We start from the raw sequence: 143,056 nt of genomic DNA, 5'->3' as shown, positions 1-143,056 counted from the left end.
GTGCATGCATAAAATATCGGCATGATTCTAATCTGCTGTTGAGTATATTTTAGACTGCTTGAACAGCAGCTCACAGCGCACAGGTCACACTAAAAATACATGTTCTGTCCATCAATCAAATCATTTTCACTTTGATCTGCAGGTAAACTAAGGCGGTTCCCTCATCTCATTTATTATGCTGTGAGACAATATCCTTAAATGTTTAGAGCTCTAATGTTCACCCTCCGCCGTAGAAATGATCAGAAAGCCTGTTTTAGCAGAGCAAGTTGTTCCATCGTTGTGTGACCCTTGGGACAGACCCAAGCCGCACGCCTGGATAACACACAGACAACCATTCACGCCTAGAGCCGATTCAGAATCACAAGTTAACCTAAACCCACGCGTGTTTTTGGACTGTAGGAGGAAGCAGAACCCACTGCCTGGACTTGAGCAGAGGTCAGTGCTAATCACCGCACTACGCGTCTCTGGAATTTCTTCATCTGCATGAGTGGGTTAGCTCTGACCTCTGGTGGTTGAGCATCAATGTATTCATGCAACTAATTGTTTTGTTGCAGCAAACATTAATTAAACACACATGCATATAATAATACTGAATCAGGAATTGTCAAAGGTGTACGTGGAAAAAGACATTTTTAGAACTGAAATAAATGCAACCAGAAAATTAAAATCCCAGACAAAAAAACTTCAGCACATGCTTTCTTGTTTAAAAAGGAGGGATTTAGTGCCACTAGATGGCAGCACGATACAAGCGATGCACTGAATCTGTCACCCGTTTACTACACGAAGAAAAAAAGCCACGCGCTGCCTTTCATGGCGTAGTAAAGTGGAGGAATTAAACCAAACTGGGAGAAGGCTTATATTAAATGACAACCAATTTAAGCGTTTTTGTACCTCAAAAAGAATGGCTGATTTTACTCTGTAAAGGATGTGTGACATTTTAAATGCACGTAAAATGTCAGCTGGCAGCTGTGTTTTGACCACAGAATGAAGAAATTTCACGGGAACAACGACAAATCTACCTTAAAATTACTTTCTAAAATATAGCAATATTTTCAATTATTCCGATAGCGGTTTTGTCCACAGTGGCCCGGGTTTTCTCTCCCCTGAGTCCCTTATAGATATTAAATCCCATATTTCCAATGAAAGTGAACGCAGCTCGGGTCAAACCCGGATATTTTTCTTCATGCGTACTGTCTATGGCTATTCAAGTTGTTTATTATATCTTAGAGACACTCGTTAGAGGATATGTGATATCAGAATAAAATAATATTAACTGAGTTATTTTAGCGTCGATATGCAATTTGTGGAGAGTGTTAGCTGAATTTCAAAATGAACGAGCGGGAACATTTTTAATCCAACTCATTGTTGTGGAGTTTGAGGGCTCTGCAGCCACTACACAAGCATGAACGGGGAAAAGTCTAAATGTTTAATACAAATCGTAATATAAACCAGTGATTGTGCTTGTATCCTGCAAGATGCTCCGAGAATCGTATCCCTTCGTGGAGGACAGTTTCAGCCGCTTCCCGTCGCAGAGCAACATTTATGGGCTGTGTCAGGCCGGGGAGCAGGAGCTGTTAGCGGCCACTCTCAAGGGGAAGGTGGTGTGTTTCAGATACCAAGAGCTGCAGCAGAAGATCCGACCGGTGGCCAAGGAGGTTCAGTTCACTTACATCCCAGGTACGCAGGGGAAAGACGGGTCAAGTGCTCAAGTTTCAGTACTGAAGAAATTATGTTTATTTCTACTATTTCTTACACATTAAACATTAGACCTAGACCTCCTTTCCTGTTTCCTGGATCTTCTATCAAATAAAAAAAAAAAATAAATAAATAAATCTTAAAAGCAATTATAGAAGACAGCATCCGTCAAAGTAGATTTTTGGATCAGGACAAGCTTCTCCTGTCGTCTATAAACTCCTTACATTTGTGTGATTCTTTGAAGAGACCTGACTGTATATTAACATCTCTGTGTTAACAGTCTTTTTCTTATGGACTGACCCCTGGGTTTGGAAAATAGACTGTACATAACAGATAGGACGTAACTGCTGTCACCCATTGGTTCTGAACTGTAAGACACAATCCAGGCAATATTGTGCAGTAAACAGCAGACCTGTTCAAAGTACAGAAGTCTGCTGCAGTTAAGTCAGGGCTCCAGCATGTGATGAGATGGTCCTTGTGGAGTAAGAGTGAATGGAAGTAAGTGGCTAAAAAGTAATTTGCATGACAAAAAAGCCACATAGAAACAGACAGGTTCAATGATTGGGGCCCCTGGTTTTTGAGGTCTGACAGACTTTATCCCCTCCCCCCCTTAACAACCAATAGACGACTTAAAATGAAGCTATAGGGGCCCCAGTGAGTGGGGACTGGAAAGAACTCTTGTTTTACTCCTTTGTTGTGCAAGTACTCAGATATGTGCACATAGATGTTGCTACAGAGCTTGTCCTTAAGGTAAGGAAGCTACACAACACAATAGAAAGACTGTGTTTCAACGTAAACTGCATTCACTGAATATTTTACTCACGTAAAATTACAGAAGTTTAACACTTCAAGCAACAACTAAACAATTGTACAGATTGTATATTTCAGAATGACCTATAGGAATGCACAAATATGGTCTGATATTAGTCTTTTTGACTCATGTCATGTTTATTACTCATGTCATGACTCATGTCATGTTTATTATTTCAGCTCACCCGTGGTTTTCTGTTGAGATTAGATGTCACAGATAGTAGGATGAAGACTTGAAACAGTTATTGTAATGAAGATTTTTTGTTTCCTTCGCCCAATCAGTGCATCCCTTCTATATTATTATAAAATGATAAGATTGTTGATTTATGCTGAAGACTGGAATTTATTGTGTCACAGAAGCCAAAACTTTAAAACCAGCCTTCAACAAAACAGATTAAATAAAGGAGAATATACATATTCTCCTGCTGTATGCGGTTTGAGACAACATACAGCAGCGGTCCCCAACCCCTGGGCCACGCACCAGTACAAGTCCGGTCCGGTCCGTGGTCGTTTGGTACCAGGCTGCGAGAGTTGAGGCCCGGGTGTAAAATTGATGGTTTTCAGGGTTTTTATCGGTTTTTATCATTATTTTTTTAACGTTATTATCGTAAACTTGGTTTCCCTGGGTCTTTTCCAGTGTGTTATTAATAAATCTTTTCTTTTGGTTTTATTTTGTTGTATTTTTCCGCGACACCTTAAATGCCATCCATCCATCCATCCATCCATCCATCCATCCATCTTCATCCGCTTTGTCCGGGGCCGGGTCGCGGGGGCAGCAGCCTAAGCAAAGAGGCCCAGACCTCCCTCTCCCCAGCCACCTCCTCCAGCTTATCCGGGGGAATACCAAGGCGTTCCCAGGCCAGCCGAGAGATATAATCTCTCCAGCGTGTCCTGGGTCTGCCCCGGGGCCTCCTCCCGGTGGGACATGCCTGGAACACCTCACCCAGGAGGCGCCCAGGGGGCATCCTTGTCAGATGCCCGAACCACCTCAGCTGGCTCCTTTCGATGTGGAGCAGCAGCTGCTCTACTCTGAGCCCCCCCTGTGGATGGCCGAACTTCTCACCCTATCTCTAAGGGAGAGGCCAGCCACCCTTCGGAGGAAGCTCATTTCTGCCGCTTGTATCCGCGATCTCGTTCTTTCGGTCACTACCCACAGCTCGTGGCCATAGGTGAGGGTAGGGACGTAGATCGACCGGTAAATTGAGAGCTTCGCTTTTACACTCAGCTCCCTCTTCACCACGACGGACCGGTGCAGCGTCCGCATTACTGCAGCTGCAGCCCCAATCCGTCTGTCGATCTCCGGCTCCCTTCTCCCATCACTCGCGAACAAGACCCCGAGATACTTGAACTCCTCCACTTGGGGCAGGAACTCATCCCCGACCCGGAGTGGGCACTCCACCCTTTTCCGGCTGAGAACCATGGCCTCAGATTTGGAGGTGCTGATCCTCATTCCCGCTGCTTCACACTCGGCTGCGAACCGCTCCAGTGCGAGCTGGAGGCCCTCACCCGATGAAGCCAACAGAACCACATCATCTGCAAAAATCAGAGATGAGATTCTGAGGCCACCAAAGCGAAAGCCCTCCGCCACTTGGCTGCGCCTAGAAATCCTGTCCATAAAAATTATGAACAGAACCGGAGACAAAGGACAGCCCTGGCGGAGCCCATCACCCACCGGGAACGAGTCCGACTTATTGCCGGCAATGCGAACCAAGCTCTTGCAACGGTTGTATAGGGATCGAATGGCCCGTAGCAATGGGCCAGACACCCCATATTCCCGCAACACCTCCCACAGGACACCCCGAGGGACACGGTCGAATGCCTTCTCCAAGTCCACAAAACACATGTAGACTGGTTGGGCAAACTCCCATGCACCCTCAAGTATCCTGGAAAGGATAAAGAGCTGGTCCAGTGTTCCGCGACCAGGACGAAAACCGCATTGTTCCTCCTGTATCCGAGGTTCGACTAACGGACGAACTCTCCTTTCCAGCACCCTGGCATAGACTTTCCCAGGGAGGCTGAGGAGTGTGATCCCCCTGTAGTTGGAACACACCCTCCGGTCCCCTTTCTTGAAGATGGGGACCACCACCCCGGTCTGCCAGTCCACAGGTACTGCCCCTGATCTCCACGCAACATTGCAGAGGCGTGTCAACCAGGACAGCCCTACAACGTCCAGAGCCTTCAGGAACTCGGGGCGGACCTCATCAACACCAGGGGCTCTGCCACCAAGGAGTTGTTTAACTGCCTCAGTGACCTCGCCCCCGGAAATTGGCGGGTCATTCCCCTCATCCCCAGACTCTGCTTCCTCCTCGGAAGACGTGTCAGTGGGATTAAGGAGGTCCTCGAAGTATTCCTTCCACCGCCTGACAATTTTCTCAGTCGACGTCAGCAGCGCTCCGCCAGCACTATACACAGTGCAGGTAGAGCACCGCTTTCCCCTCCTGAGACGACGGTTTGCCAGAATCTCTTCGAGGCAGTCCGAAAGTCTTTTTCCATGGCCTCTCCGAACTCCTCCCACACCCGAGTTTTTGCTTCAGCCACTGCCCGAGCCGCATTCTGCTTGGCCTGTCGATACCTGTCGGCTGCCTCCGGAGTCCCACAGGCTAACCAAGCCCGATAGGACTCCTTCTTCAGCCTGGTGGCTCCCTTCACCTCTGGTGTCCACCATTTGGTTCGGGGATTACCACCACGGCAGGCACCAACCACCTTGCGGCCGCAGCTCAATGCAGCAGCTTCGGCAATGGAGACGCTGAACATGGTCCATTCGGACTCAATGTCCCCAGTCTCCCTCGGAATGCTGTTGAAGCTCTGCCGGAGGTGTGCGTTGAAGATCTCGCGGACTGGGGCCTCTGCTAGACGTTCCCAGCACACCCTCACTACGCGTTTAGGTGCACCAGGTCTGTCCAGCGTCTTACCCCGCCACCTGATCCAACTCACCACCAGGTGGTGATCAGTTGACAGCTCAGCCCCTCTCTTTACCCGAGTGTCCAGAACATATGGTCGCAGGTCTGCTGATACGATTACAAAATCGATCATCGACCTACGGCCTAGAGCATCCTGGTGCCACGTGCACTTATGGACACTCTTATGTTCGAACAGGGTGTTCGTTATGGCCAAACTGTGATTAGCACAGAAGTCGAATAACAGAGCACCGCTCGGGTTCAGATCAGGGAGGCCGTTCCTACCAATCACGCCCCTCCAGGTCTCGCTGTCGTTACCCACGTGAGCATTGAAGTCTCCCAGCAGGACAACAGAGTCTCCAGGTGGAGCACCCTCCAGCACCCCCCCCAGGGACTCTAAGAAGGCTGGGTACTCTGAACTGCCACTCGGCGCATAAGCGCAGATGACTGTCAGGACCCGTTCCCCGACCCTAAGGCGCAGGGAACAAACCCTCTCGTCCACCGGGAAAAACCCCAACGTACCGGCAGCAAGCCGAGGGGATATTAGGATACCCACCCCAGCCCGCCGCCTCTCACCAGGGGCAACTCCAGACTGAGACAGAGTCCAGCCCCTCTCCAGGAGACTGGTTCCAGAGCCCAAGCCATGTGTAGAGGTGAGCCCGACTATATCTAGCCGGTACCTCTCAACCTCACGCACTAACTCAGGCTCCTTCCCCACCAGAGAGGTGACCCTTATGAAAAGGACATCGAGGGAACAGTTTACCCTGCCCGGGATAGGGTTACCGGGGCCCCGCCCTGGAGCCAGGCCCGGGGAGGGTGCCCGAGGGCGAGCGTCTGGTGGCCGGGCCTTAGTCCATGGGGCCCGGCCGGGCACAGCCCGAAGAGGAGACATGGGCCCATCCTCCCGCAGGCCCACCACCCGCAGGAGGCGCCATAGGGGTCGGGTGCATTGTGTGCCGGGTGGCGGCCAGGAGCGGAGGCCCTGGCGGACTGACCCCCGGCTGCCAAGACTGGCAATAGGGACCTTAAATGCCGGTCCGTGAAAATATTGTCGGACATAAACCGGTCTGTGATGCAAAAAAGGCTGGGGACCGCTGGGATACAGTATGAATAAATACAATGTAACAGCACTAAAAAGATACAAATGACAGAAAATCAAACAAAACAGAAAAAGCAAACTAAAAACAATAATCAGTGGCCATAGTGATCAAACTTAAATACAGTGGTACAGGGAGCTTAATAAGTGAATCGGGTAATAAATGAAGGCATTGTGATATGATCAATGAAATACTTTCACAACAGAAGAGAAAGTGTTGCTGCGTTTGATATAAATGGTGTGAAGGGTGGTGAAGAACTATTCAGAACTGATACATGAATGTGTTCTTTATTTTAATGGTGATGTTGAATATTTACTGCTTTAATATACGTTTTATATTTCTTCTTCTAGTCTGTAGAGTTTGCGTAGGGCATACATTTTTGTTTTCGTTTTAAATGACATCACAGTGTATCTGCTGAATATATTTTGTATTCTAAAAAAAGTTTTCAAATAAACATAAAGGGTCTGAGCAATATACTGTAGATGATATTGGTGGAGGTTAACAATATAGATCTTACTTCATGAAGGAGAGCATCTCTCTCTCATTAGCGCAGAGCAACAAAACAGATTTTCTGCCTTATAATGAAACATTTTCTCTGAATATTTATCCTGTTATTTCAGAAAAAACAAACAAGATAAATCATTCTGTAAGTCTGAAATGAATGATGAAGCTGTTGGTGTACGGTCGTATGTTAATTCTGTTATGATGCACGTTGTTGTTTGTAGTCGCTCAGTGCTGAAAAGGTTTGACTCTGTTTTCTTATCTAGTTGATGCAGAGATCGTATCAATCGATGCTTTCATCAAGTCTCCACCCAAGAGAGGTCTGGTGGTGGGCATCACCTTCATTAAGGTATTGTAACTTTAAAATCAGAGTATGAACTGTGCCATGGTAGAAGCATACTGATTCATGGCTGATCTCCTCGCAGGACTCTGGGGACAAAGCCACTCCATTCCTAAATATCTACTGTGACTATGAACCTGGCTCAGAGTTCAACCTGGACTCTATTGCACGTGAGCGATGCATTGTCTGCGTATGTGTTGTGCTCTCGCTGACATGTCCTGATCATGTCGTGTTTCTCTGAACAGAGAGCTGCCTGAATCTGGAGCTGCAGTTCACGCCCTTCCAGCTTTACCACACAGAGTAAGTTTGCTGCTGTACAAAGATAGTTCTTGCTGACTATAGTCACCATGGTAACTAACCTTGCAGATTTTGCCACATAGTTTTAACCAAGAATTAAAAGAGAAAACCGAGCTCTTCCTGATCTCCTGCTGCAGGTTATGACGATCTCCTTTGGGCTGTAGCGTCAATCAGAAATTACTAAGAAACAAACAGGCACAATACAGGTGGTGGCTGTAAGGGCTTCACACTGAAGCTGGATATGCAAAATGTGATTTTTGGCAGTTTAACGTGAAAGATGACTCATGTAAAAGATATTCGTGACGTCTTTGCTCATGCTGTTTTTGCTTACATAGTGAAAGAGTTCAGAGTTCTAATGGCCAAAACTCTGACAGTGTCTGAGTGTACGCGCTGCTGCAGCGTACTCCTACTAATCAAGCAGCATGAAATGACACGCTGATCAATATGATGCTGGCACCTGTGTTTGGGATTCCAGCAAGGAAGAAAATCCACTTCAGTTGAGGGAGCAGAAGCTTGTTTGTGTGCTTCCCCTGCTGTTATCATAGAAACAGACAGCAGAGGAATAACACACATACATCCTGGCTCACATTCAGGAGGTGAGCTGATGTCCTGCCCAAGTCTATTAGATTCATGTTGGACAGTTTAGCTTAAAAATAGCTCAGAAAATTGCTAAAAAATCACACATTTTGTAGACATTTTAAAACAAGAATACAAGGAAAACAATTAAAAGTAAATAAAAAATACATGCACAATAATCATTCTGCAGAACTGTGGACCGTTTATATGATTATCAATCATTACAAAATACAGAAACACAACTCCAGGCTGGTAGCATTACAACTTTAGCTACTTGACAACTGAGATTTCAGTGCTGTTAAATATTTAATGTTTTTCTCAAGTACTGATAAATCTATTGTTACCACATTTTATATCCTATTGCTGTGCTGAATCATCGTGTTTCTGCAGGCTGACTCAGTTTCTCAGCTGGAGTCCATCATTTTTCATGAGCTGGTACAGGAATATTCATGAATGGGCTTTAGTGTCTTTATGGCTGTGCTCAGTCACTGAGCAGTTTAAGTACAGACTGTGTGTGTGTGTGTCTGGATAGTAAATGTAATGTTTTTCTCAGGTAGAGCAGGTCGTCTACCAGTCAGGGTGTCGGTAGCTTGACTCCTGGCTCCTTCTGTCTGTGTTAAAGTACCAGTACAAATAAAATGCTTAGGTATAGATAGAAGCTGTATGAATGTGTGATTGGGTGAGTGAGACTCGAAGTAGAAAGCATTTAGTGCTCAAATTAAGTAGAAATATATCGAAGTAGCAGTATAATGTATATAAGTACCAGTCCATTTACCATTTATCATGTGAGTGAGCTTGTCTCCCTCTGTCTGTCAGAGTGCAGTGTGCTGAAGGAGGGAGTGAGACGGTGTTTCTGCTAAGCGGTCATGACCAGAGGATCCACCTTTACAAGGAGGTCAGAGACAATACCAGATCAGTGCATTCTAATGACAACTTAAAATATTTGTCTCCTTCTCATCTGTGTATCAATGTATTCTCTAGTAAGTCCCTTTATCCATTATGTGGAGTCACGGTAGCAGCAGACTAAGTAGGGGATTGCAGACATTAGAGTTGGGAATCACCTCTCATGTCTAACCATCAGAAAGTAAACGGTTGGATGGCTTCTCTTTGTGTTCCCAGTGGAAGCTGTGGGGAAAAAATCTTCAAACATCTTTCTTTAAAAATATTGTTGAACATAAAGTAAAATCTGGCTTCAGCCTTTCAGAAGAGCCAAAAATAAAAATGTCTTCCACAGTGAGAGCCTGTTTACTGTGAAACCCACTCGATGTGTTGTCTAAGCTCCACTGCAGCTCAGCAGGGACACCATCCCTGGAAATTCCAGAGGGAGTGTTGGACCAAACAGCCATTGGATTTGTCTCAGTCATACTTCTGAAGCCTCATACTAGCAGAAAACAAGAACTGTGCTTTGTTCTTCCTCGTCACCTCCACTGGAAGCACATAATAAAGGGATTTTGTTATGGCTAGCATGAACAGGAGGAAAGATCACAGCAAGTAAACCCTGCTTTAGTGTTCACTTAGGAACCTGAATATAATCAGACAGGAAAAATCATTAAAAAAATTCTTTTTAAAAGAATTTTATGAAAAAAAGTCAGAATTCTGATTTTTGTTCCAAAACTGTGAAAAAAAAAAATCCTAATCGTCTTCCAAAATTTAAAATGAAACCATATAGATGCATGCAACAGAACTAATACTACAGGAAGCATTGGAGATAAAATATGATTGTAATCTGTTGTAACTTTGTATATCTGAAGATGTTTACTTTGATCATGCAAACATCAGCGTTGCATTCAGCCTGACTCTCTTGTGTCTAACAGAACGCCTCCTTGCATCAGTTTGAAGAGCAGCCAGTGGAGAGACTCTTCCCCGAGCTGCAGCAGCTTCCCAGCAAGTGAGTCCCTTCAGCTCTCATCTCTCTGGATGTGGCCGCTGGGCTGATTGGGTTTGATGAGGGATGAGCATTATGTGTTTCTCTGTTAATCAGATTCATGATTTCCCACATTATCCAGCTTACTGTTCTGATCACTGTTTGTACTCAGTTAGCAGGTCTATTACTATACACAAGAACGATAATGTCATTATAGTGTCATTTACTGAAGTTTGAGTAACGAAGGAAGCATGGAAATGTGGAAAGAATGTTTTAAGATACGAAGTTACGAAGAGGATGGTGCATATAATAACAGTCAGCAACACTGAGAGTTGAACAATGAGACCGAGACAAGTCCCACATGTTTCAGATCTATCATCCATTCTTTTTCCACTTATCCGATTAAGGGTCACGACGAGGCTTGAGGCAGCTCCCATAGGGCAAGATGCGGCTACACGCTAGACTGGTTGCCAACCTGCAGCAGGGCTAACACAGAGAGACAGACAAGCATTCACACCCTCAGTGTGGGGAAAGTCTTCAGTTTTTGGTCTTGTTCTTTGCTCAGTGCCTTTAAAAAATGTTGGATTTGTTGTGTAATACCTGCCGACACCTCCCATACAATAATGATTTAACGAGAAACAAATAAATACAGATAATACTAAAACTCATAAAGTGATCATTGTTATACACCAGGCAACAAAATGAAATGAATAGATTTACTGTGAAAAAGAGCTCTAAAAGAAAAAGCAGCACATCATGTCAGGACCTAAAGAAACTCAGCAAGAGATGAAAAACAAAGTCACTGATATCTGTCAGTCTGGGAAGTGTAAAAAAGAAATTTCCAAAGATGTGGGACTTCAGCAAATCACAGTGAGAGCCATTATTAACAAATAGAAAAAACCTGCAATAGCAGGAACCTTCCTACCCAGCCAGCCTACCCAAATTACTCCGAGAGTGCCAGACGCTTTCCTTTCTTTCTCCGACAGGTCAGGTAGGCTTGAATAGTTTTTTTTCTTCATAAAATAAATTAAATTCATAATTTAAAAACTGAGTTTTGCATTTCCTCGGGTTATCTTTGAATATAAAAATTCCTTTGATGATTTGAAACATTTAAGTATGATAGATTTACGCAAAGCTAAGTAATCAGGAAGAGGCCAAATAATTATTCCCAGTACTGTTGCTCTTTGGGAATCACCTCGTTGGCACAAAAATATAATTTTATGCCCATCAAACTGTCAGGCACATCTCTGGAAATTTTCCAAAGATTAAACTAATGAACTGGGAGCAATTTGTATTTTTTGTGATGGGCCGCTAGTAACGAACTGTCTAATGATACAAGTTAAAATTAGTTTTTTACTAAGTTGTCTATTATGTGTAGAAAGCAAAGATTCGTCCCTTGAGTTAGGTGCCTTTTTTAATCAAGCTGTTGTTTATTTAGCATCATAATAATAACGGCTTAACAAACAAAAAGCATTTCTCTGAAAAAAGGGAAAAAGTAGCCAGTGTCCAAAGAAAAAGTTTGAATGACTTCCAGAAAGCCTGAACAAGTGTGTCTACTTTAACAATGACAAGAACGTTTGGCTTCTTGGAAGCAAACTATGATAGTTGGGTAAATACTTTCATTGTTATCGATACGAGAAAAAAACACACGTATCATCTGTAAACACGTTTTTGTTTCCTTCTCTCTGTGCAGTGTGTTATGGATGGATATACAGAGCATAGCTGGAGGCCGGCGGCTCTCGGTGTTTGGCTGTCAGAATGGCTGTGTTGGGCTAGCTGTGGTCAGCCAGACTGAGCTAGGTGAGGCGAGTGGAACGTACTTGAACGTTCCTCTTAGAGTCGCTCCATCACACGACTGTCTCATGATTCCTTAACCACCACTGACTTAGTCAAACTGAACTCCCGGCTTCTCTGCAGGAATGCTGAACATACAGTGCATCCGAAAAGTATTCACAACTTCACTTGTTACACATTTTGTTACATTACAGCCTTATTCCAAAAATAAATGAAATTCATTTTTCACCTCAAAATTGTGCACACAATGCTCCATAATCACAAGGTGAAAAACCAAAAATATGACATGGATGTACATGTAAGTATTCACAGCCTTTGTTCAGTACTTTGTTGAAGCACCTTTGGCAGCAATTGCAGTCTCAAGTCTTTTTCAGTATGAAGCTACAAGCTAGCACACCTATTTTTGAGAAGTTTCTCCCATTCTTCTTACAGAATCGCTCAAGCTCCAACAGGTTGGAGTGTCGGTTCACTTTCAAATCTCTCCATTCTCTTTCAATCGGATTAAAGTCTGGGCTCTGGCTGGGCCACTCACCCAAAGCTACTCCTTTGTTATGTAGGCTGTGTTTAGGGTTGTTGTCCTGCTGGAAGATGAATCTACTCCCACCCTGAGGTCCAGACCACTCTGGCTATCATCAGGAATGGCTCTGTATATTGATACATTCATCTTTCCCTCGACTGGTCTCCCAGTTCCTGCTGCATAGCGTGATGCAGCCACCACCATGCTTCACTGTAGCGATGGTATTGGCAAGGTGGTGAGAGGTGTCTGGTTTTCCCCAGACATGACACTTGGCATCAAGACCAGAGTGAGAGTTCTTGACTATAAATCTTTAAAATGTTAAATGAGATTCTTTCCCACACGTAGCATAACATAGGTTACATTCCACCATACAATGCTCTCTACAATAAAAAGTTGTCTAGTTCGATTAAAGATTTGTTGAAGTATGTTAAAAGAAGCCAAAGCCTAATTACGTCCATGCAATATTAAGTTTATAGGTGTGTCTATCCATCATTTTGGCTTTATCATTGATGTCCCCAAGTGTGTTTCTGTATTTGTGTTTTCAGTATTGTGTCTGTGTGTGTTTATGTCAGAGGTTTTGCAGAGCTGGCGGGTCCAGTTTGACAGTCCAATCTCTACCGTGCTGCTGTTCCCTCTGAGCTTCCACACAGAGGCCGGTACGATACTCCTCTGTTACATCTGATCTCTGCTTCACTTTGTGAATCTGCAGCGCACCTCAAGATTGTCCGTTTCTTCTTCTTTTCCAGGTGTGGAAATGGAAAGCTATAACCTACTAGTGGCCAGTACCATAGAGATGGCAGTTGTGTACAGGTCAGAGACAAATGAATGGTTTTGTGCAGTTTTGCTTTCTCTCTGAAGACGAAGAAATTGTAGGTTTTTTTGTTGCATGTCTTTTATTGCAGAGATGTCCAGAAGGACGGTTTGTCCCAGGCCACATGCCTCTTGGAAAGTGACCAGTGGGACGCAGTAGTTTGTGCTCTGGTCATCGATCTGGATTTTGATGGGCAGAAGGAGGTGCTGTTGGGCACATATGGACAGGTAAGACCTTTACTAATGGATAGGCTGTATTTTATTTATTTATTTTACTTTACTTTAATAAAAGTCAATGTATTTATCCATCTCTTAATACTTAAACCCTTGGCCTGAAGCCCTTAGCTCCATGATTGATGGTTGCCATTGAACACAAATCTTTTTCACTGCTTGCCACTTAAGATAAAGGCTCAGTCATTTCATGGAAATGCTACTTATTGTAGGTCTTAACTGGGAAAAAAGGAGTGCATTTATTACTACTTGTAGCTGTAGAAAAATAATTTCTACTCTGGTGATTAGTTTCACCAGCAGGATGCTGTGGATGTGTGGGATTGACTCAAAACAAACTGCACTGTTTGTTCACAGCAAAGAAGGAAGATATGAGCCGGTGCATTGTTGTGACTTCTTGATCTGTTTTTAATAGTTTTTGAATATAAATGGACCTCGCTGGCTCAGAGGAATAAATGAAACATAGGCACCGTATCGTTAGCAGGATACACTAACAGCTTTCTGTCTTCATGGGATTTTCTGATTGTAAGAATATAGAAGATCTGCTCATGAATAAAGTGGCAAAGTAGGTACGGAGGAAGTGAGTATGATTGAAAGGGAAAGATTATAGGTTTTGTTTTTTGATTTAAAATGATAGATTTATATATAAATCCTCTTTTTCTATAATGCAGGAATTGCTATGTTATAAATTCCAGCCCATGGGAAGTGGACAAAATGGACAGTTTCAGCTGCAGTGGAGACGGAGCTTCAAAAGTCCTTTGCTGTCCCTCATATACTTGGATTTAACTGCAGATGGTTTGAGAGAGCTGGCTGTTCTCACACTGAAGGGACTGCACATCTTACAGGTTTGTAGCTGAAACCTGTGTGACAGTCATGGTACTGTGTAGCGTCCTCATGGTCACTGCCTGCTGAACTCAAGCTAAGAAGAAGTATTTGAGCTGACATCGAGTTGCCAGCTGCAAAACTTTAAACGGAAAATGATTTCATGTGGTTTTTAGCCCACGTTTATGACTTCATTAATGATTTTAGTTGGATTTCGCCTTCAGAATGAGCTTTTGTGATTCAAGTGCTATTCTTCATCACTGAGCAGCTGGAATGAGAAAGCATCCATATTAAGCTCCAAAGAAAAAGAATCACCATGATCTGCTTGTGGAAAAATAAATATCTTAATCCACACGTTAGCGTTGTCACCCCTGCAGACACTCATTATTTCACTCCCCTTTGTCTTTGCAGCACAGTCTCTCCAGCACCGCTGATTTGGTCCTTGAGCGGCTCACACAGAGGGAGTCAGCGCTAATGGCCAGCTCGGAGGTGGAGTCAGCGAGAGCACAGCACACTGAAGACAATGAGGCCCCAGCTCAGAAACTGGAGTGTATAATGCAGACACCCTCAGATTAACAAATGTATTGCATTTTTCTCCCCACGTGTAAATCCTGGTGGTTCAGAATGAAATCTCTTAAAGGTGCAACGTGAAGATTTTTCTCAGGGGTTCATCTTCCTGGAGGCTGATGAGAGACACTGGTTTCAGAAGTCATATGTAACTGCTCAGGTCTGCTTCATGGTATAGTTGTAAAAAAGGCTGAATTGTGACATGATGACAGTGTACAGTTATTTGCGGGTAATAAAGGACATCATATTTATATCCTGTTTTTGTCTGATTTGATCTTTCCCTGTGTCAAGGAGGTTAGCTGATTGGTTTGTTTGTTTGTATGGCTTAGCAGATTCAGTAGAGTGATAAAGTTAAATATTTTCTGACATTTTATTTATAATAAAACACATTGTTACTTCTGTAACATGCCACAGGTTGCCATCTTAAGTATGCTGCTTACATTTAAAGCCTAGCTCAGTGCAGAACAGTCACCAAGCGTTCGCTCCTCCAGAAGGTGATTATTTTGATTAATAATGCTACAGCTTTACTGCTCATGACACTGGTTACTGTGGCTCCTCAAGATGTAAACAACAAATCACATCATTCAAAAATGCAGAAAATGTGCAAAGCTGGACAAAAAATGCTTTTCTACCAATATAGATGACCTGATCTGGCTTTCATTTGTTAAGCTTTGTATTCTTTTAGGCATAAGTAGTAATGGCTTCACTCTGACAAGATACCACTCATTCAAAATTATTCTTTAACAATATAAACATTGCAAACTTATACCCCAGCAAACATGCTCCTTTGCAGCCCAAATGAGGACAAGGTGGGCAGACCCAGCCCACACAAACCAGAGCAGAATGTGGGCGGCAATACCAGTGTCCAAGGTGGAGCTCGAGGCCCAGATTAAGTGGCCAACCAGACCCCGTGGTTTGGGGCCCAGATCTTCTTCCTCCTAGCGTTTTTCTGCAAAGTCGTCTCCACTTGGGTCGGTCAAGGGCGTCGGTCAGATCGGCTTCGATCTTCTTCACGTCGTCCTTGATTCGGTCCATCCATCTCCGCTTTGGTCTGCCTCTAGGTCGACGTCCTTGGGGGCTGAGCCGCAGTGCTGTTCTCACCACTGAGTTCTCATCGCTCCGTACCACATGTCCGTACCACCGCAGCCTCGCTTCTTGCATCTTATCTGTGATTGGCGCGATTCCCATCCTCTTTCTAACGTCGGTGTTCATGACGTGGTCCCATCGTGTCAGGCCTAGGCACCATCGCAGCATCCGCATTTCCATCGTGTGAAGGGCTTGTTCGTGCTTTGCGGTGGCTGGCCAGCACTCGGATCCATAGAGGGCGACGGGGCGCACTACACTCTTGTAGATCTTTGACTTGAGGCGATTGGGCATTCTTCGGTCACACAGGACGCCGGTGACTTGGCGCCATTTCATCCACGCTGCGTTGATCCTGGCTCGTACATCTAGTAGCATATCGCCGTCATTGCTGATCATCGATCCGAGGTATTTGAAATGAGGTACTTTCGCCAGATCTTCTCCATCGACGCTGATCGTGCCATCGGTCTGGGGGCCAGCCTCTAAGTATTCGGTCTTGTTGGTGTTGAGCCTCAGGCCGAAGTCAGCTAGGCGAGTCTTCCACTGCTGCGTTTGGTATTGCAGTTCTATTCGCGATTCATCGGCCAGGAAGACATCGTCGGCGTAGAGAAGTGTCCAGGGATGGGGTGACTGGAGATCCGCCGTCGCAGTGTCCATGCAAAGGATGAAGAGCAGCGGGGAGAGTGCCGAGCCTTGGTGGACGCCCACATTGATGTTAAAGGGCGGCGATGTTCCCACTGGGCTTCTGACCACGCTGGTGACTTGTCGGTTTGGGGCCCAGATATGCCCCAAATTTCACACTCATGGGACTGAGACCACCATGATGAATTACTGCCAGTGTGGAAACTGGACCAGAGTGTTATAAGATACTTGCAGCCACTTTTTTATTCACAAAGGATTTTTACAGTTTTTATTCATTTATTGTTTTTTTAAACACACTGGATGCATTTGCTGACACAACCGAGAAGGCATTTATGTCCCCTCCATAGTGCAAACCAGGGAGATTTTGCTTGAAAGTCACACGTAAAAAAAAAAAAAAATCAAACTACAAAACTCTAGCACCACTTGGCCTCAAAGAGAAAATAAGAACTCAAATCCTATCAACAGCTTAGTCTCTTAGAAAATGGAATATGGCTACTTAGTTCAATTTTATTTATATAGCGCAACAACATCACAACAGTCGCCTCAAGGTACTTTATAATGCAAGGTAGAGACTCTTCAATAATACAGAGAAAACCCCAGAAATCAGATGAGCCCCTATGAGCAAGCGCCTTGGGAGAGTGGGAAGGAAAAACCCATTTTCAACAGGAAGAACCGGACAAGATGCTGAGAGTAAATAATGATTAAATGCAGAGTGGTGAAAAAGCTGAGTAAAGAACAAACAGTGCATCATGGGAATCCCTAGACCTATTGCAGTGTAACTAAGGGAGGATTCTGGATAACCTGATCCAACCTTTATACTTTTTAAAAAAGGAAAGTTTGAAGCCTAATCTTAAAAGTAGAGATAGTGTCTGTCACCTGAATCCAAACTGGAGCTGGTTCTACAGAAGTGGGGCCTGGAAGCTGAAGGCTCTGCCTCCCATTCTGCTTTTAAATACTCCAGGAACCACATTATTTATTTAAAAGCACCTTTCAAGACACCCAAGGACACTTAATATAGAATAAGACACATAATAGAACAATGATAATGAAGAACAATAAAAAAACAAAAAGCACAAGATAAAATAATTAGTTTACAGTGAATATGCAGATTTGAACAGATGGGTTTTGAGTTGGGATTTAAACTGAGGGAGAGAACCAATGTTTCTTATATCTGGGGGTAGAGAGCTCCACAGGCTGGGAGCAGAGCAGCTGAAGGCTCTGCTTCCCATGGTGAGGCCGAAAGAAGGCAGAGCAAGTTGGATAGAAGAAGATCGAAGTGAGCGGGCAGAAGAAGTAATGCTTAACAGATCAGAAAGGTAAGGAGGTGCTCCTCCTATTATGAAGACTAGAGGGCCTAAGACCGAGCCTTGGGGAACACCAGAAGTGACTGGGAATAGACGAGAGCACACATGTAAGTCAGCAGTCCTGCATATTCATTTAATATGCACACTGAAGGACATATTCTGGTCAAAAACGACTCCTAGATTCTTCAGTGTTACTGGAGGCCAATGTAATGCCATCCAGGTTAAAGAATCTGGTCAGAATCAGACAGTGTAATAAAACAATGGTTTCATCTTCTCCACAGTAGTCACCTGTTGTTATTCTCCATGGGCAGGGGAGTATGTATGAGCGTGGTTGTGGTGCTGGTCTCTTGATACTCTACAATGAGGGGAAAGTAGAAAAATATCTAAAACTATGCCTCATTTGAGTCCAGTGTTTTACAATAGACTCCCACTATACTTGATAAGTCTACCAAAGTTGAACAAGAACTTCTTAAGTGAATTTTCTGAGTTTGCTAATTCAGTCTGTTCCATGTCCTGAAATGTTTTTCTGCTGGGTGATTTTAATGTACGTATGGACTATCACTAATAATCTTACAGGGGATTTCACATCATCTCGATAGTTTTGGCCTGGAGCAATTAGATTTTTCCCATCCACTCTTAAGTTCATATTTTTAGCCTTATCTGCTGTTCTGTTATTCCTCAGAACTGAGTAACATCTGACCTCTATATCAGTCCATAAGCTGTTTTTTAATGTTATTATCTAAACAAACTCTTTTCACTCTATTTCATATTGCAACATTAAAAACATTGATACCACTGCCTTTTCCAATGGAATTGACAGCATGCATAATAGACCCAGTTTATCTATTTCTGATGAACAGGTATCCTTTAACAATAGACTACACAGTCTTCTGCTCCTTTGAAATTTTGAACTGTTTTTTACATCCAGTCCACTCCCTGCTTCACCCCGAAATTGCCTCAGCTTAAAGTTAAAGGCTGCCACTTGGAACACCTCCACACAAAGACCTGTCTCGTTGTTCTTAAGAATATGCTCTTTAAGGATGCTCTGTCTACAGCTAAATCTGAATATTATGCAACACTAATCAGGTGTGCTGAATACTAGGGCTCTTTCTGCTGCTGTAAAAACACCACTCTTTAACCACTTGAGCCCCTCTTTTCTTTCTAGCACCGAACTCCTGACTTTAGAGGAAATATCTGGATTTGTTAAGAAAATTAAACCTACCTCTCATTTTTACCCACTTCAATTCATGTGGTTAAATTCCATTTGTCCTGTTCTTCTACTTTAATAATTGTCATTATATTGTCTTCCCTAATCTACATCTCAAAACAGCTGGGATAATTCCACTTCTTAAGAAACCCATTGCAAACCAAAATAGTTATTGTCCAGTTACAAATATACTTTTTTTTTTTACGCTCACCTCACTAACAATCGTCTGAACAATTTCAGTCTGATAAAAACAAAAGCTATAAATCCAAGCAGGAATCATATAAGCAACATGCAGGATGGGAAACAACAGTATGACACAACAAAGACCTGAGGAAAACTGTGCTTAAATATACATAAGAGGCGGTCAGGGAGAGACAACAGAGCTGGGGAAAACAAGGAGCAGGTGAACTGAATAAAACTAATGAGACATGGTAAGTAACACTAAATACAAGGTACAAGGCTGACACTGGGCTTTTAACCATATTCTTGCAATAATTCTGTCTCTATATGCTGACAATTCTCTAATCTCTTGAGTAGCCCTCATCTTTGAAACTCACTCCTGCACTGTTCATGGGATTTATTTCTCCCTTCCTTTCTTGTATATTTGTCACACTTATTTGTTTCAGATCATCAGATAAATTTTAATGTTAGACAAAAATTAACCTAAGTGAATATAAAATGCAGTTTTTTAAATTGTTACATTTATTACAGGAAAAAAGCTATCCAAACATGGATGTACGTGGAAATGATGTAATAATAAATTAACTGTGATTAACCACATTTAGTGGCCAAGCCAAGCTGACTAGCATCACCAAAGCCTGATTACTGTCAAACCTGTTGAAATGAGAAAACACATAAATAAAATCTTGTCTGACAAAGTGAAGTAGGCCAAAACATCCCAAAAAGCAACACATGATGTGTCATGTATGTCCTAAACCACAGGTGTCGAACTCCAGGCCTCGAGGGCCGGTGTCCTGCAGGTTTTAGATGTGTCCTTGATCCAACACAGCTGATTTAAATCGCTAAATGACCTCCTCAACATGTCTTGAAGTTCTCCAGAGGCCTGGTAATGAACTAATCATTTGTTTCAGGTGTGTTGACCCAGGGTTAGATTTAAAACCTGCAGGACACCGGCCCTCGAGGCCTGGAGTTTGACACCCCTGTTCTAAACAAACTCATGAACAGCTGAGAAACAACATCACTGAGGTCCTTTATTGTAAAAAGGGTTACAAAGCCATTTCTAAGACTGTGACACTCTTTAACCACAATGAAAAAAAAGACTATAATACTTATTCAGGAACATTGTACATATATTCAAGCTGATATGTTTTAAATGGATATCGCTGTAATGTTTCAGTATTGTACAAAACAAAGTAAAATAATGAAATAATAAATAGTAAAATAATGTGATATTTAGAACTGCCACATATTATTGACCATATGCCAATAGATTGTCAGTAGAAACAATGGTAGTAGTTTTAAATAGCTTGGATATGTTGAAAATACACACCACACACAAGAATCCTAGTTTCTATGTTATAAAGTCAATTTTCAACCAACAAATCATTAGGTTGACCTGGAAGACCTTGGTGTGTGTGTGTGTGTGTGTGTGTGTGTGTGTGTGTGTGTGTGTGTGTGTGTGTGTGTGTGTGTGTGTGTGTGTGTGTGTGTGTGTGTAAAGCTGTAGTATAGTAACAGGGGTATATGAGTTTCTTGATTTTTGTAGAACTTAAATGTTTTCTGTTCCACGGGAACACATCTTTCCCAATGATGTATCCATTATAAACTTTTTTTGAAATGTCCAATTTAAAGGACCTTCTTAGCAATTGTGCCGTGAAGAGAATACTAGAAGTGAGTGGAGCTCACAAACTGAGTGAGGAAAGATTTGCTGCAGCTTTCCTTGTGGTAGTGGAGATGAATCAGTCTCTTAGAGGAAGTTTTCTGCTGCTTGTCCAGTAAGAGACACAGAGGGTGGTTAGAAGTACCCAATATCCACAACAGTTTGTTCAGTCACTTCTGTCTAACATAGCTTTAAAAGTCTCCAGTTTGTCACAGAGCCTGTCGTCCTCATCAGTTTAGTTAGTCTGTTGGTGTCACCAGCTCTGATGCTGCACATGTTTGCCACAGCAGACTAGAATAGTGTTTTGAAGAATTAGAACCTGCTCACTCTCTTTTTGTATACAGCGTCTGTGTTGGTCTTCCACTTTAGTCTGCTGTCAGCGTAGACGCTGAAGTACTTCCTTCACCACATTAAACATCCTGTCCCAGAACACACAGGGAAGAGCCCTTTATCTATAATAAAGTGCTCAGAAATGAAACCCACTACCGTTCTCTGCACCAAGAGGTTGGGCAAAATTCTGTACTGATAAAGAGTAGTGATATATATCATATTTAAATAGGATAGAGATCAATTAAATCAATTAAATCTTGATCCAGCAGCAAGAATATTTGTAATGTAGCCACAAAGAACTAATTAAATAAAGATATTCAAATTTGTATTTCTAAAACTAACATTTTCAGTCTTGTTTCATCTGCTTTGATTATCTTTATCTGACACTAAAAGCCAAAATTGATGGATACAATATTCTGCCAACAATGATGTAAAACAGAGCAAAGCAGTATTTAAAAATGGGATTTTAAATTTATGACAAAAGCTGCCAATCAATTTGTCTGGGGGCTAAATATTAAGCCCAAAACGGTCCTTCCCTCTATAACCACTTAACAGTGGCTCCAACAGTCAGTCAAAATGACAGAGTCCTGTGTTAAAGAGCCAATTCTAGAGCGGAAAAGAAAAAGTGCCATATATTCAGCCTAGTACAATTTGGTCTTTATGAGTTTCTCTTTACATGATTTTGGGGATTATTTATTTCTAAATGAAGCTTATACATAAGTTCAATAAGGAATATCTGTAATCATTCATCTGCCGGCTTTTCTGGGTTTTTGCTTCCTGTTCTTTACATGACTACCACTTTCCCGCACTGTAAATATCAATAGTGTCATTACTGCTTTAGTCCAATCATCTTCTTACCCGTCTCCTGTGAGCCAATCAGCCTCCACGTTGTATGGTTTAAATCTGTGCTCTCCTGCCTTTCAGACTCTCATTTGTGGAACCCACCTCCTCCTCATCTCCACCTCAAAGACACCTCAGTCAGAGCTCCAGCCGTGCCTCAGTTTTCATCTTCACCACCCCCAGCATCTGGACTCCGGGGGTCCTGTCCTAAATCCTATCACCGATGGGATTCCATTTTGCCGTGATGGATCATCACAGTCTAATTGCCAAATACATTAAATCCTATATCTCAATAAACAATGATCACCTTTTCCAAGTGACCTCCCCTTATTGAACTGGACACTGGAGTCAGAGGTGTCACTGTTTTGAGTGACAGATGTCCTAAACATAGTTTGTTAGCCAGGCCTCAACTCAGCCAGCTGGAGTCAGTGTTGGTTCCTTTTGGAGCATTTCTGATGGAATTTCTTCCACATGTCGTTTATTTCGTCTTTCTCCCTTCACAGCAGATGGCCGTCCCTCCCTGAGCTGGTTTGAAACCTGAGAGGTTTCTTCCTGTTAAAAGGAAGTTTTTCCTTCCCACTGTCGCCAAAGTGCTTGCTCATATGGGGTCATATAATTGTTGGGGTTTTCTCTGTATGTGTTATTGTAGGGTCTACCTTTTATATGAAGAGCCTTGAGGCGACTGCTGTTGTAATTTGGCGCTGTATAAAAAACACTGAATTGAATTGGAATTACCTTTAGAGTGATACTATGTGATAGAGAGGTTTTTGATCAGATTAGTAGGAAAAAGATTTTATAAGTCAGCTTATTATGCAAATATTTGGGTTTTATGGTCGTAGCTTGTTAACTAAACTTTAGTTAAGCATTAGGCTTAACTTATCATATCCACCCTCTCACCCAAATATGGCCACTTTTGGCTACAGAACTGAGGAAGTCTGTCCTCAGTGAAAATCATTATAACTTGTTTAATTTAAAAAGAATGAACAAAATCAAACAAAAATGGTTTAGCGTATTTCATTCTGATATGTTTACCTTTTTTTCCCCCATGAACTCTTTCATTTAAAACATCCTGGAAACAATTCTTTCAAAAGTTACCTTCATTTCCATGTTTATTCCCCCCCCCCCCCCCCCCTTTTTTTTCTTTTTTTTTAAATGTTTCACTTTGTATGAATGTCTTATTGCAAAGATAGATTTCCAAATCGGCTTAAGCTTCACTCAAAAGAAAACCAACCAACCAAACAAACCAAAAACAAAACCGGCAAACTGACCATAAGAAACCTGGACTAAATAAATAACTTCAGTGTTCACACAGATGGTGAAAGAAAAAAAAAAGGAATGCAGCAAATTCACATCAGTCTTAGCTGATCTGGTCCCGTGTCTTTTGGCCGGTCTGTGGCACTGTAGTCCTCTCTGGAGCCCTCAAACTATATTTCTCCCCTCTTGCACTACAAAGGCAACAATAACAACAGCTGCACTCATCGCACTGGACTTAAAACAGAAGTATGGCGTTAAGAGAAGTTAAGAAAGACGTTTTCCACCTCTGCGAAGCTGTTGCACTTGTCTTCTCTCGGAGTGTGGGGTTGCTTTTTTTATTTTAAGGCGCGGGTTGTTTTGCGCGTCAACAATAAGGAGCATGCTGTTGGAGCGACGGAGAGCGCATTAAAAGAGCGCATTTCACTCAATGGAATTCTTATATTTAGCTCCGTGAGGGACCAGCCAGACGAGCAGAGGAAAGAGGAAACCCTGATCCTGGTGTTTATCGTTTTGAGACCGCTTCCAGCCCCCCAAACTTGTCGTTCATATCACGGTGCACGGCTATGTGGTGATGAGGGCGCTGTGAGTGTGTGAGAAAGACGGGGGAATAGCGCAATTTTATCTACAGCTCCGGAGAGGAAAGATGATGATGGCCGGTGGTGGTGGTGGCGGAGCAGCCGTTGACCACAACGGGATATTCACAAATCCAAATCTCCACAGCCTGCAGCAGACCCATATGGACGCCGATAACCCAGACTCCCGCAAACGGCCGCTGGAAACTCCGGCTGAGGAGGCCGGCTGTACCAAACGCACCAACACTGGAGGTAAGAGAAAAGCAATAACCAGCAGCCCATCCACCTCTTCTTCTCCACATTAACTCTGAGCCTTTGTTGTGCGCAACGGCAAAGCACAGCCTTCAGTGTGATACCGAAGCCCCATATGAGCAGTTCTGGGCGGCATGTTGGCTTTAACATGCAGCACCTGTGCACTTGGCACTTTGAGATACTGAGTGTGTTTATGGCTGTTACTTCATACGCTGCATGCTCGAGCAGCCCGACTGAGTGAGCGGCCTCCTCATCTTAGGTCAGCTCAGAATTTGAACTCGGCAACCTTTCTACTCCACATCTGGAGCTTTTGCTGGCAAGTTGTCATTCAGTAGACAGCTGATGATTTGTGTGCACCTTATTTAACATAAAAGTTCTCCGAAGTCTCTGTTCATCAGAGTTTGTGTCTGTTGGAACATTAGGCACGGGTTTCCTGCAGAGGCTATAGACAAATCTGAGGAGGAGTGACAGAAATGTCATCACAGTCTTCAAACGTTACCCTGAATGTGAATCAGTACTGATGCCTGGGCCCTGAGTCATAGGATCTGCAAAGCACTCACCTTTACCTTTGACCAGTACAAATATGACAAGTATGTGAGCCAAACTTTTAGCAGCGCACTGGAAAGGAAGCTGCTCTTTGATCTTGGACACTTTAGTGTTGATTTGTGAGCCTTTTAAAACAAGTGGAGAAACAACAGAGCCTATTATTGTGTTGGTGATTTGTGAGATTGGAGCATCATAATCCTGATTTATGCTGAGTTGGAGTTTTCTGATTTTTTTATTTTCTTTTTTGTGCTTTTAAGGTGAAATGAGCAAAAAAGCCAACAGATGAAACTCATACCACCCTGTAGGGTTTGTGCTCATCAGCACTTGCAGGCCCAATTCCTAGTAAACCCAGGTTATTTATAGGGTGTGCGCTGAGCCAGAACTCAGCATCTGTTTGGAATTGTTTTAGCCTCATGATGTCTGACCTACCACCTTCTAGCTTGCCTCTGTATAATGATAAAAGAACAACTGTAAAACACTAGAACACTAATTGAAAGCATGTAAGTGCTTGAGAAGCAGAGCTGGGTGCTGTAGTCCAGAATCGTGCATGAGAATCTATGCATTAAATTGAAGGCAAACGTCATTTTAAATGGGGGAATGGTGAGGTGCAGGAGAAGGGTACTACAGAAATACTGCAGTGCTATTTGAACAAATTGATCCTGATTTGTTTTTGTGGAGGAGTGTGGAGCGCTCATGCTTTATTATTTGTCAGTAAGATGCTGGAGTGCAGCAGTGAGGATGGTTGATTCCAGCTCCTGTACATCTTATTCCAGCTCGTGATTGTTCTGGTCTGCAACTCACAGGGACCACTTATTCGAGAACTTGTTGTTAATTAGACGTCTGCAGAGAACGAGCAGTTTCTTCGCCATATGTCACTGAAATTCTTTTTGTCTTTGTGTCCCTGACAGCCCAGCACTCAGTGATGGCAGCATTATATCCCATTTCCAACAGTACAAGTGCATCTTTGCTGCACTTCACTGAACCCCAGAAATGTAATTTCAGCAAGATACGCAAGGACCATCGAGCTACCAGACAGTATTTTAGAACACATCCAACCACCATATGTCATCCATTAGCACCCCTAAAACCACTGTAGAAAAGAGAAGTCACGCAGCGTTCCTGCTTCTAGGAGAGTTTTCACCATTTAGCTGCGGCACAGAGACATTGCCGCATTGTTCCCATCCTGGTGGTGTGAATTGAAATTTTGAACATTTGGGTAGATTCTAAAAAAAATATATATAAATCACTACACCGACAGCTCAGGTTTTTTAGTGCTGGGTTTTGTATGATGGCATCAGACAGCGTTTTACCAGCCCCACTCTGTGTTCATTTCTGCATCACGCCTCCATCGTATTTTCAGAAAACGCAGCCGCACAATTAATCGTGTGCTGATGAACGTCTAACTCTGAAGAGGCTGTCTTGTTGTCTCAGGGGTGATTCAGATGACTTCCTGAAAGAGATTGTATCAGTGTGGAGAATACCTGATTGCTTTATCAAGGAAAACAAAGTGAAAATCCCATTTGTAATCATTAGCGTCTCATCCCCAAACCTCCTCTTATTTTGAAAAAAACGGTGGACAGATAATTCACATAGCAAATTATAATGAGTGTGCATAAATAAATGTGAAGATTGAAGAACTTTATGAGCTTACTGTAGCATGTCCAGCTTTGAAGAAAAGATGTATGTTTGGTCTGTGGTCAGCGATGAAATGGTGTTTCCCTTTAAAATCTAAAGGATGCGCTGCTATGCATGCTAAAAAGCCCCTGGCAACTTAAGGCTAATTCAATTTACAACCAGTGTAGTAACATTTGCAGTTTAGTTAGCTAACCTGAGTATAGTCAAGCAGCACCTCTATATGGCCGCCTTGCAGCATATACTGCCTTTATACTGAAATCCCAGCAAACGTGTGAACTGTGTTTTATAATAATAAAAGCATCCAAAGCAATAAGGCAGAGTTTAACAGTTTCACTGAAACATAGTCGCGTATCCTTGCTTACCTGAAATGCACATTCAGATGTTTGTAACGGCCTATACAAAACAGCTGTTTCATAAATATCCCCCCTCTGCTTTATGTAACATTTTTTGATGTCACCTCCTGTTTCATCTCATATGATCTGCATGCATCGCATGTAACAATGCAAACCCCCAGCCTTTCTGTTAGCAGTAGGGCTAGACAGCCTGATAATCTTCAATCATGCTTGTAATCACCAAGCCCTTGACTACGTCTGATATTGATCATGCTATTCCTACCGAACCGATCATTAACATGACTGGCAGTTACAACAAAGAGAAGGAAGCCGTGCTCTTTCAAAGCCGATCCCCTGGTTGTGCATTAAGAGTTGTGGACACTGAATGAGGAAAAACACTGCTCCTCTTTTATCAGCGTTGCTCTTCTGTCCTTAAAGTGAACATCTTTTATTCGTTCCTCTTTCTAATTACCCACACTCTGAGCCCATGTTGCTGCCAAGCATGTGCCTTCCAAAAAGGTTGTGTGGCTCAGGGATTAGGTATGATCTCGTAATGTTGCTAATGGAAAGGTTGGCAGTGGAATGTGAGCTATTTTTCTTTTTTTAATTTTTTGGTGGGAAGGACACAGGTGCCCTTGCAGAGCGATGTGACGTGAGCGGACTGTGAATTTGCCAGGTGGCAGTTAAAGAGAGAATGAGAGAGCGATAGAAATGAAGACAGAGAAAAGCAGAGAGAGATAGACCATTAGGAGGGAGTGGAGTCTACAGGGGAACTGTGTCTATATACCAGAGCATCTCTCAGTGAATGAGACTGCTAGAATTTTCTGGAAGGCATTCCCTCCAAAGCCAAATGGGCCACGATGCTCAGGTTTGATTTGTGGATGAAAGTCATCAGAAAGCCAGGAAAAAGGCTGCTTTTTTAACAGTTTCCCTGGAAATCACCATAAAATGAACCTGCCACCCTCAGGTCCACACACAGACACTGACATGCTCACGCTGCAGTTTTTACACACATTTACGCTCGCTTGAGATACCTCTCGGTGTAAGATTTATAGTCGTAGTGATTGGCTTCATCACCCCCCTCCACCATTCTGCGGCACTGCCATTTGCAATGGTTGATGAGCCCCTCCGCCCTCTCAAACATGGCCGTCTAAGGGATTGGGGGTGGGGAAAAGGAGAGGAGGAGGGTGGGTGGCGTAAGGCACGCCGTCTCAGATCACTCCTCCTCCACCTCCTTCATCATCTGCTTATGTTCTCCATACACCTCTTCAGCCACTATTGAAGGTCACTCCGCATGCTTCTGTGCTCAGCGCTGAAACCCGCTCCCTCCGCCACTTCACCTTTGTCACTTTCCACTAAAAAAAGTGAGTGAATGGACTGCCATACTTTATAGTGCTGCGTCAAAAGAGGCGGAGTAGGGGAGAAAATTCAATTTTTTGGGACCGGCATCAGGGGGTGGGGATATGACGTGCTGGAGGAAGCAGGCTACCCATTGGCCGAGCGAGGCGTCAGTCCTGCGTGCTGCTGCAGACAGACAGGCCACTCGATGAATATGGATGAGAGCAGTGAAAAGGGTGATGCGGCAGGGAAGACCCCCCCCTTCAAACCGATGCAGGCTTGAACAATGCGTGCCGTCTTTCACTGAAAACACCGAGAGCCTGCATTAGCATTTTCTTGGACAATTGAGGCTCTGGCCAGCTGCAAGCATGGCTCGGATGCTGCGGTGAAATCTCTTTTTCTGCACCCACTGATGAATTAGACCTCGGTGAAAAAGGTCGACTGGCCGCATTCCTCAACACTACCATTGCACCTATGCCTAGGCTAATGTTAAGATCCCATTTAGAGATTGTGTCCCGGCATTGATGGCGATCTGACAGAGGACTTGAGAAGCAGCAGATCTCAGAATGGGTAAGCCTCAAACTCTTTTTGTCTGACTTGTTGAATTGATCCATCGTGCTAGACTACATGCAATTTTACACACCGAGAGCTCGTTTGTTCATTATTGCTCATTTGAGTTCCGTCGTCCTTGCTGGCTGTCAGGAGCAGGTTAGTCCATTGAAATGCAGAATGGGTACTTGGAGGGGTAGTGAGAAGGAGGGAGTACGGTCACAAGGCATTTCCTTCTGACCCACCCCCCTCCAGTGACTTAACTAAACACATTTGGCTCAAAGTCCACGTCTCCAAGCCATCCTTCCAGCACTGGAAGCAGGGGTCTGAACTAACACCCCACTGGCTCAGCTTCCCAATGTGCCCCACTGCTCCCGTTCCCTGGCGGATTGCAGCAACAGATTGCCATGTTTACTCTACCACATGACGCCATTAAAACCTGTTACTGTGATCTCAGACACTAGGACAGAATTAATTATTGACTAATGACAGCAAACGTGGCTGTAAGGGCGATGGAGGGAATCTTAGTGGCTTCCTCCCCTGCTGGGTTTACTCTGGCTGAAGATGAGCAGAAAGTTACGCAGTGGGTTTGGGCTTGTCTGTCAACAACAGGTCGTTGGATGTTTAGATCCTGCAATCAGCATCACTCAAATGAATTTCTTTGTGTGGCTACGGTAGCCAATATTCGTGATAGGGTGATGGAGGGCTGAAAAGCTTTACAGCGACCATGTCAGTCATGAATCACGCTTATTTGTTCTCCAAGGTCATTTTATTGTTGCTCATTGTGAGAGAAGCAGGGGTGATTAGAGTGAGTTTTGCAAATCATCCTTTTGTTCTGAGAAGACCAACGTATTGACCAGCACCACGAGCTGTTCATCACGTTCATATGTGTCATTTCATATTAATGTAGCAGTCCTGTGAATTTGGACAGCTCACACGAGTATGGACAATTAGGTGAAATTAACCATCATGGCATGGCAATCATGTGCATTTGTCAGAGCTGTTGGTTTTGGGTGATGTGCACCACAACAAGCCTGTGTCTGAATGAAACATGAGGGGCATATTAATGCAATAAGAAGAAGTAACGTGTAGGCTGTGAAATCCCTTCATGTCACAGTGCCATGTTCATTCACATCTGATTCTAATGAGGGCATGACTGAGGCAACAGGTTGGTCCACCTCAATCCATCCATCCACCGTGCCGGTCAAGCTCCAACATTCGATACCCTCGGCTTGACACGGGACGCAGCGATGTGGTGACAGACGCCGTGGCTTTGCCGTCAAAAAGCGATCTTGTCTCTGTGCTTGAAAATGCATCAGAAATTTCTTCAGACAAACGTGGACAGTGCCTTTTTACATCTCTGCCCGCTCCAGTGACGTCACCCTTGAGGCAGCTGAAAAAGGATCGAACATGACGTCATTGCATCCAGATCAGCGTGCAAGGCAGATTATGTATCAGTGCTTTGGTATACTAAGTACGCACCTGTATCAAGTGTTTACTATGACGTCATTGGTATAAAATCAGTAATTCAGTGGGTAAACCCAGCTGCCACGCATCTATAAATACAGCATATTTGATGCATTGTTGGCAGGTTCTTTTATTACATTTGGGCTCAATATGTGGCTGATTTGCTTTTTACTAGATTACACACTCAATATGATCGGGGCTTTCTTGGAAGGACACTTTGCCCACTTTGGGGTTGATTAATTCTTAATTGCCACTGTAGGAAAATGAAGTTCCCAAGCTAAAAGGCAAACGCGGGTTTGAAATTCTTCGAACTGACGTTCTGTCACTCACTGACTGCTACAAGCAAATGTAAGCCACAGAAGCCCCTTCCAAAATGGAGGAGATTTAGACCATCTTGGCAGTATACCCTTTGAGCAAATCTGTGGGATTGGTTCCCATATGTTCTCCACGCGTCTTCTAATTACAAAGGCTCACTCTGTACTGGCATCCATGAACTGTATGGATAATGAGTTTGTGTTTTTTACAAGATACATTTTCAGATTCAGACTGAACTGCTCCTTCTACTTTCCTGTTGTTCACGTGTGAGAAATGATTAGTAACACTGGGTTTGGCTTTGAATTCAGTCAGAGGTTGCAAAAACTCCTTGAAAATAGATAAATTTAGACCTCTGCAAACTGGAAAGGAGGTCATCATTTACTCTACAAGAAATCTGGGACAGGACACAGAACATGATCTCTGATAGAATGTGAATGTACTGAAAGCTACAAAGACTCAAAAGACAAAATCTACTTCTAGATCTTTCCAGAGTAATACAGGAACTTGGTTATAATTTTTATGTGAAAGCTATTTTTTCTTACTCTAGTCTTTTTTTTATGGTAACAGTTTGGTGTATACAAAAATTGCAGAGATGCTTTATAAGATGTGACCCTTTCCCGTTTTGTGTCTCTCTCCCCAGAGGAGGGTGAGTACTTCCTGAAGGTGCTGATCCCCAGCTATGCAGCCGGCTCTATAATTGGCAAGGGCGGCCAGACCATCGTACAACTGCAGAAAGAGACGGGTGCCACCATTAAGCTGTCCAAATCCAAAGACTTCTACCCAGGTAAGAATGAGCACTCTGTAATTAAGATTGATGATCACAAAGGCTCATATACACGAGTCGTCTGACTCATCACCCGGCCAAAGGAGCGACGTCGTAGTGGAAGACTGATTTTGATATTTCCTCTTCATTTGGCTTTGCAGGAATAATTGCACTACATTTTAATCACGCAGTAATCATGAACTCTTTGAACTTATTATCCTTTTGTCCTTGAGAGACTAAACATGCATGGAGATGTTACAGTGGCAGACAATTCCAGACTTTCTTTGAATTTATAAAATTACTTTTTCACATTTTCCTGCTGACAGCGATGTTGGAAATAAAAACAAGAAATGTGTGCTGGCAGTGACGGGGCTATGACACAGGGCTGAGCGATACGGGGAAAAAAATACATCTCGTTATCTTTAGGACTGAATGGCGATACATGATATGCGTTTGATATATGGTACAAGTGCAAATATGCGTGCTCTGTTAACAACAACAAAAAAGAAATTGTAAAAGTCATTTTTAATACTTTTGTTTTTCCACCAATGCTGCTGCAATTTTTAAGAAACCGTTTTGTAAAATCATTTTCCATATTTCTTCTTGATATTCAAAATCTACCAGGTCACCAGCAGCTCATATGATTAGGGTTTGTTGAATGCTGACTCCTTTCTATAGATAATCTGCTTATTTGAACACCCAAGAGGAAAAAGATTTTAACAAACAACCCGCAGTGCCAAAATGATTTTATAAGACTTTGTTAACGTCTGCAAATATTGGAATATTTGCTTATTTAGCATGTGGCAAAAACACAAATCAAACATAACCCTAGCTTGATTGCAGGTGACTTAATGGATGTTTAGAGGATATATTTTTAATTGTCTAAACTGTTTTCACTCAGTCAGGCACAGCTCTGTTTCTTTTAAGTGGGGCTGTATGAGATTCTGGTGCACAGTCAGTGTGTCGATGGCAGGGGCATGGACTCGAACAGGAGCTAAATCTTTGCTACAGATACTGCTTTAGTCTATTAATAGAATCAATAACAGTTTCAGTGTATGTCTAGAAAAGCTTCACAGTTTTACCTACTGTCAGCTGCTTTCCATGAAGAGGTTAAGGTTAGATGCATAAAACATGGGAGTTGATTGTTTGCTGTTGTCTCACCTTGTGTGACTTCGGTGTTTTAAATGGTTCGTTTGTATCCAAATGCATGAAAAACACAAGTCACACCAGCAGCCCCTGTTTTCTGTGAGGTAAGAATAGTTATTTATTCTTCAGCGATGTCCACTGGCTACTAGCTTCTTGTTTTTGTTCACATTAACCCACGGCATCAAACTTTGAGTTATTTCTTATTGTCGGAGCGGCGCTGTGTGTGTGTCCCTGATTGCTACAGGAGAACTTTGTCAGTGAAGTTAAAGCAAAGAGATACTGAAGAGGGCAGTGAGACGAGAGCTTTACTGTAGAAAACGTTTTATGTAATGTAACATAAAATCTCTAATATTGTCCCATACAGGCAGATTTTAAAAGTCTCGGGTGTCCCCAGAATAAAATTCAAATATCAGCCCAACATACTACACAGATGGTCGTTTTTTTTTAGTCTTTTTTTTTTAAAATAGCTGTTTCAGTTTCTGTAGACTCAAATTGTACTGGAACAGCTGCTGCACCTGTCCGTTTCAGGAAGATGTCTGTGAATGACAGAGAGGAGCAGACAATAGGAGCAGTGCAGTCGGTTAGTAGACGACATGGCTGCCGATACAATCCTGAATAAAAACTGTCCACGGCTTCTTTCTCTCTGAACGATAACTTAACATGTAAATAGAGCCACATTCTTAGCGCAGTCTTTTTCTTGTATGTGAATAAGTAGCTTGTCAGATAGTGTTACAGTTACAAAAATCCAGATTTTAGCAGTGCAGAGCAGCACGTCTGTGTCTTGAGTGTGTTAGGTTCCGGGCCACATTTGATTCAATATTTCATAGTAGTTAAGAAAAAAAATGTGGCCATGAAAGTAGACTTTGAAAGTAGACTGACGCACATAAAGTACCATCACAGATAGTAACACACACTCACTAGTTCACTATTTGTTGTAAATTGTTCCTTAAACTTTGTACAGGTCAGGGTCTTCCTTCATCATTTCATTTTCCCTAGAGCGCTAACCTGTGTGCATACAGTCAAAGCTAATAATTACATTAAACACGCAAGCCACATTAGACCCATGAATCAACAACGGGATTGTCGTGGTCCACTGGAGACAGGTGTTCAGGTGATGGGAAAACATGAAAGTGTCTACTTATTGGCTATTTTAATTTTCATTACTTTATTTGCTGTCACAGATCCTCAAATCTGGGGGTCAAGCCCCAGATGCCACACATGACTCTGTGGCTTATCTCATGCTATACTTAAAAATGTATCAGAAATCTTTTCATATAAACACGGACAGTATTGCATGTAGGGCCTTTGGGTTTGTGCTACGTAAGTAAAATTTTGCTTTCAGCAGCATCTGGTTGCTTTAACCAGCTAGAATGGCTTCAGGTCCTGGTATAACAAAAACACAAGCCCCCAAAACACTGTAAGTACACCCTACAGTTAAACTGATAGTGATCTTTGTTGATAAAAATTTGCTTTGTTGCATATCTAGCCAATCCCTGTTAGCAGCAGGCTATGATCCTCCACTTTCACTGACCTCAGAAAAAGTAAAGAGTGAGTGGGCAGGACTATGAACGAATTTTAGCTCAGCTGCTATTGGTTACTTAATCTCTTTATAGAAAAAAAGAGAAGATTCTTATTGGCTTGTAACACTGGAAGGTGGTTTGTTGCCAGGGTCCCAGACGAATGCTGACATTAGATGATTTTAAACTTCAGAAATCTTATAACACCATAAAAACTCATTCTCATGACATTTAACCTTTTTAAAATATCGATATCTCGCCCAGCTCTATTATTGCAGGGAACAAAAGTCCCGTTGCTGGGAGGTGACCCAGGTTCAAGAAATGCCAAGCTTTCTCGTATTCAGCGCGGTTACATAGCTAGCAGGTTGCGCATTTATTTGTTATATGTATTTATATCATTGCAATACATCAACTGTCTCACACTTCTGGAAAAATTATGCAGGGCTGCCATCTTGTTCGCCTCCTCTGAAATGCAAGTGCAAATGCTGTGCTGCAGAGGAGATGCATCCAAAGCATTAGCTGTGTTGGAGGGTGTCACTCAGACCAGGAGACGGATGTCCGTGCAGCTCACTGACCCCTATCATACGGAGGTCAAAGCTGAACCATCTTATCCTCCAAACACAAAACGCCTGAGTTGTAGAGGAGTCTGGCTGTTTGTCCTTCATACCTCAGAGGACACTTCAACCTGCTGAAAAATAACAGGTGCTTAGCGCCTTGCTGCTCATTAGGTCCAGATGTTTTCTGTGATATCTGATGCAAGCAAATAATCCCTGTGTAGGAGTGTACTTTTAGTTTAGATGTATTGAAGAGCAAATTACCTCTTTTGATGGGAAATGTAGGTGTGTAGATTTGTGAGAAAGTCTCCAGATGTGTTCACATTGGACTTACAGACAGTTCTCAAATTGCTTTTAGCAGCTGCTACATGCTATCCTCAAATTTTTTTTTGGAAGTTTTGAACACTGAACACTTTGTATTAGGTTATTTGCTTGGTGACAGCAGGATCATCCCAAGGTTCCTTTAATTTAACTACACGGTATCGTTTGAATGTGGCCTGTTCCTTTGGGACCTGGATGTGATATACAGACCCTGTGCACGAGAAAATGCTAACTTCCTGGTTTGAGACCGGATGTGGGGTTGTACATTTCCGGTAGCTTTACTTTGCGGTCAATCGCTACTGCGAAGATATACTCCAAAATCATGTCCAAAACTCGGAAACGGAAAGATCGCGTTAAGTTACAAAGAGCAGAAGGTGGGAACACTCACCACTGTTGTGTCATAAAAAAATCTAATGATCAATTTTGACATTTAAAGAGTTTAGATCGATCAGTTGTTTACATCACTCAACACAAGCAGAACTGCATTACTGCAGCAGAAGACACATCGTCCACATTCAGAAGCACATCTCTGTATAGTGACTGGTCTTATGATTTAAACAGGCAAATGTTCAGCATTCAAACTACAGGTGAAGAATAGTCAAACCAGATGTTTCCCCGTTATGTCGATATCAGCTAGTCAAGTACACACCTACACAGCATGTTAACAAACCGTGAAAAAAAGCCACACAAAAAATGAACGAATGCTGGTAACGGTTTCTATACATTAGTATGTACGAAGGGTATGTTGTGATTTGCCTTCAAAATTACAGTGGTCCCTCGCTATAACGCGGTTCACCTTTCACCTCGCTGTTTCGCGGATTTTTTAGTGCAAGTTTGCATGCTTATTTTCACGTCACATTATGTCCTGCGTCCTGATCGCTGCAGACGATCTCCTCCGTGACGTCTCTCCTGTACAGTACAGAATCGCTGCATCAATCGTTAGCAGTGTGACTCTGAAGTGCAGTGCTGTATGTCCACGATGTCCACGAAACGTTTTGCACCGTCAAAAAATAAAGTTGTCTACTTGATTTCACCTATCGCTGGTTATTTTTAGAACACAACACCCGCGATAAACGAGGGACCGCTGTTTACAGATACTGAGAAATATAACATTTGAATCCATTTTCTCTTTTGCTCTGAGGCGCGGGGGAAAAAAATATCGACAAGTCGATGAACATCATTTACAGATATATTGGGTAAATGCCCAAGACATCTATAGAAATGTAAATCGCCGCTTGATTTATTAATTTGCTTAACTTGTTTTGGACCGTAAACAAGGCGCGAATAGGACACCGGAAACAAAGCTCCCCACAGGAGTTTCCGCACCGGAAGTAGCATATGCTAACGTGCACATAGTCTATTGGATGTACTGGACTGCGGCAAAGAATTACTGAACGCTGGGGGAGAGGAGAATGAGGATGTGTTGGGAAATATTTTTCCACCGTGTTTCTGTTAACCACGGTGAGAGGATACATGTTTGGAGGGCATGGCTTGAAATTCTCAACAAAGGAGGCCAGCCATTTTGAGGGAATGGATTACAGCTACTACTCAAGCACTGGAACAAATGAAAGGAGTGATATGTATATCCTTATTTCCCGCTTGGTCTCTGGATGTGCTCATAGGCCACCACCTGCTCTGCCCATCCCCCTACTCATCATCGTGTTGAGTGAGAAGAAGAGTTCAGGGAGAGGGAGCTGGCAAGAATTTGATTGGGTGGTTGTTCTGGCCCACACAAGTCAAATTAGGACTGCTACTGTACAACAGTTGAGAGCGCTGCTTTATGAAGTAGCCTGTGGAGACTAAACGATGCTGATTTAATTCTTCTGGATTCCTAAACTTACGTGCCACATCTGTGTGACCTTCAGTGATGAATCTGCTGCATTTTGGGTTAGCGTAGCATGCTAATGCCATTGCACACAGTTCACACCATTGTTGCTCACCCACCAGCAGACTGAGCTCGCTCACAACGCTCAAAATTGCATCCTAAAGAAACCAGTGCAGCCATTTTCTTTTGCAGTTTTCTCTGTAGTGGTTCTCACCCTCCCCACATCACCCACCCATCAGTGGACAGCTTCAAACTGTGAATTCAGTAGTCTTGGAGGGGATCTGTACAACCGGGCCCTGCTGCGGCCGACTGTGATGGATGACCGGAGATAGTGAAGGGTGTGGATGATGCATGATTGTATGTGAGCGTGGGGACAGCAGGGCAGGCCCAGAAATAGCCTATTTCAATCTCTCTCTGTGGACTTGACCCCTCCCAGCTGCACCCGAGCTTCTCCAGCACGCGCCAAGTTTCCCCTTCCCTCCTCTCCACACACTGTTTTGTTCAGATTTGGTTCCTGGTAGTCAGGAGAGTTCGGGCCAGATACCATGACATAATTCTTTAGCTAAACTTTAGTTTGCGTGCTCACTTTTTAACACATGAATGCTGACTCTTTAATGACCTGCCGCTGCAGCTGCAAAGAGACCCGTGGGAGTTTGGGATTTGAACATAAACTTAGAGCCAGATTTCAACCCTTTACTTTGTGCAGTTGGCCTTCAGCCAGCATCTTAATTTGTACAGCACAGAACAGATGAGGTTGTCGTGACGTCGCTGAAGTATGTTTTTCATTGTCTAATCATAAAGAAATCATGACATCATGCTGGAAACCACCACTATTCCACAGAGTATAAGATGAGGTCTTTTCTTCAAAGAAGAGCAGAAAAAGAAACTGTTAAAGTAAACTTTCTGTTTTACTATCTATGTGCATCACATACTCATGCACCCATATGGACAGTGTCACTATAGGTGAGGATTTCAAACTGATTAAAACTGGAACTTTTCCCAGGTTTATGGCTGTGCCTCCAGTGACTCATAATTGTGTGCTATTGTGTCTGTGCTGTTCTACTTTCTGGTGCTAATATGATGCAGAGAGCAAGATGACCTGAGCTGCACGTACAATACAGGATGTATCATTGCATTAAAAAAAAACAACACAATCACTGCTGTTCTTGGTGATTGACAAAGGTCAGCTGATTAAAAGGACACCAGTTTTACACTCAGAGGTCAGTTTACTACAGACCCCCACCCCCCTGTTGGGTTTTGTCGAGGGAAAAAGAGCTGTGTGTAAATTTGCACACATGGCTTAATAAACCGTGAATAGAAATTTCCATGCACAGAGTTGCAGTCTGCACACAGATTTACAAATGACGTTGTCCTTCACAGGACTTCTGTGCAAGCCTCAAACTGAAAGGTTGGTTTTGGAATGAAGAGTAAAGTAAATATAATGTTACACCATGAAAGCTGTGAAATGCCCCGTGCAAAACTAATACTAAATGTTATAACTTAGTATTAAACCCAACGAAATAGACATTTTTAATCAATGTCAGTCAGTGCAGCGCTGGTTCCAAACTGGTTCTGTCTTTTGAGTAACACCCTACATTACAGCAGTGGTTTAACAATTAAAAATTATGTAGCACTACAAGCAGCAGTTAAGGTAATGGATGCATACAATCTGCCTCTCTATGTCAACCACTGCAGAATTTATTTTTTGTTGTAGCCCCTCCCATACCCACTAGTCACTGGTTCGAAGCTTGGGCCCTCCAGGTTTTTTGGCACCAGTCTTTTTTTTTTCCTGGGTGGAAGTAGGTGGAACTGGCCGTGGATTGGAGACTGGTACAACTGAAGGATCTTGTTATATTGTAAGGTCAGGTATTGCTAGACCTCGACTTGGCTGTAACACACTACCTTTTGTGCTACATTAGCAGTTGGTCTAGTCACTTGTTAGTGACCTTATTTATTTGACAGTACGCTGAAAGGTAATTTCTTTTTGAACCTCCATCTGAGGTTCTGCTACCTGCAAATACTTTATTTCTTAACTTTTGTACTTTTATTTTTTGAGTCATAAATGTCATGTAGCATAAAACTATTATTCTCATTTTCAGCTTGGATTCTATTAGAATAATTTGCATAATGTACAGTTTGAACAAAAAACATGAAAACATTAAACTCTCCCTTTAAGGTAGTGGTTCATAAACAGTGTGGGCACCACTGGTTTGGTGGGGAACTGCTGGAGATATGCAGTAAAACTAAGGCAAATGAATGTGATCTGTTTAGGGAACAAGAGTTTTCTGTTGTTATCTACTAACCTCAATTTCAGTAAAAGACAACTTGATCCTTTTTAAATAATTGAGAAGACATTTTCAGTGTTAGGTGTTTAAAAAAAATGCCACTGCTTTAAGCCAGCTTCCTCCTGATTAGCTTTCCATTGCAAACAAAAGGGTGGGGCAGCAGGTGTGTGGGGTTCCTGTTCTCACAGCTAGTGTTGATATGACCATATTTGGAATAGCTGCTCTTCATGAAATCAGACAGAATCTTTTTCTTACAGAAATCCCATTAGTGCCGACAGTGAGAAAGAGGGACTACTTGTCTCATAGTGTCCTAGAACCCAGTGCATTGGTGTCTAATTTAGTGGCTTATTTTGTTGTGCTGGATGTGTTTACTGTGTTTTTTAAAAGATTGACAGTGGGATTGGCTGAAACTTTTGGTCAGGCAAAAATGGAATATTTGTGGATATCAATGGCGGATTACAAAAAGATCCCCGCATTTAAAATCAGTGTTTACATTTTGGAGAGGCATGCCATGTTGCAACAACATGGCATGAATATATTCAGAATGGAGCTTTCCAACAAAGAATTTTCGGCTCAATTTGTAGTGTGAATAATTACTTGGAAAATCTGCTGATGTGATGACAGTAATTATGGGTGATATTTTTTGTGTGGCAGGCAAAGAGTCTAAATAAATCAGGCAAACGATTTGGACCGGCTAATGCAGATGTGTATTTTCTGTCAACTAGAGAGAAACTTTGAAACTTTCTTACTTTAGGATGGAGATAGAAGACCTAAGTCACTGGTCTCGTGGGGAAAGCTGAAGACTGAGATGTTTGATCTCAGGGGCACTGACACATTTCTCTCTGTTGCTGCCGGTCTTACTCTGTGACTCGAGTGGAGCTTTTCTTACAACACTGTCATCTGATGCACACAATCGAGGATGTGAAAAGGGTGGGGGGGAAAATTCAGACAGTTTCACATCCTCTGTATAGTGACTCATTAGTGACAAAAGTTATAGTAACACATCATGAGATGTGCTCTTAGCAAAAACAACCGTATTGATACGGGAGCAGAATTGTCAGTCTGTGAAAACCTTTGCAGAAGCAGAGACGTTTAACTGATAACTACTGTAGCAAGCAAAGCAGAAGGACCTCTTCAGCATTTAATGCAGAAACAACAAAGACTCGGGGCAACGTATCTTCTAAGGATGCGTTACATCACTTAAGATGGCCTAGTTTATGGGGCTTTTTCAAGGAATGAGGTTGCTCAGTCTAAAAAATTATAGTAAGTCAGGCTAAGGTGAATTTATTGAAGTCGCAGTTCTGTGTGGGTGTGATTCAATTTTGCAAACAGACTGGTTCCTGGGATTTTGTCCTTGTTGTTCGTATCCTGACTGCATATTAAAGTTCAATTCATACACAAGAATTAATCTTTTTACCATTTCCTCCAGCATACTTGCTATTAATAAACGTGATAGAGAAATGGAAGCAATTAGGCTTAATAGGGAATAACACCCACTGTTCAGTCACAGATTCATTTTCTAATGGCTGGGCTTTTCCCCCAATGCAGCATATATCTAGAAAGTATTGTGTGTTTTATATAATGAATGATATCCATTATCATTATGAAATATTGCTAATAGTGTTCTGTGATACATGTGCTGACATAAGAGTCTGCAGCCAGTGAAGCACTTGCACGCACAAGCTGCAGTCTGTCACTTTGTTATTTCATGAAGGACAGGCAGGTGCAGCAAAACACTAAGAGATGCCAAATGAGCTTTTGTTGCCACTGGTGCTAATATACTATAACTGTGTGAAAAAGTATGGTGGGAGTTAAAAGAGTAAGAGTACAATGATTGTGAAATTTAGCTTATTCCTGTTTTTGTGTGTGGAGAACAAAAACAACAAAAATCTTCATTAGACATAAGTAGGGCTGCAGGGTGCAATTTATGTGACGAGTGTGTGCGTTACCGCTAGGTTAACACTGTACTTATTAGCATCTTGAGCTTAATTCTTGCTGTTTTAAACAGAAAGTGTAACATATTCTGATTTTTCTCCACTTACATGAGTGAGCAGGCTTGTTTTAGGTTTAGCTGCTGTTGCTGACAGATGCAGATGGCAGTGAAGTTGTAAAAAGCATCTGCTTGTTATAAAACTTTTATTCAACCCAAAATGTTTAAATATACTAGTTTTGATATGTTCAGAATGGAAGCTTAAAGCTTGGAAGATTACATTTGGTGGGATATGATAAATGGAGTTGTACTTGCATAGTGCTTTTCTACTCCAATTGAGCCCTCATATTTTTCTTTACCACTTTTCCCTCCAGTGACACAGTACCTTTATTCTATGCTTAAGTGCTTTGCCTAACTGTCAAACACACATTCATGATCTGTTAGACGTGTCGGGGGAAACTCGGAGTTCAACATGTTGCCCAAGTGTACTTTGACGTGCAGACTGGAGGATCCAAGGATCAAATCACCAATCTTCTGATTAGCAGACAACCTGCTCTACCTTCTGAGCAACAGTCGCCTCATTTGACAGACATGGTAACTTAATGTTTTTAGATATGACTTGTTGGTTGATGAGCTGTGATATGGAAACTGCTGCACACTTTATCTGCCTTTTGGACTTCTGTCAAAATCCAGACACACCTGTGATTTCATTGACATGGTGTCAGTTAGTTTGGAGCTGACTCAAGAGTAGAATTTCAGTCAATCTCTGGATGGGTTAAGTGACTGCCTTTCTCCTGATGAGAATAACACTGTCAACTGTCTGACCAATAAGAATTTAGTTGGATGAGATGATATCAACAATCCAGTCGATTCTGAGACGTAAATTAACTCTGATGTGACGTGGGCTGATATAGGTGGTTGATCGATGTATACACACCTAATAAAATGTAAAAGGACCAGTCTCCAGCCGTTTCATTTATTGTTCTGCTTACATGATGCAATACTGAATGTCTGTTATCAGGAACCCAAAAGAAACAAAGGAAATAAAGTCTAGTGCAGTACATGTGAACTTTTGTCCAATTAGATTTTCTTGATATGCTTGGACTGACCTATTGACTGTCTAAATACATTATTTGACATGTCTGTGGCATGAAGCTGATAACATGTGACATATTTTCACTAAGTATTTCCTAAATTGCTGGAGGACAGATGCAGATATATGTATAAAATATTGAAATTTAATTAAAGATGGAAATGCCAACAATGAGGCTCTTCAGCTGTTCTTATCATTGGTCATGTTGCTTTCATTGTTTACTCAAATGTAATCCGTGTGTCACGCCGGCAAAGGAAATCGAGAGACATTTCAATTTCAGCCAGAAAACAGAAAAGCAGAGCAGGAAGCTTGATACAAAAGGAAGAGTGTTTTAAAAATCGTGCAAGCGAGTATAAAGGACTCACTGTTGCATCACCTGTTTCCATGGCTCAGCCCCTTTACCATGGCAACAGAATGCCGGTTGGGTCATCAATGTGGGTGTAGAAAAAAGTCCAGAGGAAGGACAACTGTGTGTTTAGTCTATTAGAGCTGCAAGGCAAGGACAAGCTGAGTGTTACAGCACTGAAAGTATTACATCATTCAAGAGGAATCCTTCTCCCCCCCCCATGGCTTGCTAACCAAGCATGGCTCAGTCTTTCAGCTGTTTCTCTATTGATTGGATAAATGGAGGAAGCGAGCAATAGCTTAGTAATTGGGTGTCTTTGTGATATGTCAAAGAGCAGTCTTCATTGCCAAGACATCTTAACATAAATGTAGATTTTAGTTCAGTCCAAATCCCTTAAATCTGCTTGCCAAGTACCCGCTCAGAGCACGTTAGAGTAACCATTCTGCTGTGTTTGTCCTATCCTGCTCTCTCGTAACAGGAACAACAGAACGAGTCTGTCTGATACAGGGTACGGTCGAAGCCCTCAATGGTGTCCACAACTTCATTGCGGAGAAAGTTCGCGAGATGCCCCAGAGCGCCCAGAAACCAGAACCAGTCAGCATACTGCAGCCACAGACCACAGTCAACCCTGACCGAGTCAAACAGGTGAGATCCTAGGCAGTTAGTGGGGTCATCAGGGTGTGCATTCACTGTGTGATAGTAACACTTCATTTCCACAACACCTCGTTTATTAGTTGTGAGTAATAGTTGTGCTCTGGGCCATGACCCACAGTCTGGTAGGGTCAGGAAAATGTGAGGGTATATGGTTATTTTTACCTCCAGTTTTTCATAGCTAGACAGAGCCGTGTGGCAGCTGCAGCTTAAACCCCTGGGATTAACAAATCGCTGAGTAAAGCGGGGGCTGGTATAGTACTCTGACTCACTGAGAGACATCCCTCTTTCTGTCAGCCATTTGAGGCATGGTATATTCCTCATGTTATCTTTTATTGCTACCAAAGTGTTTCTGTTTCTCTACAGGCTAAATTGATTGTGCCCAATAGCACAGCTGGGCTGATCATTGGCAAGGGTGGAGCCACAGTGAAAGCGGTGATGGAGCAGTCAGGGGCTTGGGTGCAGCTCTCACAGAAACCAGAAGGCATCAACCTGCAGGAGCGAGTAGTAACCATCAGCGGGGAGCCCGAACAGAACCGAAAGGCCGTGGAAATCATAGTGCAGAAAATTCAGGAGGACCCTCAGAGCAGCAGCTGCCTCAACATAAGTTACTCCAATGTTTCAGGCCCAGTTGCCAATTCCAACCCCACTGGCTCCCCCTATGCTAATACAGGCGAAGTGCTGCCCAATGCAGCTGCAGCGGCTGCCACTGCCTCTAGCCTTCTGGGTCAGGCCGGATTGACAGGAATGGGCGCCTTCCCTGCCGCCGTGTCCAGCTTATCCGGTAATGATCTGCTGGCCATCACCTCAGCTCTCAACACACTGGCCAGCTACGGCTACAACACTAACACCCTCGGCCTGGGCCTCAACCCAGCAGCTGCTTCAGGGGTCCTTGCTGCAGTAGCAGCTAGTGCTAACCCGGCTGCTGCTGCTGCAGCTAACCTTCTGGCCTCCTATGCTAGCGATGCCTCCAGCAGTGCGGGCCACCCTGCTACAGGTCTCGGTGGGTTTTCCTTGGGGTCTCTAGCAGCTGCTACTGGGGCTTCCAACGGTTACCTAAATGCTTCATCCCCACTGATGGCCTCCTCCCTATTGGCAACAGAGAAGCTGGCAGATGGTGCCAAGGACGTGGTTGAGATTGCTGTGCCCGAGAATCTGGTGGGTGCCATCTTAGGGAAAGGAGGGAAAACGCTGGTAGAGTACCAGGAGCTAACGGGAGCCCGCATCCAGATCTCCAAAAAAGGAGAGTTCATTCCTGGTACTCGGAACCGTAAAGTTACCATAACAGGGTCGCCAGCCGCTACGCAAGCAGCACAGTATCTGATCAGCCAGCGGATCACCTACGAGCAGGGCGTGCGCGCTACCAACCCACAAAAAGTGGGCTAAAAGGAAAAAGAAGAGGAAAGAAGGAAAGGATGAAGACAGAGATAGAAGGGAATTGAGAGAGAGTCATAATGGATAAGGAAGAAAAGAAACGTCCAAATATCTGTTCAATATTTCAGTATCAAATGAGAGAATCACAAAGGAGGAGGTGGGGGAGACAACCAAGATAAGTGTGTGTGATATGTGAATGTGTTTTTAGGACTGACGTCCTGATGTTTTTTAAAAGTTTGTGTCGAGTCCTTTTGATGATGGTGATCAGAGTAAGCTGAACTGGTCCACTGCCAAGCTGCAGATTCAAGGGTGAGGCCAAAGGGTTTCACCCTCCTCCAAAACCTCATAGCTTTTATTTTATTTCTTGTGTTTGGTTTTGTTGGTTTTAATTTCATTGCAAACCTCGGCTCCCGGTGAGTTGAGTGTGTCAGATGAAGTTCCAGCCAGCTAATAGAGCTGTTTTACAAACCTTGCTTGTTGTATACAATGCAGAAGGCATTGTGAACAGGGGTGTGGTTTTATGACACGCACCTGAGGTCATCTCAGTTTATGGGGAAGCAATCTGAGAATAATTTCTAAAAAAAAAAACAAAAAAAACATCTTTGTTGACATATGTTCAATTCTGGCTCATATCATAATTGAAGTTTCTAAATCTGGGTATTTTATATTTTCATCCTTTATTTATTGACATGGTCTCATTCAAACACAAATAGATTATTTAAACCTGTGACTGCAGGTTGATCTGAATGTAAAAACATTATTAGACTATTGCTATTTTTTATTTACAGGGATCAAATATTGTGTTGCAGTGAAAGAAATGTATAACTCAAACCCAGTCTGAACTTCACTGTTGCTGTTCGCAAGTATAGTTCAGGGGTTAAATAATCAATGTGAGAGGATAGAGGAGACACACAGGAATGTATAAATATATTTTACACGAACACACATAGACGATGCTCCCACAAACGCACAAACACTGAAACATAGTTGCATATTCAGTCACAAAACATGCAGAAATATGTCATTTAACCCATTTTTGGTGCTATAGAATTAAGTTGATATCTCCTTTACCATGGAATCAGAATCTCTCTGTGGCGACTAACCTTGCGACTTATTTTAAAAAGAGCTGCTGTCTCGTCCAGCCATTAGTAGCCCATTGGATCTGACGCAGCCTCTCACGTAATGACAAACGATCGATTTCAGGATCAAAGATGAAGAAAGCAATCCAGTCTTAATAATTAAATCCATTCAATGCAAATCTTTTGTTCTACCTTAGACATTTGTAACTCCCTAGATTTAACTGAAAGCTCAGACTACCTTCAAGCAGTGTGTCTAACCAGTTCAGTTCGCAAAAGGAACAAAGCACTACAAAAGCATTTTGATAAGTAAAGCTGTATGAACCAATGTCTGTGAACAAAGAAACTATTGCCTTTACATTAAGGGTACCAAATAGTCAAGAGACATACACTAATGAAAGGGAAGTAAAACGACACTTGAAATAAAAAAAAAAAAAGAGGCTTGGATTCACTTTTTGTGTGAGCCGTCCTTGCCAATTTGCATTAAGACAAAAAAGGGAAAAAAGGATGATTCTGCAGTTCATCCAGGCAGCCTTTTATTGTTCCCAAAACATGTTAACGCTCACTAACCTCAAGTGAAGCACATATTACAACATAAAATGTTTTGGCATTGTTGTCTTTTATGGGCAATTGTTTGTCTGAGGCAGGCAGGCTAATTGTCTTGAGTATTTCCAAGCACTCGAAGATTACCTTGGCTTCCTTCTGTGCTGCTATCCATAGTGTTCATCCTGAGTACACTGGGTCTCTGAAGACTGCACTGTGAGACATTAAGAACACAATGTAAGGTGTGTCTATCCCTGCTTGGGACATAAGTATATTTTAATGTGCACATGTATGTCACATACACAAAAACTACCAATACTGACAGAAGGGATATTGCCACAAGAGCATTTATACTCAAGCATCTTGTGACGTTTCTGTTTACCAATGCACTGCACTTAAATTAGCAGACATTTTTTCCCAACGACAAATTATTCCCATCGCATTTTCTTGCACAGTCCTGTTATGTCCACACCCCCCCACCACCCAGCTCTAAAGGCATCTTTCAATTGTTGTCCCCATCAACCCAAGCTCTATGATCAGCTTTCTGAATACACAGCTGTGAGGGTTGGTGCTGAGTTATGTCCAAGAAAACCAGAACCACACCCATGTTTTGGAAAAATTTAATGAAGAGCCTTTTCATTATCACGAATCATGTTTGAAAGTCAAATGGCTATGAAAGCATTCGAAATAACTCTTTGTGTCTGAACATTGTGCGTGACAACTGCAACAGCTGTGAGCCTTCTTAAATCTTTCCTTTCACTATGTGTCTGGAGGGCTTCGCAGTCATCCATTAATCCAATCTGGCCACCAGTGAATTCACAGCATAGGCTAACCTTTTACTGCCCAAAATTTTAGCATGTAATAAGATACAAGCACAAAACAAGGATATGTTCTATCAATGCAACTGGACTGCTTGACTGCAGAGAGCTGTCCTTCGACGGCTCTCTGATCGATACATCGTGCCAAACGCTATTTCTCTCTGCCCCTCATTAACTTTCCTCTTTCTCTCAACATTTTATTCCCCTGCATGCTGTCGTTTCTCACTGTTCTGAGATTCCTCCTGTGTCCTACTCCCTGTCCGTGCTTCTTCCTATACTGTGCTCTCCCCCTCTTTCTCCTTCCTCCTGTCTTGTCTTCTCATGGGTGGTGTGTTGGATGTGCTGCTGGTGGGCAAGTTATGCACTGTAGGTCATGAGGGTATGAAAATATTTCTGCGGGCCGCAAAGTTCACAAGGCTAACATGCATAGAAAACACCTGCCTCCAAAAACTGTGACACCCACCAAGACCAACCAGCAGCGTCAGCTCAAAGTATCAGATTTCCTCTCTAAGAAGAACAAGCAGACAGGTTTAGATAGTGAACTATGGCCTTTCAAGGGAAGAGGAAGCGTTGTTTTTTTCCCAAAAGAAAGCGAGTCAAGGTCGAATAAATATTCATACACTGGCTGAGCTCAAGTTACAGCCTCCAAAAGAAAGCATAGTACGGACAGAGCGCATAGGTTAGCGAGAATAAGGTGGGAACTCGTTTGTGACCTCAAGCCGAAACAATGACATCCTTTATGCATATCCTCTTATCTGAAAATGACTAGACTTCATTTCTGTGGAATACAATATGTCATGTCATATGATCTATATGTACTTTATTGTAGCTATTCTAGTTTGTAGTCCAAATGCAGTCCAGCGTTGTCGATACAATGTGAAACTATGTTATATTTGTGTGGATGATGAGAGTGCCAACTAAGCCTGATTAAGATTAGCTTCGCGATTTGTTTGTGCATTACGATGACTCATCATCGACCGGTGGTGTCCATATTTCTGTCATTGATGATTTAGTTTGACAGTAAGAAAATGTAAAGAATATTGGAAGCAATATAGTAGCATGTTGTCCTGTTTTGTGTTTTATGTCTGTTGTATGAACCTTTGAAATTACTAAGATTTTGAATGAATAGGTTTACATGTACTTTTTGTAAGTTATGAAAATGCTGCTATTTGATAAGTAAACTATACAAAATATTTTAGTTGAAAAGATGTCTGGTCTGTTGATTAGAAACATGCTCTAAAAGGCTGGAGCATAAAACGAGGTGTATAGAATACTATACAGTATTGGTAAGATAGCAAAAGTAATAATAGACTCCATAGTACAACCTGTGCCAAACTAGACCTCTGCAGCTTCTGAAATTGTAGATGTGCGATCAAATGTTAGATATCAATAACTTGTTTAGAAGTGCTGATCAAGTGCCAATCAAACACTGTCTTTTAAGTTAAGAAAAGATAATCAAATACATGACTTAAGAAAACAAAGGACAAAGAACTTTTTGTGCGTTGTTTTATCCCATAGGTACATAGAGTAAGAGTTAAAGATTGTGATTTTTATGGATCCATGTTGTTTTACACTCCATGCATCCCTTGTGTGTTTGTTTGACCTGTGGCTTAAGTACTGCTGTTTTCTCACAAATGTCTCTATAGGCCAGCATGGACTAAGCATAACATGTTATAAGCATTCATAACATAGCCATTAACAATCAAAAATGTGTTTGTGGAGTTAGGTGTTATCTTTTTGCACGTCTTCTATTGCATGGTATCAAAGTAAATTATGGAGGAAAAAAAAACGTACAAAAGTTTGCGAGGTGTCTCGCAAACGTTCAAAGACATAACGCTGCATGCAGTCAAATGTAAAGCACTTCAGTTTTACTCGCCTCATGTTTAGAAAACAAAAAAAAGAAAGTTGTTTTTTTTTTATTTTATGTTGTGAGTTGGGAGGGAGCTCATTATTGTCATGTTGGCCCGAAAAAAACAAAACAAAAAAAACCCACACACACGAAAACACATCTGAGATCAAAATTCCTCGTCAGTCGTCTTTGAACGCATCGTTAGATTTTTAGGTACAGTGAGGAGTATTACAAATGTGAAACAAGCAAACGTGAAAATGTTACTCAGTGCATTGGCTCCTTGTGTTTATAGGATATCAGGCATTCGTTTCTTTTACAAACAGGTTGAACCTCACGTCCCATAATCTCTTTATGTCACAGCTTGAAAGCCCAGATCTAATCTATGAATGTAACCATTTCCTGTTTCTTTTATTTTACGTTCTGTCAAATGGTCTTTAATGTAAATTCAGGGCAGGAATGTCAAATACATGTAGAGAATATCTATGTCAATAACAGATTTCAGCTACAGTCAGGTAGGCCTAACATGGCCACAGTCATGAATCAGATATGTTTTAACACAACTTCCGATTCGCTGTCAACATTATCTTGTTTGTTTGGTGTTGCATAAATGCACTTTACTGATCAGTGGGTCATACTGGGTGTGAAATGAAGCAAACCAGTTTAGTCGATTTGATTTGGTTTCCATTCTTTGCTGTTGCTATGATGTGACTTTATTTATTCCCTGATCCTGTCGGGTCTCATGAATGATGGAAAGGGCTGGAGTCTCAGACGAAATCGAAAAGTAGCATCTGTTTCCTCACGCGAAGGCTTCTCCTTCACATTTCCTTCAGCAGAGGTCTGTGTCAATCACTGTGTGCATTGTTTGGCACTAGAATGTGAAACCACAAAGGATCTGTATGCCTTTTTATCCCTCTTTTGCTTTGAAATTCCAAAATCTGAAAGCGGTTTTAACGCATCCAGCACACTGGCATCGAAACACTGGACTGAAGGATGCAAGCTCGAGGTCCGGCTGACACAAAGGCCGGGTCTGAGAGACTTAATCGGCACCAGCAAACACGAAGATTGCCTCTGCCACCTCAACGTAATGAAAATCAGAGGAAACGTTCGAACGGTTAAGGTCTAGTTACGCGAGTGATGTTCCTGTCTCATTCTGTGTTGCAAATCCCCTGTTGTTGCATTGACTGCTTCCCATCCGAGCGCTATCCGAGCTGCGGTATCATTCCAAAAGCTGTGATGTTTGTTTTTGATTTTCAGTCCAAATGTATTCGGGACATCCATCCAGCCCCACGGAGCCCTTTCACAAAGAAGGCTAGGACTGGTTTTAAATGTTACAAACTGGCTAAGGCTGGTCGCTCCTCTCTTTAAACCTCTTCTACTTGAGTCTCACACTCTCAGCCAACACAATATCACAATTTGTTTCATTACACGGAGCACCTGCTACCGTGTCCACCCTTTAAATGGTTTTTAGGTATTTCTGAGCCCTTTCGTCTGAGGAAAATACAGGATTCTTTGCCAACCACACATGAGGCCATTATTGTGTTTGACCCTCTGAACCTCCCATGAACTTTGTTGACCTTTTCCATCCTCGAGAACTCGTATATATGTGTTGGATATTTTACGCCACTTTAACTGTCAAACTCTGCCAGACTGTTCTTTCATTTCCAGTTATTTGGACTACTCTGCGGGGTTGACTGCTTGCTTAAGTGTAAAGCATGCCGTACCTTGCAAACATTTTCATGCCATTGTAAATTTTCTTTCTGGGGTTCGGTTTTAATGTTGTTTAACCTCTGTTCTTTACATCTCAGAAGAAAAAAAATGGACTGACAGCATAAGATCAAATATTCCAACCTAAGCAAAGTGATGTTTTGTTGATTGGGTTCTCTTTGATATTAGCGACGACAGTTCTGTCTTTCATCTGTGACGAGCGCGGAGAATCTGTGAAAGTCCACAGTGTTACCTACTTAAAGGGCTTTCTAGGACAGCATTTAAAGTCCTCTGAATATATTCAGAAAGGAAAATGCCTTCTTGTGCCATTTTAGAAAAAGTGCGAAAGCTTTTTAAGGCAAATGTTTGTCAGCAAGAGTGCCAAATAATTCCATACTGAGCCAAAAGGCCGCCAGCCTACATTCTAAATGTGAGATCACTGGAATGGTTCCGTCCCATTTCCACTCCCCTTGAAAAACATCACCCTAATTGTACAATGTTTGAGCTCATGTACCATTATTGTTATGCTGCCAGTCTGTTTTCTGCTTTTGTTAAAGGAACATCTCAGAAGCAGTATATTTTCTAAATGATACACCGTTAATAAAAAGAAAACAGCTACTATGGTGAGGGAATGAGAGGATTTTAAAAGTGTCATTGATTTTATTATTTAGTTAATTTGAACATTATTCATTAATAGATTTAACGGTAATGACTATTTAATGTAACTGTAGTACTGTGTTTGTAAAAGAAAATTCAGTGAGTTGTGTTTTATGACTCGTGGACTACCAGTGAAGTCAGCATTTCAGTGTTAATAATTGAATTGTTTTTTAAAGATTATTTTTGCGACGGCAACAAAGAGTCATTATAAATGTTCATTTTAACATCACTTGTCTTCCGTTGCTTTTATTCTCCACCCCGTCCCTCTGCTCTGTCTCACTTGAGTGAAAGGTTGAGTGTTTATATAATTGCAACCAACACGTTCTATGAATAGATCGATTTCTGAAGAGCCGAATCTGAGCACGCACTAAACGTGAACAGCGAGTATGTTTACATAGACGCAGTGCTCACACGAGGAATCGGACTGGTTACGTGAGGGAAAGCGGCATCAATTTCACACCATGGATTTATCTAATAGCTGGGTTTATTTACTGAAGACAGAGTTTTAGACAGTCGATACTATATTTACATCATTATGTTGCTCGGCGTGTTGTGTTTCCTTGCATTGAGTGACTTTGATCAGACCTCACATACAAATATAAACATTTTATTTCATTTAGTTAAGCATTCAAGGGAAACATTGAAATGTTTGACTTTTCTGTGATCACAGTCAAAACGGGGGATTTTATAGGTGGAGGCCAGTCCACAGTTTTTACCCTGGTATTTTTCTTTTACCCTACTGGGTTGATTAAAATGGGTGAATTTATGCTACGATGACCTGATCAATAACTATACTCACTGACCTGTCAGGATGACACACTATACAAAAAATAACTGCAGTGAAAACACTTTGGTAAGTGAATGTAAGCGTGACACAGTGTGAAGATAGACATCCTGCGCTAGTTTTACTAATTTTAATCAAAATGTGCTCAGTAATCACTGGTGAGGGAGGGCGGGTGCACTGTGAAAGTCCTCGATCCTGATGGTGCTTTCCTGAATAAGGTGTCATTTGAATATGGAATGTCCCCTCAACTTGGATTTTTCACTTGGAAAATTGGAGCAGCTCCTGCAACCGCAAGCTAACAATCCAAGATAGTGGCACTAAACATAAACTGTAGTAAAACTGTAAGCATTTTAATCTACTGCCACTGTTTTGTGTATTTGTGAGTCAGTAATTACGCTCTCACCAGGCTCTATCCATGAATGTAAGTGACTCTGACTTGGCAAATGATTTGTCGATCACAAACCGTTAGACAGTGAACATGCCACACATAACCCCACTTTTTAAAATGCAGCATGACCAATATTTACACAACAGACTTAAGCTTTTATTTAGCGTGACACAAAATGCACCCTGGGGCAATAAACCCATCAGGAACATGTTTATTAAGATCAGGTCAGAAAGTCATTTTCCCATAGACTTCTTTAGGACCAGAAATCTTTTTGTAATCACAGTTTTTGCCATCTGGTGGCCTTCAGATAAAACGATGGATTCATTTCTCAGAATCAGAATTTACACCAGTGTTTTATAATGTCTGTGGTTTTTATATTATCATTTGCCAAATAAAAAATCATTAGCAGCTACTAACTGTCTGGCTAGATAGTTAATGGTGTTTGGAACAGAGTACCTGGGCTAACAATGGTTCTCAGATATTTTATTTAGCTTGTTCACGTCATGCTATAGCTGGAAAAAGTTTAGCTTCTACACTTTATAATTTCTTATTGGACATTAACAAATTAAACAACAACAGGCTTGGTCTCACCTTCTCCACCTTGTTTATGGTGTTGCTCCCTTTTTTAGAGGTACCATGTGGCAAACGCTAGCTTGCTGTTGATGCAGCCTTTCCAAGAAGGTGTGATTCTGTTATGGTGAGTACAATGCTAGTATTTTATTAGCATGTAACCTAGGACTGTTTAGTATGTTTGTTTATCTGATGAACATGTACAGCTTTCTAAAAATGTTTGCTACTGTTGGCTGATTACTCAGCATGTCAACCTCTTATTAAAATTTAACGACTTTGGCTTGATGAACTGGCATGAATGCCAAAATAAAATGCTAAATCTTAAAAATGCAGTCTTAAACTAATAAATGACATCATTGTCACTGCTACACTGCTCAACAAAATTAAATGAACACTTTAAAAACATATCAGATCTCAATGGGAAAGAAAATCATGTGGGGTATCTATATACTGACAAGGACCGGGTAATCTGTTAGGAAAGAAAAGACAAAAAAAAAGAAAATGATCAACCTACAGAGCACTGAATTCCAAAATACTCAGAAAATCAAAGTGAACAAAAAATGATGTGGCAGACTATTTTACTGAAATGTTATTGTAGTAACTCAAAATGGTATCAGTAGTTTGTATGGCCCCCAAGTGCTTTCAGGCATGCCTGGCAACGTCCGGGCATGCTCATAATGAGACGACATCATTTCCTGGGGGATCTCATCCTAGACCTAGAGAAAAGGCATCACTGAGCTCATGGACATTCTAAGGTGCAGCCTGGTGGTGTTGGATGGACAAAAACATAATGTCCCAGAGGTGTTCTATTGGATTTGGGTCAGGTGATTTTGGGGGCCAGTGTTTAATTTAATTTAATTTATTTAGGACAGTACATGTTAATGAACATAAATGTAAAAAAATTACATGAATGTAAACATACCAGATTATAGCCAAGGGCTAATTTCCATCTGTTGTCCTTAAACATAAAAAAAATAGACAAAATAATTTATAAAAATTCATCGATCATTCATAATAAAAACTCCATCACCAAACTTACACATACACACCATTCTGTTCCCAAATAAAACATTAAAACTATACAACTTATACATGATCACACACTTGATTTGTGTGATTTGTTATCAATTACTTCATCCTCTAGGAAGAGGAAGTCAGGTCCTCATTGCACAAAGGAGCAAATACCATTCCTGCTAAAGGTTAAGGACCTTCTACGGCCTTGTCCAGCTCTCCGACAGTAACTGGCTGTTTCCTGGAATCTCTTCCATGCAAGGGGCAATGATATGCCATCATGGAGGAGTTGGACAACCTGTGCAACCTCTGTAGAATCCAGGTATTGCCTCATGCTAGTAAAAGCACAAAGTTATACCAAGACTGGCTCAATAGTGGACTGGCCTTATCAAACTAGTGACAAAGCAGTCAAAAAAGATGAGGAAGGAAAACATTGTCAGTGGCCTCCACTTGTAAAACCATGATTATTTTTAGGGTTGTCTCATTGTTTCCCTCTTGTGCACCTGTTGCTTATTTAATTAACACCAAAGCAGCTGAAACTGATTAACTCTGCTACTTAGCTAGCCGGATCATAATCTCAGAAGTTAAATTGATTTGATGCTATACTCTGATTAACAAGTGTTCCTTTTATTTATTTTTTGAGCACTGTATAATGTTTATGTTTACGCCTTACTATTTTTAACTAAAGTAATCTATTATTAGTCAAACAATCATGTAGGGTACTGTGCAAAAGTCCTGATCTAGCCCTTGCTTCTTTATATATTATTAGGAAAATGGAAAATAGGTGCAACAATACTGTACATGGAAATACAGTATATAAGGTGCTAACAGAGTTTATACAATTACAAGTGCTTTAAAAGCGTGGCGGTTCAGGCTCTGTGGAGGCCATGTTTGTGTTCCATTCTGTGTTCACCTGTCTACGTATACTTTTACTATATTGGTGTGTTTGGAATTGTCACACTGAAAACTTAAACTGTTGCCAATCAAGTGCTTTCTAGATGATTTTGCATCATAATCACACCAACTTTGACAAGCTTCCCAACAGCACTGGTTTAAATGCAGCCCCAAACCACGATAAGCTCCACTGTGTTTTACAGATAGCCACTCACTGTTGCGCCTCTCTCCTCCTGAACTCCTCCATACATATTAAACCAGAGGGTTAAGATTTTGACTCATCACTCCATTTTAACTGTTGCCACTAATTTACTGTCTAGTTCTATCGTCTTTATTAAAAATGCCTTCTTGGTAGCCACCCTTCCACTCTAGTGGTGAGGCTTCAGTAAACTGAAAGACCAGCTTAAGGACATGACTGTCAGATACTGTCCATCTGCTATAGAGTTTTTTTTAGGCTTGCCACTTCTTCTTTTTCCCTCTACCCTCCCAGTTTCCTTAAGTTATTTAAAAACACATTAGACTCATTTTTCAGCTAGTTATCTCAGTTATGTGAGTTAGCTTCATGCTTGAATAATTCATAGGCCAGTGTTAAGTTTTTTTTCTTTTCTTTTTTAACAAACAAACAACCAAAAAACATTCCTCTGAAAATGGTCTGGTATAAAAACTCAACTCAAAATGAGTGAAAGAGCAGCCAGTGTCCAAAGGAAACTTTGAAAGTTTGAAAGACCTTTAAAAAGCCCAGAGAACTATTTTAAGTCTGGAAGCAAAATATAAAGAAACAAGGGATGGCTCCATACTTTTGCACAGCACTGCAGCTACTTGCATTATATGTTCTTCAGTTATTTTCAGGAATTTCAAACGCCATAAATAAATAATAAGCAATCTTCAAGCATGCCTTTTCATCAGCTCTTGAAAGTCATTCACCTCACATCAGTTTGTGCAGCGATAGGTTAAAAAATACACTTGTAAGTAATTCATTTTTTTCTAAAACTGGAAAGGGATTCTGTGGTAAGATATTGTATATCTGTCATATCAACCAATAGTCATATAAATCCAGTCCTGCTAAAAATGTGCATTTCATCTCTTTTCTCATGTGATAAAAATGATAAATGTTTATTGCTAATTTGATTTAGATGCCTTTGGGAAATCTTCCTGAATGCTTGTGGAATTCTGTGAAAAAGAAACAACAGCAGATGGGCTCTCCTTGTGAAAAGCTCTCGTGGAGCTTACATAAGAAATATCAGAATTACTGACTTGTGAATATGGCCTGACATTTACGCATGAATAAGTCAAGTGAAATGCTAAACATCATGAGGTCACTTGTATTTTGGGAAATTACATGTTGCCACTTTGAACTGATGAACTCATCTGTCCAATCCCCCTGTAGTTATCATAGTGCCACGTATAGCACGTACCCCAAAAGCTTAAAATATTTCATGTGGTATTTCTTGGAGAACAAAATCATTTCAAGTCCTTATAACCTTACCTTCTGCTGTCTGCCTTACCTGCTTTCTGTTAAGCCCTATAGAATAAACCATCTTTCAAATCCTGTAAATTTAAGAAATGGCAAATCTGATATTGCACACGGTGCAGTGATGGAGTGAAATCATAATTCTGCACATCTTAACCCATTTAATTTTTCATTTCTACCTTGAATTGAGGTGTAAAACCCTGCAGCACTATACGTTTAAGGCACATTTGATTCCTGCTGTAAGAGAAGGTAGCAATGGGCTTGAATGATAAAATTGCGTTGTCAAGGTAACAGGTTGTTCTGAAGACTGCAAATATGTCGTACTGGGGATGCTCCCATACAATATTTCATCCTGCAGCCTGTGTAGCACTGAACTACACAAGCTATGCGTTTCCCTCCCTCAGAGTCAAGCAGGTTAACTGCAGATGTAATATGCCTCGCATTCATAATTCAGAGACATTTAATAGTCAGTTTATCTTCATCAATATTATTGAGATTAGTCACTGCAAATCCCATTTGCAAAACCAAATTGTAACTGTCAGAAACCTTGAGGTGGCACAATGATTTCTTTCAAATGATGAATGAGAGAAAAAGGTGGAAACTGTGCAGAGATACACTCAGCACCCTATAACATGGCTCCTGAAGTAACCATGGATACCTCTATTTCATGGATGGAGTAATTTTAGCTGGAGTGGGATCTGAAGGATACATAACACTGTTCCTGCACTAAATATCAGATATTATCACATCGTAAATAGAAAGTTAAAGAGCATATATGCTGAAGGTCACGCAATCAGAAAGTCCTGGAAATGTGTATGCTTTGTACTCTTGCATACTCCATAGAAAACTACTGACATATGGGATGTGTTGTTTGCGGCATTAAAAGTATATTCACAATATGCAGGCAGGTGTTACTGATGCAATATGTGACGGCACTCTATTTATTTTATTGAACTATAGTAAACAGCAGGTGTCATAGCCAAGCTTACAGATGATATTCCAGCAAGAGAAAAAAATTACAGAGTTGATTTCAGGAAGAAAAAAAATAATAATAATGACATCATCGATACTAACAAATCATTTTTGTACTACTTGAGTTTGTGAGGAACACAAACAGGAGGGATATTGTATGTTACTGCTGGTAGCAGCAGTTATTAACACTTCTGAAACACTTTTTCATGGACACGTTGCTGTTTCTTTGTGCTGTGGGAATAGACGATAGTAGAGCTGAGACAAAGTAGCTGCAGAGAACGTGAGTGAACTGTCTCCACTGTCAAGGCAACCATGATAGCGCTGGGCATGAGGGATTAAGAGGAGATGTAGCCATGATAAAAACACAGCATTCAGAGACAAACTCGGTTTCTTGAAGTAAAGACGCAGTGTCAACATGTCATGGAGCTATAACACTTATCTAGGATAAATGCATGAAAAATACATTAAAATGTTTTCTTTGTCCACAGTTCTTTCATTTAACAATGAAGGAAACATAAAATGTGACGATTACAAAGAAGTATTAAGTCAGGAAGTAAAGAAGTAGCGTTAGCATTGTACCAGGAAAGCTGATTGTTTTTTCTTATTTCATTTCAAGAAATCCATCACAAACCTTGTAGCTATAAAAAGGTAATTATGCCCCAAAGCTCTATATTTTATACAAAGCTTTACCAGCCTAGTTGATAAGTAGCAATGGAAACTGAGAGATAAACAATAGTGAAAGAAAACTGTGATCTCAGCCATGAAAAAGTGTCCATATTTAGATGATTAATGGCTGAGCTACATTTGGGTAAATGGCTCATACCTGGATGCAAAAATACAGTTGTGTGTTCGTTGTCATTCACCTCATTCAAATGCTCTTTGACTCCACTTAGTGGTTTTATTCTGCATTTACAGGCACACACACACACACACACACACTGTCATATTAGTCCTCACACAAAAAGGCTCTACAGTCATAATGTGACGGGTTGCTACTTTGCAGGTGGTAGATAAACATAAACTGGTATCCCATGTGGAGCTAATTGAACCTAAGGAGGATGCAGCTTGGCCTGTGTACAGCCGTGACAGGAAACGCCTAATTAAAGCCAGTGATGATCTTTGATCTTTGTACCCTTATTCAAATTATTTATGTTTAACCTTTCCATAAGTAATTTATATAAGTACCAGGTGTATTTGGCTTCATGGTCAGCATCTCCAGGCCAGTGGAGGAATAGTAGCTTCTAACTTGGCAGCTGTAGCTATGATTGCTTGCAGAAATTATACATAGTTGTTCCCAGACAACAACAAAAATGGTATAATTTATTACAAGTAAAGAGTAATCACTGCTTATACAATCCAATTATCAGAGAATAGGATTTTGTTAAAATAAACGAAGACACAATTTTCTCTCCACTATCATTAAGCTCTGTTTAATGATTCAATGTGGTGTGCTGCCATTTTCAAACACGCCTGAAGTCCATTGGCAAATCTTCAGAGGAATTGTTAAGAGCTTTAAACAGTGCTCCAGTTCCTCTTTGAAACTGTCATAAATTTCTATAAAATCATTTATTTATACATATAACAAAGTGAAGTGAAAGGATTTATGGCAAGGAATATCTGTCCTTCTATCCATCTATACACCATTAAGTGCACTGCAGAGCTTAATCATTAAACATTGCTTATTAATTCTTTGTCTATTAAATGACCAAATGTGAATGCTTAAAGATGCACCAACATGAATCTTATGAATACGGAATAGGATAATGTAACCTAAGCAATAACAGTCTGAGTAGTTTTTAAGCCCAACAGTTAACTGTACATGACCATGAAGGCCTGTTCATGTTCATGGACAGATTCGAATGTTGATTCGCCACAAAACAAAAGGCACAGGAGAGAAATAGCACACCATGAATAACAGGAAATAATAGATGACAACAGAAGCCTTTGATTGGCTTAATACCTTTAGTTCTGACAAATATCATTACCTAGACTTGTCGTACATATACTAAAGAATATCAGTTTGTTGTTATCTGGTGGTATAAGTCACTATAGCAATTGACATCCACAATTAATTGACTAACAATTAGTTTGCCCAAGAAATACTACATTTAGTTAATTATTACAAAATATTATAATGGATAATAATATAGATAGAATTAAATGCTAATAGATTATAATATAATGGGAAAGGCTACATCTTGTGAAACTAAAAATCTTGCAGTATTTTAATCTTGAACATGAAGAAATGGCTATATGTAGGCTATACAGTCCTGTTACTATAATTAGACAATAGTTTGTGTTTCTCCTTGAACATGGTTCAAGCAGCGCACCATTATGCATTTCATCTCAATTTTAAAATAATTGCTACACTTTTTCTATATTGTTAGGCACAGTTCTTGAATGGCAGTTGTCAAAGCAATATGTGATATCTGTCACAACAACCAGGTTAGCATTTGTAAATATTTGAGCACATTAGGGCAAATGAGAAGGCAAACATGCTTACTGATACTGTTCTGAATGTAATTCTGTGAAGGTAATTTTTGATTTTATCCAGTGTAGTTGCTATAACTGCCACTAGGAGTGATCACTGATTATGAATGAGAGAGGGACTGGTGCAGGTGAGCATGGTGCAAAAAGCTTTTGGGTCAGGCACATCAAGATTCAAATGTTGTTCAAAATACAGCTATGAATAAAACTCAGATCATCTGATCTATGTTACATTGATCTGAATCTGAATAGTACAATATCTAATACTGACACCCATCTAATTCAATATTATAACTTTTCTGAAAGTGTCTTTAACCTCTAAAGACCTGAACTCTTCCACGGCATGCATTTTTAATTTCTCTTTGATATTTGGGCTGTTTGGGACCTGATGAATGTAAAAACAAAGAATTACCAGATTTTTTTTTCCACCTAATTTTTGTTTCTAAGAAAAAAGAGAGCCACATATTCGTCAAAAAATTCGATAGAACAGTAGCAGTATAATGTCTTGTATATCAGGCCCTTGTAGAGCAAAATTGAGTGTTTTGGTCTAAATAGCCCAAAATGTGATGTCCAAATATGTGGATGCCAGGTCCTAGGAGGTTAAAGGAAAGATGTTTCCAGTGTCCCAAAACACACCCACATCATGCCTGCTCCTTTTTGACCTGCTCATTTACAATGAACAGAAATATCAGCCACCTATGACAACTGAAATTTTTAAAGTACATATTTTAATTTGCACACAGAAACAAAATTTTTTCAGAAAAAACAAAAACTACAAGGTTCAAAATTATGATCCCTTTTGTCACGGTTTGCCGGGGCAAGCCGTGTGGAGGTGGAGAAAGGACCCAAAAGGCGGCAGCTCTGGTGCAGGTGAGTGTTTATTTACAGCAGTGGGTACAAACAGCAACGGGGTGTGAACATGAAACCGAAAACTTAAACTGGGTAAACTAACAACACAAACCAGGGGCCCGTTCTTCGTACCTCGCTAAGTAGGTTAGCCGGATTAGATTGTTGACGATTTCGCGTGATCCTGGATCGTTCGGTTCTTCGAAGCCCATCCGGGACTTGCTGTCATAGCAACAGAGCCGTAAGCGTAAACCTGCTCGGGAGCAGGTTTACTTTATGTAAACAGGATTAGATCGCGGCCACTCAGGTATTTCCGCTTCATGTATACGAAAGCAACAGTGATATTTTACCACTGTTGTACCATAAATAAATAACATCAATGTAACTAAAGATAACGCAGCACTTGATCCTTTTATTGATGTCACACAGATACATACAGGTCATTTCCTAAAAAAGGGAAATGTACTATTAACATTCTATTACATGTATGTGATTATTACAGATGTAATTCAGATTTCAGAGTAGCAATTGTAAATTACTTCGTGTAATCAAGATGAGAGACCACGGCTATAAAAGCGAAGGTGGATTTGGGAAGCCTGTTGCAGTCATATCCTGTCCGTTTACGCGAGCCACCCATTGCGGAAGGTGCAAGATTGATAAGGAGAGTCCTCAGAATCCAGCGTATATTGCGGGACAGACAGGATCCTTTAGCTCAGCGCGACAGTGTGCTCATAGAGAGATATCGATTTTCCCGTGAGGGTATTATTCACTTAACCAACTTGTTGACGAGGGGGTGCAGGACCACCACCTGTCTTTTTTTGCGCTGCCCCTTTTCTTGGTTGCTGTTATAAACAAACAAACAGATTATTTCAGGGTCTCTGTCCAAGAGACGAAAAGCAATATAAGTGATCAATATTACCATTCTGTAGAATATTCTTATATTTCACTTTTACTTGTTCCCATGTTCTAGTGGGTCCTGTTGTGGCTCTAATGTGAAAGGGGATATAATATAACATAACATAATGTAATATAATATAATGTAATATAATATTGGATAATATAGTGTGATATGATAAATCTACCCTACCACCTACTGGTGTTGGCCAGAGGGGCCGATGGCGCGATATGGCAGCCTGGCTTCTGTCAGTCTGTCCCAGGGCAGCTGTGACAGCTACCAGTGTGTGAATGTGAGAGTGACTGAATAGTGGCATTGTAAAACGCTTTGGGTGCCTTGAAGAGCGCTATATAGATCCACTCCATTATTATTGTTATTATTAAATTACTTACGAGTTTAATTTGTCAGCAACTTTCTGCCAGCCCTCTCTCCTTGCTTTTGCAGCCTTTGCAGTGTTCCCTTGCGTTTTAATTAGACTCTGAAACTCCTAAAATCCCTCACTCAAGAGTTCTTGCTCTGCTGCCGAAGAATACCGAGCGCGCTCCTTCGACATTTTCGCCGACCAATCAAAGGGTTGCCAATCAATGTTTCTACTATCGATGCGTAGCCCCTGTTGGGCCACCCAGTGATCTCACATTACTTCATCCAGCTATACTAATCGTCAACAACAGGTGTGTTCGGGGAACCGGAATAGCGAGCTCAGAGTTAGCGCGATGATTTGATCTTGGATGTAGTAAGCGACGTACGAAGAACGGGCCCCAGGAATGACGGTGCAGGGAGATCCGGGGAAATACACATGAAGAGACGCAGGGAGACCGAGAGGAAACAACACAGATGAACCAGCAACTACTATGACAGAAGACACAACTTAAATACACTCAGAGAACACAGGGGGATTACATACAGGTGGGAACACAGCTGGGAGTAATTAACATGACGAGACTAGGGAGGCAAACTGAAAACACTCACATAAGACACAGACCTTCACAATAAAACAGGAACTTACACATGAAAGGACACAAACTAAGAAACGCGGACTAGATACAGGAACACACGGGCAGAACAGAGTAAACACTAACCAGAGGAAGAACAGAACCAAAATCACGAAGAGAAAACACAAAACGCTGGGTCAAAAGGACCCAGGATCATGACACCTTTATGCTAAAAGTCAATTGTGTATCCCTTTGCTGGATATCAGCCTGTTGTTGTTTGTTATTTTCAACAAATCTCACACATATGTCCTGACAATCTCAGCTCATTCTTCTTTGGTCGATCTCTCAAACTCAAACAAGATTTGAAGAATGAGATCACGGATATAAGAAGTGGAAATGAGCTTCCTCTTAAGGGTGGCTGACGTCTCCCATAGAGATGGGGTGAGGAGCTCACCCATCTGGGAGGGACTTAGACTAGAGCTGCTACTCCTCCACATTTTTTATATAGCCCAAAATCACAATATCAGTTGCCTCAAGGTGCTTGATTTTGTAAGGTGAAGACCCTACAACATAGGTGTCAAACTCTGGCCCGCGGGCCAGATTTGACCCGCAGCCTAATTACATTTGGCCCGCGAAGCCATACCAAATTATTATTAGAGCTGGCCTACTGGTATTATACAGCTAATATATATATTGTTTAGTATTAAGCTTTGCTTGTTCCATAATCAGTTTTTCAGCAAAACTTGTTTGAGTCCACAAGAAAAGATTCATTCTTAAATCTGGAGGAAGATTTTTATCTCCATAAATATTAATGCTAGCCCGCGACCTTGTTCCAGTTTTGAATTTTGGCCCACTGTGTATTTGAGGTAAAATAATTTCTTTCTCATCACACAAAAAGAAAGAAGAAAACAAAAAGAAAACAAAAATATTCACTAGAAGAAGCCTACGCGTGCGACCAAGATCAGGAAACATTGAACAAAATACGCAAGACAAAACTAGAATTAAATGAAACTATTAATAAAAAAACACAATTCCTTATACAAAGACTTCGCTTGCAGAATTTTGAACACAGTAACAAATCAGGTCGATTTCTAGCTAACCAGTTAAAAATAAATAAAGAAAAAACAACTATATGTGCTGCTAAAGATTTATCGGGGAACACAATATATGACCCTGGAAGAATAAACAACATTTTTAGGGATTTCTATGAAACTTTATATTCACCACAAATAAACCCATCTAAAAATGAAATTGATCTGTTTCTTGACAACGTAACTCTTCCAAAATTACTAGACAGTCAAGCAATGGAACTGGATTCGCCACTGACACCAAGTGAACTCCAGCAAGCCCTGATAAGTATGCCCAATAATAAGGCTCCAGGTCCAGACGGCTTCCCTGCAGAATTCTACAAAGAATTCTGGACAATTTTGGCACCAGTATTCCACGACATGTTGCAGGAAATCGAGGAAAATGGCAGACTACCACCAAATATGAATTCTGCCAACATTAGTCTCCTACTAAAACCAGGCAAAGACCCTTTATTTCCCTCAAGCTATCGTCCAATTTCTCTTTTAAATGTAGACCTTAAAATAATCTGCAAAGCTCTCTCAAAGAGATTAGAGAAAATGACCCCCCTCTTAATTCATCCTGACCAAACTGGTTTCATAAAAGGTAGGCACTCCTCAACAAACACTCGTAGATTACTTAATTTAATAGACTACTCATACGATAAAAACATCGAAACCATAATATTATCTCTAGATGCAGAAAAAGCATTTGACAGAGTTAACTGGAAATTTTTATTCGCAACTTTACAAAAATTTGGTTTTGAAAACTCTTTCATAAACTGGATAAGAATATTATACAACTCCCCAACAGCTCGTATCAGAACAAATGACCAGACATCCTCCAGCTTCTGTCTCCTGAGGGGCACCAGACAGGGATGCCCACTCTCCCCTTCACTGTTTGCAATTTTTATCGAACCTCTAGCAGCAGCATTTAGACAGGCTACAACAATTAAGGGCATAAAATGTAAGAACATAGAACATAAAATCAGTCTCTATGCGGATGATGTGTTGCTTTTTCTGCAAAACACACAAACCAACCTCTCTGAGGCAATTACTCTAATAAACTGGTTTTCAAGAGTTTCAGATTATTCAATTAACTGGCCAAAATCTACAGTTCTCCCCATTAACTGCTCCTTCCATAATTCTTCCTCTGCCCCACTGCAATCCGGAAATATTAAATATTTAGGTATTAATGTTTCTCCTAAGCTTTCAGACTTAACTAAATTAAACCACATCCCACTTCTAAAGAAAGTAGAAGGCGATCTGACTAGATGGAAATCTTTACCCATATCACTCATGGGAAGGGTCACCACTATAAAAATGATGATCTTGCCAAAAATAAATTACTTATTTTTGATGATCCCTAACAAACCATCACAAGATTGGTTCAGATCTCTGGATTCATATATTTCCAAATTCCTTTGGAAAGATAAACCCCCGCGTATCAGCTTAAAAACGCTACAAAGAACCAAGGATAGAGGAGGATTAGATCTGCCTAATTTTCACCAATACTTCTTAGCCAACAGGCTTCAGTTCATCTCAGAATGGTTAAAACATACCTTCTTAGATGAGCCCTGGCTAGATGTTGAACAGGCACTATGTAAGGATCTAGAGATTTCAGACCTACCATTTATTAGCTCAAACATCAAGAGACATGAATGCTTTAAAAGTATCAACATCAGCTTCTCTCTGACAGCATGGTGGGAGTTTCTAAAAATAACGGAGTCTTCATTAATCCCATGCAAACGTACACCTATCTGGAATAACCCTGACATATTACAAAACAATAATATGATTAATTTCCCAGAATGGAGTTGTAAAGGAATTAAATACTTAGTACATATATTAGAGGGAACAGAATTTATTCCATTTGACAGACTAGTTGCACAATATGGGATCAACAAGAAAAGATTTTTAGAATATCAACAAATTAAATCCATAGTAAAAAAGAAATTTAACCTCAGTCAAGTTGAATTACAAACACCACCAAGTGCGGCACATTTCCTTACTCTTAAATCCCCCAAATTATTATCTAAAATATACAGAACACTTTCTAAATTAGATGAATCAATATCCCTTCCTACTGCAAAGTGGGAAGCAGATTTATCAGTCAGCTTAGACCAAAACTTCTGGTCTCAGGTATGCTTAAAAACCTTTAAATTGATTAAAAATCGCGATGCGCGTATCGAGGCTTGCTTCATTTATGGGAGGAGCTGAAAATGATGACGTCCGAAGCCTCGCTGCCCGGCTGTACCACGTGACTGGTTCATGAAGTGGTTCGAACTTTGCCGCGAGATATGACAGCGATATAAACCCCTCAGACTTCAATCAAAAATGTGGGTGTTTGATGGAGAGTTGCGGTTAGTGAGAGTTTGGAGACCGTTTGGAGGTTTATGAGAGTGAAGAGAGAAAGTCAGGAGAGAATGGAGCCGGCTAAGAAGAGGAGGATGTCCTCCCCTGTGTGGGAACATTTTGATCTTATTCCTCCCAACAAGGTATGTAAATTTCTACAGAAGATGTATTTTCATAATACTGATGGTGCAATACAATTTATGTTAAGCGGCTTTACTTTTGTACAAGGTGAAGTGTTTGCTATGTGCCAGGGAGCTGGGATATAACAACAACACCTCATCCATGCTTAGGCACTACAGAGCTTTGCATGAGAATAAGGGGAACACCGATTGTGGAGCAAGACCAGGTGAGCCATCAAATGCCATGATAATATAGCATGCTGTAATGTTACTAAATGATATAACAATATTATACAACTGTAATAAGTTACGTGTGTGATATTTATATTTGTGCTTTATCTTTATTGTCTTTCCTCAGGAGAACAATCTCAAATAGATGAAGACCTGGTTAGCATGGTGATTGAGGACTCCCAGCCATTTAGCATTGTGGAGGACAAAGGATTTAAAAGATTTGTTAAATCATTAAATCCCAGCTATGTTCTCCCCACTAAAAAGGCCATAAAAGCAGTGGAAATTTAGTTTTTACAGAATAAAATGTGAACAGGCAGGACTGAGGCTCAGTGTAGCTGTCCATACCTCAACGTTACAAAAGCACAACTACTGTCCACACCCCAACCACACCTCACCTCACAGTAAATGATCATTTCCATTTTAAGCATTTCCAAATAATCATTTTCCATACTGCCAGTATAAATATACACAGTATACTGCATCACTACAATATAGATGTTTTACACACTCCTTTTGTTGTTGACATTTACAGGCTGTGTGCAAAAGGCCACACTCTTCAAATTCATGCCAACTAATATTTTTACGTCCAGTAGATGTCCTACTACAGCAAATGAAGCTTCAAGAAGCTTTGCGCTGGAGTGAACCAATTGGATGAAAAGCTTCAGTGCTTCATGAAGCTTCATCTGCCCATCACTAAGGTGACTCCAGCAACTGCAGCACAAGAGAGTCTTGTTAACAAGCGAAATCACAGCATGTTACCAACATGTGTTGATGACAAACTGGCAGAGAATGAACATCAACTTGTGGCTTAAATTCCTCTGACTTGATGGCTCCAGGCTTGCACGAGCTGGAGGAGTTGGCCCTGCCCAGGGGCGGATCCCAGGTAAGTTCAGGAGCCTTACGGAAATTCCAGCCACCCACCACAGACCATGACAATTGTTACTATTGCTCACTCATAAAAATCAAGCTTTAAGTATTTTTTAAGTACTAAGTACTGTGCACTCACAATTAACAGGTTGCCTTGTCTTTGGCATCTTGTCCTAGATCATTCCCTTTGCCTTTTCCGATTAAATGTTTCAGATCAATAAAAAATGCATTTTGTATTTACTACGATTGTCTAATATGTGTTTGCATAATTTATGTAATACTTATCTGTTCACCGCAACCATTTCCATCCTATCTGACAATCTCCCGACCTCCACAACACTATTCCCATACTCTTTCTTCATTATTTCCCAACTCCATTTTCCTTCCAATGTACACCATGGCAGATCATTTTGAATCTAGCTCCTATATGGCCTTGCTTCCCTTTCACCCGGTGTTCTGCACACACAATAGATCTACCTTTGTTTTGTCCATCATATCAACCAGCTCGCTCGCTTTTCCAGTCATGGGTTTTAGATTTAGTCTCTCCCTGCCATAGCTGGGTTTGAAATAAAACAAAAATAACAAAATACAGAATTATCTCTTCACTTGAAATGAAAGTAGCACAAAGAAATAACTTACTCAATGGCCCCAACCCTACTGTATATCTGATTCAGTCCTGGTGCCTAAACCAACCATTTATCTATTCTGAGTCATGGGTCAACATACCCCCCCAAACACAATCCAGTGAGGGGCACTGTAGGTCCAGCCATAACCTTGTAGAAATCCCGTAGTCTTTTTAAAGTAAATGCCATCCAGATTGTCAGATAATTATTTGTGCCAAGTTTTACTGTTTTGTTTTTAAAAGAATCAATACAATTACAAGGGCCCAGACCTCAAAAGCTGCCTTTCCTCACTGCCTCACCAGTTCCCTTACCTGTTAAAGTAGGTGAGCATGACATGGGTGCTTCTATTACTGTGTTTTCACAGTACACACCTTTTTTAGGTGTACAATATGTGCCATGTTATGACTCAGAATAGGAAGTGGATTACTACATTAGCAACCACTACAACCAAGTAAGTGTTCCAGTTTCATGAGCAGGAGCTCTAGGTGTATGGGTTTAGAAGGTCACTGGCAAATACCAGTCCTCCAAACTGCAGTTTGGGAACCACATACAACAATAATTACAACAATCTGTTGGAAGTCTTTAGACCTTATAAAAAAAAAATACTTCATCAAACCTTTTTCGATTCCCGCCCCACCCACTTCACAAATGAGAAGCGGCAATGTTGATCATGTGATTTTACAGTTAGAGCTTTGCAGGGGAAAAAAAAATCCTGGCATTAATGTATCATAGTTTATCTGTCTTAGCGTTGATGCTCAGTGTCTTGAATTATTTTTGACTGAGATCTAAATTCCATCAACAAGAGTATACAAACAGAGCTAATTTATGGAAAAATGTGTTTCTTTGTAAATACAAGTAGCTAATACAAGGGAAGTGGTATTTTCATGCTTATGATATTATGCGTGTCTGATAACAAACACAAGGTAACGATTTGAAGGTACGTCATAAAACGCTGTTAGTATCACCGAGTAGTATAAAGACAGAAATCATTTGTATTCCATCATACTGAATTTGGTAAAGATAGGAGCCCGGAGCACAGGCGGAAATAAACCACCAGCCCTCCTCCTTCCTCCGATGTGTGGTCGTCAGTTGGGGCGTGTTGAAGAGCTCCTCCTACCAGCTGAGTTAGTGGAAGTCACGCAAGCCTCCCCAAATATCCTGCGGTCAACTTTACAAAGCTTGCTGCGTTACAGGTAAATATACATTAAACGTAGCGATTTCATAGAACAAATGAAAACAGTTCGGGTTTAGTTAAGTGTCAAGTTTTACTGAATATGACGGCTATGTTTACTCGTGTAGCTGAATTAGCTCAGAGCTAAGATAGCAAGTGTAAATCAGCTGATTTCCAGTATATCGTTAGTTTAAGTGCGTGCTGCGACGTTACGAGTTTTTCGTTTTCATACGGTATTTTAACGCCACTGAGCAGCTGCAGGGCGAATAACAAGCTGACCTGAAACAGTGCTAGTTTTGAAGCATAACGCTACATAGCATGCGGATATATATTCAGTTTGCGTCGTTACCTAACCACACAATCTAGCAGTGCTGTTTAGAGGGGGACGTTTTACTGACTAGACCCCCTCATATATGTTCAGAGATGTCATTATCGATTTGCGAAGAACAAAGATAACTTTTCAAATCTCATCCCGTTTCAGTCTGGGTGCGTCATGGATTTTCTTCCATATCAGGAAACATTTTAACAGGGTCTTTTGGGTGTGTCGTTAATTAATGAGTCTATGAAGAAAACAAACAGTGTGTTTAAAAACTACAGTGTTTGTGCGTCTTGATGCATGCTCAATCATTCAGGTAATTCAATCTCCAAAAGTTGATTCTGTTCATCTGGACGGGGCGTTTTCAGTGGGAGAAACGTTTCCTCACTCATCCAAATGACTTTTTCAGTCTCAGCTGACTGCAGGTTTCCCCAATCTTATAAACACTACATTTGCATAATGACTGAAACCAGCCCACTGAAGGAACAATGGGCTGGGAGGTCAGTTCCTTCATCATAATTATGCAAATTCTCATAATCATTGATCAACAACCACTGATCAAGAGTGTGATACGTGTGATTCAGTGTTTGTGAAGGGTGTCACGCATTTTACCGTGTGTTTATATATTTATTCAAGAAAAAACAAATAAATATTTGCATTTTGCATTCACAGTTGACAGAAGATGAATTTTGTCAAAGCGATTATTGGAGGCATCATTGATGCTGCTGGGTGAGATTCTGAAATAAGTACCAAGTACCAGGTAGGCAAAAATTTGGTCGGTCTGTTGGTCTAACATCTGCTTTTGATCTCTGCTCCTGCCTTTGTAGCAACATCGACCCAAACCAGTTTGTGCCTTCTCAACCCGTGAGTTTACATCGTTTCATCACTGCCCATCACTTCTAATTTCTAGATTGGTGATTGGTGATAGCATTTCTAATATTTTCTCGGGCATCTGTCCCACAGCCTCCACCACGCATGCCAGTTACGTATGCAGCACAAAATGAGAGTGAAGAAGAAAAGCAGTTCCGCAGAGTTTTCCAACAGATTGCTGGAGATGTAAGTGCAATGCCTAGTTATGCTTCTCTTTAAATCTGTTGCTTTTTTTTTTTTTTTTGCTTTTTTTTTGCAGTGATCTGTTTCATTTTTAATGTGAAAACATACAATTGTAATTTAGTGCTAAGAGGTATGGCCAAGCGATTGTATTATGGTGTTTTGGTTTGGTTTTTCTAACTTCTGGGATTCCCTGTTTGCTTTTTGTTGACATTAATATTAATGTGTCCAGCAGAACTGTCAAATGCAGCTTAAAAAACTCAGTTTGAACTTAGACTATTCCATTTTTCACACCTGTTTTATTTATTTTTCATTGACTGAATAATTACCTTTTCCTCTTCTGACGGGTGTACTATGAAGCTAAGTTTATGGCTTCGCAAACTGAGTTGAGCTTAAAGAGTTTTCTGTGTCCTAAAAGCGGCTCTCTTGTTATCTGGATAATTCACTGTAGTAACTCATGCCAAACACGTAACCTGGCCCACCGTGCATTTTATTGCCACAGGAATGTAAATATATTACTCTGATGGAGAAAAATATATCAATGTTTTTATATGTGACTCTAATCTGCTGCTAAGGACACAAACCAAGAATACTGGTTTAGTTAGAAAAAATGATTTCACTTTGATCTACTGACATAATAAAGCTAAAAAATATAACTCTTTAGGTCACTATCCAATAGGCTAATTAAACTGGATACATTTAAGCATTTTTAAGTTGCAGCGCTCTAATGGGCAGCTGGCACTGCAGGCCTTAAAGCTGAAGGCTCTCCCTCCCATTCTACTTTTAAACTCTAGGAACCACAAGTAGTCTGAGAGTGAAGTGCTCTGTTGGGACAGTATGATACTACAATCTCTTTAAGATATGATGGGGCGAGATTATCCAAGACTTTGTATGTGAGGAGACAACTTTAAATTTAATTAAATTCAATCCCCAGCTGGAGTTTTAGGTTTTGCTGGGCCAGCTAAGGCAAAAAAAAAAAAAAAAAAAGCCTGACTGTGTTCACAATAAACCCGTCTGTCATTGTGGAGGAGCTGCTTGAGCTCCACCCACAATGCCTGTTAACCTGTTAACTGTTAAACAGTCATGGGTTGTTTTGGAACATCTGTTATACTGTTGCTGAATGTGGCCCCCGAGCCCTTCCCAGTGGTTAAAAGAGTATACCATGTTATGCTTCTTTTGAAAAACTCATCTCATTAAAATAAATAAAATCAAACCTATACATCAGGTGTATGACCCAGCAGTAATATGGATATTGTTTTGATCATTTAGCTAAACCATACAGCTGTGTCTCTGCAGGTTTCTTCATGTTTTTTAATGATGTTCCATATTTTTCATGTAGGATATGGAAGTGAGCCCAAACGAGCTGATGAACATCCTGAACAGAATCATTGCAAAGCGTAAGATGTGTCTGCATTTGTCATACTTATTTTCATTATGCTTATGATTCAATTCTTCAGAATACATATACATTTTAGGGTTTCTTTTCTTTCTTTCTCTTTTTTACTAATAGATTTTTTTGTTATGTTTTAGATCATGATCTGAAGACAGATGGTTTCAGCATTGAGTCTTGCAGGAGCATGGTGGCAGTCATGGATGTATCTTTTCATTCATTAGTACTCTGTGTGTTTTATATAACCTGGGTGACAGTATTGAACTGTCACTGACAGCAAAAGTTTAAAAAATGATGCAGAACAAATAGAAACAGACAACTAAAGTGGGGGATATGTTGGCTTAACAGGCCCATTCATACCTGTGGCTTACTAAAACCTTAAAGCTGCAGTGGACTGAAATCCAGAGAAAACCAAAAACAACTGAAGTCTTCATACACATTTTCTTTTACCCTCTCTGTTCTAGGCTCCTCCCATCACACAGTTCATATCTGGGTAAAAGTAAAAAATGACACTAAGCAATTATATAATTTAGAACGGCGACTTTACAAAATGCAGAAATGGATGTTGCTTTGAACATGTCTAAATATGTCTTTTGAAAACGACTTGAGCACTGTTAAATTGTATATACAGAAGTGTGTTAGTTAAAATCTGAATGGCCTATTGAAAGGCAACGAAACGATTCATTTTAGTTCATTTTTAACAGTTCAAGGTGGTCTGGTAATATAGCACCATACGTAGCACTATGGGTGACACACTTATAGGCACGTTATAGTTCACTGGGTTGTTGTAGTATGTATATCATCTCTGCTGTCCGCAGTTGGCTGTTTGACAGGGGTATATATTCTGTAATTCTGTTCATTGTCCTAATTGAACAATAACAAAACGCTTTAGCTAGCCCTTCATGTGTTGCTAAGCTGTGGATTTAGAAAACATCTGATGGACTCAAACTTAAAGACTTTTTTTCTCCTGAGCCAACATAATATTGTAGCAGTGGATGGGGAGGATTAATCACATTAAAATGTTTGGGAAGTTGAACACTGAGAGGACCACAAAGTTTCAGCTGACAGTCTTATTTGCATGTTTATGAAAAGAAAAGTTAAATGAGAAATTTGTAATATGTGGTGGATTCCCTACTGAAAAGGCATGTGAAACCCATTGTGCAAACACTGTGCAAGTAACTTCGCAACTGTTTGCTTAACTAGAGAAGTTGTTGTCTTTTGGCCTTAACGCTTTTTCAGTCTGACAGCACTGGAAAACTTGGCTTTCATGAATTCAAACACCTCTGGGACAATATAAAAAGATGGCAGGCAAGTACAGTTTCATTTTATTTATCCTGCACATCTGTTTCTCTGTTGCATAGTCTAAGGCATTACTGTGGTCAGGCTTAACCATTTACAGCAGGGGGGTCACAGAAGAATAAGTGGCTTAAAGATTTTACAGCATCAGCTGCTTAGGCGGGCTGATTTGAATACACACTGTGCCAAACTTCTCCCTAATTTGGTTAGCCGCCATGTTTTTACAACATAGAAATGTGATCTGTATAATTTTTTTTTTTTTTTTGGCTGAAGGAGATACAAGTTGTAACTTGTATATGGTGGTGATTGAATTTAAACCTTTATGGCTTGGGAGTTGTGAATACAGCTCTTTTTCCTTTTTTCCTTTTACCCTTTTTAGGTTGTCAGTGATCTTACCAGGAAACCTGGGTTGCCACAAATGTTTTAAATGTTTCTATTGTTCTTACTTAGGGAGTGTACAAGGCCCACGACTCCGATCACTCCGGTGTCATTGGAGCAAATGAGCTGCCTGAGGCTTTCAGAGCTGCTGGTGAGAATTTTTTTGTTCTTCTGCATTGTTCAAATGGTTCCACAGCACTTCACAAGAATGAAGGGAAAAGATTTACTTAATCCTCTAAGAAGAGACACTGGAAAAACAATACCTATACATACAATAACTGTTGTATGTACATGATGTTAAGGTTCGTGTTTAGTTTAATAAGCCAGAAAAAATTTGAGGCTTGGTTTAATAATTAGTCATTTACAACCCCAGGTCTGAAAAATTTAGGACACTGTATGAAATGTAATGAAAAACAGAAAACGGCATGTTCACAATAGAAGATTGAAAATGTCAATGGAATGGATACAGTATGTAGACACATTGTTTCACTTGCAATGCAAACTCAGCAGCCTGCAACAAGTGCTTTAAGGTGATACTGTGCAAAGGAGGTAACTCCTAGAATCTGATGAAACACCTGGCGACGCATAGCGGGTTTATTTTTAAAGCCGAGAAATACACCGTACCTACTGCGGGTGTGGTGCTTGTTATCGGACCCGGAGTTAGCAACATCCCCCAAGAACCCGAAGAGGAGAGTTCTGGCCCCTAGCCCTGCCAGTGTAGCAGAAATGATGACGGATGATGACGGCAGCAGCAGCCGTTCTTCTCTGCATGAGTAGCTCAATGTTGTTCGTGTGTAATTTACGTTGAGTAGGCTAACCACATTATTACATCAATGCATGTAAGGTGAACTAGCAAACACCGTCGTAGTTACATGCAGCTGTCTTCTTGTTTGATGGCAGATACTCCCTTCACCCTGGCCAAAAAGGCTAAAATGACCAAAGAAAAATTGGAAAACCGTTAAACATGAGAGGTTTTAGGACAAAGTTTGTGTTCTTGATTCTTTAAGCACCGGCACCGTTTCAAAAGTACAGGTTTGGCACCGGTATCGGATAAAACCTAAACGATACCCATCCCTAGATATAAGCAGCACAGCCTTATCCAGACATAATGCACATGTACCTGTTGTTGTACTGCTTAATTGTAACACACAGTTGTGCGTCTCTTCGTTAGGCTTCCCTCTCAGTGGTCAGCTGTACCAGATGATCATTCGCAGATACAGCGATGAAAGTGGAAACATGGATTTTGACAACTACATTGGCTGTCTCGTAAGGCTGGATGCAATGTGCCGTAAGTTTCATTTTAAAGACCAATCACTAAATTAATTCTTTATAGTTTAGTGTGATAGGAATGATTGACTCGGAAGTTTAATACCTGTTCTGAATCAGGTGCCTTCAAAACCTTGGATAAGGATAACAACGGGACCATCAAAGTTAATGTTCAAGAGGTAAAGTAATCTTTGTTGTTTGTATCAGTGGGTTTTGACTTCAGTTCAGACCGTTTTAAAGTATTTGACTGGTTGTTTTGTTCTTTGCTTTTCTTTGTGTCTTTTCAGTGGCTCCAGCTCACCATGTACTCTTAAGTCCAGATCATGTTTCTCCGGCTTGTTTCATGGAACCACTTTGTTTATATACACAATTCGAGATATTTTAATCATCATCCCAATAACTTCCTGTGTTAGCAAATCCCTTGTGTGTGCAGGCTTATTTTCACAATTGCATGTTAATGGAAACATGTGGTATTCTTCACAGCTCTTAAAACTTACACGAAAGATTGGAAAACACTGTTAACAAAGCTGCATGCAGAATGCTGCCGTAGCTGACGATGATCAAAGGTGAATGCTAATAAACGCTTTGGACAGCTGTGAAATCACATAGTTGTGTAAAAGTGATAGTATGTTGAATTGCTGCCATTTTTTGGCATTTTCTTTTGATCTTCCTCACACCCCAAATTTCTAAATGGCACAAGAAGATCCTGCTTCTGCCGCCCTGGGATTTGTAATTTAAAATCTAATGTGAAAACAGTATTGCTCTTTGTCTGGGGCTGATTTGACAATCACCATGTCTTAGAGAATTGGTAGAAACATGTTTTTGCTCATTGGTTGTTTTTATCCTAAAACCTGATTGTCAGCTGGCTTTTTTTTTTCTTCTTTTTCTGCCTTTTAACTCCAAACTTTGCTGGGAATGCACCTGTGCGCTGCACAAGTGTTGTAAAAGACACACAAACCTCCTTCAGGTGTCACTTTATTAAAGATGTGACTTCTATTCTCTGAGCACAGGTCAGCTGTGATGTGGTAGACTAGGCATCGCACACCTCTTTCCACCCGTTCTACTAGCTTAGATCTTTCTAGGAATTGTGTGGGTGTGTGAGCGCTGATTGCTGTGTTGACAACTCTTTGTGGCTGCTATTAGTTCTGTTACACCTGTTGGGGCAGGTAGCCTATTTCATCAGTAAACATGTAGGTCCTTAGAATTTCATAAATTCTCAGTAGTTCCACCCAGTTTCATCCTGAGCAGAGGACTAAGCATAGTTGCAGCAAAAAAACCCCAAAGGCAGCTCACACCTAACTGAATGATGTGTCACTCTGAATATTCCTTCCAGAAGAAATTATGTAGAGACATTATTATTATTAACAAATAAACACATTTCCATTGACCTCCTCTTATCATGGCTGTCACTCATGCAGTGATACCAAGAGCTGTTTTCAGGTGTTGTGGCTGAAGAGTGAGCCCATACAGTGTAACATGTGGCCACATCTCTTGCAGTTCTAAATGTTATGGGTGTGTCTAAGCAAGCATGAGCAACAGGATAAACAGGCTGTCAGTCTGTGCACACCCATGCAGCTCAGAGGAAGAGGTTTCATTTTATAAAACAGGTATGAGCACCATATCCTTGCTGAGACTCTGCCATGGAAGAGACCGCTGATGTTAAACTTTTCAACCCTATATTCAGCGTTTGTGAAACCAGCCCCAGCTCCTCTGACTGTAGATTTGTGCTCACTGAGACTGTACTGGCTCACAGATTTGTGTTTGCTGGTGAGTTACAGCACTGTAGGAACACACAGCATGAATTATTGATTTCTACACTCCATTCTTTTACATCATAGACTGTTATTGCATCTTATCACTATCAGAATGCCTTTTACGGCCACTAGATGGCTACTTGGTTTTTAAACATATATATCCTGTACTTTCTGGGTCCTGCACTTAATGGTAAGTTGATGCAACGACCCAACATAGCTGACTTTATCTTCCATCTATAGTAGTAATGTACATTAAAGTGTGAAAGGTGTGAGCTTTGCTCGAAAGGCTAATGTGCCATGTTTTCTGTTTGAAGTGAAAGTCTGCCATAGTTTTGTGTGTCTCAGCTTTCTGATCACTTATGCCTCCATTAGATGATGCCAGCATAGTGTGTGAGCTGATGCTGTATGCCACTAATGCATGAAGCCCAAAGTGAAATGCCATAATTAAGGGGTTTTAATCCTGTAACTCTTTATGCCACAGCCATTAAACTGTTATTGGATTTGCTTGATAAATGACCTGTACTGCATTTGGAATAAAAACATCATGTTAAATATGTCAGTCTTATTATTGGTGTACTGCTGACAAATACTCTGCGTGGGTTATTAAAGAGTGACGCCTTGGTCAGTTTAAAGCAGAAGATGATCAGTGATGGATGTTTTGTAAACGGCTTCAATATGATCATAGACTCTGAAAGTTGAAACAAAGTTCTGTAAAAACATCCTTCGGTATACTGTGCGTGGCACATCATCTTCTGGTTTTCATGTGCATCTTATCACTTTTAAACAAAGACGCTTCTTGTTTGGAAAAGTGTTTAAAATGCATTTACTCTAAGGCAGAGCTGTCAGACTCACTCACTTTGATCTTAATGTCTCAGTTTCCTATATGATGAATGCGTAAAATTGCAGAAAACATTCTGGTAAGTTATTGCCCAAACCTTTCTGTAGTTTTTATTGATTAATGAAAATATCAATTTCTAGTAGATGGTGAAAAAACAGGAACTTTTCTGTCATTTCATTGATTATCTAATAATACTTTGGTATTTTTGAATGGCTATGTGGGAGGTCTTTATCAGCCCAAAAACTTGCACGACTTCTACAGATACAGTTGTAAGTCCAAAAATTGATGTGCTAGTTATTTTCCAAAGCTTTCTATTTGGCTGGATTGAAGTCTTTGCCGGGCTATTTCCGGCCCCTGTGCCTTACGTTTGACACTCCTACTAATACACACACACAAACAGATTTGTCAGACCCATCCTAAATTGATCTTTTTTTTACATTTAAGTAATTAACATGCCACTGAATAAAACATACAAGGGGAATTTGAAAGCTGTTTTGTGTGAATCCACAATATGTGGTCAAAGGAGCTCTTTATGCAGATGAGAGAGGCCATTCCTTAAGCTGCAAAATCAAAACTGTTTAATCAGAGAGAGCATGAGTATTTGGAGTGGTCACATCAGTGGTTTAGGATGTTCTGGGAAGACCAACAATGGTTTTTGGCAATATAAAACAAAACGCTGATATCTTCAAAGACAAGTGTGGTGGGTAATTGCAGGATCGTTTAGTAAATCGGCCCCTTAACATCATTCACTTTCTTCAAGGCTGCCATAAAGACAAAAGACTAACAAGCTGCACACCATCCATCTGCATTTAAAAGAAAAAAGAAGATGAATTAGAATGAAGTAAAAAAAAAAAAAAAGACAAACCTGTTCTGGAACTGTATTTTTTTGAACACATGAAGATAAAATATATCTGCACGAGAGTTGATACAGAGTAATCCATGAACATGGATGACTTCATTAGCACTTCTCGATAATGTGACAGAGGACAGAAGCAGTTGAAGGAATTCTAAAGCGTATAGTTATGCTATTTACTCATATTCAGTCTCTATTACTGGCTTGGGCCACCTTTTGCCTTTATTCTTAATGGTGCTGAGAATATTTCTGAGAGATTTGACTTGACAGCATCACACATCCCACCACATCCCAAATTGGTTTGAGATCCGGTGTCTGCAGAGGCAGTTAGAAAACAGTGAACTCAATGTCATGTTAAAGCATGGACCAGTATCCTGCTGACAGTGATCAGAAGATGAGCACATCGTGGTCATTTAAGGAACACGAGGCAGGATGGATCTATGCAGTCATTTATGCCAAATTCTGACCCTCTCGTAATTGAGACTCATTAGATCTGACAACGTCTGACAATGGCTGTGTGGAAAAATCTCTGTAGTTAAGAAGTTTCTAAAATACTCAGACCAGCCTGTTTGGCACCAACATTGACAGTCACTTACGTCACCTTTCTTCCACAGTCTGATGTTTGGTTTGGATACAGACCACAAGGATGAAATGTTAGCATGGCAAAAATCTTCTTTATGTAGCTCCTTTTAGATGTTGCCATAGCATACAGTCTGACTCCATCTCACTCTGTCTCCAACATCCTCTTCTGTCACACCGACCCTCTGCATGCTGTACTTTACTGCGTTCATTCATCTATAAACCTCTGAGATCTTACTTTTTCCTCCCTCCTGGCAGCTCTATATTCACCACCTTTTGTTCACTATCTCCACTCTCCTTCTGCACGTGTTTAAACCATCTCAGCATTGCCTCTCTAACTTTGTCTCCAAAGTACTCAACTCGAGCTGTACCTCTGATGTAAAGTACTCATGTCTAATCTTGTTCATCCTAGTCACTCCCAGTGAAAACCTTTACATATTCATCTCTGCCACCTACTGCTCAGCCTCCTTCTCCACCTTCTCAGCAACATCTTATAAACCTTCCTTTTCACTCTTGCACCTGAGCTCCTGTCACACTCATCTCCATCAACTCCATCCTGCCTGTAGTCTAATTTTCACCTCACCTGTGCACTGTCTGTTGCTTTGGATAGTTGACTTCAGGTATTTAAACTCATCTACCTTCACTACCTCTACTCCTTGCATGTTCACATTTCCAGCTGTTTTCTCTCGTTCCCACAAGTATTCTGTCTTGCTTCTACTGACTTTCACTCTTCTTCTTTCCAGGGCATACCTCTGCCTCTTCAGATTCTCTTCCACCTGCTTACTATGCTCATAACAATATTATCTGGAAGCATCAGAGTCCATGGAGATTCCTACCTGACCTCGTCAGAGGTCAATCACCATTGTATACAAGATGGGGCTCAGAGCAGATCCCTGATGAAATCCCACCCCCATCTTGATCCCAGCTCATAATGCACTCAATACTGTTTCACTGACTTCACACATGTCCGTTACTACTACCCTGCCACTGCTGATCTACGTAGTACCACATTTCCTTTCTTGGCATCCTATCATATGCTTTCTCTAGATCAGGGGTGGGCAACTCCAGGCCTCGAGGGCCGGTGTCCTTGCAGGTTTTAGATGTGTCCTTGAACCAACACAGCTGATTTAAATGGCTAAATTAGCTCCTCAATGGCTGTGTCCCAATTCAGGGTCTGCACGCTTGAAGTACGCATTTTAAGTGCGGTTACGTCACCGCCACGCGACGACGGCTGTCCCAATTCGAAGTGTGCTTCAAATACATACTCCAAATGCGCCGTCGATTTCCCAAAATACCAAGCGTGGTCCGGTGCATGCTTCGTGGTCCCATATATCCCACAATTCATAGCGCGGCGGTGGGTGTGGATAAGTTTGCCGCAGAAAGGAGCTGCCGAAGAGGTTTCTTTTTTCTTTTCTCCAAACTTTATTGAAATTATAAAGCGAACAGTCAGTCATTCCAGTACATACAAGGCAAATAAGAGTAACAATATACAGTACAATGAAATAGGAAGGATAAATAAATAAAGGATAAAAAAAGAAAAAAAAAAGGGGGGGGGGGGAATGTGACAGACTTCATAACAACTTTGTACACAGTAAAAAATGGAGTGTCAATATTTCAGAGTAAACCTATTTTAACCTAGATAGAGTATTTACAACTCTATGAGGAGTAAACCAGCTCTAACATCAGAGTTAAAAGTCAGTGTAAAGTTTGTTAGTCACGCAGTGAAGACTTCACTCCACACAGTGTTGATTATTACCAGTCCGCAGGCGTGTGTGGCCTCAGAGCTCTAATGCGCATGAAATTTTCTCCGAAGAGCTGCCACAGTCAGGTAAGTGAAGTTAACATTCCCATATTGGTAACATTGTTTAAAAGGTATTTTTAAACTAAGTAGCTCTTTATAGTTTCACTGATGTCGAGTGAGGACATGTTAGCAGCATTTACCCATAGGTTTAATGGCATTCCAGTAGCTACATGCTAGCAGTTGCTAAAAGTTAAGATGTTCGTTATCTTCTCACTGCGTTAATATGAACCTAAAACATTTTAACTATGTATTTCTGCTGTCTAAATAATATCATTGTCACATGTCAAATCGCACAGTTTGAACAACTAAATTACCGTTTATCAGTAAGCTAATAATCGCTAATTAGCTTACATAAGCGAACATACTTTCAGAAAAAGTGGGTAACATTACCATAAAGTTAACTTTACTGGTTTATATTATTTTAAGCAAATGCCAAAGGCATACACTACTTTAGAGTTTTGCTCATTATTTAGTAAGAAATATGTATTTTGTGTAAATTAACTGATAGCAATGTTAATGACATGTTAAGTAATATTAAGTAATGTTCCTATTTTATAGAAAGGTTTAAGAGTATGGAAAAACCAAATCTCTGAGAGATGCAACCAGAAGACGGATGAGAAACATACTTGAGGCTGAGATGACAGAATGACATGGGTAAGAATCAAAAATGTAAGATATAAAGAAACATTTTAAACATTGTATTATTTTTAATTGTGATGTTTAATGCCAATTATTGAATTTATACATTAGGACATCTCCCCCTAAAAGTGTAAGAGTGATGTATGCGCAGGGCATTGTTGCTCTGTCTCCATATCTGGAAGACCCATATTCACAACATGGATATGTAAGTAAAGGGAACTTTTCAACATTACATACATAATTGCCCTCAGAAATGTTGATAACATAGTCCTTCTTCGTTTATTTAATTACATAGAAACATTACTACGATCCAGAGAGCAGTTCAGGATACATTGCATGGCGGTTGAAGACCATTCAAAGAAAAGCTGTGGAGGAAAGAAGCGTCTCAGTTTGCAAATCTCCCAAAAGTAAGTTCACTTATCATTTAAATGATACTGATGTAATTTGTAGGCAGGATTCAATCATACACCTCTCTATGTTCTGTATTTTTGCATTACAGATAGAACAAGATTTCTGACTCCTGTTTTGTGAGGTCACTGGGAGCAAATTCTTGGAGAGGTGGCTCACCAATCTCAAAGCAAAGGTTGTAAAGGAAAGTCATGGACTTGTCCCCACCTCAGAGCTCTTGGAGTTAATGTGCAATGCTGAGTCAGGTACTGAAGTTGAGAATGGTATGATTGTGACTGTTTTTATTTGCCATTGTTGGTTATATAGGTAATTCTGTCAATTCAATGTATTTTTGGAATAATTCTTTGTTTATTCGTCTGTAGGCTGGGACAGTGACTTGTCTACCATCTTGCTGCTGCTACATCTGCTACTACCATCTGCACAAGGGCGAAAGAGACCAGGAAAGATGTCTGCATCTCAAGCTGTCAATAACCTCATCAAATTCCCAAAGGTATGTTGTTTAAAATATACTTTCCATCACCTCTATTTTCATGGACAGTGAGTTGAGCTAATCTACTGTCAGAGGATAGTCACTTAATACTGTTGTTTAATGTGTTGTTGTAGGCTGGAACCAGTGTACAGCAGCATCTAGACAACATCACCCGAAGCAGTCAGCCCTACCATCTTACTCAGGGATCCACAAGAAGCAGCATTCACAGCTTCATTGTGATTGAGAAGCATGCACTTCCATGTAATGCGACAGGTTCTGTAGGAGCCCTTGATGAACTCTTTAGGGCCCATTATGTCTTTGGTACATCATACAGTTCATCCCTGACCAACTTTGTTACTTTTCTGCAACTACGACATTGGGGAAATGTCATATTGCTTTCTCTAGTGAGCATCATAGAACTGTGAATTGTAAAGGTTTGTTACGTTAATTAAATGACACTGAATTGAGAAACATAATAAATGCTGTTACTTTAACCTGTATATTTGTTATTTCCATAATGTAGGATAGATCAGTTATTTAGTAATATAGCATCATAAGATGAATATGAAAAGAATCACACTACAGAGAAATAAAAATGATATATTATTACACATCAGAGTGTTATTATTAAACTAAATTTGGAGTAAAAATAGCTCTATAAAGTGTAATCAAATTACTCTGAACAGTGTGAATAACCCTCAGTGTTAAATATTTTTACACATTTTGTTGTTAATTTTGACACTAAATTGAGTACAATTAACACTGAAAAGTTAACACTGGCCATAGAGTAAATTTAACTAATTTTGAGTGGGACCAAATGTTATCTGAAGCAGAGTTAAAATCAACTCTGTAAGTGTAAAATTGACACTTGGTTTTTTACTGTGTTGGGTAGATAGCTTGTACTGGAAGGACTGTAAGGTGCTAGTTCAGGTTTGCAGCTACCACTCCCCGGAGTGTCGGCCAGAACACTGCTCAAGGCCCGGATGAATGTTCAGAAGGGAGACAATGAAGACACCGAGGATAGTGCAGACTCTTGTATTGACTTCACACAGTTGAAGGTAACAGAGGTTGTCAGAGGAGCAGGTATTGCATACAGGTTTAGGTGCGTGGGCATGGATGTGTGTGTGTGTGTGGTCTCTGAACGGAACAGAAAGAAAATGCTACATTACTAAAGTGTTCACAACAATATCTCCAGAATACATCAACATAAACACAGGCAGGAAATAAACCAACATCCCCTTTAATACCATAGGCCATATATTACCCACGACTCACACGTAGACCCCCTGAGAGAGCTAACCAGGTACACAGCTATACCCAACCACACGGCAGGAAAGTTAGCTTAGCTTAGCTTAGCACCCGCTAGCGGCACAGACAGAAACATAATCATTTCCCCCCTAACCTTGGTTACAGTCCCAAACACATCTTATTATCACATCCTCACACATCACCAACTTACGTTGCTCATTAACGCACACTTCTCACGGGATAACCAATTCTCTGCCAGTAATCTGGAGCAGAAAAGCTCAGGTGCTTTGCCCACGTCTCTCCCTGGACATAGTCTCTCATACAAAGCGGTGGGGTGACCTCTACTGGCCACTCTAAAAACTACAGGTGAACTAACAACTGAACAGAATAAACCCATAACTACGGGGCCTTTTGTACAGCCGCCCCCAAATGTATGAAGTACATTTGCTCACAACAAAAGGCAATTTTACAAACAAAGTTACGGTGATTGTCCTTTGCCTTCGTCCGGGAGGGCAGGCAGCACCACCAGCCTCGCCACAGGTCGGGTGAAGGTCCGGTCCTTCACCTTGATGTCAGCAGACCTGATGTGCCCGTCGGGACTGGGGTGGACTTTGGAGATGCGGCCCACGAGCCAGGAAGCGCGAGGCAGCTGAGGATCTACGATCATCACCACCGAACCTTCTGTGACATCTGCGGGGGATGACCTCCATTTCTGCCGAACCTGCAGGCTTGGAAGGTACAGCCGGATGAATCGAGACCAAAAATGGTCAGCCAGCACCTGGGAGTGCTTCCACCTCCGGCGACTCAGGAGCTCTTCTTTGGGATAAGCCACTTGAGGAAGTGCTCCGTCAGGCCGCCCCATCAGAAAGCAGTTGGGGGTCACTGGATCAGGATCACTGATGTCAGACGGGACATAACCTAGTGGTTTGGAGTTCAAGATGCCCTCCACCTCCACAAGGACCGTGCGGAGGACCTCTTCTTGAAGGGGTTGGGATCCTACTGTAGTGTAGAGTGCCGTCTTGACAGACCTAATCTCCCGCTCCCACACTCCCCCGAAATGAGGAGCCGCTGGTGGATTGAAGTGGAAGACGATCTTATGGGGAGCCAGGAGCTTCTGCAGGTCAGAGGTCATGGCTGCAAAAGCTGCTTGCAGTTCCCTTTCTCCCCCACGGAAGTTGGTCCCTTGGTCTGAGTACAGCTCAGCTGGAGTTCCTCTCCTGGCAATGAAACGGCGAAGTGCCATTAGGAAGGCATCCGTATCGATGGAGGTTAGGACATCAAGGTGGACCGCTCTGATAGTTAGGCACTTAAAGATGATGCCCCACCTCTTCTCCACACGGCGCCCGATTTTGACCTCAAAGGGTCCAAAACAGTCCACGCCTGTCGAATAAAAGGCAGGTTTGTAAAGGCGGAGGCGCGCAACTGGCAGGTCCGCCATCTTGGGAACAGTTGGTCGAGCTCTCCATCTGCGGCACTCAAGACAGGTCCTTTGAAAACGCCTAACTGCTTCCCGGCCTCTCAGGATCCAATGAGTGCGCCGAATCTCCGCAAAGACCCTCTCTGGCCCTGGATGGCGCAGGCGACTGTCGACGTCCTGGATGAACAGGCGGGTGACTGGATGTGTCGGATCCAAAACTAAAGGATGGGAGCTGGTAAAGGCGAGATCTTCAGAGCGGCGAAGACGTCCACCTACACGGATGACCTCATTCTCGTGGTCGAACTCAGGGGATAGTGCAAGGAGACGACTGCTGCGACTGATGGATTTCCCCTGCTTAAGGAGTCGATACTCCTCAGGGAAGCTCTCCTGTTGAGCTTCTCTCAGGACATCCATCTCTGCTCGAACATAGTCATAAGCCGATGAAGTTCCACCGCCTTTGGCCGCCCCATGCAACTGCGTAATAGCCGCTTCCAGCAGCTGTGTCCAGGTGTCATATTTGCTGAAGTTCGAAGTGGCGGGGTCAAAGGTGGTAGAAAATCCACAAAAGGTCTCTTTACGGAGCTCAGATGGGCCTGGAGGCTCAGCCAGGGTGCCACTTGGCTCTGGAGGCCACTGTTCTGGACCTAGGAGCAGGAAAGGAGGCCCTTGACTCCATCTATTGGGTCTGGTGAGCTCGAGAAGGGACTTCCCCCGGGTTATATCATCTGCGGGGTTCTGGGCTGAGTCCACATAGCGCCAGGTGTGCGAGTGAGTTAATTCCTGGATCTCAGCCACGCGGGTGCCGACGAAGACCTTGAAGTGGCATGACTGGGACCTCAACCAGGTGAGTACAGTTGTGGAGTCAGACCACAGCACTATTCTCTTTATGTCCAGAGTGAGCTCATTTTTAAGGAGACGGGAAAGATGAGCTCCGGAGAGGGCACCACACAGCTCAAGTCTGGGCATGGAGAGAATGCGTTTAGGGGCAACACGGGAGCGAGCCATCAGGAAGGCTAGATGTGAGCTGCCATCACCTGTCACTGTTCTCATGTAGGCCACTGCGCCATAAGCCTGCTCTGACGCATCACAGAATATGTGAATCTCTCTCTCACTAACTGACTCCGTGATGTGCTTTGGGAGATACGGGCGAGGAAGCAGGACTTGTGCAAGGAACGGCAATTCCTCTTCCCAGGTTTTCCACTGCTGGAGTAGTTCTGGCGGAAGCTGCGGGTCATCCCATCCCCTCTGTTGATCCCAAAGGCGCCTCACCAGCATCTTGGCTCGGGTGGTGTACGGTAGGATAAAGCCCAGTGGGTCGTATTGGCTCGCGAGAACCTTATAAATATTCCGCATAGTGGGGGCGCCATAACTGATTTTGCGGTGTCTGTAACCCAAGGTGTCCGTGGGGAAGTGCCAGCTAAGGCCCAGAGTTGGCTCAGAGGTGTCTGATTTGTCTTGAGTGAGCCAAAGTTCTGCACTTGTGGATCTGAGGTCTTCAGGTAGGTGGCCAATGGTGCTGGGTTCATTACTGGCCCACTGGCGAAGGACAAATCCAGCAGAAGACAGGAGGGCTCTTAGCCTGTCCACTAGGTCCCGGGCTTCTTCAGGGGTCGGCACGCTCTGAAGAAGGTTATCAACATAGAAGCACTGTCCCACAGAGTGACGTAGCGGATCATCTCCTTCCGTGTGGTCCCTGGCGTGGCGCTGCAGAGCAAAGGTTGCACAGCATGGGCTGCAAGTTGTACCGAAGGGGAGGACCTGCCATTCATAAACGGCCACCGGTTCCTCGGGGTGTAGATCCCGCCACACAAACCGCAGGAGGGAACGATCTTCGGGAAGAAGGCGAATCTGGTGGAACATACCTTTAATGTCACCACTGATGGCTACGGCATGCTCTCGAAAGCGAAGGAGGACACCAAGGAGCGATGCGCTCAGGGTGGGCCCAGGTAGAAGATGTTCGTTGAGGGCTTGGCCTTGGAACTGGAACGAACAGTTAAACACAAGGCGATCTTTGCCATTGTGGCTAACAAGGTGGTGAGGGATGTACCATGACTCATCTGCATGAGCAACCTCAGAGGGGGGCACCTTAACCACCGAACCGGCCTGGACCAACTTCTCTATCTCTGCCCGGTAGACCTTAGCTCGTTCTGGATCTTTCTGGAGCCTTCTCTCCACACTTCTCAAACTGGGAACGACAGCGTTAGGGCTAGCTTTAAGGTGCGGCATGTTCTCGCGGCGAAGGAGGGGGGTGGCATAGCGTTGGATGCCCTCGACATCTACACGAACTGTCTTCTGCTCTAGCAGGCTAACTGCATAGTTATCTTCTCTTGAACGGGTAACCACCTTGCCTTCTGGCACCGGGACAACATCTACCTGCCATAACTTCTCTACATGTTTGAGTAGCTCACTCACCTGGGGAGGAATGGCGGTCGTGAAGAGGCACTGTTGTGGCAGCGAAGAGGAACCTATAAGGCTGGAGGGACCCTGTAGTGTCCACCCTAACCTGGTGCGCATAGCGGCGGGACCACCCGGTGGACCAAGACGGACAGCTTCAGTTGGAGTGATGAGCTGTGGGTGGTCACTGCCAATCAGAAGGAGAGGTTTGACCTTCTTGAAGGACTGGAGAGGCAGGCCTCGGAGGTGTCTATACTTCCGCTGCAAGGACTCCACCGGGTAGCTGTGCTCGGCTAGGTCGATACGGGTGGCGGTGAAGGCGTTGCGGACTTTGTACTTCAGCTTAGGTTTGCCACCAGGGGAGATCTCGAATGAGACACATGATCCTTGCAGAGTTTGCACATCTTGCCTGATAGTGCGCAATGGAAGTGTCTCTGGGATGCCTTGAAGGTCAAGCTTCTGGGCAGCGGTGGGTAGCAGCATAGTCCTCTCTGACCCATCATCCAAAACTGCGTGAGTGCTCAAAGTCTTGCCATTATGGTGAAGGATGACTGGGACAACCTTTAACAGGACTTGGCCGCTCTCTGTAGGACGATCGAGGTACAGGACGCCCGTAGGATTCTCACCTTCTCGTGGGGGAGCAGACACTGAGCCATGTGGCTTTAAGAACTTCGAATTCACGTCGTGAAGGACCTGCAGATGACGACCCTGACACAGGCTGCAGGGTTTCTTGAGGGTACACTGTGCTGCCTGATGGGAGCGTGCGCAACGCCAGCACCTCTTGTTAGTCTTTATCCAGTCTGTGAGTTGTTCGCGACTCAGTTTGATGACCTCCTGACACTGACTCAGGTGATGGGCACGGTTATCGCAAAAGGCGCAGTAGGGTTGCTGCCTAGCTTTGTTTGGAGTGGTACCTGGTGACCTGGGTGAGCTCTCTGCACTGTGAAGGACCGCAACAGAGCGTCTGCTTGGTCTGACATCAGGCTTCTCTCTGGTGATCGCTGGGGTGGGCAAGCCGTCATAGTCCTGACACCAGGATTCGTACTTTAACCAGGTAGCCAGGTCATCCAGGGTGTAAGCCTGACCAGAATGGTTGTACATGCACCGACGGAAATCAGCTCTTTGCTCTGAAGGAAGCTTACTAAGGAGTCGAGCCACATGGGAGCCACACTGGAGTTCAACCTCCCCATCAGGGCCTAAAGTCTTCAGCATGCCCACGAGCGACTGGATGTGGAGAGAGAATCGCTCAAATGCGGCTGCATCCCCTCGGCGGATGTCAGGTGAGTCCATGACAGCAGCAATTCTTCTCAGGGCAAGCTGGTGGGGCTGCCCAAGCCTGTCGTTAAGAGCGTTCATAGTGTCACTGAAGGGCGTGGCAGAATGGAGGTAAGCGTCCGCTATCAACTTTGCTTCCTCCAGGTGTAGATGATCTAACAAGACTTGGTACCTGAAAAGCTCTGAACTCTCCGGGGGCAATAAGTTCTCTAGCGCCATCTTTAGACGAGCAAATTCCCCAGGATCACGGCGTGAGAGCTTGGGAATGCTTGGACGAGGCCCCCTGTAGGTCAAGAAAGGAGTAGATGAGGACGGGGATGGAGTTGGCAGTGGTTGCAATGGAGGGGGGTGTGCTCTCGGAGGCGGCGCTGGAGGGTAGGTGATCCTTGGCTGAGGAGAAGTGAAACCTGGCCTAGATTCATGTGGGGGGATGATCTGACTCTCCTGTGCAGCCATAGACTCCCTCTTCAGATCCTGGAGCTCTTTCAGCATCGTATCGATGCGGTCCGCAACTGGACCCTGGCTGGAGACAGACTCCTCCTTGAACACAACAGGAGGAGGTGGTGAAGGCCAGTCCTCTTCCTCTTCAGCAGGGGGTGGCTGGAGATGAACAGCAGGGGCTCTGGGCGGTGGACTGAGCTGCAGACTCTCTACACGGTCCAACAACTGCAGCAAACTAGCATGAAGGGCCTGGACATTAGCCAGCCCAGCTTTCATCTGGTCATGCGACTGCTGGAACAGGAACCTTTCACGTTGTATATCTTCTAATTCTGCTCTCAGTGGTGTGACATGACCGTGTGAGCGGTCATCAGAGGGGTCAGACGGAGGATGGTGGGAAGAACGGGTGTCGCCTCCTGTCTCACTTTCCTCCTGGTAACCTGCACCAAGCCCGGGAAAGTCAGTCTCATAAGCTTCATAGCGGAGGGGACGCCGTACATTACGCCGTGGGCGCGCACCAAGAGCTGAGAAGTTCTGAATATCATCCATCTTGTTAGGGTAGAAGCAGCTTACATCCGGCTCGAAGGACCATTAATGTTGGGTAGATAGCTTGTACTGGAAGGACTGTAAGGTGCTAGTTCAGGTTTGCAGCTACCACTCCCCGGAGTGTCGGCCAGAACACTGCTCAAGGCCCGGATGAATGTTCAGAAGGGAGACAATGAAGACACCGAGGATAGTGCAGACTCTTGTATTGACTTCACACAGTTGAAGGTAACAGAGGTTGTCAGAGGAGCAGGTATTGCATACAGGTTTAGGTGCGTGGGCATGGATGTGTGTGTGTGTGTGGTCTCTGAACGGAACAGAAAGAAAATGCTACATTACTAAAGTGTTCACAACAATATCTCCAGAATACATCAACATAAACACAGGCAGGAAATAAACCAACATCCCCTTTAATACCATAGGCCATATATTACCCACGACTCACACGTAGACCCCCTGAGAGAGCTAACCAGGTACACAGCTATACCCAACCACACGGCAGGAAAGTTAGCTTAGCTTAGCTTAGCACCCGCTAGCGGCACAGACAGAAACATAATCATTTCCCCCCTAACCTTGGTTACAGTCCCAAACACATCTTATTATCACATCCTCACACATCACCAACTTACGTTGCTCATTAACGCACACTTCTCACGGGATAACCAATTCTCTGCCAGTAATCTGGAGCAGAAAAGCTCAGGTGCTTTGCCCACGTCTCTCCCTGGACATAGTCTCTCATACAAAGCGGTGGGGTGACCTCTACTGGCCACTCTAAAAACTACAGGTGAACTAACAACTGAACAGAATAAACCCATAACTACGGGGCCTTTTGTACATACTGTGTACTTGAAAGTTGTGACAGCTCATTCGTTAAACATTTCTGAATGAATTTCAATCAATGATAAACCTTTTTTATTGGAAGTTAATTTAATAGAGTTTAAGTAATATTCTATTTCAATCAAAAACAAATTAAATGATGGGGTTGAGTTTTGGAATTTACATTTATGTATGTGGAATTTCCCTAATAAGATGGAGCGGCCGAAAAGTGAACTGTCAAAAGTACTGAACATGACGTCACTTATTTATGAATAAGCTTAATAATTAAAGTCAGTCATATATCCACAAACACAACAAGCTGAAAGTCAGTGATTTTATATATATATATATATATATTAGGGGTGCAACGATATTCGTATCGATATTGAACCGTTCGATACAGTGCTTTCGGTTCGGTACGCATATGTATCGAACAATACAACATTTGTAATTTATTTTATCAATTTTCCTTCTGACGATGCTGTCTGTGTTGAGCGCTCAGTGGATCTGTGTTCGACTACTCCGCCTAGGCTGCACTGTCGAGCGCAGATCCACTGAGCGCTCAACACAGACAGCATAGTCAGAAGGAAGAGCGCAGGGCAAGCTAGCGAGACAGAAGTTAAGCTCTCCCTGCAACAGGCAAATTGAACCTCATTCAGATCTGGCGTTTGGAATTATTTTGGTTTTCATGTGACGTATGACCCTGAAGGTAAGCGAGTCATGGACTAAAGTAAAACAGTATGTTGGATGTGCCATGCAATGCTCAATTACATTGGTGTGAACTAGTGTGTTAGCTCGTTAACGTGTTGGCCGTCTAGCCCCATGCACGGAGCGATCTGCGGTAGCTCGTCAACGGAGATTTGCCGTGTTGTGGCGTTAAGGTCATTTCAACGAGATTAACCTGAAAGCACTAGTGGGAACACAACGAATATGACTGCACATTTACGCCGACATCATCCTAGTGCAAAGACAAGTGGAAGCAGACAAAAAAAAGCAAGCATGCTACTAACTTTAGCCGAGTCATTTAGACAGCTGTTAGCACATGATTCTCCTTATGCTGCTGAGAATATAGCCCAGAAGAAGCGGATAGTATAGCTTTTATTTTGGAAAGAGCCATTTCTCTGTAATAAACTCTCTTTTCCAAAGATGAGTGATTCCTCAATCAGATACAGGGCTTGCAATATCGCTAGCCCGACGTCCTGGAGCTAGCGATTTTTTTCAGTCGGGCTACCAAAATCTTTCTCTTCCCTGCCCGTCGGGCTATTGTAGGAAAAATATATGTCAATGCTTTTGCATTCTTTCAGAAATGTAGCTGGGTAATTATGTCATTGGCATCGGTGAGCCACTGTCAATATGTGACATATTGAAGTCGCGTTTGAATTTGCGCTTGTTTTTTTGCTTTCACTTTGCAATCGTGCGAACTGTGTATAGAGAGTGACAGTACTGATTGGTGAGTGATGATAATTTGTGCACCAATTCCTCTGACATCGTCTTATTAATCGTTAGCTTACTATGCAAACATGACAAGTGAAATCTCCCGCAGCTTAAACATGTGAGAGGTTGATCGCGCAGAGAATCGCTGAGCTTATGTGAGTGAGCGTGTAAAAGCATTTCAGTTCTGCTGAGCCAAATAAGACAGGTCAGGGTGAAGAAGTGACAGCCAAAGAAAAGCTTACCACAAAACGGAAAAGTTATGACAAATCAGACTATAAGGCAAAAAGAAAGTGCAGCTTTATGGTTTCATGGACAAAAGAATTTCTGTGGCTGCAATATGATGAGCTAAATAACCAGGGCTGCACATAAGTGGTCCGCAGGTGCGCATTCGCTGTCAAAATAAAAAACACGCACAAGGGTTAGGGTTAAATTTAAAAACTGTACTTTTGAGTTAAAATATATATTTATAATTTTAATAAATGACAAATTAAAAATGCATGAACATTTTTTTGTATCGAAAAAATATTGAACCGTGACACCAAAGTATCGAACCGAACCGTGAATTTTGTGTATCGTTGCACCCCTAATATATATATATATATATATATATATATATAGCTCGAGAGGATGTGGAGGGTGAAGGTAACGGTGGTCCACGTGGTAATCGGAGCACTAGGTGCGGTGACTCCCAAGCTAGGCGAGTGGCTCCAGCAGATCCCGGGAATAACATCGGAGATCTCTGTCCAGAAGAGCGCAGTCCTGGGAACAGCTAAGATACTGCGCAGGACCCTCAAGCTCCCAGGCCTCTGGTAGAGGACCCGAGCTTGAAGGATAAACCGCCCGCAGGGGCGTGCTGGGTGTTTTTTTTATATCATAATAATCTGACAATACTATAAAATTGGCCATATTATATTTACATTACCACAGTGAGATGACTTTAGTCTCATGAACAACTAATTGTTATTTACTAACTAATCTTAAATGACTGTTCAGCACAGAAATGAAGCCCAACAATCATGTTTTACAGTCCCGTGGTCTCAGCCTCAGATACTCAACTAATCAAAGTGATGTCAAAAATGAATGACCAACAAAACATTTTTCTCCTTCATTTCTGTCAAACAAAGCTGTATGTAACGTGTCTCGCGGTTAGTATCATGGTTGCTAGGCAACCTGAACAGCACGACGAAGCGTATACCGTCCCATTTCACAAGCCTCTCACTTCCGCACTTCTCGTACTCATAGTACGCACCGTACGTAGTACCCGTAGTGCGCGTACTTCAAGCGTGCAGACCCTGAATTGGGACACAGCCAACATGTCCCGCAGTTCTCCAGAGGCCTGGTAACGAACTAATCATGTGATTCAGGTGTGTTGACCCAAGGTGAGATCTAAAACCTGCAGGACACCAGCCCTCGAGGCCTGGAATTGCCCACCCCTGCTCTAGATCCACAAGGTTGTCATGGCAAAAACAAACTGGTGAAACTGAGACTTGTCAAATGTTTCCTTGAAGTTTTGTGCAAACCTTATTAAAATTAAAATAAATTAATGATTCTGCAAAGCTCGGAATAAACACTTTGCATGATGGGATGCTTAAGTACTAATGCCGCCTACTTTAAGGAGTCAGAAATATATGATTGAGAAACAGGTGGGAAGTAACAAAGTGCGAATTCTTTCTTGCTGTACAATTTCAAGGTATCTGTACTTTACTTGAGTATTTTTCTGATAACTTTTTACTTTTACTCCCTTCATTTTAACACAAATATCTGTACTTTCAACTACTTCCATTTTCAAAACAGGCTTAGTGCTTTAGGCTCAGTGGTATCATTTACAGTGTTTATACTCGTAGGCCTACTTTAGTAGGCATATGTTGTAGTCAGCTTCTAGCTAGCACTACAGATGAGGAGTAAGCATGAAGGGAGTAGCGTTTCTACTCGACATAACATTTCTATCAGCTCAACAAAATCAGCAAACACACTGCTGAACAATGGGCTGTGAGGTCAGTTTCTTGGTCATTAATATGCAAAATGTCATGACTTGACATAAAGGAGAAGGATGTACACATCCTGGACAGGGAGGAACGCTGGTTTGAGTGGGGAGTCAAGGAGGCCACTTTAGGTGAAAAAGGAAAGACCATCTCTGAATCGAGGAGGGGGCCTAAGGGTACATCTTTCACCATCTTACAATGTTGTGATTGCAGCCATTTCCCAACTGCCCATTGATCAAGGGTCATGTCAATTTGCATATTAATGATCAAGAAACTGATCTCATTGTTTGCCCATGGTGCTAGTTTCAGTGAATATGTACTTTTTATAAGGATGGGGAAACCTGCATTGATCTGAGACTCAGGAAGTCACTTGGGTGATTGACTGAAAACATTACAACCAGATGATGTGTTTTATGGGTTACATGAAAATACTCTGTAGTTTGTGAAGGATAAAAAGGTTAGTTTGCATTAAAATGGTAAATTCACAGTAAAACACTGTGTTTGACTGCTACACAGTGGCTGTGGTGGTTAGTGCTGGTTTAAATCAAGTGTGATTAATTTACATTTAAGCTGATGATTCTGAGCTCCATTTACTGAATTCAATTGTTAGACCAACTTTATACCATCTAGTATAAAGACATCATACAGTATGCTGTTGGTGTAGCAAATGGAAGACAGCTCCCAGTGTAACTACTAACTGTACTTATGTTTCTTTTTATGTGTGGAGGCAAAGTCACCCTCTTGTGGTCTAAATAACACATTCAAGCTAAGCACATTCATTAGAATTAGTATTTAGATTCAAATAACATTTGTATTCTCATATGTCTGAATAATTAATATTTTATTCTGACACGGTTGGTGTGAAGCACCCACAATTTCGTTGTCCATATATATTATGACAGTAAAGGGCTATTCTATTGTATTCTATTCTAATATTGTATTTGTATGACATTAATAGAGCAGAGTTACCTGTCCATAAAAATAGATGGTATAATTGTCTTTCAAGGAGCTACTTTTTATTTTCGGACTTTGAGTACATTTCAGAGATTGTGCTTTTTTACTTTCACTTGAGTAAAGAAGTGGAATCAGTACTTCAGCGTTTACTGGAGTATTTTCTAACACAAGTATCTGTACTTCTACTTAAGTACAGACTGTATGTACTTTTGCTACCTCTGCTGAGATCACGTTGCTCTGGGACACACATCCATAGTTCCGCTATCCATCCATGGCAAACGATACCGAAATCCGGCTAGAGCCTTCAAAATAAAAGTCGCACAGCTCTAAAATAGATTATAAAACTCAGCAGTTAAATGGCCAGATAAATGATTGTCGTCGCTATATGTTAGATGTGAACCAAACACTCATAGGTAAGGTTGAATTCCCACTCTAATGCCCCTGTTTTCGTCAACAAGCTTTACTTAGCTATGTAGTTAATATTAACCGGACACAAATTGTGAAGTGATGGCGTCACAGCGGGTAACTTGACAATTGCTATCTTGGCGATAAGGAAGTTTATCTTCACGTTTCCGGACTAAATCCCAATTTATTTAACTCGGGGGTATGTTCATAATCTCATTAGCTATTTCTGCTATCGGCATGTACCTCTTGAGGTGAGGTTGCGTTTTAACAACGTGTTTGTTAGCCAAACAAGCGTAGCGTTAGCTAACGTTGCCTTGGTGCATATAGCTAGCATAGTGGGTATTTTGTAATTTTACTTTAGGCTAGCTAAGTGTTCAGCGTACTGTAATGGGAGATGACAGAGCCATCACTCAATAGAATAACGAGCGATATGTAAAGGTATCCTTAGCAAGTAGCTACGAGTGGCTTCTAAATGTAACAAGCTAACTATGCTATCGCATGTGTGAAGTGAGCACAGCATCCTCCATTGTTCATTCACTCCTCCAGAGCTGATAGTGTAAAGCTGAGCCTGAGCTATTTTCCTGCTTAACCTTGAAAGCTGTGTATGTTACAACTTAAATTTAAATTATATTAGTTTATTATGAGTTTAACTTATCGACTAACTCGAGCTCCAGAGGTGTCCGTGGCTCTTTTAAACATGCAGGAGAATAACAGATTATGAATACTACTAATCTGACGTTTCATCATGCCAGTTGTTTTTGTATAACCGTTAATCTAACATTAAACTCACATCAGAGAGACAAGACACGATTTACCGTCCACACTTTGTTGTTAATCAGACTGTTGAGCCTCCTATCAGACACCTGGAGGAGCTGAAGCACAGCAGAGACCTCAGAGCAGCTTGATACCTACCGACACAGTGTGTGAAGAATGTCTTCACCCATATACTACAATCAAGACAGTGTGACACGCTTCAAGAAAAGAAAGGCTCGTTTCTCTTTCAGTGAAGTCCACATATTGCTGGATGAAGTTAGGAAGCACCGTATGGTTGTTGTGGGTATGTATTAGCTTATCAGTTGCTTACAGCATTTAGGATTTTTATTTTTTTTTAATTCAGCTCTTTCTGAAAAGATTGTGTCTGGAGAATGAATAAATGAGTGTGATGTGGCTGGTCATGAAAACGTTACCAGCAGAGGTAATTGAAACATTTAAATGTGCAAAGTATGCAAGAACTGAGTGCGAATTTCTGTATTATAATAACTTTAATCTTATGCAGTCACTGGCAGTGACAGGATTTCTTTTTTTCATTCCCAAAGGCAAATTCAATCGTGGTGTGCCAACAGACATGAAAAAGCGCACATGGGCAGAGATTACTGCACGGGTCAATGAGATTGGAGAGTGCCAACGTGAGGTCATAGAAGTCATCAAGAAGTGGTCTGACCTAAAGTGTGACACAAAACGGAAAGTGGCTGCTATGAGGTCGGGGACAGTGCCCAACAGAGGCCTCAACTCACGCCTTTCCCGGGATCTTAACCAGACAGAGAAAATAGTCCTCCAGATACTGGAGATGGACGATGAGGAGCAGAGCTCCGGTGACTTCGGCCTGCTGGGGGAAGACGACGATGTGCCAGAGGAGGAAGAAGAATTGGACGAGGATGATATGATTGCAATGCAGAGCTCTCCTAATGGCGGGTTGGACATGACACCTATGCCTCCACCTTCTTCCTACAAGATAGGACAGTCAGGTAGCAAAGGGGGTCACATATTGACCTAATTTCAGTCTAAACATGAGTGCATTGTGAACACACACACATGTCCTATAAATTATTGCATGCAGTGTCTTTTTTCACATTCCTGCAATTAGTTTTATATGAACTGTAAAAGTGACAATAAAAGTGATTTGATTTGATTTGAACTGTTAATGTTGCAGGGGACTCATCACAGCCATCTTTTGATGTGCAATATGAGGTGCCTCCAGCAGAAGGTGAGCTGTCAAGAAATTGCTTTTCTGGTTTATGTTAGTACTTAGAAAATGCTGATGTGTCTTATTTTTCTCAGATACTGAAAATGCATTTGGAGACTCGGACGATGAACAAAGAGACGATATGCTTCCTTCAACTCAGACAGCAAAGCCAAAAGATGATCACCAAGCTAACAGCAGCACCCAGAAACAAGCGCAACCTCACACGTCTACTGGACTGCCGGCATCTGCGGCTGCGTTTCCGTCGCCCGGTCAGTCCTCGCAGAGCACGAGAGACAGCATGCTGCACAGTGCATCGCTGAGCCTTCAGGAGCAGCACGCCACCAACATCCTGCTGGAGACTGTGTCGCGCTCCCTGGAGCTTCTGTCGGAGTCAGTGCAGCAGCTGGCAGAGACTCAGCAGGAGTTTGTGCGCGAGTCGCTGCAGCTCCAGCGGGAGACGGTGCAGGTGCTCAGAGACTTCACAGGTGGAGCCATCGCACTCATGCATGACAAACTGAATGGACGGCCGGCATTATAACAGCAGTGACACATGGAGGTGTGAGGGTCTGTTATCTCACTGACGTCACACATGACCTTCAGGTGCAGGAACTTCTCGGTTCTTTTGGACTTCACCTGTGGTTTTTAAATCAGCAGATTTTCTGTGGTTATATTTTAAAACTATTGGTAGACTCATTGTATCGTTGGAATTACTGTTTGTGTGGTTATATGAAAGTGGATTGCAAAAACAACCAATATTAGCCATAAAGAAAGAACCTGGAGAGTTTTTCGTTTTGCTACTGACAGTGAGACTCCACCACATTTTCTATTGATAAAACAACTTGTTTAAAGCCTCTGAAAAGTTCTCAGAATGCGTTTGTGTCCTTATGTTGTACGTTTCCCTTACTTTATGTCTGGAGATTATCACGTGTACTGTAATGGTGAGTGGATGTCTGCACTTGACCATTATATGGTCTTTATGTCTGAGCGCTAACTGTGGTGTGTGTTAGATACTTTTAAAATACAAGTAAGTATATTATTTGTGATTGATTTTGGTTTTTTACATTGCAAACATGAACACTTGAATATGAAAATTTCACTAAGTTCTTTTAAAAATATAATAAACTGGTGTATTTAAACAGAACATAAGCCAACCTCTGAGCTGTGATCTATAACATGCAAACACTCTACAATTTCCAAGTGTCCTTTTGTGCAGGAACTAAGTGCTTCCGGTGAAGCTACCATCTTTAAATTACACCCTGAAAGTCCTATTCTGATGACTAGCACATCTGAGATGCTTGGTTGATCTCTTGCAGTGTGTCAAATGGGAAACGTCATGTTGTGTTTGACTTTGAGAAAGAAGGTTAAGTCAGAGAGGCACATCTAGCGAATATGGGTCATTTCTACTGAATGTGCTTCCCTCAGGAGATTACAGTAGTGCTGTTGCACATAGTAGCTTAAATATCTTAGAAATACATTTAAAGATTTATCATTTATGTGTAATATTTTATCACCCAAGATTGTGTTATCTTTAAATAGCTCTCACTAAATCCTGACAGTGCAGACCAGCGGTGTCAACAGAAACACCCAGCAAGTGTTGCAGGAGTACAGATGTAGCAGCAGGGGGCTCTGCTGCACTGATTGTCCAGGATGGTCTGTGCTGAGATGATGACAATTTGCTTTTTTTGTATAAGCATTCTCTACATCAATGTGCAAATGCATCTTATATGGAAACAACTGTGTGAAGCTATCAGAATAGCTTGTTAGTTTGTGGATCATTCCAACAACAATAAGAAGAATGTTAACTTTATGTACACGACACCTCTTGAAACCTTTACAGAAGACAAGATAGAACACAAACAGTTTATAAGTCAGTGCACATGTACTGCATTGTTGTGGCTGTGCTCCAAACTCTCTTTTGGGATTGACAGAAATAAACTGAATGTATCCCAATAAATCCACGCTCTGTTGTTTACTGTAGACTAAAACATGAATTTCCGTCTCTCCGCTGACAGATTTAATGAGCGTAATGAAGTTTCTGTCTTTTGGCATAAATATGCAGCCTAGCATTGTCAGATGTTGGGGTGGTGGTAGTCTCATTTATAGAGAGCTTCTCCTAATTAAATGCAGTGACAGATACTGACACACACATAGAGAGAGAAAGAGGAATGGTTAAGTCGAACTGCATTGTTCTCCTGCAGCCCTTCTGCCTCAGTTGGTTAAACAGCTGCCAGGGCTGGGCCGGCGTGCCGCAGCAGGGAGGGGAGGAGGGCGGGATCCAGCAGGAGTTCAACAATCTGATGCCGTTTCCTCCATCGCTGAGTGGTAGGGGGCAGCATTATTGTGTCTGGATGGGGGCTGGGGTCCTGAATAGGCAGCTGTATTCACATTGTGAGCGGGTCTTTCACCTTCAGTTCCTTACGGAGCCCTTAAAACTGAGACTTAAGCCTTTCTGAAAAGACCTTATTCACTTTGAGTGCCTATAAAACTGTATTCTGCCAGATTCCAACCCCCCCTCTTCTTCTTTGAGAATAAAGTATGACTTATTGGAGGGTACACTAAATCTACACACGAATCCATTCAGTTGTTAAATACCTTCATAGGCTGGATTTCTCTGTACTATTCCACACGACATGGTGCATTATGGTCAGAAGAATGAATGTCAAAGGTAAAAAATGCTGTGACCCATATAATAAAAAAGGTAGATTAAAACAAACAAGGTTGGATCAAATAATATACTAGACTTTATATTTTAGAATATGAGAACTACTTGCTTTGAACAGTATAGCTGCTGAAACACTGTAACAGTCTTTAGTTAAAATAGTTAGTGAAACACACTCTTTCTAGCTATAGTGTAAATGTTCACATTTCTGCAGAGCCGCTCACCATTTGGCAAGACAACAGATTTCAAGAGGCACATTGAAAAGGGTAAAAAGAAAAAAATCTATCCATCGATCTGTCCGTCTGCAAGTCTATATGTAAGTTTCCTCCCCCTTTCTAATGCCCCAGTTGACCCCTTGGCCTTTCCTTTTCTTCAGTTTTCACCAACACCTGTTTTCATTCCCTCGTTCATCCAGCTCCCCCTTTCATCTCCCATCTGCCACTGAAGCTGCTGCAGGGCTAAGTATGGAAAGGTAGGACTGGAGGAAGCCAGAGCTGCTGCTCAGCTTGGACGGGTTTAGATAATTATCATGATTTCTTTTGTGCCCTAACAAAAGCATAATTATGCATCTGCTGCTAAGCCAAAGACTTCACTTTTATTTACTTCATCGCGGCCGTTGTTTCGGGAAGGATTTGGGACTTGATCGGAGACACAGATTTCTTCCTTCCATATATTAAAGCAATTTTTAAAAATTTCTTTAAAACCATATAAAAGGTTTATAGTCATAAACTGGATCTGTGAAGTTATACAAAGACAATAACAGGTTGCACCCATTAAAAGGAACTCGGGCAGTTTTTTATCTGCTTCCCTTTTTTTGATCAAACTCTTCATTTTTCTCACAGAGTGGGCAGATTTCTTTCTAGAAGAACTTTGAAGACAGTCATCCTCATATTAACCTGTTTAGCCTGCATGTCCCCAGGACTTAATTTACCAGCATTATGAACACTACCATGGACACACAACCTGCAGAGGAGGGAACAAGTGTCAGTAAATACTAGCTGCTGCAGTATTATTGCTGTTGTTGTCTGTGGAATTGTGAAAGTGTTAGAAAGATGAATATGAATAAGATGTTATTAATAAAAAGAACGAGAATAAAATAAATGATCAGAGAGAAATTATAGAATATAAGAGAAGAGAGTCTACTCTTGTGTGATATTACTTCAGTATCAAATTATTCCATATTATGGGTGAAGGATTTGGTTTTACCATTGCAGTTGCACCCAGGTCCCTAGCATTCTCCTCTGTCACACCAACCATCTGCATACCCTCCTTTATTACATCTATGAACCCACTCTGTGGTCTTCCTGCTTGGCAGCTCCATATTCAACATCCTTTGTCCAATATATCAACTTTAACTTCTCTGTACATGTAGAAACCACCTAAACTTGCTTCTACTATAACTTAGCCTCCAAACCTCTCATCCCAGCCTGTTGCTCTGATATGTCTATCCTGTCCATTGTAGTCACTCCCAATGAAAAACGTTCATTACTCACCTTTAGCTGAGGTAACTGCTGTACCTCTTGAGCCACACCCAACTCCTATAGCACCTGGTACCCCCATCCAAGTACTAACCAGGCCTGACCCTGCTTGGCTTCTGAGATTAGATGTGATTGGGTGTAATCAAGGTAGTATGACCGTAGCCTCAACCAGTGGTCATTTTGTGAGGACAAGCTGATATCAATTAGACCAAAGTGAAACCATTCTGTCATAATTCTTCCCATCTATTCTTTATATTACTTTCATCCTTTGGAAATTAGGCATTATCAGAGGAAACAGGCTTGCCTTTAATTCCACTCAATTCTCAATTTCATGGACGTGTCTGTGTCCTATTAGAAAAGGCTTGAGCTTGTCAGGCTGAGAAAGCAGCAGCTTTGCTTCAGGTTTGTGCATGCTCATTGTGGATAAACTTCAGGTCCTTGATGGGAGACTGGTTAGAGATCAGGGTGCTGGACAAGCTGCTGCTGGCTCCAATTTCCCTGCTCTGAGATTAACAGTTGCTCGTTTTTGAACAGAAATAGCATCATTAAGCAGAAAAGTTTTCTCTTGCTGACCATATTGGGCAACATGTTTAATGTAGAGGAGCTAGAGTGCAGTGTGAAGAAATTCTTAATAACTGCTTTAGCACGTTAGCAAAGAAAACCCTGATGATAGAGTGCAGAGGTCGGCTCCTGCCACGTGCACTTTCATGAAACAGGCAAGATGAACCGGAGCACACTCGGACTGCATTTTCACATTAGCATCTCTTAGAAATAAATGGGTGGAATGAATGTACAACGTTTAACCAAATGTTAAACTATTTTCATAATCTCTTTCTGATTATGTCTATTCCTTCCTCCGCTGCTGCTCTGTTTCCTCCCTCCTTTCCTCCTCACCTCAGAGCCTGAACTGAAGTCCGGGCTCTAACACATGAAAACGTGCATAAACATGCTTTGTTCCTGATATTGCCACAAGTACTTATCATCAGCATATTAAACCCTAACCAACAATTTACTGCAATATTTCTATTTAGAAAACTTCGTAACAGACGGTAACTTATTCTTATTCTTGTACTTTTACATCTATTTTGTGCTTCTTTAGTTCTATATTTGATAAATTCTCCACATAAGGTATTTTTCTTTTTACAGACAATATTTACAGCTGACCTTGTGATGGATTATCTATATAATCTGTTTTTTTTATTTTGCTGTATTTTTTATAATGTAATAATTTAAATATACTTTGTTTTGTTTAAATATTTTCTCAGTGAATCTTTCTCAGTTTTGCACATACATATATTTTTAAAAAGCACTCACTGAGTCTTCCATTTCTCTTCCAGCTGTTTGTAGAAATATTTTATTATTATTTGCAATTACATGAAGGCCCACAGCAGACCATATGAACTGGATGAGTAACCAACTTTCACAGGAGGGCATTCAACTCAAGTCACTGTGCTACTCAGGAAAACCAAAAAACTGAAAATGAACCAAAATCAAAAACACTTTACAAATAGTATACTCATGGAGAAAACAGGAGAGATTTTTTTTTCTGGGTGCAGAAGTGGATTGATCAACTCACCACACACTAGGACAGAATATCCTGTTTTCATTTGTTTTGCAATTTTGAAGCAGGGTTATGCTTTAAAGCTGCATGAGCTGATGAATGACCTCTTTTAGTTTCAAGGAGACATGAGCTGCACTTCCCAAAGTCTGACCTGCATAGAGCCACCTGCTCAGGGTCCTCCTCACTCAGGATGGTCACCGTGATTGCTGCAGAAGCAGAACTAAACTACTGTGAACCAAATAATTAAACTGAGCGTGCACTGCAAATACCCATTCAAACAAGTGTTTTTCATTACCAAACTGTATGAATTAATGTAACTATGCCAGCCCTTTCCATTTTTATTTTAAACATCTAAATGATTATGAAGTATTTTTGTAAAAATAAATAAATAAATAAATAAAAATCTTTGTTTAATATGACTTGCCTGGAATGATATTAAGAAATGTAGATCAGCACAAAGGAAATAATTGAATGTTGTGGCAGCTTTGAAAGGAGAAGTTTGGGGCCTAGAAGGATTACAAGCACAGCCTGGAGGAAGTAAGCAGATACAGATGTCCTGAGCAGATGAGAAGTAAATTTCCTAAAAAACTTTAAGAAGGTCATTTCATGACATGTGGCTGGAGGCTGTAAAGATGAGAAGATACTGTATATTTGTTAGTTTTAGCCAGTGACTTGCCTCATAATACACTTCCAGCTATCTCACACCTCTTTGACTCATAAATTTATTCAGTGGGGAGGTGGCAAGGCTTTTCTGGTACCCAGCAGTGCATCCAGCATCTTAATGAGATAAACCAATAAGTCACATGGCATGCATAAAATTAGAGGCTGCCTGCATATGGGCGCACACAAACAGAACATCACAACCCAGTACACATCCATCCCGTACCTCCCATTGTTGTGCAGTCAGACAACAGGACGGGACTCCAGAAGTGGCCACAACCGGCTGACTTCTCCCCTGAGAGCCTGCGCGAGTCAGATTTGCAGCAGCTACCCTCCCTTCAAGAGTCCTCAGGGAGAAGGATCTCCAAGCTGCTGCGGGGCCATAGACGAAGCAGATGCCGACCACTCAAACTAATGGGAGGTCCGCGGCGGCCGGGGTGGGGGCTTACATAACTCTTCTTTGGTTCCCATGCCCTGTGGCACGTTCATGTCACACCCTCGCAAGTAATACAGATGACAACAGCAGTGAGGGTGCACTGTCCATCTGCTCCCCACACAAAGACACAGGCATCCTCCTGCAGCATCTGCAGGAGGATGCAGATACTGTATACGCTCAGAGTGCACACATTAAAGAACATTGCTGTCTCACCCAGAGGAACAACAGATAAGGTAATTGTCATGTCTGTGTGACATGAGGGCTGTAGGATGGACATATGATCTGATGTACAGGAACAGGTGTTCCACACATCCTTTGCTTCATGACATAAAACCACACAGAGCATCTGATACGTGCACAAAAACAAACAACTGCAGCTCTGATGTTTTGCATTATTTATGGGCTCTAACTTCTAACACACATCAGCAGACGGATGGCTATTTTTTTTTCAGTTAACCAGTTGAAGCACAGATATTTGATCATTTTCTCTGCCGTTTTGTATTCTCACATTGTGATCATCATGGTAAAAAAATAAAAAACAAAATAATTGCTATATCAATGGGGATTTTTTGAAAGTATCAAGAAGTTAAACTGATTTCAAACTTTATTGTCTCTCCTTTTTGGGCAAATGAATTCGACCTAAAATAAAAGTTTATACAAAAAGAACAATTACAAAATTGTTAACAGCACGAGTCAAAATCAACACCCGCAGGTCAAATCTGGTCTCTACCCACAGTCCACAAACATGAGTGTTTGGTCCTGATGATTCTACAATTTAGGTAGCAAACATGTGCAGAACCAAGGATTTATATGGATTTGTACTTTTCAGTGATCAGTAAAATATATATAACATACAGGTGACTGCATTACACTGAGTCTGATCTCAAAGTGATGGGGCTGAAAGGACATTTCTATGTGCAGCCAGGTCCACAGCAGAAGTTTCCACTGTGTGGTACATGATGTTTTTCTCAATGTATCATAAATACATTGTTATTCTCACCATAAATGTGTTTATTTTTTGTGTTAGAAACAAAACAAAACAAACAGTTGAAAAGTTTGTAATGAGGTGATAGCTGGCAATCAGGGCCAAGTCGGGAGAGCACATAGTGCCAACTTTAAAAACAACACAGATTACAAAAACGATAAACCTACAAACCTCCTCCTCATGGGTACTCCTCAGTTAACTGAAACGAGATTTTTTCCCCCATAAAACTCAGATGGTTTAAGTTGATGGATGGATGCAACAGATAACAATTCAAACAGACAAGAAAGTTAAAGAAGACACAACAACTCCTCTCCTGTCCAAGCAGGATTTATTTGGCCTACAGGCATACGGTTACACCTGCCCAATCAAACTATTGCTAAATCGTCCTTTTTTCCAAGGCTGTCGATATTTTAAAGGAGGACTTTTGTTGCGCTTTTAGAATGTTTCCTTTCCGTATTGTGCTCGTTATCTGCAGAGAAGCGTGCCAGGATATTCAGGGGGCCACTTCAGGCACGCGTTCCCCTTTCTCATTTTAATATCAATAGGTATCCACCCGTCGTCCAGCCCCCGTCACAGCACACATATACCAACTGACATGTCTGTAAAATGAAAAAAATAATGAACGTAGCTGAAATGCCTTGGGGTTACCATGGTGGAATCATGTGTCAGATTTTATATATTATATTATTTATTCAGTATTAATATTGTTAATTTGTGCTACAGTGACTCATCAATCCACTGTAGTGACAGGGATTTTGGAACTGAAGCACTGGGATGAAGAATTGGTTAACTCACCTTCAAACAAGTATTTATATTAATAAACAGTCAAGCTGCCACATTTTTATTTTGTGCTTCTCTACAGCTTCGATAGCATTAACACTTACTTGAACTAAAACATTAACTGGCTACTAAAATGGATAACAACAAAGGTCGGTGGCAATGGTAGGATCAGTTCAAGGTCTAAAGCTAACAGTTTAGGTGTGTTTACTCTCCTGCGACAGGTGCGGGACTCGGCAACAGACCGGAGTTTTTTCTTAAATCAATAAGGGGTTAGTGGTTTGTGCGCGCCCGCGCAGTGGAAGAAGACGCTTTGAGGAGACAATAGCCGGGTTTGGAACCCCCCAAGGCGGATCATGTGCCGCTGATTATCATACAGCTGTTCGGATGAGGTTCAGACAAAGGCAACAGAGAGTCTCAACGACTCCCTGGTTACGCCTGCACACACACGCGTGCGCGCGCGCCGCCTTCTTTCTTGTGACACAAGAGCACAACAGAAGTCTGAATGACCGCTACACACACAATGCGCGCTTATCCGGAACCTGCCCACTCTTTGTCACCTCACACGCGCCACAGCAATTAGAAGGTTGAATACTATTCTTTGCTCCCTTCTGATCTTTAGTGTATGTATAAAACACTTTCTAAACTATGATATACAGCTAGGAAAATGGCGAAGAGCCCACTGTCATGATTCATGTGGGAGGTCTTGAATGCTTTGGAGTGCGTTTGATTAAAACTGCAACAAAATTCTAAATACAGAAGAAAAAAATCCTTTCAGAGAGAAAAGAAGTTCTGATTTAAAACTAACTCCAAACACGCTTCAACGCCCATCAATAAAAGTTGGATCGTTTACTATCAAACTGACTTTATTGTCTATTTGTGACAATCTAGTCCCATCACCTGCATCGGCTTGCTTTTTTTCCTGGCTGATCAAGAATCGTACAAACTTGATAAACGTATCTTCATATACCAGCTTCTAATGCATATTCCAAAGAACTTTGTCCAGATGTAACGAGTGTTCCCTAAATCCCTAAGCAGGCCCCTTGTGTCTGGATGCAAATCTACTCCCCTGAGGTCTGCCACGGCTCCACCTCTTTGCCTGTGACGCGCAGATCAGAGGGTATAAAACCGCTCTGCGCCTTTACGCACCAGAACCCAAACAAGACGAGTGCCAATAAGAGGCGAGAGGACAAAGGAGAGGACTACCAAGAGGTCTCAGGATACCCTGAAAAGATAACAGACTTAAGAGTGATGAAAAATATTTGAGAGATTTCCCCTCCACTGTGACAGCATCCTGAAGTGATCTATCTGTCTGGCATTGTGACGCACGGCGAATGAGGAGCTCCAAGCTTTAAACTTGGAAAAGCAAACTTCAGGAAAAATGGCACATTTGCATCTGAGATGCCTATTGGCTCTGGCCTTAGTGCACGTTGTAAGTTGTCTTCAGTTTATGCTCAAATAACACCCCGAAGACGTCTTTACGCCGTGATATCTTATTTTATTTATTTCTCATTACAGGTTTTGTCCTCTGGTGTGTTTGAGCTGAAGATTCATTCCTTCCACACCGCGCAGCGGATCTGTCGAAGACACAGGGACTGTCACATTTTTTTCAGAATTTGCCTGAAACACCCGGAGGATGTCATCTCCGCAGAGCCGCCCTGCACCTTTGGTACCGGACAGACCAACGTCATCAGAGCCGATCACACCTCGATCTCCAGCAGCGCTCCCATCAGGGTGCCTTTCCACTTCAAGTGGCCGGTAAATAAATAAAAAAGAATATCAGTTACACAAACAGTGGTGCTGGAGTTCATATACCCGTTTAAAATATTCATAGTTTACGTCCGCTACACATCCCTGATCTCGAACTTACCAAGTACTGATGCGCTTTCCCCCTCCTGTTTTTAGGGAACATTTTCGTTGATCATTGAAGCCTGGAACGCTGAATCTCCCACTGAATACACAGGTAGGTTGTTTTAAATAACTGACCCTATTTAAGCCAAACCAACATATCTTGCGGAAGGGTATTTGTTTTACAACTTTCTGTAACCCTTGCAGACAACCAGAACAACCTCGTGAGCCGTTTGGCGACCAGAAGGAGACTTGCCATTGGAGAAGACTGGTCCCAGGACGTGCATTTTGGAGAACAGAGCGAGCTGCGCTACTCCTACCACGTCTTCTGTGACGAGTACTACTTTGGAGACGGCTGCGCTGACTATTGCAGGCCGAGGGATGACACGCTGGGCCACTACACCTGCGACGAGGAGGGCAACCGCATCTGCCTGGAGGGCTGGAAAGGAAACTACTGCTCTGAGCGTAAGCGTTCATGATTGATGACTTGAAGTGTCCATGAGAAAGGCACTTGAGTTTGCCATACTCTTTTATGTTGCGGTGGCTTTATCATATAGTGTATAACAAATACGTCTACTTAAGTTAGTTCACCTATTTATACAATATAGCATCTTTTAAAACAAACTTACAACGCTGATAAAACGGAAATTCAAATTTTCTCACTATAGTTTGATCAAAAATGTTAAATAAATGTAGAGAAAACAATTAAATAGAATTAAATCAAATAAAAAATGTTCCTAAAAAATCAATAAAAACGTTGAATAAATGCACAAATATAAGAAATGTAAGGACTGAGATAGATAGATAGATAGATAGATAGATAGATAGATAGATAGATAGATAGATAGATAGATAGATAGATAGATAGATAGATAGATAGATAGATAGATAGATATGTATAAAAAAAATATGATGAGCAAGATTTATAAAAACATTACACAGATGCTCATCAGCAGATATCCTGTAGAGTTTTTTTTTTTAATAAGGCGGGGTTTGGTATTCCATCTACCTTTTGTTGTGTTACAATGTGACAAAGAGCTGTGACCATTGTTAGACATACACATTTTTCAAGGTGATCAGGCTACGTGTGTGTGTGTGTGTGCACGTGTGTGTGTACTTGTGTGCATGTAATCGGGAAGAGATAAAAGAAAGCATTTTCTCCGGCAGTGTGCCTACCAGCTGCTTGGCTTAATGCTTAACCAATAGTGAAGTCTGGAACAGGGCTGGGGTCAGACATGGGGCCCTGTATGTGTTTGTGTGTGAGATGTATGAGAAGGGGTGCCCATTGTAATCACACACCCTCCCCTCCCTCTCCCCCCCCAGCCATCTGCTCGGCGGAATGCAGTGAGAGGCATGGCTACTGCGAGGCCCCAGGGGGCTGTACGTGCCGCATGGGCTGGCAGGGCCCTTCCTGCAATGAATGCGTCCGCTACCCAGGCTGCCTCCATGGGACATGCAGCCAGCCGTGGCAGTGTAACTGTCAGGAGGGTTGGGGGGGCCTCTTCTGCGACCAGGACCTGAACTATTGTACTAACCACAAGCCATGCACCAATGGTGCCACTTGCACCAACACAGGCCAGGGCAGCTACACCTGCAACTGCCGGCCTGGCTTTGGAGGTACCAACTGCGAGCTGGAGACCAACGAGTGTGACAGCAACCCCTGCAAGAACGGAGGCAGCTGCAATGTGAGTCAACAATCAGTTTGTCTGCTTATTATAACGATGCAATAAGAGCAAGATAAGATAAGAAAAACTGATCCCATGCAGGCAAGTTTAAGTTTCACAACAGCAGGAGATAGGATAGGCCATGTGCAGCAATATACTGCAAACAACAGAAGAAAATGAATGGATGGATTATAAACTGTGCTAACAAAAAAAGAAAGAAAGAAAGAAAGAAAGAAAAGAAAAGTCAAAATTGCACTTGAGGGAGTAGAACTAGATGATTGCTCTCTACTGGTCTACAGAAGATTTGACACAATGCATACAGAATAGTTCTTGGCAGCGAAATAGATCGGCTGCTTACGTCTTATTTTCTAGATCTTTGCTCTGTGAGCTGAAGGTTTTCTTTCCTTCCACAGGACCTGGAGAACGACTACTCCTGCACCTGTCCTCAGGGATTCTATGGGAAGAACTGTGAGATCATTGCCATGACTTGTGCAGATGGTCCCTGCTTCAATGGCGGCACCTGTGCGGAGACAATGACCGGAGGCTACACCTGCCGCTGCCCTCCCAGCTACACTGGCTCCAACTGTGAGAAGAAGCTGGACCGCTGCAGCAACAGGCCCTGTCTAAATGGTGAGTGTACGGCGACATCTTGTGGCTGAAGTACAAATCAACCAACCTTGGCTCTTCGTCAGTGGTGAAGTGTGACTCTCAGCACTTCTGCATGAATGCACTTGTACCAAATGTAATCCAATTAACACTCCTTCTTTAAACGACTGGCCACCTTCTGATTTAATGGATGCTGAACAGAGTGTTTCTCTCTTCTGCAGGCGGTGAGTGTCTGGATCTCGGCCAGAGCATCTTGTGTCGTTGTCAGGCAGGCTTCACAGGTGCCAACTGCCAGGTTAACATTGACGACTGTGCCTCAAGTCCCTGCCAGAATGCTGGAACCTGCCAAGATGGTGTAAATGACTACACCTGCTCCTGTACTCTGGGATACACTGGCAAGAACTGCAGCGTGCGCTCAGATGCCTGTGGTGCCCATCCCTGTCAGAACGGTGGCACTTGTTTCACCCACTTCACTGGGCCCGTGTGCCAGTGCCCCAAGGGCTTTATGGGTCCCAGTTGTGAGTTCACGCTTCAGCCCAGTTTCAAGCCAGCTTTGCGCCAAACCTCCCAACCCTCATCTACTACCCTCACCCTCTCCTGCGCTCTGGCTATTCTGGTACTAGTCCTGGTTGCAGGGATCCTCTACTTGAGGAGGAGGAGGAGAATGCAGGGAAGGAAGCAGCTAAGAGACACTGCAGTTTATAACGACTTGGAGACAGTCAACAACCTGGGTGGAAGCGAAAGAGACGCCTTCCTCGGCCCCAATGGCCTCTTCAAGATCAGCAACAGCACAGCCCGTCTCAGCCTCTCCCTCTGCCCAGATGGCAGACCGGGCTACAGGCACAACCCTGTGGAGAACAGCCTTTCCAGAGGGGAGCGTCAGGACTTCATGTGGAGAGATGAGGCAGGACTGAGATGAAAAGCGACAAAGCACAGATTTGAAAAACAGGGAAAGAAACACATTAGCACTTGTTGCTCCTCTTTCGATATGTACAGTGAGGGAAGGAGTAAATCCACGAGGTGGAAACCACTCGTGCTCACAAACCAATATAAACATCACTGAAAAAAGCAAAATTGTGACAAATAAACTATTCTGATATAGATGATTTATTACTGAGAAGGTATCCGGGGCCAAGCTCTTCCATGTGTAAGACCCAAAGAGACAAATAATATGATCCACTGTTCATAGGACCTAAAACACAAAACCAAATACAGGAAGATCCGATATCCAGGCCTCTTTTGGAAAACTGGCCCAGATGTGTTTTGCTGGGTTATTCTTTTGAATATGTTCACTTTGTTGTTGTTTTTTTTTAACACTCAAATTTTCTTTTGCTTTTCAATCTTCCTTTTGCCATTATTTCCTTGTTGTGCGTACCATCATTTTTTTTTATCCTTTTATTATTAATTATTATTTATTTATTTGAAAACTCGTGTTTATGGTTTCACTTTGTCACAGATGTAGAGATATATTTATATGATGCTAAATGAAGACCGATGCTTGATGCTGTGCATGGATGTTTTGTAGGCTGTGTGAGATATCCCAAAGATATGATGGGCAGGGATATAATGAGAATGTGCTTTTTCACATAACGTCAGCCATCACTGTAATTTATATAAATATATATAATATAGTACTGCTGTTCATGTGCCATTTTGAGTTCATGCCAAAGTTTGTTTTATGTTGCATCTTTTCATTCATATTATTTATTTGTAAGTTCATTATGTCATGGTTGTGATGTGAAATAAAACTTTGCTTTAAAGCGATCCGAGATTTTAGGATTCTGTTCCACAGGCTTGAACAGTCCTGTTTTACATGGTATCAGTGGTGATTTATATTCTGGTTGATCTAGGAGGCAATGACTTCAGAGCTCAAATATATATTTTTAAATAAACTAGTTTAACTATTTACTAATTCGCTCAAAAAAAAAGGTCAAGATGCTGAAAAATGCATCTTCATTGCACTCACACACGGAAATTTCGAACCAGTGACTATCAGTCCGGTTCTTGTGTACTTTGGCTGACCTCAGATCTTTCTCCCTGTTTCTCTTCCTTAAGAATGGCTTCTTAGCAGCCACCCTACTGCTGTGACCATTCCTGATGAGGCTTCTGTTAACTGAACAGATGCTGTTCAGTTTATTAAACCTATTTTGCCTTCCAATTTTTCTGCTTCCTCAGATTTCTTTTCCAGGAACACACTGCACACTTTGCTGAGATACAGCAAGTTTTTAGTTTATAGCTCTTCAGGAATGAACTCGCCGATGCTATTTTATACCCATCAAACTATGTTCTGTTTGGCACTTTTCATAGATTCAACTAAAGAAATCAGAACAAATGAGGTGTTTTTGTAAGAAAGTAACTAAATTGGCAATTACAATAGAAGTGATTCTGTCTCCTTGGAGGCAAAATGTAAAGAAATGATAGGGTAGCTCAAAACACTTCTAGATTTTTATGTTAAAGTGAGACGGAAAGTACTAACTACAACAGCTGCAGGACAGAATTTATGTATAAACGCTGCGACATAGTTAAAAGACAATATGCAGGACGGTGTTTTTACAGCTATCTAAAAAGTGTGAGGAAACTGTATCACATGTTTGTTTATTAATTAATATTATAGATTTTCTCCATGGTTTTTCTTGATAAAAGCTCTGCATGTTACTGGTGTAAATACATCTGGAATGAGAAAATAACTAAAATCAGAGACAGCTTTAAGCCTTCAGGACCCTCTCACGTGGAATCAGCTCGCAGTTTAGATTAAGGAGACAGAAACCTTCTCTAAAACTTGGTTTGATAAAGCTTACAGTTAGCCCCTTACTGTAGCTATGATGACAGACTCATGATGCACTGAATGCCTCCCCTTAACCCCCTATTTCTCTCCCAATGCATTCATATATGCCACTAATGGGAATTATTAATTTGCCAATTTCCTAAATTGTGGGGGAAAATATCTGCTCCTCCCTTTTAAAAGGGCGTTCTTGCTCCTAATAGCTGTCATGTGTTTGCTCATAGGGGATGATCGCTGGAGTTCTTACTCTAATGTTGAAGGGTCTTTACCAAACAGTATAAACTGCCTTGAGACAACTGCAAAATAAAACAAAAAATACATTAATTTCTATCTTCTAATCAGACATTCGGCTGTGCTGAAATACAGCAAACAGCTTCATTCAACTGCTGCAGTAATCCATATTAGAAATGCTCAGCTGAGTAAAGAGAAATTATAGTTCATCCAGTCTTCAAGAATGTTTAAAGTGTCAGTTGCACCTACAATAATAACCACCAAACGCTGTGATGAAACTTCTCCAGATCGCCAACAATTCCCTTTGATACTAAACAAAAGTGGATTGGAGTCACTAGCCTGAGAAATCAACAGTTAACAGCAGCTCAGATCAGAGCTCAGCTCAGTGCTTTGCAGCCATGTCTCAGAATCAGGTGTTTATCAGGCTTTCAAAGAAAATAAACCACTGATGAGGTTCACCAACAAGATGAGAACAAAGAATCATGGACATTTGGCCAGAAGATATTTGAACTTGGTCTGATAAATCTAAATATGAGATGCTTGATTCCAGCTGCCATGTCATTGTGGCAGAGAGAGGCTGACAGATGGTATGTTCCCTAAGGGTTGAAGGGGGGGTGCATTCCCTCTTTTATGGCTTCTAGACCAAGAATATTGAGTGGTGAATAAGATCCAATCACCACTACAACCACCCAACCTTAACCCATTTGTCAAGCTGTGAAAGGTAATGGAAAATGAGTATAGTTGTAAGAAAGAAAGTTTTACTATGTGTTATTGGGAAGATTCCTAAACAAAGTACACTCTTGGTGCTTCCACAGAATTTAAAGGGTAAGTAGCAGCTCAGTGCTTCTCAATCAAATCTTCTTCTTCTTCTTCTCATGGCTCATCCCATTAGGAGTCACTCCAGCACTTTTTCCTATGCTCTTTTTATGTAAGTGTACTTTCCAAGCACATAGTGTTAGATAGTAAACACTTACTAACATTCTATTTAAATGCACACCGATGGATGCATCCGCGTAACGCAGCGTAAAAAGATTAGTTGTTGAAGAGAAAGGACCCACTCCTTTCAGAGGTCTCGCTAAGTGCCTGAGGTGGTGGTAGGTGTGCATGCCATGTGCCCCCCGTGAACGCTTACACACGTTGCGCCTGTGACATCATGAGCTTAAGTGACGCAATCGGTTAACCAGGCACAGCTGAGTAATTAGAAAGTGAAAATATCTCTTCTTTTATTTTCATGTATTTATTTATTCTTTTCTTGTTTTTATTAAAGGTTTTACAGTCGGAATGGTTCAGTGACTTGCTCTATGTTCCAGAGAAGCCAAAGATTCAATTCAATTCAGTTTTTATCAAATCACAAAAACATCTCAAGAGGAACAAGGAAAAAAAAAGGTGGGAGCTGTGTCGCCTCCCAGCTCCTCTCCCGTCCGTGCGCGTCAAAAAGGCGAGAAACCAGCCCGACCAGTCCACAGCAGAGATGGCAGCAGAGATGGCAGCCGAGTGGACAGACGCAGCGCTCGAAGAAAACGCCGGCGAAGAGTGCAGTCGTAGCATCCCGAAGAGACATGCCCGGGTTACGGTGAAGTACAACAGGAAGGAGCTGCAGCGACGCCTCGACGTAGAGAAGTGGATCGACGAGAGCCTGGATAGACTGTACGCGGGGCAGGTGGGTGTCTCTGAGAGAAGTGAACTGATTTAGGATACTGCACAGTACTGTCTGCGTGTCCAACACGTTTAAAAGCTTTCGAGTTGAGAAGAAGTTGTGTTAGGTATTTTAGTACCATGGGAGCATTTACTGGATATTGTTTTATAGTGACATTATACAGGAAAACTCTGTCATTCAACAAGGTTGAAATACCACAGAGATCACTCCCTCAGCTACATTAGTTTCTTAATCTTTTAGACGCCTGTTGAAGGCCAAATGGTTTGTTTCAGATTTCACTAATGAAAGAACTCTTCGTTTTGTGCCTTGAAAATATGTCGCTGAGATAATCACAATTGTAGCTGAACTAATAAACTACACAAAGGATGCTTCTTCACCCAAGGGCAGGAAGACGCTCCCTTATCTTGGTCTGTACTGGTTTAAACTGATAAATCTGCTGTCTCATGAATTTTACCCTCTATATAAACTGTTGTACTTGTGAATAAAGTTGAGTCACTTTGGGAAGACAATCTAAAGCAGTCTCTGTTTTCTTGTTCTCCCAAGCTGCTCCCGAGCTGCTCGTACTAACACGCTGAATGGCATGCTTGAATATTACTTGAGAATATATTTGACTGTGTTACAGACTAAGGGACATTCTCTGCTGATAGGTGAAGGTACATTCTCTGCTGATAGACGTCCACGCCTCGGAGGAAGCCGATCCACGGAGTAGGCCCTGGAAACAGTTTCCTTCAAGTTGAAATGCGAAATGGAAAATATTATATTTAAACAAGAATGTTGCGTGAAGACACTTTCCTGAGACTCATCTTCAGGTCTCTGTTGATTTATGAGGTGTTTAGGGAATGAGGGGTGGGGCACTATGTTGTCCTTACAAGGCCAAACATCCTGTAGATGTGAGATCTGCTGCTGTTCCTGTCTCACAAATCTGTATTTGTCTTGGAGCTTTCTGCCTTACATGGGCAGTGTGGAACTGGGAGAAAAGGAAGAGGGGGTAGGAGGGAGAATGCTGGTTTTATGTCCCAGGAGGGGGTAAACACTACATCTGGGAAGCAGCTGACAAGATGTTAGAATCCCTCAACAGGAGTTTCAGGGAAAGTTTCTTGTTTTTGGACTTAAGAGTTATAATGAAAGTCTGGTTTGATTTTTAAAATGGCAGAATTCAGATGGTTACAATGATAAGTCATCTCTCCAAATAAAAAGGAGCGAACATACCAATTTTCTCATCATCCCCATACCCAGAAGATTCTGAGTGAGACAAATGCTTTTTTTTTGTAAAATGGTCCTTTACAGTGAACCGACCTTACTCAACCAAGTATGATTATGCAACATAAGGTCATGTCACACTCAAGAACAGCATTTCATTGTTTTCAAAAATAAAACAAGCCTAAAAACAGGAGTTGCTGTTATAGTGCATAGAGTTGCAGTCCTATAAGTGCCAGGGGCCTGATCACAAAGGCAGTGCAGTGCACTGGTGTGCATGGGTGGGTGGACTGGCCCTTCACTCAGCTTGTACAATGGCTGTTTGTTCAAACAGAACACGTCACTCTTACTGTAGCCTATTACATGAACACTGTTAACATTCGGTCCCCACAGCCTAAACAATGCAATTAATGTTTGCAGGCTGAATGTAAATATTCCAGCTACTATTAAAGCTTAAAGTACTATTTGGACATGGAGGTTAAATGTTTCAGGAAGTCTTTTTAACTTAGTGACTGTTAAAATGGACATTTGCACATGGCTGAATCTCTTTTCTCAGCATAAAGGTAGCCTACCTTTAGAACTTGGGTATTCAGAAAGTCCCTGTAAGTATGCATACTGTGTATGTGCTGACTAACAGACATCTGGTAAGAATATTACTGTAAAGTTGTGCAAAAGTTGTTTTGTGTGATCAGTTTATCCTGGGATGAAACTTTTTTTTTATTTTAAGCTCAGTCTTGAGGGTGTGAGGACTCTCTGAATGGTGTGGTGTGTATGAAGATGTTTTAGACCATCATATTAGAAAATGTTCATCCAAATGGTGAAAGTCCCCATCCAATGGTGACTTTCTGTTAGATTTAATTTTAATTTATCAGCTGTTTGTGTTCCAAAAATTATCATTCCCAGGGAGTGAATCCTCTCCTAATCTCAGCCTATTCCTTTTTATGGTTTTTATTAGCCAGTTGAAGTGGAAGAGTTGAGACAGGCTCTAGGTGGTAGGGAAGAGTTACCAGATAACTGGGAAAGTACAGCTGACGTGTTGAAGTATTTGCTGTATCGTCTGGACAAATGAAAGAAGACCAGGAGACTCAGCAGTGGAATGAGCAAGTACACAAAAATATTCAAAGGAGGAAGCTGGCACAGAAAAATTGAGATCGGTACATAGATGAAGAAAGTGGATTGGGGTAGGCTAGACATACAGCAAAGACAGACAAAGTAAAAGAAAAGGCTTATAGTGAGCTTATGCTAGCTTGGACACTGAAGGAGAGAAGGACTTGCACTAGCTTGGCAGAGGGCTTGAACTGGAAAGGATGTGCAGCAGGTCAGGGTGATCAAGGATAGACATGAAAATGTACTAATTAATAAAGAGTGCTGAGAAAATGAAATAACTACTTTAAAGAACTTACGAATGAAGAAAGTAGTAATAGTAACTACAGAGAGATAAAGCTGGTGGTTGGTTTGCAGTAGTGATCGCCAGTTTGACGGATGTGTTTTGTTCACATGATCATAGTTACTTTGGATCCACTGACAACTGAAAGGACAAAGTCTTAAGTTATGAGTTAGTACCTGCTCCAAAAGGCACCGACAACACAAACACAGTAAAGATCCAGTGTAATGACTTAAAGTAGTAGATAAGGTCTAATCTGAGGCAGATTTAAACCAGCTCCAGCTGCCTATTTCTGGCCACCTGGCAATCAAAGCGGCCACCCCCCAAACTTTTGTATCCAAGTGAATTTCATTCAAAATAATTATGAAGGGGGAAACTATCCACAGAGGCTGAAACAGTTCTTTGTACCAAGCTGTAAACATGCTTTTTAGTGCTATAAAGCTGGGCATATTAATATGTGATTCTATGGGGAATGACTAACTCTTGAACCCAGCTTCAGTTGCTATCTAGACAAACAGCAGTCTTTGAAACCTCCGCATTGGCCTAGTTTTTCAACGCCATAGGTTGCCCCTTAAACAAAGAAACAGATGAACAAAGCATTTAAAGCTGAGTGCATGCCAACTGCAGGAAAACGGACGATACTTGATTTTTCAACTGATAACAAAATCAGTATTGTAGCATGCATCTGTCACATTCTTGTGACGTGTGTATGCCTTCTACGATGACTCGCTGAAGCGTTCCACATGTGTGTTTTCATTACTTCCATGTCCATGTGTTGCCCTCAGGAGAGTGACATGCCAGAGGAGGTTAACATTGACGATTTGCTCGACCTTCCGAATGAAGAGGAGCGTGTCAAAAAGTTGCAGGTAATATGACCTGTTGCATTTATCGCTATCTTTTCAATTTTGGCATGAGATAAATGGACATTTTGTTTTTTATTTCTGACCAAATAAATAAAGTAAAAAACACAAGGTGCATTAATGAGGTTGGTATACAAGTCCAAAATTGAGCAGGTAGACGTAGACACTCTTCAAGACAAACCCCCTTATGTAACAACGAACAAAGAAATTTACAAATTAAATTGTATACAGGTTGCTACGTTCTCATTAGGTATAGATATGTCCACATAACAATAATAATGGAAAATAGTAGTTAGAAATCAGCAAAACAGAGTCAAAACGATAAGTTTGATAAGTCAAATCATCTTCATACAAACATTTTTTTTTTTTTTATACAGTTGTGTGAACTTAAGGTTTGTTTTAACACTGTCCTTTTTTTAAAAAACAGGAACTTCTTCAAAAGTGCAGAAGCAGCACAGAGGTAAGTTAAAACTGCAAGTTGCATTTACAAGCACTGATGCAAACATGCACGTGAGCTAAACTAAAGCTACAGTCCGTCTTTCTTCCTGCGGTCCTTCCACATTCCTCAGCAACAGCTCTTTTTTTTTTTTTGTTTTTGTTTTTGTTTTTTGTTTTTTCCAGTTCAGTGATTGAAACAATGAGGCTCTCTGGAACAAACAGAGTCAGTGTAGGAGCTGCATTTTCATTTTTTTTGTTTATTTTTTTATTTTTTTTTAACTCAGACTTAATTTATTAGACTTTTTGGATATGGATTAGATTAAACTGATTCACTTTTATCCAAGCACTGAAACATTTTTTTCTTCCCTTCTATATCCTCTCCTCACCATGGACTATATGCCCTAAAAAGTAAAGTTTTCAGTACGACTTCAATAAACACTTTCCTAATGAGTTGATGATCTCAGTTGTTAGCATTTAGTCACTGATGATCTCATTTAAAGGAAAATAGATGTTGAAGCAGAGTATTGTTTTGGCAGTGGATGCCTTTGTGCCTGACAAGATCGACAAAGATTAACATGGGGGCAGCCGAAATGCTGTTGAGGCTTCAAAATGTTAGTCCATAACTCGGTTAATGGTTTCACGGTTGCTGCATCCATCTTTTCTGTACAGTCTGCACTACTAACAGTGGAAGGGACAAAAACCACACTCCTGTTTGTGCAGAAATCGAAGTTTATCTTAAATAAACGTGAGCAGTCCAAGTCTAAAGTTTCCATGCTGGACAGCTGTGGATGGATGTGACGTTTGCATCGGTGATGACTGAAGCAAGCACACATACAATATTCAACAGTCAGTGCACGTATGACTAGGTGAATATTGTTTTAAAATAGGTTCAATTAATGAAGGTAATGAATGAATGTAAAACACCTGCAACAGCTACGGCTGATACTAACACAGAGATTTAGTACTTCTGATGAATGTTTATGAATGTTCATAGTAAACAAATGTGGACAGGGAGTATTTCTACATGGCAGGGGCATCTGGTTTTTTCACCTGCACGTAGACTGTTACATAACACAATATATCTGGGTATTGCATGTCTCAACAAACTATAGGGCTCAAGTAGCTAAAGCAGCGAAAAGCTTAACCAAGTGTAATGCTAAACATAAAATTAAAGGCATCACGATCACATGCTACCAACAACTCACAAATCACAACAACAGTGTCCTCAAGGTGCTTTATATTGTAAGGTAAAGACCCAACAATAATACAGGAGAACCTCAACAATGTGATAACCCCCTATGACCAAGTGCTTTGGCAACCGTGAAAAGAAAAACATCCAGTTTAACAGGAAGAAACCGCAGACACACTCAGTCATAGGGAGGGACGGCCATCTGCTTCGACCGCTTGGAGGAGACTCTAGAAACTAGAGTATTGGGGTGATAATATTACTGGCCTGATTATTTAAGACCTTGTATGTGAAGAGCAGGATTTTGAATTCAATTCTGGATTTAACAGGAAGCCAATGAAGGGAACCCAATATAGGAGTAATATGTTCTCTCTTTCTAGGGCCTGTCAGGACTCTTGCTGCAGCATTTTGGATTAACTGAAGGCTTTTCAGTGAGTTTTTAGGACTTCCTGATAATGACTTCCAGCCTGAAGTAATAAATGAATGAACTAGGCTTTCTATCATCACTCGGCAACAGGATATTTCAGATTTTAGAGATATTATGCAAATGGAGGAAAGCAGTCCTACATGTTTGTTTAATATGTGCATTGAAGGACATATCCTGTTAAAAACCACTCGGGTTCCTCACAGCGTTACTGGAGGCCAAGGTAATGCCATCCAGGGTAAGAATCTGCTTAGATACCATATTTCTAAGATTTTCAGGGCCGAGTACAATAACCTCAGTTTTATCTGAATTAAGAAGCAGAAAGTTAGCGGCCATCCAGGTCTTTGTCTTTAAGACATTCCTGCAGTTTAACTAATTGGTGTGTGTTATCTGGCTTCATGGACAGATAGAGCTGGGTGTCATCTGCATAGCAGTGAAAATGTGCACTATGTCTTCTAATGATGCTGCCTAAGGGAAGCATGTATAATGTAAACAGAATTGGTCCTAGCACTGAACCCTGTGGAACTCCATAATTAACCTCAGTGTGTGAAGAGGACTCTCCATTTACATGCACAAACTGGAGTCTATTAGATAGATATGATACAAACCACTGCAGCACAGTACCTGTAATACCTACAGCATGTTCTAATCGCTCTAATAGGATATTATGGTCGACATTATCGAACGCTGCACTGAGGTCTAGCAGGACAAGCACAGAGATGAGTCCACTGTCAGAGGCCATAAGAAGATCATTTGTAACCTTCACTAAAGCTGTTTCTGTGCTGTGCTGAGCTCTGAAACCTGACTGAAACTCTTCAAATAAACCTCTGCAGATGATCTGTTAGCTGTTTGACAACTACTCTTTCAAGGATGTTTGATATGAAAGGAAGGTTGGAGATTGGCATGTAATTAGTGAAGACTGCTGGTAACAGTTTAACAACTACCAGGTTGAAGGCCTGTGGTACATAGCTGGTTATTAGAGATTGAAACATTAATTAATGGCAGCACTTCTTTATGCAGGTTTGTAGAAACGGGGTCTAAAAGACACGTTGATGGCTTGGAGAAAATTATTACTGAAGTTGACTTCCTCAGGCTTTACTCAACAGAGCTTTGAGTTTTTGTCAGCCTGGCTACGGTGCTGAAAAGAAACCTGGTATTGTTCTTACTTTCATCAGTCAGTGATGAATAATAAGTAGCTCTAGCTTTACAGAGGACTTAAAAAAATATAGCAACAATTTATTTTTCAAGGTTAAATGATGATCTTCTAAATTACTGAGGCACCATTTCCTCTCCAGCTTACAAGTTGTCTGCTTTAAGGTTCGCATTTAAGAATTATACTGGTGAGTCAAGTACCTCTGGTTTGAGGCTTTCTTTTTTTAGATGAGCTACAGTATCCAGAGTCGTGTGCAGTGAAGAAATAAGATTATTAACAACATAATCGACTTCTATGTTGGTAGTTCCTGTAGCTGCTCTGTATTGTGTTGGTGTATAGCAGGGGTGGGGGAACTCCAGGCCTCAAGTGTCGGTGTCCTGCAGGTTTTAGATATCGCCCTGGGCCAACACACCTGAATCTAATGACATAGTCATTAGCAGGCCTCTGGAGAACTTCAAGACATGTTGAGGAGGTCATGTAGCCATTTAAATCAGCTGTTTTCGATCAAGGACACATCTAAAACCTGCAGGACACTGGGCCTTGAGGCCTGGAGTTCCCCTACCCCTGGCGTATGACATTGAAGAATATAACAGTAGCTGTAGCACTTTCAGAAAGATATCTGCTGTGATGACATGTATTCCCCATTTTTTTTTCTTTTTTTTTTAAGAAAAAGATGATGACTCTGTGTTTAAACCTCTATACACATGGACTAGACCTTACTTTGACCATTTAAACTTTTATCTAACTCCAGATTAAGTAGTTACTCATGAGGACATTTACACCACATCACAACATGGAGGGGGGGGGGGGACCTCCCTCGTCGCAGCCTTGAGGTCATTCTCCCGGGACTCTGGTGCTCTTCGAGACATTCTTCCATCTATGGACATATGAACACTGAATACTCTTAAACAAGAATGTGTGGAAAAATGATTAAATGCTACATTTGGTTCTGCTTCGTGCGTCACAACAATTAATTGTTATCAAATAAGAAGCTGTTTGTTTTTTTTGTTTTTTTTTTTGATTGTCTGATAAGGGCTGCAGGGTTGTAATAGTAGATTCAGATGCTTCCAGATGGTTCCACATATAAAGTATGTTGCAACCGACACAACTATGGTCTCCTATAAATAAAATCTATAAAAAAAACAAACCCTAAATATCTGATTAAAAAAGTTCCCATCTTTAATGTATTACCAATCTCGCGTATCTAATCAGGGCTACAACTGGCAAAGGCATAACTGAGTTCCTGAAGAGGTTGCAGTTGTTACACAGTACATACGTGTAATTATATTGAGCTCATTGTAACTTCATTTTACTTTCTAGTTATATTAAATTCTACTATTGTCCAGTGTTGCTTCAGTCAGTGAGCCATAAGGAGGTGCTATTACTGTCATCTTTTATTTTAAACAAAAAAAGACCAAAGTAAACTGCAGTAAGCCTGAGTGCTGTGGGTAGGATTAACCCCATTGTCAATCGATTTGATTCAAATTCCATTTTTGTTTAGTTTTTTGTTTGTTTTGTGGGCAGAGTCATGGAATACTTTTTAAATACTAGATCTTGTGTATTATAGACAGAAATGATTAGATTTAGGTTGTGCTGTTAAGTGTGAAAGATCTCTTAACGGACTGGGTTTCTGTTTCACCCTCAGACCTTCATCAAGGAGCTGGTGGTCAAGCTACAAGGAGTTCACAGGAAGGATGAGCTGCAGAGTGAAGGCATCGAGCATCCTGTCATCTGTCATGGCCACTATCGCCATGAGCCTTATCACTTCAACAACCCACAGCACCACCACCACTTTCACCACAACCAAGAGCAAAATCAGACCCTCTGATGGCCCAATAAACATGTGTGTGCGCGCGCGTGCACACACACACACACACACACACACACAGATACTATTGTGAAATGAAGTCAGTCGTCCTGGATTACAGAAGGCAAAGTCGGTGAAGCATGGGATACATTGTTGAAAACAACAACAAAATTATTAAATATAGATTTCTCTTGAAGTCCCTCTGTATCTCACTCAATTTTAAAACCCAATACAGTATTCATAAAGGAAAATATAGATTAGCTTCTTGGCTCACTCTGACCCAGCGGCACCACCGAAGCTCACTTGCTCACAGCTCTGGTTTCAGCTCACAGCCAACAAACGTTGGTTCAAAAAGGAGATGTACATGTTGAGAGAGAGAGTGACTTTCAGACAGAAGAAGCTTTGCTTTGCCCCCTATTTTTGGTCTTTATGTCTAGCCAGTTCTATATGTCCCTTAACGTCGTACTATACCTTAAAACACAAACAAACATGTAGGTTTACTTGACTGGAAAAACAAAACACCGCTTAACTTGTACTCTTTGTCACTTTCCTTACGTAAATATAGTTGGTGTCAGAAACTGTTGTGGTAACGGATGAATGTATATGAAGGAAAACAGGACTGACAGCAGATTTTGAAGTGACATCCAAGGGTGGCTTCTAGGTCAACAAATTCACTGTGTGAACAGAACTGTGTCACAGAGCACATGAACATGGGTTTAGAAATAACACCGCTCAATCACATGCACATACGTGTGACTTATTTAACAGCTGGTAAATTCCAGTGGTTATTTATTGTCATGATTACAGAAAAAGGATAAGGATCTAACATACTGGTATGATGTAACACTGGAAATAATCCTGTTGCATTGCTTATCCACTGTAGCTTTTTAATATTTCATTGTTATTCATATTGTGTTTGAGTTTTGGTGTTGCTACATTGTGAGTTATGTCGATATATTCACTAAATTGTAGTTGTGCAAAATAACCGAAGTCTCCTGAAGAAATGTCTAATAAAATAATTTTGTTCAGTTATAATGTTTGTTTTCAGGAGGAGGTTGCACTAATCCGCTGAGATGTGTAGTCTAATATACAGCTGGATGTGGGACACATAAGTTCAATGGTGAATTATGAACTTTAAAAAAAAACAGCTTGTGTCAAAGGCCACAACATTCCTCAACCAGGACTACTAAAGCTCACCAGCTGCTTGGGGAAATATAATTTGCAGTTTGTGCTGCAGTCCCTACTGAAGGGCAGTATTTCAAAAGTAGAGGAACTATGTGGGTGAGGCTTGCAGTAAATAACATTTTGACAGGAGGCAGAAAAACATAGACCACTGTGGAAACACAGGCAGTCATTAACTTGAAGAAACCCTTGGACTAATACTTCTGGAAGTAAACTTAATTTCAGGGAGAGTAAGGGTGGCCACTTACTCCTTTTCCCAGTGTTTATACTGTTTATCTGGACGTAGGATTTCCAGTGGGAGGAACGTTTCATCCAAGTGACTTCTTCAGGCTCAGAAGAAAGACATGCCATTTTAAAAAGAGTCCAGTGAGCTCATAGATCATTTCTATGAGAGCTTTGGGAATTGACAAAAAGCCCTGATCAGAAGAACCGAGGCCCCTGCTGGTGACATGGCTGCAAAAGTTTGCTTGTGTAGGTGGGTGGGTTATCCAGAGCCCTAAAAATGAACACCAGACCTTGGAATTGAATCTAAACGGGGAGCCAGTGCAGTGAGATCAGCATAGGTTTGACATGAGGATGTCTGGAGGCTCTGGTATGGAGTCTTGTAGCAGTATTCGATACAAATTCTAGCTAGGTGAAGCGAGATGACTTACCAATCTCCATCTCCGCAAATAAAAGATCTCTTTAAGCAATGTAAGATAATTCAGCTGTAGGATGTGTTTATTTGTACTCATAGAGGCACTGCAAATATGTTACGATGTTAATGTATACACTAACGTGTGACATTTACCTGGTGCCCCAGCAGGGGTCTTTTGTGTGGCGAACATCCTGGCTCATCCTGACCTTTGTGGGAACGTATTCATCACAGCAAGAATTCGGCCTCAAACTGAGAGCCTGCTGGCTCTGTTTGTATATTTAACACATTTTAGGAAACACACATTTAAACTGTATTGACCTTTTGACCTTTTAATGGTTTCAAAGACTCCAGCTGACTGGACTCATTTTACTATTATAAATGCACATTCTATGACTCTAAACATACCCACTAAAACTACAATCTGGTGAAGCTGTTAACAACTTTTAGACATCTGAAAGTTGTGAATGATTAATGAATGCTAGCGACTGGGCTCATCTTTAACAAGCTGTTGTGTTTGTAATCAAATCAAAAGGAATCTTGATAATTGAAGTTCAACATATTCACCACTACATCTTTATGAGCTTTTTGGAACACAACATATTCATATCATATTAGCCATGCGTCCTTGGAAATAGCACATTATAAAAACATATCTGAAACGTGACATTGACGACACAGTCGTTTTCATGTCACTTATGATACACTGTGTGTATCTTTTCAGTGGCTGACAAAGCTGTTACTTTTATCTTATTTGCTCTAAAATTTAGATGTTTTAGAGCAAAACCTCTTTAGGTTTGAAGTTTTATGAGTGCATTTAATCAAATTTGTATTTATATTTGACCTAGGTTACATTAAATTGTACTTTGTGTTTGCAGCATAGTTGATTTCAGCTACCAGCCTAGCCTATTGTAAAGAAAACAAGTCAATGCTGGACAGCATCCCTGACTGTATGATACGGTGGCCCTGAGAGGCCAAACGGACTGCAACACCAGCAATAAGAAAAACGCTGCGAAAGCACACAAAACACAACGGAAATTCACCCAACCACTGTCATGATGAGAGACATTCATAATGGAAAACATGAGTAGAAATGAGAAAATTCCATCAGTCATCATGTCTGAACTGGACTAAACGCAGAACGCAACCCTTTGCACTACACCTCTCTGCACACTGGGTGGCAGGAGGGAGCCAGCGTGAATAAAGGCCCTTCATGTGTTACTGCATCTTGTTGACATGTTGCTTTTTTTTTTTTTTAAACTCACAATACTTTGAACCGTCCACGTGCTCAAACTCTACAAACTCACTGCATTCTTCAATTGTTCTGTCCTGCATTAGACTTCTGTCGCGGCTATAATGAACGTAAAACTTTGCAGTAATGCAAAGACGTTCAAGTAAGAGTGCAAGAACGGGACTTTTCCCTCATGGCTGTTGACAATGAATAATCCGCATTTTACGTTTTCTACTGAAGCCACACTCACAAACACAGAGAGAATGTAGAGATATTCACAACCGTAGAACAAAACATGGGGATGTGTTGTCCTCCTTCACCTTAAGGTCAATACAATTAGTGTAATTAATTACACTTGGGGCCCAAGGTGCGGGGGCTGATCAGGACAGGGTGGTGGTGGGGTGGGGGTCTGTGGTGTGTGTGTGGGGGGCAGAAAGGACGGGACAAGCCTTTCCTCAGGAAAACATATCACCTTCAACCACAATAGGGTAAACCGCAGGAAATCAGGAAACCGCAGGCAGCAACATTGCTCTCTTGAGTCAGTGAGGACTTTCAGACACGCTCTCACACTCATCACAGACACTCTACAGCCGGGCAGCTCATTTAGCCAACACACTCCAGGATGACATTGGACTGAAACACAGCAAGGCATCGTCATCAGGTAAGTCTGATCCTCTGCAATCATCTATTATTTCATACTGAGTGTTTCCGTTGTGATAGAGATTTAAGTTCAAATGATTGTTTTTATGTGGAAATCATTGTGTTTGGCTGTTTTTCACCACCTCTGTCTGTAACATATATACTTAAAGTTGGGTAGTCATTTTTGTGTTTAGAAAAAAACCCCAAACTGATTCACCGTTCCTCCTTTACTTTTTTCATTTTTGGAAGAGTTTCCCTATCCTGGCTAATTACACAAACAAACAAACAAACAAACAAACAAATAAACAGCTTAGAAAAATCAAGAAAGAATATCAAGGAAAAAAAATCATACACAGTTCATATTTGATCAACCCACCAGTTGCTAAGTGTAATACAATGCTGATGTCTGGCTTTTGAGCGTTTGCCAGTCACACTGATTTTATGAACTTTGAGGTCATCTTCTTAAAAAAGACACAACTGATAAATACCATCCCTGCTCGTCTACTTTCTTCATCAGGAACATTCAGTATTATTTTTCCATCTAGACACTAAAGGATTCAAATGCCAAAGCATCACAGTAACCATCTCAACTCGAGTCACTGTTCTGAATTTTTACTAACAAAAGATCAATTGTTGTCACTGTCTGGAGTTTGGCTGTTTCTGTTGGCAGGAACAAAGATGAACAAACAAAAGGAGAACTCTCTTTCACTGCCATCAAAGCAAAAAAAATAAATAAAAATTGTTCCCCTGCTACTATTTGTTCTATTCAATGTCATTATTTAAAAATAAAGTCCATATAACGAGTAAAAACTGACTGAAATGAGCTTGGCATGATACCGTACAAACTTTAATCACTATTAAAGCACCTAAAGTATTTTTTCAGCATCGCATGCGGTATGAAACTAAACACTGTTTCTTGTTCTTGATCATGAAGCAGTAGCCTCTCATTATAGTGGAAGTGAAACAAAGTATACTTACTGAATTAATGAAAAAGTACAAATGAAAGAAAAACATACTCCTGGGTTCCAAAAAAGTAACCACCACATCTGACCACAAGTAATCATATGAAATATTATGACCACATCATAAGGCAAAAAAACACAATAATGAAAAACAGCCAAAGCAGAAAAAATGGAGAGTCAGACAAAAACAGCAATCTACTGTAGGCCTGGTGTTAATATAATGTTGAGTCAGCAGGGGGTGCTTTTTGCCTTCAGTACTTTTTAAGATTCTGTAAAAATTTGCTCATTGAATATGCAACGCATGAGAGCAGACAATTTTATGTTTTCTACGTATAACAGCACAATGACTTGATTTTTTTTAAAAACTGGAAGTGGAAAAACAATCTTTAGATACCTTTAATAGGTAGTAAAGTTACTTAAGCACTTAAGAACTAGCTGTCCTGTTTCTCACCGATATCCCACCCAGGGCTGTGTGCAGTCTTGCATATATTAGCCAATACATATCACCTGAACAGCACCTTAGCTTCTTTTCTCTAAGTCTTGTTCGGGGGATGAAACGGCATTCTTCAAAAGGATATTCCAGCACTAGAGAGCACAATAACAGCACTGCTATAGGATATACACTACCCATTGTGTTGCGTTCTTCTTACTATGAAGGTCAAATATATTTCACATGAAAGTATTCAGGGAGCTCTAATGCCCTATTGTTGTCGCTTTGGCTTTTTGTCACTCCCACCAGGACAGAAATGTTTCATAGAGGGATAAAGGTGAACATTTTGCTCTGATGTGCAGTGACAATTCCCTACAAGGCGACGAGTGGCTCCAGAACTTTGTCAATAACTTGCCCACCGCAGAGTCACCAGATCCCATCACTTTAAGGATCAAAAGTTCTACTTTTTTCCTTTAATTTGTCACATACTCGTATATTTGAAACTAATGTGACACCACCTGGATTCTCGGTATGAAACTGACTATTTGTGTTTCCCTGGAAACTGTTTTGTCACTAAGGTGTAAAGAAGAACAGCAAAAACTCAGTTTCATCACCTTATATTAGAACTGAAAAAACGTCACAAACCAACTCTTATATAAAAAATGTCATTAAAAGTTATTTTAACTTTCAGTTTAAAATGAGTTCACTTATAAGTAGTTTGAAATGAAACCTCTGATCCAGGACTGTTTCTGAATTCTTTGGGGCATGAAATTATATTATTTTGCTCTTATCTTGGTAGGTTAAAGCCCGGGTATGTCTGGTACTCATGTCCTAGTTAATGTTAACTGTGGGTAATGTTGACAGATCTCTATAGGTTGTGTTTTATCCCAGTTGTTTCATCCTAAGTATTTCCATAGAATTACAAACAAAAATCTAAATTAAAAGAAAAAGAAAAGAAACATTTTTCCTAGATCTTACACATTATCTTTGTTTTGCAGTTTGTTAACGTATTAAATGCAACCATGCCCATTCTGAAGAAACTCCCAGGAAGATCCAAGAGCTGCCACGAGTTCCCCAGAGTGAACGGTGAACTGATTCTGCCTCGCCTAGACTTAGACATCAGGGACTTGAACGAGCTCAAGGACCTGAAGGAGCTTAATGAACTGAAGGATCTAAACAAGAACCTGAACCCCTTTGAGGATGTGGACCTGGATGATGATGATGACAGGAACAGAGGTGACATGGGCCTCATTATGGGGGAGGTCAAGGGTAACCTCCAGCTGAAGTCGTCCTGTGATGGTGAAGAGGAGGAGAACGAGGTAAATGCTGGGAAACACGGGGCAGGGAATCCTAAAGTGAAGCCACTGCGGGGGACCCTTGAGCGGATCTGTGGAGTGTCTCCCCTTAAGACCCTTGGAAAATTGGGAAAGGGGCTTCGCATATCAGGACGGAGTGTATGGGGGAACAGCACCCCACACTACAGCCCTGGAGATTCAAATACACTACCAGCAGAGAAAGAGAAAAGAAAAGGACTACGCAGGAGCTCAGAGGGAATAATGACCCTGCTTCGGTGAGGAGAGATTTGGAGTAGAAAGAAAGCAGTTTTTAAACAATTTAACCTGTGGTACAGTTGTGGTTTGACGTTTACATTCACTCATCATTGACCTAAATGTTCTTTTTTCCAGGTGTAATCATTGTGCAGCATGCTTTTGCACTTTGAGTATACAAGTTTGAATTGACATTGGATTTTGTCACATCCACACAGGGCCAAACGTATACATATAGGCTAAAATATATTCATACACTCACTTGAATCTTTTAATAGGTGACACTGAAGGTCCACTGAATGCCTTTTAACTTGCCGAGGCCTACTAACTTCTCATTAGTGATCACCATTGACTACAACTGGTACTTTATCTTTGTCAGCACAAAAAGGATGTGTTTCACAGCTCACAGCACACATGGGATTAACTAATACTCATAACAATGGGAAAATCCAGAGAAGTCTGTGGGAAAAGATGATTAATAAGAACTCTAAATTTACGTAAATTTAAGCTGGGAAGGTGTCTTAGTCATTTCCACAAAACTGCAGATTCTGAGCTCATCATTTGAAGGAGTTATACCCAAGCACAAGTTCTAAAAATAAAAATTGGCTAGAATATTCAGAAACATCCCTAACCATAACCCAGAAAAACTGCTGGCATAACTGTCAGTGAAGCAAGTTTTACATTTCAGGGTTAATCCATTTGTAGAAATTTGTAGCTCCCTATGTGGACGAGCCAAATGCCTTGTGGGAAAGTTTTATTGTCAGACGAGACAAGACTGAGTCACAGTTAAAAGAGGTACGTTTGGAAGAGGCTTTCAAACCTGTGCCAGTGTTCAGCGTTCAGCATTGGTAAGCTACTGTTTGCTTTGAGTGCTCGAGTAGAGTAGAAAACCACTACATAAGAACCAGTCCATTTACCATCTACCAAATTAGGCAGACGCTTTAAACCTTGACATAACTGGGTGATCCAATGGGGCAATAATGTAAAAACGCACATTAAAATGGTTCTGGAATAGGCTAATATTAAGCTTCTGGCATGGCCTTCCCAAATCCCAGACCTCAACCCCGTTGAAAAATTCTGGACTATGCTGGATTTGTGCCAGGAAACCAACCAATTTAAATAAAATTTTTACTAATTCTGCCAAGAGTACAGGTCAAATATCCAGCAAGAATTATGCCAGGAGCTTGTCGGTGATCAGAAGTTCAGGCGCAACTATCTAAGCAACAAATATTAGTGGGGGCATCTGTATTTCTTTAAGCCTGTATATACCTTTGACCCTGTGTGGATTAGAGAAAATCCAAAACGAAAGAAAATTTGTGCAAACAATTTTTGGTTAATTTTTAAGTCATTGAAGATGTAGGACTGGAAAAAGAACATTTCAAAGAAATCAAGCCCCCAAATTACCGTGATATTCACAGCCATGTAAATTCTGATGACAACTGTATGTCACTTATGTGAAGCAACTCTATGCTCATTGGACTCATATGATGCTTTTGATTGCATTAAAAAATTGTTTTTCAGCGACTGAGAATAAAAGTCCTGTTTACTGGTCAGTGACAGAATAACATATAGTGCCCTTATTTCCTAAGCGGTTGTGTAATTTGCTGTGGTAACTTGTTGATCTAAGGAACCTCTTTTGTTTTTCAGTGGCATGTTGTGTACTTGCTGTCCTCACTCAATGGGACTATTTTTAGACGAGGTAGCCACACACGGCAGCAACACTGTGAATGTGTGGCACTCAAAGCACAGGTTTTCCTAGGAACTCCGTACAGGACAATACAAACCTCATGCACTCATTAAAGTCCTTGCATCATTTAGGGCCATGATTTATGCTCTTTGTCATTGCTGTGGATGTTCTGCAGCTTCACTGGTCGACGGAAGGAGGAGCGCAGAGAAAGCCTGCCCTGTGGAGACCTGAGCGTAGGCAACGAGGTAGAGACTTCCAGGCGATCATCCTTCCTCAGGATGGTCAGTCTGGGCAAGCTAAAGAGGGAATCCATGTCAGACAAGGCATCCCAAGAGGCGGAGGAGGAAATGGAGGAGGAGGCAGAGGATCCAGTAGTGAAAACCAGAGAGCCCCTCTCAGGTAATAATTAAGAAGTCGATAAAAAAAAATTACTTTCCAAGTGACCCTGTAGACTTTAGCAAAGAATCTACATTACATTAGTTAATATTTCAGGTCAAATTTCAACAGCAGTTGTTGAAACCTAGACAACCCTCTGATGAGGTTAAAACTTTTCACTTGGGAGCCACTGCGCTCACTTACCATCAGGCTGAAAAGGAGAGGAAGTAGGGTCAGAAATGTTCCCCAGCTTCCTCTAGATAATTCAGTCCAGCTACTGTTTGGAGACTCCGGCAGGGAATTTTATCAGGAATGTGCAGACAAACCTGCAAAAAACAGGCGAGTTTGTCAGCCAGGTACATGCACAGCTGCTGAATGAGATACGTGCATTAACATATTTGTCACTAAACCTATTACCTCTAAACTTGTGTTTCTCTTCTGGTTTCCCACAGTTCTGGAGATCTTACAGCTGGTCAATCACAGGGACCTTCTCCTGGCTGACACACACATTCAGGAACTGGAGCGAGAGTGTGAGCTCCTGTCTCTCCTGCCAAACACAACTCCTCCTACCCTTACTCCTACCCTGTGTCCCAGTACTCCACCCAGCATGTTGTGTTTGTCCTCTTCCTTTGATGAGTCCCTCAGCTCTAATGCGACTTTGGACTCAAGCCGGAGAAAAGCTAAGGATGTGGAGCTCCTGTATGAAGCCCTTCAGAAGGAGATGTGGGATGTGGTGCGGGAGTCACTCCGTCAGCCTAGTGCTGGCCCCAACCTTGGTCTGGTGGTGCTGGTAATCCAGCAGGAGGAGCATGCTGATGCTGCCTGGGCTCTGAGGGAGGAGACTAAGCCAGAGCAAGAGGTCCCCCGCATCCAGCCCAGCCAGCGTCCCCGGCGACTGAAGATGAAGTGGAGGCAGGCTGTAGCGGAGGCTGCAGACTGGAGCCTGCCACATCAGGTAGACACCCAAGCAGGCCAGTTGGCCTCATACCTGGAGCGCCTGAAGTGTCGAATGGTGGATGATCTGGATGCAGCGAGAAGGAACGCTATATCCATTTACCCAGAGGAGTTTGCAGCCTTCCAGGTGTATGTGGAAAGTTACCATCGAGCTGTGGCCAAACGTCTTCGCACTATTACCAGTGGCCCACTGCAGATCACAGACGTATACTCACTACTTGACTGGTTCTACAACATCTACAACAGGTTGGTAATGATTGCCTGCTCCAATAACGACACACACAACAAGCTTTTATTCCTAGTTAAATTTTTACATTAATTCTTTCCCACCAGGGATGTCCTAGGAACAATCGGGACCACCACACCCATCAACTACAGCACACTGGATGGTATTCTGCCTCAAGAGACAGTGGATAGGCTGGAACAAGACTGCATTAGTGTAGTCAGGGTGAGAAAAGAGTGTTTGAATGTCTGTTGCTGGGAAAATGTGGATAAGCGATGCATTTAAATTTCCTGCTTTTTCAATTTTCAGGATAAGGTGACAACAGAGCTGATCCATGTGCTTGATGAAGAGGAGAGGCGGTGGGCCCAGACTTTGCACATAGAGGAGTATCAGTCTCACCTAGCATGCTCAGTAATCCAGGTACAAAGCCGTACTATTTCAGTAACATTTTCCTTGAATGAAACCTCTGTCTTATCACTCATGTCTTTTAAAATTTCAGAGGGTAAAGGTGGATTTGGACAGATCTACATCTGTGAACCAGTTTCTAGGAGCAAGAGTGGCTCGCTGCAGTCTCATTGGATTGGCTGACTTCATTTACAGGTGTGTGGACAGTAGTTTAAGGTTATAGCTGTTAAATCATATCTATATATCTATCTACTGAGAAAGAGAGAGAGAGTATTTGCATTCAAAGTGTTCTCATAAAACCTCTATGCATTCAGTTTCCAGAGGAAGGTGGAGATGTTTCATGACAGTCAGGCAGAATTTGGAGACCGAGGAGATGGATATGTGTCAAGGACTATAGCTCTGGTTAACTGCTGCCCTCCTCTCAGGTTGGCAAAGATCAGTGAAACTTCATATCTGAACATTTTCTAAAAGAGCTACAGAAACTAAACTGACATGTCATATTTCTTGTGTAATGTGTAGATCCTTTGTGGACCGCTGCAGGCAGTGTGACCCACAGGGCAGTGAGGAATCTGCGCAGAAAGCCAACTCCTCATTGGACAGGATCATCAACCAGTCAGTGAGGGTGCTGACTGACAGGCTATTTGACCACATCAGAGTGAGTAGGACAGTGGCAAGATTCATCTGAGCCATTAAAGATGGTTTTCTGGAAACATAATTACGATCATGACCCAGATGTGCTGTGCTTAACAAATTTATGAGAGCATCACCCAATAATAATAATAATAATAATAATAATAATAATAATAATAATAATAATAATAATAATAATACATTTTATTTAAAAATAGCGCCTTTCAAAGCACCCAAGGACACTGTACAACAGATAAAAACACAAAAACTGGAAATATACACAATAATAAGAATAACAGATAAAAGTTAAGAGCATACAGAGGTTTAAACATAAGCAATTTTAAACAGATGAGTTTTGAGGGTGGACTTAAAAAGAGGGAATGAACTAATAATGTTCCACAGCTACCCTAAATTAACAGTACTGTAATGGTAATCGGCAAAATTATTGTGTGTGTCACTGCAATGGTTGCTCCAGTATGCACAAGCTCTTCAATAAAATTATATTTTAATGCTAAAATATAATTATTTTTCTTATCAAAGAATTTTTCAATTTACTGTACAAAAAGAAAAAAACATTAAAGCACATTATTATTTATCAGGTTAAGATACAAAATTACAGTTATTTACTTGCATTCCTGAACAGAAAAATAGTTTTAGTGGTTGAAGGTTATGCTTTTGGTACAAAGCACAAATTCATTTCATTAAGTTTACTTATTATTAGTTCTGAACAAGTTTCTGGCAGATTTGTGTTCATGACAGGTAAGCTAAAACAAAACAGTATTTTTTTGTAGCTAAGTTTCTGGTCACATACTTGTGTCTTTTATTATTTTGATAATACACCGAATTATATGGAGAACTTACATGTAATACATGAAAAGTCAGTATTTGGGCAGAAGTGTTTTGTGTACACACAGCTGTTTAGTGTATCATTAGCTGTTTCGTTAGCTGTATCGTTAGCTGTTTCGTTAGCTGTATCATTAGCTGTTTCGTTAGCTGTTTCGTTAGCTGTTTCGTTAGCTGTTTCGACAAAAACAGCTAATAAATACAACTGTCCAACGTGATGATGATGATAATAATGATAATAATAATAAACAATGAGTATAAAGTACAGTCTTTACCTCATTCCTATATCTGAAATTTCAAGTAATAAAACCATCCACACTAATTCAGTTAAAAGGACTAGATGTTACAGCCCCTGATAATGCATTGTTTTTGATGGAGAGACTCTTGAGGGATGGCTAGGGTTGCCAACTCCCTGAAAAATAAATAAGGGACACCTCGTGGCCAGGGCCGGGCGACCCAGTTGTCTTCACCCTTCCCAGTGTGGTGAATTTTCTAGCTCTTTTTTTGTGTGTGAAATTATTTTTTTAACCCTTTGACTTGAATTTGATTTAAGTAGATGTGTATTCTTTGTGATATGAACACATGTGAAACAAATGATCATTTAGCCATTTATTTTTAGCTCAAAATGACAACATTAACACAATAAAACAGGTCTCCTTCTTAAACAGAAGCCTGTCATGCTTAACTTTTGAGAATATAAGTAAATCTTTCTTTAAAAGAACTCTGTCCTGCTTAACTTAAAATAATAGAAAACAATAGAAAGAAAAACATTCTTGTAACAGTACACATTTAGTGCATTTAGTACAATCGGCTTCAGTTGAAATATTATTTCAGCTTTTCTAATGCTAATCAGCTGCTCCTGTTTGTAAACCCGCTTGTTCCCATGATTACGCATCTTAACTCATCATCATTATTCATCTATGTATTACTTTTATGTATTAGTCATCTATTTGTTGTAATCATCCATCCTTGCAGTTGTTTATTACACAAAATAAATTATATTATCACACTTCTGGCCACATAGCGCTGATATTCATTGCACATGCCCATATTAACTTTTTCCAGCCAGGTGTTTTCCTTTTCCCATTCTTCCCTTTCTCTGAGGGGAACAAACATTGCTGCTCTAATGCTGGGCTTACACCGTGCGGTTTTAGGCCCATTTTGAGCCGATTTTTGAGTGATCGGACCGATTTTGGCCTTCATCGTGCATCGTGTAGTATACGTGGGGTAACGAGAAGTGATTAACACCTCACGACCAGCTCCCGATCATCAATCGCTCGTGAGGTTCTCACCACAGCCGCTCACACTGCTCGCGCGCAAACACGTAAACGTTGGTGTAAAAGATGGAGCAGCACGGCTGTGCAGCGTGTGATCTGGACACAAGCGATGGAGGCACAACTTGTAGAACTTTGGAAAGCTCATCCGAGCCTTTTCGATGTGGCATCACAAAATTATCACGACCACAACAACCGTGAAAATAGTTGGATTTACACTGCTGCTCAATCACAGCTGCCTGATGAGTGTTTTTCATTAGCAATTTAGCAAAGTTGATGGTGGTGGTTTGTGTGTCTGTGTGAGTGAAAGACAGAGCGACAGATTTTCTGTTATAACCTTCATGTTATGGAGGCACAGTGTGAGCATTCAGGTCGCATCAGAGCATCGGGCGGTATAGTGTGAGACCTGCATCGTGACCTACCAACTTCTAACCCCTGCGAGTCAACCGTACAGTTTGAGCAGGTGCTGAATAACGTGACTGAAAAAATCGCACAGTGTCTGCCCAGCTTTAGGTGTACTGTCGTCCGAGACTTGCACCGCAGAGTCGGCGTTTGTTTCCCTGTTGGCCATGCTTCTTGTTGTGGTCATCTGTTGTCTTCCGGTATTTTCTCCGTAAGCGACCTTTCCTCGACCAATGAGATGAGCGGTAATCTGAATTGTCATACTCGAATTGTCATAAGTGTGCTGTCAGCTCATTGGTCACAAAGCAGGAGAGGGGCTGGGAATTATGTTTTCAAACAAAGCGTTAATTCCATTAAAAGTTATAGACTACTTTTGATTCTCACTGTATTACGGGACAAAGTGCGTCCCTTATTAGCTCAATACGGGACGTGTACTTTTGTTTCGAAATACGGGACGATTCCGTATTTTAAGGGACGGTTGGCAACCCTAGGGATGGCTGTTATGAGGAAAGGCAGCCCAGAAACTTTGCCAGCAGCCCACGTCGTTGTGTGCTCACTTTCAGTCTTTTACCCAGGCTAATCTGCTGTTTTCCTTCCTTGGTTAGGTTTACCAAACCTAAATCTGTTCTTAATCTGTACTTTGTCTGTTGCCTTTCTAGCCCTTCTTTGACAAACTGATGAAGAGAAAGTGGCTGAACAACACAGAGGCCTTCGAGGCTATTGAAGCCAGTATTAAACAGCATTTCAAGAAATTTAGAAGGATGGACTCTCCACCCTATCAGGTCAATACACGTTTGAAATGGTAGTCGATAACATTTTCAATGTATAAAGGTATGAAACTATATAAAACTATAGCTAATCTACAATTGCTGTTATGACTGACAGACACTGGTGGGTGAGGTGCACCGGCGGGTCCTAGTGGAGTATGTGAGAGCCATTATGAGGGGACGCCTCATGTGCACATCCTCCAAGATGAGGAAGAGGATGGCTTTCCGCCTGCAAGATGAGGCCAAGCAGCTCAAAGGACTCTTTAAGGATCTGGTAAGTCTGGTCTGCAGACACAAAACATTTTTTTTATTAGACTGTGTTAGTGTGGAAAAGAAAATTATATTTTAGAGTGCTAATGGTCTCCAAATATGGAGAAGGAAATTTACAGAGTCCAAGACACAAGTAGTGGTTATGTTTCCGGGGAGCACAAACCGATCCAAAGTGCTGATTCTCAAAAACTTGGAATGGGGAGGGGGAAAGAGTGTGCCGGCTGTGACTGGAGCCTGACCCTGGAATTTCCTAGGTCAGGAATAACTCAGACAGTGTTGATACAGGACTGAGCTCTGAAAAATGGCTGCCGTCAGTGAAATGGAGAGGGATGAACCGGGCTTACGTTAGCACTTGCCAAAGTGGGGAAGAGGGAGTCAAACAACGAGGCCTGACGGCATGGCATTTGCCCCCTTTCTATCTACAAGTTCAAACAAGTGTCCGTCACCTCAGCTGACAACAGGAAGCTGCTGTGTTCGGAGGAAACTTCCTGTTCCTGTCAGCTGGCGCACTTTGATGTGGCTCTGGAATGGCCTTGATGGCCTTTTTCGCTGAGGAGTGGGATGAAGTTTCTGTGGAAACTGGGAACTTAGGAGCATTGGGGGGAGGATGAGTTTTTAACGACCACCAAAAAAAGACGTTGTTATTTTTAGTGAGTGGCAAGCAACCTCTCTTTTCCTCAGTGTTCCTGAGAAAAAAACAAGAACTGGGAAAGCAGAGGTTGAGGTCTGGTATTCACTAATCAAATTCCTAAGTGTTTGGCCTCCAGAGGCATTAACCTGTGCTTCCTCTGTGGGTTTCATTGTTCACTAAACTGCTTGTCACTTCTTGCCTGAAAAACACATTAAGACTTAAGAAGAGGTCATTTGGATGGGCAATGATAATAAATAAGTGGAACTCGCGTCTTCTTGCAGTCCATTTCTTCTCATTCTGTCCATCCAATGTCTCGTCTCTCGCTCACTGTTTTTCTTTGAAACTTTTGCACATTCAAGTGCATGTGTCTTGTAAACAGTGACCAAAGATGTCTGCAGAATCTTTTATGACTTTTATATCTAACAATACATTACCATTAGATGTGCAAGGATGCCAGCCTTTAGCCTTTTATGTGTTTTGAAATTTCATCCACTGTATTTGAGGTATTTTAGGTGTAATCACCAGAACTAAGTGCCCAAACGACATTATAAGTTCAAACAAAAGCACAGCTGTCCAATTTGACAGATTTATATTTATTTATGTAGCGTGCTTGCATTTATATGCTACTTTTGTAGTCTTACTGACGTTCAAAGTACTTGATTTATCTTGTAGTCCTGAGTTTCCTGTGAATGAATTGTCGCCTCTTCTCTGCCTCAGGAATCGAGCTCCTCCTGGTTGGACAGCATCATCTGTCACCTTGCTGACATCATTCTCCTGGAGGACACGCCCTCCATCCAAATGGAGGTGGCTGTCCTGGTGAAAGAATTTCCAGATATACGGTAAGGATTCCCCCCCCTCACAAATGAACAGTCTTGAAATGTTACAACCAGGAAACATCTATAAGACAGATGCTCTCTGCACTGGTCCCTCCCAAAGGTCCTATATTCTTTTATGCTTACGGCTACACATTCGCTGTGTTGTTTTTGGCACTGCGCTAAAACAAGAAAAATGTAAGCCTGCATATGTTGTTTTGTTGCAATGGATCAAAACAAGGAAAAGGAGCGCGGAAACATATCTACATTAACTTTGCTATTTTTGGAGCGGTGCGGGTCTGTTTTGAGAATGGATGAAGCAGACAAGCCTCTGGGGGGGAGTTCCAGCCTGTTTGTGCACAGATTAAGACTCACATTAGTGACGGTTTTCGACCTAATGCACGTGACGCATAACCCTCCAAGGAACAGACAGGAAGCTGCTGCCGAATACTTCCTGTTCCTGCCATCCTGCAGGAGACAGACTGGTGCCACTCTTTGAGTCAGAGAGAGAAAGGTGTGGAAGAGAAGAGAAAAAGTAGCAGTTCAGACCTAGAGACACATTAACTTGCTGCATTTCTTTGTACCTTATGACAGACCCGCAAGTCTTTCAGGAGATCAAATGCAGGATTTCCCGAGTCTTTTATTTATCTACCTTAAGAGTCACATTGTGCACATACGGCTGTGTCTACATATTGTGGATAAAAAGTATGAAAAAATCCAATGATAAATAAAATACAGTGCTTAACAATTTTATTAGATCACCACCCAATGTAAGGTTTATGCCACAGCTGCTGGTAGTTATCAAAATCATTTTCTCATTTACAGTGGGGCAAAAAAGTATTTAGTCAGCCACTGATTGTGCAAGTTCCCCCACCTAAAATGATGACAGAGGTCAGTAATTTGCACCAGAGGTACACTTCAACTGTGAGAGACAGAATGTGAAAAAAAAAATCCATGAATCCACATGGTAGGATTTGTAAAGAATTTATTCGTAAATCAGGGTGGAAAATAAGTATTTGGTCAATAACAAAAATACAACTCAATACTTTGTAACATAACCTTTGTTGGCAATAACAGAGGTCAAACGTTTACTATAGGTCTTTACCAGGTTTGCACACACAGTAGCTGGTATTTTGGCCCATTCCTCCATGCAGATCTTCTCGAGAGCAGTGATGTTTTGGGGCTGTCGCCGAGCAACACGGACTTTCAACTCCCGCCACAGATTTTCTATGGGGTTGAGGTCTGGAGACTGGCTAGGCCACTCCAGGACTTTCAAATGCTTCTTACGGAGCCACTCCTTTGTTGCCCGGGCGGTGTGTTTTGGATCATTGTCATGTTGGAAGACCCAGCCTCGTTTCATCTTCAAAGTTCTCACTGATGGAAGGAGGTTTTGGCTCAAAATCTCACGATACATGGCCCCATTCATTCTGTCCTTAACACGGATCAGTCGTCCTGTCCCCTTGGCAGAAAAACAGCCCCGTAGCATGATGTTTCCACCCCCATGCTTCACAGTAGGTATGGTGTTCTTGGGATGCAACTCAGTATTCTTCTTCCTCCAAACACGACGAGTTGAGTTTATACCAAAAAGTTCTACTTTGGTTTCATCTGACCACATGACATTCTCCCAATCCTCTGCTGTATCATCCATGTGCTCTCTGGCAAACTTCAGACGGGCCTGGACATGCACTGGCTTCAGCAGCGGAACACGTCTGGCACTGCGGGATTTGATTCCCTGCCGTTGTAGTGTGTTACTGATGGTGACCTTTGTTACTTTGGTCCCAGCTCTCTGCAGGTCATTCACCAGGTCCCCCCGTGTGGTTCTGGGATCTTTGCTCACCGTTCTCATGATCATTTTGACCCCACGGGATGAGATCTTGCGTGGAGCCCCAGATCGAGGGAGATTATCAGTGGTCTTGTATGTCTTCCATTTTCTGATGATTGCTCCCACAGTTGATTTTTTCACACCAAGCTGCTTGCCTATTGTAGATTCACTCTTCCCAGTCTGGTGCAGGTCTACAATACTTTTCCTGGTGTCCTTCGAAAGCTCTTTGGTCTTGGCCATGGCGAAGTTTGGAGTCTGACTGTTTGAGGCTGTGGACAGGTGTCTTTTATACAGATGATGAGTTCAAACAGGTGCCATTCATACAGGTAACGAGTGGGGGACAGAAAAGCTTCTTACAGAAGACGTTACAGGTCTGTGAGAGCCAGAGATTTTCCTTGTTTGAGGTGACCAAATACTTATTTTCCACCCTAATTTACGAATAAATTCTTTACAAATCCTACCATGTGAATTCATGGATTTTTTTTTCACATTCTGTCTCTCACAGTTGAAGTGTACCTCTGGTGCAAATTACTGACCTCTGTCATCATTTTAAGTGGGGGAACTTGCACAATCGGTGGCTGACTAAATACTTTTTTGCCCCACTGTAGTTTTTTATTCTGTAATGTTTACATACACAAGTGCTTCTTGTTTTTACCTTATTCAGTGTTAGTTTAAGTTTAAATGAAGCTTGTAAATTTAAGTAGGCCCAATATGATTTAAAACCATCGCCATGCAAAATTTTAGACGGGCACTGAATTTTCTGTCCTTCCCAGAAGTGAACACAGTGACTCAGAGAAAATGACCGTTACTCGGCGTCATGGCACTTCTTAACAACACCACACAGATCTAATTTCCGATTCATACCCATTTATCCTTCGTCCTCCCTGTATCCTTCCTCTTTGCAGGAAGAAGCATGTCTCCACCCTGCTGAATGTTCGAGGGATGATGCGGCAGGCAGAGCGACAGGAGATCCTCAATGTCGTCAAAGATTTTGAATGCAGCAGCGCCCTCATGTGCCGGGACCACGCCCTCTTTTCCGATATTCCCATCACCTCAGAGGTGCACTGCATCAGCCTGGGTTTCCTCCGCCTCGCCATGACCGTCTCCAACTGGTTCTCAGAGCACCGGCCAAGACGGAGAGGCAGAGTAAGCATCAGGAACGCTACACCTCAGCCTGCAGAGAATAAGGAAGATGCGACTAAACTTCACAGAGAAGACTAGCCACTAGTGTTTGTGCTAGGAGAGTAGTCACAGGCATACTGCGAAGATGAGATGTACATGCACCTTGACCAAAACTGATTTTGTCACCAGCCACTTAAAAAAAACCTCAGGTACTGCACATACTGTACATCCTCAGTGACAATTCTCCATTTCCTCGTGTTCGCTTTTGCTTTAACGATGAAACAAACTGTGTATTTTAATAACTCACCATGATTTACAGTACTTTGCTGTTTATTTACACCTCTACAGAAGTAAACAAAAAAGAATATATCCTCTGAATGTAACATCATGTTCATTAGTTTTTCAGCCTTTATTTCTTAATTGTCATTGCACAAAAAACTTCAATATGATTTACAATGTCTGCTCTTCAGCATATATTTACCCAATGATATATACCCTTTCTCTGGTATATAGAGCATATGGATGTACAGTACTGTGCATAAAAAGTTAAAGACACTTGCTGTTGTTTAGCTGTTTGCTTCTTATCCAGATACCTGATCTGTTAAAAAGTCATTCTGCTGCGTGCAATTAGGCCAATATGATGCTGGCTTTAGTGATAAGAAAAACAAAGGGTCCTGAACATTTGGACCTAATCTGGGATCATTCTGACACTTACCGATATAACTGGCAAATGTTGTGAGTGTTACAAATGTGGATATAAGATAAAGTGGACCTGTGGCTGAGCTGCAGAAGTCACATTTGCACCAAATCCAATGAGGTGGGTCAGATTTGGGCCAAACATTCATTGCTATATATAACATGAAAGAAGTCATAAAATAACTGTGGCAAGGTCTCCAAGATCCTTTGATCAAACAAAAGTGGTGCAGTTTTATTGGTGTTTTTTCATGACTGCACTTTGAATTAAACTAATACAGAAAAATGCAAAATTGCTTTATTTTCTTCAAAACATCCTCCATTTGCATTTTACTTTTACAATGTTTTCTTAGTACTGCATATTAATTTTATGGAAATCTGTTGTGTCACTGTGAATGAAATGGATCTATTGCTGGAAACATAATAAAAGCCCATTGACTGGGTCGAGTAAAGTGATTCAGCAGCTCTGTCATTGTGGGTTCAAATTCTGTTTTGCATTTCAGGTAAAAAAATCAGCAGTACTGTATAAACATACAGAGAGTGCAAAAAATAGTGTAGAAGGAACCCTCGCTGCATCATGGGAAACCCCACGGCAGCCTAAGCCTATTGCAGCGTCACTAAGGAATGGTTCAGAATCACCTGATCCATCACTAACTATCAGTTTGATCAAAAACAAAAGTTTCAAAAGCAGTGACGGTGAATTTTCTGAATCCAAACCGGGAGCCGGTCCCACAGACGGCTTAATAATGCTCGGCTTCTGACTAAACTTTTATCAAATCTAGGAACCGCACGTAAGCCACCAGTCTGAGAACAAGGTGCTCTGTTAGGAAAATAAGGTGTTGTGTGACCTTTCAGAGCCTGAGTGTGCGGGGAAAGGTTTCAAATTCACCTGTGAATTTAACAGAGAGCCAATGAAAAGAAGCTAATATGGGAAACACATGGTTTCTTTTTATAGCTCCAATTCTGGATTAACTGAAGACTTTTCAGGGACCTGTTAGAGTGATCTGGTATTAAGGAAGCAGAGGAGTCGTGCCTAGAAGGTTATTTACTGGCACCTCAAAAACCCGTGGTACATGGCCTGATAATAAAGATGAGATAATCATGTTTACAATTGAAGGATTAATTAATGGTGGAACTTTATTAAGCAGCAGGGATGGGGTCTAAAAGACACAATGATGGTTTTTAGGAAGAAATGATTGAAGTTAGCTTGTTCTTGGATTGGTCTAATAAAATATCATTTATCATAACAGAGCACTAAGTTAGACTTTAAAAAGTCTGAGAAATCCAATAGAAATTGAGTAACTGTTAGAATGGATATGCTTTTAGTCAGTTACTCTGCCAGCTTCTAACTTTAGGTGCTGTGACCCCTGAT

At 41.6% G+C, this 143,056-nt stretch overlaps 7 protein-coding genes and 1 long non-coding RNA gene across 13 annotated transcripts; all 8 read left to right on the top strand.

Moving 5' to 3' along the window:
- The first annotated feature begins 1,143 nt into the window (after positions 1–1,143).
- Positions 1,144–15,053, top strand: kptn (kaptin (actin binding protein)). The gene is made up of 12 exons (XM_086307869.1): positions 1,144–1,677; positions 7,267–7,349; positions 7,426–7,510; positions 7,586–7,640; positions 9,030–9,108; positions 10,028–10,101; positions 11,771–11,877; positions 12,961–13,044; positions 13,135–13,198; positions 13,291–13,426; positions 14,098–14,271; positions 14,660–15,053. Exons 1-12 carry the CDS (start codon positions 1,476–1,478, stop codon positions 14,822–14,824), a joined length of 1,308 nt encoding a protein of 435 aa, XP_086163995.1. The 5' UTR covers positions 1,144–1,475; the 3' UTR covers positions 14,825–15,053.
- An 8,443-nt stretch (positions 15,054–23,496) lies between these two features.
- Positions 23,497–50,999, top strand: nova1 (NOVA alternative splicing regulator 1). Of its 2 annotated transcripts, none has more exons than XM_086307867.1 (4): positions 23,497–24,136; positions 30,959–31,102; positions 42,577–42,743; positions 43,116–50,999. In XM_086307867.1, exons 1-4 carry the CDS (start codon positions 23,956–23,958, stop codon positions 44,133–44,135), a joined length of 1,512 nt encoding a protein of 503 aa, XP_086163993.1. In that variant the 5' UTR covers positions 23,497–23,955; the 3' UTR covers positions 44,136–50,999. The 2 variants fall into 2 exon arrangements, with proteins under 2 accessions (XP_086163993.1, XP_086163994.1); XM_086307868.1 differs by lacking the exon at positions 23,497–24,136 and adding an exon at positions 28,202–28,557.
- Positions 51,000–68,325: 17,326 nt separating this feature from the next.
- On the top strand, positions 68,326–76,455 carry capns1a (calpain, small subunit 1 a). Of its 2 annotated transcripts, none has more exons than XM_086307865.1 (11): positions 68,326–68,472; positions 69,439–69,495; positions 69,594–69,630; positions 69,730–69,822; positions 71,156–71,213; positions 71,347–71,411; positions 72,446–72,518; positions 72,957–73,031; positions 74,052–74,168; positions 74,267–74,325; positions 74,434–76,455. In XM_086307865.1, the coding sequence occupies exons 2-11, from the start codon at positions 69,449–69,451 to the stop codon at positions 74,458–74,460; spliced, it is 651 nt and encodes a 216-aa protein (XP_086163991.1). In that variant the 5' UTR covers positions 68,326–68,472; positions 69,439–69,448; the 3' UTR covers positions 74,461–76,455. The 2 variants fall into 2 exon arrangements, with proteins under 2 accessions (XP_086163991.1, XP_086163990.1); XM_086307864.1 differs by having other exon boundaries at positions 68,328–68,472; positions 72,446–72,514; positions 72,953–73,031.
- A 3,291-nt stretch (positions 76,456–79,746) lies between these two features.
- LOC147320052 (uncharacterized) lies at positions 79,747–81,224 on the top strand. 2 transcript variants are annotated; one of them, XR_015131138.1, is made up of 4 exons: positions 79,747–80,625; positions 80,722–80,815; positions 80,906–81,017; positions 81,110–81,224. It is a non-coding gene; the product is annotated as an uncharacterized LOC147320052 (long non-coding RNA). The 2 variants fall into 2 exon arrangements; XR_015131137.1 differs by having other exon boundaries at positions 79,747–80,815.
- Positions 81,225–94,262: 13,038 nt separating this feature from the next.
- LOC147320051 (uncharacterized) lies at positions 94,263–97,502 on the top strand. 3 transcript variants are annotated; one of them, XM_086307863.1, is made up of 5 exons: positions 94,263–94,401; positions 95,233–95,450; positions 95,710–96,138; positions 96,324–96,377; positions 96,452–97,502. In XM_086307863.1, the coding sequence occupies exons 2-5, from the start codon at positions 95,324–95,326 to the stop codon at positions 96,892–96,894; spliced, it is 1,053 nt and encodes a 350-aa protein (XP_086163989.1). In that variant the 5' UTR covers positions 94,263–94,401; positions 95,233–95,323; the 3' UTR covers positions 96,895–97,502. The 3 variants fall into 3 exon arrangements, with proteins under 3 accessions (XP_086163989.1, XP_086163988.1, XP_086163987.1); XM_086307862.1 differs by lacking the exon at positions 94,263–94,401 and adding an exon at positions 94,475–94,592; XM_086307861.1 differs by lacking the exon at positions 94,263–94,401 and adding an exon at positions 94,489–94,644.
- Positions 97,503–106,080: 8,578 nt separating this feature from the next.
- dlb (deltaB) lies at positions 106,081–110,730 on the top strand. The gene is made up of 7 exons (XM_086307397.1): positions 106,081–106,344; positions 106,431–106,670; positions 106,818–106,875; positions 106,968–107,225; positions 108,084–108,445; positions 108,838–109,054; positions 109,252–110,730. Exons 1-7 carry the CDS (start codon positions 106,294–106,296, stop codon positions 109,947–109,949), a joined length of 1,884 nt encoding a protein of 627 aa, XP_086163523.1. The 5' UTR covers positions 106,081–106,293; the 3' UTR covers positions 109,950–110,730.
- A 2,477-nt stretch (positions 110,731–113,207) lies between these two features.
- ppp1r14aa (protein phosphatase 1, regulatory (inhibitor) subunit 14Aa) lies at positions 113,208–123,188 on the top strand. The gene is made up of 4 exons (XM_086307860.1): positions 113,208–113,703; positions 117,067–117,147; positions 117,569–117,601; positions 121,988–123,188. Exons 1-4 carry the CDS (start codon positions 113,275–113,277, stop codon positions 122,168–122,170), a joined length of 726 nt encoding a protein of 241 aa, XP_086163986.1. The 5' UTR covers positions 113,208–113,274; the 3' UTR covers positions 122,171–123,188.
- Positions 123,189–125,663: 2,475 nt separating this feature from the next.
- Positions 125,664–142,111, top strand: exoc3l2a (exocyst complex component 3-like 2a). Its single transcript, XM_086307859.1, has 13 exons — positions 125,664–125,857; positions 128,226–128,797; positions 130,637–130,860; positions 131,289–132,036; positions 132,124–132,238; positions 132,323–132,433; positions 132,513–132,613; positions 132,733–132,843; positions 132,938–133,073; positions 136,227–136,349; positions 136,453–136,608; positions 137,953–138,074; positions 140,775–142,111. Exons 2-13 carry the CDS (start codon positions 128,250–128,252, stop codon positions 141,088–141,090), a joined length of 2,811 nt encoding a protein of 936 aa, XP_086163985.1. The 5' UTR covers positions 125,664–125,857; positions 128,226–128,249; the 3' UTR covers positions 141,091–142,111.
- Positions 142,112–143,056: the final 945 nt, after the last annotated feature.

The sequence above is a fragment of the Aulonocara sp. 'chitande type north' Nkhata Bay genome, linkage group LG10 (assembly GCF_057382095.1).
Source record: "Aulonocara sp. 'chitande type north' Nkhata Bay isolate Kocher_YH1m ecotype deep benthic linkage group LG10, A_spYH_male_GT1.1, whole genome shotgun sequence".
Taxonomy (NCBI): domain Eukaryota; kingdom Metazoa; phylum Chordata; class Actinopteri; order Cichliformes; family Cichlidae; genus Aulonocara; species Aulonocara sp. 'chitande type north' Nkhata Bay.
This window is presented reverse-complemented; position numbering and strand designations above follow the sequence as displayed.

Bases quoted from the DNA above. Each gene is read 5' to 3' on its own strand.
- kptn (XM_086307869.1), top strand. From the start codon at position 1,476: ATGCTCCGAGAATCGTATCCCTTCGTGGAGGACAGTTTCAGCCGCTTC. The intron at 7,511-7,585 runs GTGAGCGATGCA...TTCTCTGAACAG, and splicing joins CAACCTGGACTCTATTGCAC to AGAGCTGCCTGAATCTGGAG. The intron at 9,109-10,027 runs GTCAGAGACAAT...TGTGTCTAACAG, and splicing joins GGATCCACCTTTACAAGGAG to AACGCCTCCTTGCATCAGTT.
- nova1 (XM_086307867.1), top strand. From the start codon at position 23,956: ATGATGATGGCCGGTGGTGGTGGTGGCGGAGCAGCCGTTGACCACAAC. The intron at 24,137-30,958 runs GTAAGAGAAAAG...CTCTCTCCCCAG, and splicing joins CAAACGCACCAACACTGGAG to AGGAGGGTGAGTACTTCCTG. The intron at 31,103-42,576 runs GTAAGAATGAGC...CTCTCGTAACAG, and splicing joins ATCCAAAGACTTCTACCCAG to GAACAACAGAACGAGTCTGT.
- capns1a (XM_086307865.1), top strand. From the start codon at position 69,449: ATGAATTTTGTCAAAGCGATTATTGGAGGCATCATTGATGCTGCTGG. The intron at 69,496-69,593 runs GTGAGATTCTGA...CTGCCTTTGTAG, and splicing joins GGCATCATTGATGCTGCTGG to CAACATCGACCCAAACCAGT. The intron at 74,326-74,433 runs GTAAAGTAATCT...GTGTCTTTTCAG, and splicing joins TCAAAGTTAATGTTCAAGAG to TGGCTCCAGCTCACCATGTA.
- LOC147320051 (XM_086307863.1), top strand. From the start codon at position 95,324: ATGTCTTCACCCATATACTACAATCAAGACAGTGTGACACGCTTCAAG. The intron at 96,139-96,323 runs GTAGCAAAGGGG...TTAATGTTGCAG, and splicing joins CTACAAGATAGGACAGTCAG to GGGACTCATCACAGCCATCT. The intron at 96,378-96,451 runs GTGAGCTGTCAA...TATTTTTCTCAG, and splicing joins TGAGGTGCCTCCAGCAGAAG to ATACTGAAAATGCATTTGGA.
- dlb (XM_086307397.1), top strand. From the start codon at position 106,294: ATGGCACATTTGCATCTGAGATGCCTATTGGCTCTGGCCTTAGTGCAC. The intron at 106,671-106,817 runs GTAAATAAATAA...TCCTGTTTTTAG, and splicing joins CTTTCCACTTCAAGTGGCCG to GGAACATTTTCGTTGATCAT. The intron at 106,876-106,967 runs GTAGGTTGTTTT...TAACCCTTGCAG, and splicing joins ATCTCCCACTGAATACACAG to ACAACCAGAACAACCTCGTG.
- ppp1r14aa (XM_086307860.1), top strand. From the start codon at position 113,275: ATGTATTTATTTATTCTTTTCTTGTTTTTATTAAAGGTTTTACAGTCG. The intron at 117,148-117,568 runs GTAATATGACCT...TTTAAAAAACAG, and splicing joins AGCGTGTCAAAAAGTTGCAG to GAACTTCTTCAAAAGTGCAG. The intron at 117,602-121,987 runs GTAAGTTAAAAC...TTTCACCCTCAG, and splicing joins AGTGCAGAAGCAGCACAGAG to ACCTTCATCAAGGAGCTGGT.
- exoc3l2a (XM_086307859.1), top strand. From the start codon at position 128,250: ATGCCCATTCTGAAGAAACTCCCAGGAAGATCCAAGAGCTGCCACGAG. The intron at 133,074-136,226 runs GTGAGTAGGACA...TTGCCTTTCTAG, and splicing joins GGCTATTTGACCACATCAGA to CCCTTCTTTGACAAACTGAT. The intron at 136,350-136,452 runs GTCAATACACGT...TATGACTGACAG, and splicing joins TGGACTCTCCACCCTATCAG to ACACTGGTGGGTGAGGTGCA.